The sequence below is a fragment of the Lynx rufus genome, unplaced genomic scaffold (assembly GCF_022079265.1).
Source record: "Lynx rufus isolate CCGP_SWC_20201006 ecotype Redwood Valley unplaced genomic scaffold, mLynRuf1.p SCAF_11, whole genome shotgun sequence".
Taxonomy (NCBI): domain Eukaryota; kingdom Metazoa; phylum Chordata; class Mammalia; order Carnivora; family Felidae; genus Lynx; species Lynx rufus.
The window spans coordinates 14,929,204-15,051,099 of NW_025814825.1; the positions used below are offsets into that span (position 1 = coordinate 14,929,204).

At 37.0% G+C, this 121,896-nt stretch overlaps 1 protein-coding gene and 1 pseudogene across 3 annotated transcripts; both read right to left on the bottom strand.

The window, feature by feature from the left end:
- Positions 1-27,106: 27,106 nt before the first annotated feature.
- Positions 27,107-116,796, bottom strand: P4HA1 (prolyl 4-hydroxylase subunit alpha 1). Of its 3 annotated transcripts, none has more exons than XM_047072941.1 (15): positions 116,699-116,796; positions 100,020-100,127; positions 98,451-98,547; positions 96,726-96,877; positions 93,699-93,836; positions 72,963-73,202; positions 70,370-70,566; positions 67,515-67,691; positions 64,322-64,392; positions 49,209-49,308; positions 37,165-37,218; positions 34,145-34,210; positions 30,227-30,295; positions 29,609-29,705; positions 27,107-28,196 (listed from the first exon to the last, which is right to left on the bottom strand). In XM_047072941.1, exons 2-15 carry the CDS (start codon positions 100,093-100,095, stop codon positions 28,126-28,128), a joined length of 1,605 nt encoding a protein of 534 aa, XP_046928897.1. In that variant the 5' UTR covers positions 100,096-100,127; positions 116,699-116,796; the 3' UTR covers positions 27,107-28,125. The 3 variants fall into 3 exon arrangements, with proteins under 3 accessions (XP_046928897.1, XP_046928898.1, XP_046928899.1); XM_047072942.1 differs by lacking the exon at positions 64,322-64,392 and adding an exon at positions 65,421-65,491; XM_047072943.1 differs by lacking the exon at positions 116,699-116,796 and adding an exon at positions 108,395-108,493.
- Positions 53,600-55,247, bottom strand: LOC124506901 (enolase-phosphatase E1-like; annotated as a pseudogene).
- Positions 116,797-121,896: the final 5,100 nt, after the last annotated feature.

Here is a 121,896-nt window from a genome sequence, read left to right on the forward strand (position 1 = left end):
AGGAAATAGAAGCAGAACAGCAAAGGCAGCCTAAACCCAGCAGAAGAAGAGAAATAATAAAGATCAGAGCAGAAATAAACAATATAGAATCTAAAAAAACTGTAGAGCAGATCAACGAAACCAAGAGTTGGTTTTTTGAAAAAATAAACAAAATTGACAAACCTCTAGCCAGGCTTCTCAAAAAGAAAAGGGAGATGACCCAAATAGATAAAATCATGAATGAAAATGGAATTATTACAACCAATCCCTCAGAGATACAAACAATTATCAGGGAATACTATGAAAAATTATATGCCAACAAATCGGACAACCTGGAAGAAATGGACAAATTCCTGAACACCCACACTCTTCCAAAACTCAATCAGGAGGAAATAGAAAGCTTGAACAGACCCATAACCAGCGAAGAAATTGAATCGGTTATCAAAAATCTCCCAACAAATAAGAGTCCAGGACCAGATGGCTTCCCAGGGGAGTTCTACCAGACGTTTAAAGCAGAGATAATACCTATCCTTCTCAAGCTATTCCAAGAAATAGAAAGGGAAGGAAAACTTCCAGACTCATTCTATGAAGCCAGTATTATTTTGATTCCTAAACCAGACAGAGACCCAGTAAAAAAAGAGAACTACAGGCCAATATCCCTGATGAATATGGATGCCAAAATTCTCAATAAGATACTAGCAAATCGAATTCAACAGCATATAAAAAGAATTATTCACCATGATCAAGTGGGATTCATTCCTGGGATGCAGGGCTGGTTCAACATTCGCAAATCAATCAACGTGATACATCACATTAACAAAAAAAAAAAAGAAGAACCATATGATCCTGTCAATCGATGCAGAAAAGGCCTTTGACAAAATCCAGCACCCTTTCTTAATAAAAACCCTTGAGAAAGTCGGGATAGAAGGAACATACTTAAAGATCATAAAAGCCATTTATGAAAAGCCCACAGCTAACATCATCCTCAACGGGGAAAAACTGAGAGCTTTTTCCCTGAGATCAGGAACACGACAGGGATGCCCACTCTCACCGCTGTTGTTTAACACAGTGCTGGAAGTTCTAGCATCAGCAATCAGACAACAAAAGGAAATCAAAGGCATCAAAATTGGCAAAGATGAAGTCAAGCTTTCGCTTTTTGCAGATGACATGATATTATACATGGAAAATCCAATAGACTCCACCAAAAGTCTGCTAGAACTGATACATGAATTCAGCAAAGTTGCAGGATACAAAATCAAGGTACAGAAATCAGTTGCATTCTTATACACTAACAATGAAGCCACAGAAAGACAAATAAAGAAACTGATCCCATTCACAATTGCACCAAGAAGCATAAAATACCTAGGAATAAATCTAACCAAAGATGTAAAGGATCTGTATGCTGAAAACTATAGAAAGCTTATGAAGGTAATTGAAGAAGATTTAAAGAAATGGAAAGACATTCCCTGCTCATGGATTGGAAAAATAAATATTGTCAAAATGTCAATACTACCCAAAGCTATCTACACATTCAATGCAATCCCAATCAAAATTGCACCAGCATTCTTCTCGAAACTAGAACAAGCAATCCTAAAATTCATATGGAACCACAAAAGGCCCCGAATAGCCAAAGGAATTTTGAAGAAGAAGACCAAAGCAGGAGGCATCACAATCCCAGACTTCAGCCTCTACTACAAAGCTGTCATCATCAAGACAGCATGGTATTGGCACAAAAACAGACACACAGACCAATGGAATAGAATAGAAACCCCAGAACTAGACCCACAAACGTATGGCCAACTCATCTTTGACAAAGCAGGAAAGAACATCCAATGGAAAAAAGACAGCCTCTTTAACAAATGGTGCTGGGAGAACTGGACAGCAACATGCAGAAGGTTGAAACTAGACCACTTTCTCACACCATTTACAAAAATAAACTCAAAATGGATAAAGGACCTAAATGTGAGACAGGAAACCATCAGAACCTTAGAGGAGAAAGCAGGAAAAGACCTCTCTGACCTCAGCCGTAGCAATCTCTTACTCGACACATCCCCAAAGGCAAGGGAATTAAAAGCAAAAGTGAATTACTGGGACCTTATGAAGATAAAAAGCTTCTGCACAGCAAAGGAAACAACCAACAAAACTAAAAGGCAACCAACGGAATGGGAAAAGATATTTGCAAATGACATATCGGACAAAGGGCTAGTATCTAAAATCTATAAAGAGCTCACCAAACTCCACACCCGAAAAACAAATAACCCAGTGAAGAAATGGGCAGAAAACATGAATAGACACTTCTCTAAAGAAGACATCCAGATGGCCAACAGGCACATGAAAAGATGTTCAGCGTCGCTCCTTATCAGGGAAATACAAATCAAAACCACACTCAGGTATCACCTCACGCCAGTCAGAGTGGCCAAAATGAACAAATCAGGAGACTATAGATGCTGGAGAGGATGTGGAGAAACGGGAACCCTCTTGCACTGTTGGTGGGAATGCAAATTGGTGCAGCCGCTCTGGAAAGCAGTGTGGAGGTTCCTCAGAAAATTAAAAATAGACCTACCCTATGACCCAGCAATAGCACTGCTAGGAATTTATCCAAGGGATACAGGAGTACTGATGCATAGGGGCACTTGTACCCCAATGTTCATAGCAGCACTCTCAACAATAGCCAAATTATGGAAAGAGCCTAAATGTCCATCAACTGATGAATGGATTAAGAAATTGTAGTTTATATACACAATGGAATACTATGTGGCAATGAGAAAAAATGAAATATGGCCTTTTGTAGCAACGTGGATGGAACCGGAGAGTGTAATGCTAAGTGAAATAAGCCATACAGAGAAAGACAGATACCATATGGTTTCACTCTTATGTGGATCCTGAGAAACTTAACAGGAACCCATGGGGGAGGGGAAGGAAAAAAAAAAAGAGGTTAGAGTGGGAGAGAGCTAAAGCATAAGAGACTGTTAAAAACTGAGAACAAACTGAGGGTTGATGGGGGGTGGGAGGGAGGGGAGGGTGGGTGATGGGTATTGAGGAGGGCACCTTTTGGGATGAGCACTGGGTGTTGTATGGAAACCAATTTGTCAATAAATTTCATATATATATAAAAAAAAAAGAAAAAAAAAGGAAAAGGAAAGGACCCAAATAAATAAAATCAAGAATGAAAGAGAAGAGATCACAACCAACACAGCAGAAATAAAAACAGTTAAAAGAGAATTTTTGAGCAATTATATGCCAAAAAAAAAAAATGGGTAATCTGGAAGAAATAGACAAATTCCTAGAAACATATATACTACCAAAACTGAAATAGGAAAAAATATAAAACTTGAACAGACCCATAACCAGTAAGGAAATCAAATTAGTAATCAAAAATCTGCCAAAAAACAAGAGTCCAGGACCAGATGGCTTTCCAGGGGAATTCTACCAAACATTTAAGGAAGAGTTAACACCTATTCTCTTGAAACTTTTCCAAAAAATAGAAATAGAAGGAAAACTTCCAAACTCTTTCTATGAAGCAAGCATTACCTTGATTCCAAAACCAGACAGAGACCACACGAAAAAGGAGAACTACAGACCAATTTCCCTCATGAACATGGATGCAAAAATCCTCAACAAGATATTAGCCAACCAGATCCAACAATACATTAAAAAAAATTATTCACCACGACCAAGCGGGATTTATACCTGGGATGCAGGGCTGGTTCAATATCTGCAAAACGATTAATGTGATTCATCACATCAATAAAAAAAAGGACAAGAACCATAGGATCCTCTCAATAGATGCAGAGAAAGCATTTGACAAAATACAGCATCCTTTCTTGATAAAAACCCTCAAGAAAGTAGGGATAGAAGGAGCATACCTTGAAATCATAAAAGCCATATATGAATGACCCAACGCTAATATCATCCTCAATGGGGAAAAACTGAGAGCTTTCCCCCTAAGGTCAGGAACAAGACAGGGATGTCCACTCTCGCCACTGTTATCCAACATAGTATTGGAAGTCTTAGCTTCTGCAGTCAGACAACACAAAGAAATAAAAGGCATCCAAATCATCCAGGAGGAGGTCAAACTTTTACTCTTCGCAGATGACATGATACTCTATATGAAAAGCCCAAAAGATTCCACCAAAAAATGCTAGAATTGATTCATGAATTCAGCAAAGTTGCAGGATATAAAATCAACGCACAGAAATCAGTTGCAATTCTATACACCAACAATGAAGCAACAGAGAAATCAAGGAATCGATCCCATTTACAGTTGCACAAAAAACCATAAAATACCTACAAATAAATCGAACCAAAGAAGTGAAAAATCTATACACTGAAAACTATAGAAAGCTTATGAAAGAAATTGAAGAAGACACAAAAAAATGGAAAAAGATTCCATGCTCCTGGATAGGAAGAACAAATATTGTTAAGATGTCTATACTATCCAAAACAATCTACATATTCAATGCAATCCCTATCAAAGTAACACCAGCATTCTTCACAGAGCTAGAACAAATAGTCTTAAAATTTGTATGGAACCAGAAAAAACCCCGAATAGCCAAAGCAATCTTGGAAAAGAAAACCAAAGCAGGAGGCAGCACAATCCTGGACTTTAAGCTGTATTACAAAGCTGTAATCACCAAGACAGTATGGTACTGGCACAAGAACAGACACTCAGATCAATGGAACAGAATAGAGAACTCAGAAATGGACCCAAAAACATGGCCGACTAATCTTTGACAAAGCAGGAAAGAATATTCAGTGGAATAAAGACAGTCTCTCCAGCAAGTGGTGCTGGGAAAACTGGACAGCGACATGCAGAAGAATGAACCTGGACCACTTTCTTACACCATACACAAAAATAAACTCAAAATGGATGAAAGACCTAAACGTAAGACAGGAAGCCATCAAAATCCCCGAGGAGAAAGCAGGCAAAAACCTCTTTGATCTTGGCTGCAGCAACTTCTTACTCAACATGTCTCTGGAGGCAAGGGAAACAAAAGCAAAAATTAACTACTGGGACCTCATCAACATAAAAAGCTTATGCACAGCAAAGGAAACAGTCAGCAAAACTAAAAGGCAACCAACAGAATGGGAGAGATATTTATAAATGACGTATCAGATTAAGTGTTGGTATCCAAAATCTATAAAGAACTTATCAAACTCAACACCCAAAAACAAATAATCCAGTGAAGAAATGGGCAAAAGACATGAATAGATACTTCTCCAAAGAAGACATCCAGATGGCCAACCGACACATGAAAAAATGTTCAACATCACTCATCATCAGGGAAATACAAATCAAAACCACAATGAGATACCACCTTACACCTGTCAGAACGGCTAACATTAACAACTCAGGCAGCAACAGAGGTTGGTGAGGATGCGGAGAAAGAGGATCTCTTTTGCATGTTGGTGGGAATGCAAACTGGTGCAGCCACTCTGGAAAACAGTATGGAGGCTCCTCAAAAAATTAAAAATAGAACTACCCTATGACCTAGAAATTGCACTACTAGGCATTTATCCACGGGATACAGGTGTGCCGATTCAAAGGGACACATGCACGTTATAGCAGTTTATAGCAGTACTATCAACAATAGCCAAAGTATGGAAAGAGCCCAAATATCCATTGATGGATGAATGGATAAAGATGATGTGGTATCTATCTACAATGGAGTATTACTCAGCAATCAAAAAGAATGAAATCTTGCCATTTGCAACTATGTGGATGGAACTGGAGGGTATCATGCTAAGTGAAATTAGAGAAAGACAAAAATCATATGACTTCACTCATATGAGGACTTTAAGAGAAAAAACAGATGAACATAAGGGAAGGTAAACAAAAATAATATAAAAACAGGGAGGGGGACAAAACAGAAGACACTCATAAATATGGAGAACAAACTGAGGGTTACTGGAGGGGTTATGGGAGGGGGTTGGGATAAATGGGCAAGGGGCACTAAGGAATCTACTCCTGAAATCATGTTGCACTGTATGCTAACTAATTTGGATGTAAATTTAAAAAAATAAAAAATAAAATTTAAAATAAATAAACATTAAAACAGGTTTTTTTTTAAATTTTTTTTAACGTTTATTTATTTTTGAGACAGAGAGAGACAGAGCATGAATGGGGAAGGGGCAGAGAGAGAGGGAGACACAGAATCGGAAGCAGGCTCCAGGCTCTGAGCCATCAGCCCAGAGCCCGACGCGGGGCTCGAACTCACGGACTGCAAGATCGTGACCTGAGCTGAAGTCGGACGCTTAACCGACTGAGCCACCCAGGCGCCCCTAAAACAAGTTTTTAAAAAAGATGTTAATGTTTATTTTTGAGAGAGAGACAGACAGAGTGTGAGCGGGGGAGGGGCAGAGAGAGAGGGAGACACAGAATCCGAAGCAGGCTCTAGGCTCTGAACCATCAGCACAGAGCCAAATGCAGGGTTTGATCTCATGAACCATGAGACCTTGACCTGAGCTGAAGTCAGATGCTTAACTGACTAAGCCACCCAGGCACCCTTCAAACAGGTTAGAATGTTAAAAACTAGGTTCAAGAGAGGAAACTGAAAATTGGGCAACTACTTCTTACCACCTACCTAGTACCAGTTTTGGGGTAGGGGAAGAGTAAGTAAACACACCACAAAATTTTTTGCCATTTTGAATATGGCTTTTTCTTGACTGAGCATTCACTTGGTTACTGTAAACCTTTGACTGTTTTTCAAACTTCTATAAAGTTATTTTATCCAGATTCTAGTTGTTTATTTAATGTTTCTCAGGGAGAACAAGGGCTTAGAGCATCCTAGTCAGCTATCTTCCTCTATAAGATACATTGATCTTGATGCTCTTGATTCCTTGATACATTATTTGCAAAGCCAAATAATTATTCCAAAGTATTTTCCCATTATGCTAAGACATGCGGAATTTGCTTCCCCTATTGCAGCCAAGATGCAAGCCACACATATTAAACTCTTAGTACTCTTAAAAATGCAGAATCAAACAATTTCCACTGCTTTAGAGCAATGTTGTGTTTTTTTTTTTTAATTTTTTTTTAAGGTTGATTTATTTTTGAGACAGAGAGAGACAGAGCATGAACAGGGGAGGGGCAGAGAGAGAGGGAGACACAGAATCCGAAACAGGCTCCAGGCTCTGAGCTGTCAGCCCAGAGCCCGACGTGGGGCTTGAACTCACAGACCATGAGATCATGACCTGAGCCGAAGTCAGACGCTTAACCGACTGAGCCACCCAGGCGCCCCTAGAGCAATGTTGTTTAAAGCTAGTTCTCACTGCGGTAACAAGCCTGTAACATAATGTAAATAACACTGCTTTCTTCATCTTGAAAATCTTGCTATGAAAAAAGTCAACTGTCAACTAATCTTTGACAAAACAGGAAACACTATCCAATGGAAAAAAGATAGTCTCTTCAAAAAATGGTGTTGGGAAAACTGGATCACTTTCTTACATCATACATGGAAATAAATTCAAAATGAATGAAAGGCCTAAATGTGAGACAGGAAACCATCAAAATCCTAGAGAAGAACACAGGCAGTAATCTCTTTGTCCTTGGCCATAGCAACTTCTTACTAAACACATCTCCTGAGGCAAGGGAAACAAAAGTGAAAATGAGCTATTGGGATTTGATCAAGATAAAAAGCTTCTGCACAACAAAGGAAACAACGAAACTAAAATCAGCTTTCAGAGTGGGGGAAGATATTTGCAAAAGATATATTGGATAAAGAGTTATTATCCAAAATGTATAAAGAACTTATCAAACTCAACACCCCAAGAACAATCCAATTAAGAAATGAACAGAAGACATGAATAGACATTTTTCCAAAGAAGACATCCAGATTACTAAGAGACACATGAAAAGATGCTCAACATCACTCATCATTAGAGAAATACAAATAAAAATCATGATGAGATACCATCTCACACCTGCCAGAACGGCTAAAATTAACACAGGAAACAACAGCTGTTGGGGAGGATATAGAGAAAGCGGAACCTTCTTATACTGTTGGTGGGGATGCAAACTGGTACAGCCACTCTGGAGAAAAAAAAAAAGGAGGTCCAACAAAAAATTAAAAATAGAACTACCCTATGACCCAGCAATTGCACTATTAGGTATTTACCCGAAGGATACAAAAATATTGATTGAAAGTGGTACATGCACCCCAATTTTTATAGTAACATTATCAACAATAGCAAAAGTATGGAAAGAGCCCAAGTGTCTGTTAATTGATGAATGGGTAAAGACGATGTGATAAATATACACAATGGAATATTACTCAGCCATCAAAAAGAATGAAATCTAGCCATTTGCAAAGATAGAGATGGAACAAGAGTGTATTATGCCAATAAAATGTCAAAGAAAGACAAATACCATATGATTTTACTCACACATAGAATTTAAGAAGCAAAACAGATAAACATGAGAAGGCAAAAAAAAAAAAAAATGAGGGAAGCAAACCATAAGAGACTCTTAATGAATCACTGGGTTCTACTCCTGAAGCCAAGACTACACTGTTATGTTAACTAACTTGAGAATAAAAAATAAATTAAAATAAAACTGTCATCTTTATCACCAATTTATGTAATGGGACTAAGCATTGTTAATATATAACTCTAGTTATTAAATTTGCATCTCTAAGATTTTAATTGAACAATGCTGATATAATAAACCTACTATTTACTAATGGTTCTGTTAAAAATCTTTTCAACTCATAATAAAGGTCTGATGTGATATATTTTAAAATTCTACTAGTATTTATAGGTTATATTTAGCAGATAAATATTTATAGTTATAGGTTATATTTAGCGGATAAAGCTCCAAAAAAGTAAAAAAGGTGGGGGGAGCAAACCATAAGAGACTCTTAACTATAGAGAACAAACTGAGGGTTGCCCAAGGGAGGTGGGCAGGGATGGGCTAAATGGATGATGGGTACTAAGAAGGGCAGTTGTTATGAGCTCTGAGTGTTATATGTAAGTGATGAATCACTAAATTCTACTACTGAAGCCAATATTATACTATATATTAACTAACTAGAATTGAAATAAAAATTTGAAAGAAAAAAGTCAGCTGAACAAAACCATATACTTATTGATGTAGTTTATTTACATTTTGATGTAATTTCCTTATCTTGTTGTGGACCAGTAACAAATACCATGCCAACTCTTCTGCAAACCACACTCTAAGTAGCACTGTTTCAGAGCATTTTTAATTATTACCTTAGTTTATCTTTCTATAGACTATTTTCCCATGGTTGTAGAAGTAAAAAGGGAATGTGGGACAGTTAACACTGATTATTTTTAATAAGGGCCACTTTTTCCTATCTCACAATAAAAGTCTGAAAAAATATTTCATGTCACAGAATCTTAACTTTGTTCCTTTTTAAATGTAAAGTAAAAACTAGAACATACAAAATTGAGCTATTATGCAAGTTATTTTATCTTCTAAGAGTTAACAACTATAATAAGTTTTATTATACAGGTGTCAAAGGATAAGATTAATATGTTATTAGAAGTTAACCATTATGTATGTATTTTACATAATATAATTTAGATCCTGATATATCAAACCCATATAAAACCTACATTGCAGTGGAGTTTACATTTATGCCTTTAAAATAGATATTATAATAATAATTCTGGTTCTTTGTTGTACTTAAAATTAGTGAATGCATTTTCTAGAAACGATTGACTCAAGATACAATTCATCTCTATAAAATGCCCTGAAATATAAAAGTGCACATCACTCTGTGTTCCATTTGAAATGTTCTTTTCTGAATTCTTTAAAGTGGTTAGCCTAAAACAGAGTTGTGTTGGAAATAAGCCTACTGGGATATTGGAACACCCAAATAACAAAAATCTAAGGATTTTATTTTTTTGGATTTTAAAGCCTATTTTATCTGTCATTATCTTTGTACAACTAATTTGAACAGAACAGTGCTGTAATGGAATTTCAACAATACTTCAAAAAGTGGAATAAGGACTTCCACTCCTTTTGGCTGTTACTTTTATTAAAAATCTGCTTTTACATTTGATAAGACTGCCTTATTCCTAATGTTCTTTTTGTAGCTCATCAGTCTTACTGCATCAAAACATATATTTAATTGAATGCTACATTCACACAGAAAGTAAACTCAAAATCGTCAGATAAAAGTTAATAAAGCAGGCAGCTAAGAACATTACAGGTCTACTGTTAATTTTGCATAACTCATCAGTATTGTGGGGTAATATCCAAAGACATTAGGAGAATAGGAATGTGAAATCTGTTTTATTCTGATAAATCTGATAGTTTGATTAAGGGTACTCTCTAGTGTTGATAATTCATTCCTTTTTCTCAAAATTCCCAACATTGTGCCTTCTAAAACACCATCTTATACGTAGTGAGATAAGTGCTGTCAAAAGAAATGATTGCTTTTTGTGTTGCTGACTATTCAGATGAAGATGTCATTTCTCATACTGTTTTCTCCTAGCAATTTCTATTTTGTAATTCTGTTTATTACTTCTCAAGTGATTTATAGCTATTTCACAATTAGATAATTGTTGTGTTTTGGTATTACTCTGTAAATTTCTTAATGTTAGCAATCCGGTCTTCAGTTGGTTAAGTGCATGGGTCCCTGCGCATATATTGTTCATTTCTCAGCTCTCTGGACTTAGTGGCTATCTGATATGGAATTTACATATAACCAGTCAACGCTTGGTTATGTAAAGATATTTAGATTCTTCTCAGCAACATCATACTTGTGTGTATGCATATGTGTTGGTTTACATATTTATGTGTGTGTATGTGTTTACCACTTACAACAACTCTTGTCAATCCTCTCATACTGTAATAACCATTTTATCATATTTTCACCAAAGTAGATGGTTGATTGCTTTTTTAGTGTGTTTGTTTAGTTTTTATTTAAATTCCACTTAACAACAGTGTGATATTGGTTTCAGGTGTAAAATTTAGTGATTCAACACTTACATACAACACCCAGTACTTATCACAAGCACACCCCTTAATCCCCACCACCTGTTTAACCCATCTCCTCTCTGGTAACCATTGATTCTCCATAGTTAAGAGTCTGTCTCTTCGTTTTCCTCTCTTTTTCTCCCCCTATGATCATTTGTTTTGTTTCTTAAATTCTACATGAGTGGAATTATATGGAATTTGTCTTTCTGTGACTAACTTATTTTCCTTAGCTTAATACACTCTAGCTCCATCCATGTCATTGAAAATGGCAAGATTTCATTCTTTTCAATGGCTAATGTTCCACTGTATATTTTTTAATATAATTTATTGTCAAATTGGCTTACATACAACACCCAGTGCTCATTCCAACAAGTGCCCTCCTCGGTGCCCATCACCCACTTTCCCCTCTCCCCCCTCCCCCACCCCCATCAACCTTCAGTTTGCTCTCTGTATTTAAATCAAGAGTCTCTTATGGTTTGCTTCCCTTCCTCACTGTTTGTAACTATTTTTTCCCTTTCCCTTCCCCCATGGTCTTCTGTTAAGTTTCTCAAGATCCACATATGAGTGAAAACATATGAAATCTGTCTTTCTCTAACTTACTTCACTTACCATAATACCCTCTGATTCCATCCATGTTGCTGCAAATGGCATCATTTTATTCTTTCTCATTGCCAAGTAGTATTCCATTGTATATATAAACCACATCTTCTTTATCCATTCATCAGATGATGGACATTTAGGCTCTTTCCATAATTTGGCTATTGTTGAAAGTGCTGCTATAAACATAGGAGTACATGTATGCATGTACCTATGCATCAGCACTCCTGTATCCCTTGGGTAAATTCCTAGCAGTGCTATTGCTGGCTCACAGGGTAGTTCTATTTTTAATTTTTTGAGGAACTTCCACATTGTTTTCCAGAGCAGCTGGACCAGTTTGTATTCCCACCAACAGTGCAAGAGGGTTCCCGTTTCTCCACATCCTCGCCAGCATCTATAGTTTCCTGATTTGTTCTTTTTAGCCACTCTGACCGGTGTGAGGTGGTATCTCAGTGTGGCTTTGATTGATTTGTATTTCCCTGATGATGAGTGACATTGAGCATCGTTTCATGTGTCTGTTGGCCATCTGGATGTCTTCCTTGGAAAAGTGTCTATTCATGTCTTCTGCCCATTTCTTCCCTGGGTTATTTGTTTTTTGGGTGTGGAGTTTGGTGAGTTCTTTATAGATTTTGGATACTAGCCCTTTATCTGATATGTCATTTGCAAATATCTTTTCCCATTCCAACGGTTGCCTTTTAGTTTCATTGATTGTTTCCTTTGCAGTGCAGAAGCTTTTTATCTTGATGAGGTCCCAATAGTTCATTTTTGCTTTTTAATTCTCATGTCTTTGGAAATGTGTCGAGTAATAAATTGCTGCACCTGAGGTCAAAGATGTTGTTAACTGCTTTCTCCTCGAGGATTTTGATGATTTCCTGTCTCACATTTAGGTCTTTCATACATTTTGAGTTTATTTTTGTGTATTGTCTAAGAAAGTGATCTAGTCATTCTTCTACATGTTGCTGTCCAGTTCTCCCAGCACTATTTGCTAATGAAACCGTCTTTTATCCATTGGATACTTTTTCCTGCTTTATCAAAGATTAGTTGGCCATACATTTGTGGGTCCAATTCTGGGTTGTCTATTCTATTCCATGGGTCTATGTGTCTGTTTTTGTGCCAATGCCATACTGTTTTGATGAGTAGGGCTTTGTAGTAGAGGCTAAAGTCTGGGATTGTGATGCCTCCCAGTTTGGTTTTCTTCTTCAGTATTACTTTGGTTATTTGGGGTCTTTTCTGGTTCTATACAAATTTTAGGATTGTTTGTTCTAGCTTTGAGAAGAATGCCAGTGCAATTTTGATTGGGATTGCATTGAATGTGTAGATTGCTTTGGGTAGTATTAACATTTTAACAATATTTATTCTTCCAATCCATGAGCATAGAATGTTTTTCCATTTCTCTGTGTCGTCTTCAATTACCTTCATAAGCTTTCTATAGTTTTCAGCATACAGATCTATTGCATCTTTGGTTAGGCTTATTCCTAGGTATTTTATGGTTCTTGGTGCAATTGTAATGGAATCAGTTTCTTTATTTCTCTTTTTGTTGCTTCATTATTGGTGTATAAAAATGCAACCTATTTCTGTACATTGATTTTATATCCTGCAATTTGGCTGAATTCACCTATCAGTTCTAGCAGTCTTTTGGTGGAGTCTTTCAGGTTTTCCATTAGAGTATCATGTCATATGCGAAAAGTGAAATTTTGACTTCTTTGCCAATTTGGATGGCTTGTGTTTCATTTTGTTGTCTGATTACTGATGCTAGGACTTCCAACACTATGTTAAACAACAGTGGTGAGAGTGGACATCCCTGTCGAATTCCTGATCTCGGGGGGAAAGCTCTCAGTTTTTCCCCATTGAGGATATTAGCTGTGGGCTTTTCATATATGGCTTTTATGATGTTTAACTATGTTCCTTCTATCCTGACTTTCTTGAGGGTTTTTATTAAGAAAGGATGCTGATTTTTGTCAAATGCTTTTTCTGCATCTATTGACAGGATCATATGGTTCTTATCCTTTCTTTTATTAATGCAATGTATCACATCGATTGATTTGTGAATATTGAACCAGATCTGCAGACCAGGAATGAATCCCCCTTGATCATGGTGAATAATTCTTTTTATAAGTCATTGAATTCAATTTGCTAGTATCTTGTTGAGAATTTTTGCATTCATGTTCATCAGAGATATTGGCCTGTAGTTCTCCTTTTTTGAGGGGTCTCTGTCTGGTTTGGAAATCAAAGTAATGCTGGCTTCATGGAATGAGTCCGGAAGTTTTCTGTCCATTTCTATTTTTTTGGAACAGCTTGAGAAGGCTAGGTATTAACTCTGCTTTAAATGTCTGGTAGAATTCCCCAGGGAAGCCATCTGGTCCAGGACTATTATTTGTTGGGAGATTTTTGATAACTGATTCAATTTCTTTACTAGTTATGGGTCTGTTCAAATTTTCTATTTCTTCCTATTTGAGTTTTGGTAGTGTGTGGGTGTTTAGGAATTTGTCCATTTCTTCCAGGTTGTCCAGTTTGTTGGCCTATAATCTTTCATAGTATTCCCTGATAATTGCTTGTATTTCTGAGGGATTGGCTGTAATAAATCCATTTTCATTCATGATTTTATCTACTTGGGTCATCTCTCTTTTCTTTTTGAGAAGCCTGGCTAGAGATTTATCAATTTTGTTTATTTTTTCAAAAAACCAACTCTTAGTTTCATTGATCTGTTCTACTGGTTTTTTTGGATTCTATATTGTTTATTTCTGCTCTGATCTTTATTATTTCTCTTCTTCTGCTGGGTTTGGGGTGTCTTTGCTGCTCTGCTTCTGTTTCCTTTAGGTGTGCTGTTAGATTTTGTATTTGGGATTTTTCTTGTTTCTTGAGATAGGCCTGGATTGCAATGTATTTTCCTCTCAGGACTGCCTTCACTGCATCCCAAAGCGTTTGGATTGTTGTATTTTCATTTTCATTTGTTTCCATATATTTTTAAATTTCTTCTCTAATTGCCTGGCTGACCAATTTGTTCGTTAGTGGGATGTTCTTTAAGCTCCATGTATTTGGAGGTTTTCCAAACTTTTTCCTGTGGTTGATTTCAAGTTTCTTAGCATTGTTATCTGAAAGTGTGCATGGTATGTTCTCAATTCTTTTATATTTATTGAGGGTTGTTTTGTGACCCAGTGCATGATCTATCTTGGAGAATGTTCCATGTGCACTCAAGAAGAATGTATATTCTGCTGCTTTAGGATGAGAAGTTCTAAATATATCTGTCAAGTCCAGCTGGTCCAGTGTATCATTCAGGGCCATTGTTTCTTTACTGATTTTCTGTCCAATAAGTTGAGTATTGTGTAAGTGGAGTATTAAAGTCTCCTGCAGGGGCACCTGGGTGGCTCAGTCGGTTGAGCATCCGACTTCAGCTCAGGTCATGATCTCACGGTCTGTGAGTTTGAGCCCTGTGTTGGGCTCTGTGCTGACAGCTCAGAGCCTGGAGCCTGCTTCAGATTCTTTGTCTCCCAATCTCTCTCTCTGTCCCTCCCCCACTCACGCTCTGTCTCTCTCTCTCTGTCAAAAATAAATAAACATTAAAAAAAAGTCTCCTGCAATTACTACATTCTTATCAATAAGGTTGCATATGTTTGTGATTAATTGTTTTATATATTTGGGTGCTCCTGAATTCAGTGCATAGACATTTGTAATTGTTAGCTCTTCTTGATGGATAGAGCCTGTAATTATTATATAATTCCCTTCTTCATCTCTTATTACAGCCCTTAGTTTAAAATCTAGTTTGTCTGATATAAATATAGCTACTCCAGCTTTCTTTTGACTTCCAGTAGCATGATAGATGGTTCTCCGTCCCCTCACTTTCAATCTGAAGGTGTCCTCAAGTCTAAAATTGGTCTCTTGTAGAGAGTAAATACATGGATCTTGTTTTTTATCCATGCTGATACCCTATGTCTTCTGATTGGAGCATTTAGTCCATTTACATTCAGTGTTATTGTTGAAAGATAGGAGTTTAGAGTCATTGTGTTATCTGTAGGTTTCATGCTTATAGTGATGTCTCTTGTCTTTTGTGATCCTTGCAACATTTCATTCACAGAGTCCCCCTTAGGATCTCTTGTAGGGTAGGGCTGATTTATTGGTGATGAATTCCTTCAGTTTTTATTTGTTTGGGAAAACCTTTATCTCTCCTTCTATTGTGAATAACAGGCTTGCTGGATAAAGGATTCTTGACTGCATATTTTTCCTGTTCATCACATTGAAAATTTCCTGCCACTCCTTTCTGGCCTGCCAAGTTTCAGTAGATAGGTCTGCTACTACCCTTATGTGTCTACCCTTGTATGTTAAGGCCTGTTTATCCCTAGCTGCTTTCATAATTCTCTCTTTATCTTTGTATTTTCATTATGTTTCACTATGATATGTTGTGCAGATCAATTCCAGTTACATCGGAAGGCAATTCTCTGTGCCTACTGGATTTCAATGTCTGTTTCTTTTCCCAGATTGGGAAAGTTCCCAGATATAATTTGTTCAAGTACATCTTCAGCCTCTCTCTCTTCTTGTTCTGGAACTCCTATGATACAGGTATTGTTCTGTTTAACTGAATCACTTAGTTAGCTAATTCTCCCCTCATGATCCAGAATTTTTTTCTCTTTTTCTCAGCTTCCTCTTTTTCCATAATTTTATCTTCTGGTTCACCTATTTATCCCTCTGCCTCTTCAATCCTCGCTGTGACCACCTCTATTTTATTTTGTACCTCATTTTTTAATTCATCATTACTATTTTTTAGTTCCTTGATCTCTGCAGCAATAGATTCTCTGCTGTCTTCTATGCTTTTTTCAAGCCCAGCGATTAATTTTATGACTATTATACTAAATTCTTGCTCAGTTATATTGTTTATATCTGTTTTGATCAATTCTTTAGCTGTAATTTCTTCCTGTAATTTCTTTTGAGGAGAATTCTTCCATTTCATCATTTTGGCTAGTTTTCTGTCCCTTATGTGTTTTAAAAACTTGTTATGTGCCCTGTACCCGCAAGCACTATTATATTAAAGAGGGGTCATACAGGTCCTGGCCCTTCAGATGTTTTTTGGAGAGTGTTACTTGCTCTCTGTTGTTGTAACTTTGGTTATTTTCTCTCCCTATTCATAGTGATGTTTTGGTGTGCTTTGATTTGTTCACTGGGTGTGCTTTGATTTGTTCATTGAAGTAGCCCTGGAAAGGAAAACAGACAGACAAACAAAAAACCAGAAAACAGGGGCGCCTGGGTGGCGCAGTCGGTTAAGCGTCCGACTTCAGCCAGGTCACGATCTCGCGGTCCGTGAGTTCGAGCCCCGCGTCGGGCTCTGGGCTGATGGCTCAGAGCCTGGAGCCTGGTTTCCGATTCTGTGTCTCCCTCTCTCTCTGCCCCTCCCCCGTTCATGCTCTGTCTCTCTCTGTCCCAAAAATAAATAAACGTTGAAAAAAAAAAATTTAAAAAAAATATAAAAAAAAAAAAAAAAAAAAAAAACCAGAAAACAAAAACACACAAACACACAAACAAACAAAAAACAAAACACCAGAAATACCAGCTACAAGTAAACAACAGGGTGGAGATGGTACTGATGAAAGAGGCCTTATTCCATACAAAGAGAGAAATGACAGGGGCAGTGAAAAAGAAAGAATAAAAATTGACCAGAGAAACTATACAGCTTAATAGAGAGAGAGAGAAAGGAAAATAAAGAAGGAGGCAGGGAAAAAGAAAAAGAAAATAAAGTTATCCAGACAGAGAAACTATACAGCTTAATCCAGAGAGAGAGAATGGAGAATAAAGAAGGTGTGGAACATGTATCAAGAGAATGGATTAAATGTGTCTGCTTAAACAAACTAACAACCAGAGTAACCAGACTAGAGGAGGGAAGAGAGAAGGAGAAAAGGAAGGAAGAATGTATCTATAGGAGAGTTAAACCAGCCAATGCAGCAGCACAGGTCTGGAGGAGGGGCCATCTGCTCCCTCAGCTTCTATCTTGCTCCAGTAGATATGCAGTTACCCAGCTAGGAGGGACGTGGTTTGGTGTAGGCGGTCCAGCTGTTGGTCCCTGAGGTCCCACCTTGGTGGTTGTGAGGAGAAAAATGGTAACACCCCACCCACCACCCTTCCCCCCTCGCGCCCCCCCCCCCCCCAGTCTCCTCCACAGACCGGGTGTTCCAAACTACTGTGCTCAAGCCATCCTCACTTTGCCGTAGGTGCAAACAAGGCAGTTTGTCTCGCTTCCCAGACTCTTGTGTCTGGCACTTGGCTGGGATTCAAACTCTCACTCCACACACCCGGGAACTGGGGAATCACCTCTCCGTGCCACCCGATGTGTGGTCCCTGGCTGGCGGGCACAGGCAGGCTTTGTCCTGTCCCACAGCCCTCCAGGGAGGGGATCGTTTTCTCCTACTGTGGACTGTGCCCCTGACCTAGCCACCAAGCCTGGGGCTGGCTCCTCTCCTCCCCAGGTGCGTGATCCCAGCAGTTGGCCCCAGTCCAGAGCAAGCCCCACAGTTACAGATTGGATCGTTCTCTGTCCGGGTCCGAGGTTTTTCTCTTGTCTGGATATAGTCCTGTGCTTCCCCAGCTGCTCTTTCTCTTCCCTTTGCCACTCTGCAGAAGCAGATGCCTCCCTCCATTCGTTTTATCTCTCACAGTTTGCAATCACGCACCTATGGCCTATCAGGTTGTCTCAGTAGATCCCTGGAAGCACGACTGTCTCTTTTCCTCCCAGACTCTTGGGATTCAAAGTCCTTTGGCTTCAACACTTTTTTGTTTGGGAGAAGAGGGAAGTTCGGAAGATATCCCTACTTCGCCATGTTGGCTCCCCCTCCCCACAATCTACCACATTTTCTTTATCCGTTCATCAGGAGATAGACATTTGGGCTCTTTCCATAGTTTGGCTATTGTTTGGCTATATAGAACATCCATCTATCTGACTACCTACCTGTCTACCTATCTACCTATCTAACATCTTTATCCATCTATTGATGGATACTTGGATTGCTTCCATATCTTGGTTATTATAAATAATTCTGCAATACATATAGAGGTGCAATTATTTTTTTTGAATTGGATCATATGGTATTTCTATTTTTTCTTTTTTTTTCATTTATTTATTTTTGAGAGACAGAGCACAAGTGGGGAGGGGCAGAGAGAAGGAGACAGAATCCAAAGCAGGCTCCAGACTCTGAGCTGTCAGCACAGAGCCCAACGCGGGGCTCAAACCCACAAACCGTGAGATCATGACCTGAGCAGATGTCAGACGCTTAACCGACTGAGCCACCCAGGCGTCCGGGGTATTTCTATTTTTAACTTTTTGAGGAATCTCCATACTGTTTCCCACAGTGGCTGTACCAGTTTGCATTCCCACCAGTGGTTCATGACGGTTCTTTTTTCTCTACAACCTCAACAACACTTGTTATTTCTTGTGTTTTTGATTCTAGCCATTCTGACAAGTGTGAGGTGATATATCATTGTGGGGTTTTTTAAATATTTAAAAAAAATTTTTTAAGGTTTGTGATATATCATTGTGGGTTTAAAATATCTTAAAAAAATTTTTTAAGGTTTATTCATTTTTCAGAGACAGCGAGACAGAGCATGAGCTGGGAAGGGGCAATGAGAGAGGAAGACACAGAATCCAAAACAGGCTCCAGGCTCTGAGCTGTCAGCACAGAGCCCGACACAGGGCCTGAACTCGTGGACGGTGAGATCATGACCTGAGCTGAAGTCAGATGTTCAACCAACTGAGCCCCCAGGCACCCGTAAATTTTTTTTAATGTTTTCTTGCTGAGAGACACAGGGCGTGAGTGGGGGTGGGGCAGAGAGAGGGACACAGAATTCGAAGCAGGCTCCAGGCTCTAAGCTGGCAGTGCAGAGCCCAACATGGGGCTTAAACTCACAAACCATGAGATCCTGACCTGAGCTGAAGTCGGATGCTTAACTGACTGAGCCACCCAGGAGCCCCTATCATTGTGGTTTTAATTCATATTTCTCTGATGATGAGTGATGTTGAGCATCTCTTCATGTGTCTGTTGGCCATCTGTCTTCTTTGGAAACTTTTTTTTTTTTTTTTTTTGGAAAACTGTCCCATTTTTAAATCACATCGTATTTTTGTTGTTGAGTTGTGTAAGTTCTTTATGTATTTTGAATGTTAACCCCTTAGCAGATACATCATTTACAAATATATTCTCCCATTCAGTAGGTTGCTTTTTCATTTTGATTATTTCCCTCACTGTACATGAGCCTTTTTATTTTGGTATAGTTCCAGTAGTTTATATTTGCTTTTGTTTCCCTGGCCTGAAGAGACATAGCTAGAAAAACATTGCTAAGGTCGATGTTCCTTATTAACTAAGTAATTACTGCCTATGTTTCTTTTAGGAGTTTTATACTTTTGTATTTCACATCTAAGTCTTTAATCCATTTTGAGTTCGTTTCACATGTGTGTGTGATGTAAGAAAGTGGTCCAGTTTCATTCTTTTGCATAAAGCTGTCCAGTTTTCCCAGCACCATTTATTGAAAGACTGTCTTTTCCACATTATATATTCTTGCCATCTTTGCTGTCGATAAACCATATAAATACAGGTATATTTCTGGCCTCTCTATGCTGTTCCATTGATTTATGTTTCTGTTTTGTGCCAATACCATACTGTTTTGATGGCTGTAGCTTTGTAGTATATCTTGAAATCTGAAATTGTGATGCCTCTAGTTTTATTCTTTCTTAAGATGGCTTCGACTATTGGGGGTATTTTGTGGTTCCATATAAGTTTTAGATTTATTCTCGTTCTGTTTAAAAATGCTATTGGTATTTTGATAGGGAGTGTATTCAATGTGTAGATTTCTTTGGGTAATATGGGCATTTTAACATTATTAATTCTTCCAATTCATGAACATGGAATGTCTTTCTATTTGTTTCATTAATTTCTTTCATCAATGTTTTATAGCTTTCAGAGTAGAGGTCTTTGACCTCATTGGTTAGGTTTATTTTGTTTTTTGTTTTTTTTTTTCAATATATGAAATTTATTGTCAAATTGGTTTCCATACAGGTTAGGTTTATTTTGAGGTATTTTATTCTTTTGGTGCAATTGTAAATAGAATTGTTTTCTTAATTTATCTCTGTAACTTCACTATTAGTGTATAGAAACACAACCAATTTCTATGTATAAATTCTGTATCCATAAGTTTACTGAATTTATTTATTCTAATAGTTTTTGGGTGGAGTCTTTAGGGTTTTCTATGTATAGTATCATGTTATCTACAAAGAGTGAGTTTATCTTCTTCCTTACCAACTAGAATGCCTGTTATTTTTCCTGTCTGATTGTTGTGGCTAGGACTCCCAATACTATGTTGAACAAAACCGGTAAGAATGGACATCTATGCCTTGTGTCTAATCTTACAGGAAAAGCTTTGATTTGCACCATTGAGTATGCTATTACCTGTGGATTTTTCATGTATGGCCTTTATAATGCTGGGGTACATTCACTCTAAACCCACTTTGTTGAGATTTTTGATCATGAATGGATGTTAGATTTTGTCAATGTTTTTCTGCATCTATTCAGATGACCATGATTTTTATTCTTTGCTTTGTTACTGTGGTGTGTCACATTGATTTGCAAATAGTGAACTATCCTTATATACCTGGAATAAATCCCATTTGATCATGGTGAATGATCCTCTTAATGTATTGTTTACTATTGTGGTTTGCTAATATTTTGTTGAGGATGTTTGCATCTATGTTCATCAGGGATATTGGCCTCTAGTTCTCTTTTTTCTTTCTTTTTTATTTTGTAGTGTCTTTGGTTTTGCTATCAGGGTAATGCTGGCCTTGTAGGATGTTTTTGGAAGCTTTCTTTCCTCTATTTTTTTGGACCAGTTTGAGAATAGAGGTCAACTCTTCATTAATTTTTGGTAGAATTCACTTGCCAACCCATGTGGTCCTGGACTTTTGGTTGTTGAGAGCTTTTTTTTTATTACTAATTCAATTTTCTTACTTGTAATTGGTCTGTTCAGAGTTCCTTTTTCTTCCTACTTCATTTTAGGAAAGTTATGTTTGTAGAAATTTATCCACTTAAAAAAAATTTTTTTAATGTTTATTTTTGAGAGACAGACAGAGCACGAGCAGGGGCAGGCCAGAGAGAGAGGGAGACACAGAATCGGAAGCAGGCTCCAGGCTCTGAGCTGTCAGCATAGAGCCCAATGTGGGACTCGAATCATGAACCGTGAGAATATGACCTGAGCCAAAGTCAGATGCTTAACTGACTGAGCCACCCAGGCACCTCTAAATTTATCCATTTCTTTGACGTCCAAATTGTTGGCATATTTTTTGTAGTAGTCTCAAAATCATTTTTCCCCCCAGTGGCATTGGTTGTTACTTCTCCTCTTTCATTTCTGATTTTATTTGTGTCATCTCTCTTTTTTTTCTTGAGTCTGGCTAAAGTTTAATCGATTTTGTTTGTTTCAAAGAACCAGCTCTTGATTTCTTTGATCTTTTCCATTTTTTTTAGTCTCTATCTCATTTTTCCTCTCTGATCTTTATTATTTCCTTCCTTCTACTAACTTTGGGCTTTGTTCTTTTTCTAACCCCTTTAGGTGTAAGGTTAGATTGCATAGTTGAGATTTTTGTTTCTTGAGGTAAGCCTGCATTACTATACATTTCCTTCGTAGAAATGTTTTCACTGTGTCTCAAAGAATTTGGACCACTGTACTTTCATTTTCATTTGTCTCCATGTATTTTTTTTATTTCCTCTTTGATTTCTTGGTTGATCATTCATTGTTGAGCAGCATGTTATTTAACCTTCATGTACCTGTGTTTTCTAGATTTTTCTTATAATTGATTTCTAGTTTAATACCATTGTGGTCTGAAAAGATGCATATTTCATTCTTCTTAAATTTATTGAGATTTGTGACCCAACATGTGGTCTATCCTGGAAAATACTACATGTGCACTTGAAAAGAATGTGGATTCTGTTGTTTTTGGATGGAATGTTCTGTATATATGGGTAAACTCCATTTGGCCTAATGTGTCATTTGATGACACTTGTTTCCTTATTGTTTTTCTGCCTGGATGATCTATCCATTGATATAAATGGGGTGTTAAAGTCCCCTACTATTATCTTATTACTGTCAATTTTTCCCTTTATGTCTATTAATATTTGCTGTATGTACTTGGGTGCTCCAATATTGGGTGCATAGATATTTACAATTGTTATATTCTCTTGTTAGATTCTCTTTATCATTATTAATGGTCTTGTCTTTTGTTATAGTCTTTGTTTTAAAGTCTATTTTGTCTGATAAAAGTATTGCTACCCTGGCTTTTTCCCCCTTCTATTTGCATGCAGTACCTTTTTCTATCCTTTCACTTTTAGTCTGTGTCTTTAGTCTTAAGCGTGGCTCTTGCAGGCAGCATACAGATCTTGGGGTTTTTTTTGTTTTGTTTTTTTTGTTTTTGTTTTTTTTTATCCATTCCACCACTCTATATGTTTTGATTAGACCATTTACATTTAAAGTGATTTTTGATAAGTATGTTCTTATTGCCATTTTGTGAACTGTTTCCTGGTTGGTTTTATAGTTCTTGTTGTTCCTTTCTTCTCTTGCTTTGTGATTGATGCCTTTCTTCAGTGTTATTTTTGGCTTGCTTTCTCTGTATTTTTTGTGTATCTGTCACAGATTTGGGGTTTGTGGTTACCATGAGGTTCATATATAACATCGTAAGCATATGTGTGTATGTATTGTTGATGGCTAAGTTTGAATACATTCTAAAAGAACTCTTTTTAATTATTTATTGCTTGTTTATTTACTTGTGAGGGGAGGGGCAGAGAGAGAGAGAGGGAGAGAGCAAATCCCAAGCAAGCCTCACTCTGTCAGCATGGAGCCCAATGTGGAGATCTCTGAACTGTGAGATCGTGATCTGAGCCGAAACTAGAAGTTGGACACTTAACTGGGCCACCCATGTGCCCCCTAAAAGAACTTTTTTATTCTTCCCATGTTTTCTGTGTGTGTTGTCATAGTTTACATCTTTTTATTCAGAAGCTTCTTCTAATTATGACCTTTTCTTTCACATGTAAAGAAGTTCCTTCAACATTTCTTCTAAGGCCAGTTTAGCAGTGATAAACTTTTTTAAAAAATTTGTGACATTTTTTAATGTTTATTTTTGAGAGAGACACAGCATGAGTGGGGGAAGGCAGACAGGGAGATGGAATCCGAAGCAGGCTCCAGACTCTGAGCTGTCAGCATAGAGCCCAATGTGGGGCTCGAACTCACAAGTGGTGAGATCATGACCTGAGCCCAAGTCAGATGCTTAATCAACTGAGCCACTCAGACGCCCCCCAAATTTATTTATTTTTGGGAAAGCGTGAGTGCAAGTTGGAGAGGGGCAGAGAGAGAGGGAGAGAATCCCAAGCAGACTCTGTGTTTAATCCCATGAACCATGAGATCATGACCTGATCCAAAACCAAGAGTTACCCAGGGCACCCCACTAGTGATAAACCCTAAATTTTGTCTAGGAAACGTTTCTCCAATTCTGAATAATCGTCTAGTCTTGGTTGCAGGTTTTTTTCCTTTCAGCACTCCCTTCTAGCCTACAAAGTTTCTGCTGAACTCTGCTTCCTGAACCTAGATGTGTTTCCTTCCTCAGGTTAGGGAAGTTTTCTGCACCTTATTCTTTTCTCCTGTTGGGATCCCTATAATGTATTTGCTTGATGTTGTCCAAGAGATCCCTTAACCTATCCTCATTTTTAAAAATTGTTTTCTCTTGGGGTGCCTGGATGGCTCAGTTAAGTGTCCAAATCTTGATTTCAGCTCAGGTCATGATCTCACAATTTGAGAGTTCAAGCCCCACATCAGGCTCTGTGCTGACAGCGTGGAGCCTGCTTGGAATTTCTCTCTCTCTCTCTCTCTGTTCCTCCCCCGCTTTGCTCTCTCAAATAAACCTCAACATTTTTTTCTTTCTTTTGCTCTCCAGCCTGATTGCTTTCCATTACCCTTTAAGATCACTGATCCAGGGGCACCTGGGTGGCTCAGTCGGTTGGGCGTCTGACTTTGGCTCAGGTCATAATCTCACAGTTTGTGAGTTTGAGCCCCATGTTGGGCTCTTTGCTGATACCTCGGAGCCTGGTGCCTGCCTCAGATTTCTGTCTCCATCTCTCTGCCCCTTCCCTGATCACGCTCTGCTGTCTCTCTCAAAAATAAGACATAAAAAATAAAAAAGAGATCACTGATCCATTTTTCTGCATCTGCTAATCTGTTGATTCTTTTGTGTATTTTTTTCAGTTATTGTATTCAACTGATTGGTTCTTTTTATATTTTTCTTTGTTCAAGTTCACACAGAGCTCTTCTGTTCTCTCCAGTGTAGTGAGCATCTTTATGATCATTAAACTGTTTATCAGGCATATTGCTTATCTCCATTTCATTTAGTTCTCTGAAGTTTTGTCTTGTTCTTTTATTTGAAACACATTTCTCAGTCTCCCTATTTTGCTCAACTTACTGTGTATATTTCTATGAATTAGGTGGAATAGCTACTTCTCCTAAACTCAAAGGAATGGTCTTGTGTATGGTCATCCCATGTAGACTATGTGTACCTGGTGACTTTGGTTTTCTGGCTGAAGCAATGGCTGGCATAAGCTGGGGATGCTAGGTCTGTCCTTATTGGATGGCCAGAGCTAAAATGGGCGTAGTCTGGGGTGGTGCCTGAGGTCTCTGGGCAAAGGGTACATTGATGGGGCACAAGTTGGGGAATCTGTTGTGCTCTGTGCAGAGAGCACCCTGGTGGGGTAGCTAGAGCCAAGGTTGGGTGTGGGCTGGGGGTCCTGGGGGCACTCCACAGAGGGTGTGCCCTGGCAGGTGAGCTGTAGCTGAAGTGGGTATGGGCTGGCATGGTCCTGGGGCTCTTGGTGCAGAGGACACCCTGGCAGGACAGCTGAAACTGAGGTGGGTTCAGGCTGGGGTGCCCTGAGGTGCTCAGTGCAGGGGGTACCCTAGAGAGGCAGTTGTTGCTGAGGCAGGGTGTGGGCCTGGGGGTTCCAGGGCATTCCACATAAGGGTACCTTGAAGTGTTGGGACCAAGGTGGGCATGGGCCAGGGGGTCCTGGAGTGCTGTGCCATGGGTGCCCTAGCAAGTCATCTGGAGCCAAACTGGGCAGATTTGGAGTATTCTGGGGTTCTCTGGGCCTGTGTCACCTTGCTAAGATGGCTGGAGCTATAGTGAGCACTCACTAGGGGTTTCTTTGTGTGTGCCCAATCTTGGCTCCACCTGGGGCTGCCTTGGTGGGATATCTGGGGCTGGTGTGGGCTAGAGGCCTAGGTCTCACTAAGGTAGTAGGCCTGCTACTCCCATCCATGCTATCAAAGTAGAGGGAGAACATAAACCATGGCACTTGCCAGTCCCTCTAATCCAGAGACTGTTCCAGCAGCTCTCCTACCCTTTGGCAGGGTCCTTTATATTCTAGTTGCTCTTTTAAATAATTACTTAGAGGAAGAGTATGTGTGGAAGCAGGGGAAGGGCAGAGAGAGAGAATCCCAAGCAGGCTCTGTGCTGTTAGTGCAGAGTCCGACATGGGGTTCAATCTCATGAACTGTGAGATTGGGACCTAAGCCACTCAAGTGCCCCTTTAGTTGCTTTTGTAAACCATGCCGTTTTTTTTTCCTGTGTCCCAGGGCATCCAGGGTTGGTATGTAGCCCTCATTTATTTTAATGTTCACCACAAGAAAAAAAATTGCAATGACCACCGGACTCAAAGCTTTTTACTGGATTTTTTTCCTCCTTTCCATTTGGAAAGAAAAATGGTAACATTGGAAATGTGGGAGGGTTCTGTAAGATCTAATACTGAAAAGAGTTTACTGGTCCCCATAGAGAGTCTAGGTTGAATATAATGAGGAAATTTGTAAGAGTATGTCATTGCTTCCGAAATATATATTACTTTTATTCTATTTGCTAAAACACATAAGGTAAGAAAGGTTAGTTTCCATTCATTGAACTCCCATTTTATTTCTATCCTTTTGCATTTACATTGCTTCTAACAGGATTTTTTAAAATCATGTATAAAAAAATCTAAGTAAATTAAAGTACTAAAGGTCATTTCCAATATTTCTTACTAAAATAGCTGTGGTGAAACAAAGTATTTGGGAGAAAGGAATTTCACAGTTGATTTAATACCTTCTTACCCAAACAACCAAGCTCTTCTTTAAATATTTAAATAGTGCATAAAGGATAAAGAGCCCTTGTATGAATTAAGATTCACCATAAGAAATGTAAAAGGTTAGTTTTAAGGGTCAACTGATACACTTCTTTGGGTTCATGGCTTTATATTATACCACACTTTTGGATAAGAGAAAGTCTTAAGTACCATTATTATAGTAACCTTATAACCACAAGTTGTAGAGCTTCTTTTGAAGGAAACATATTCTGATTGATTGAATGGCTGAAAGTTCAGAGTTCTACCATAATAGTGTGACATGAAAGTGAATGAAAACCAAAGGGATAGATCTAAGTCCTCTGTATTAAAAAAAAAAACAAAAAACACACACACACATCCATAGAAATCACCTGTTGTCACTAGAGTATGCATTCACATTCAAATAAGAAAAATACCACACAGAACACAGAAACATTTTTAAAAAAAGATTTAAGATCATAAATAGGTCATTGTTGTCACAACACATTTCAGAAGTGGAAAAAAACAGACATTTTGGCTTTTTTTAGAAAAAAGATTCTTCTTTTTTTTATCAATTCCCTCATCATTAAAAGGACTTGTACATTTTAAAATTTCCAGTCTCCTAAGGCACGATATTTATTTTATCAGAACGCCAATATCATCACCCTGCTATAGCAGGAATAAGAGGCAAGGTATTAGCATTACAAAAAACAGCAAATTTTATGGACAAAATCATTAGTCATTTAAGGGAGAAATAAATAAAATGATCATTTTAGTTAAGAAGGCCCACTGTTGTTATATAGGGCTTTGCAATAAAAAACCTTTTTAATCAAATTATTTTAACTCAAGCAGATTTGATTCACCACAGAGGAGCTGTGAGAGAAGAATGGGATTGGTAAAATACAGTATACTTTCTTTAAAAAGATTTGAGAGGAAAAAAATCAACTTAGAATAGCGTATGGAGGGGTAAACATCAAATGGAACCCAGATTAGAGGTCTAGTTTACTCCTAGTCTTTAGGCAGATCCAGAAAATAAGACTAGGTAAATGTAATACCTAGGTCCAAACTATAAGGCTTATAATCACATGGCCCATTCTAGCCTACCCCCTACCAACTGAGATGTAGTGAAATACTATAATCAGATGCATAAAGTGTTTTTTTTATCCAACCAAGAAGTTCTTTAAGATAGAAATGTAAAAATTCCTTATTTTTTAACTCTACCTTGCTTTATCCTCTGTGATACCAACTGAACTTTAAAGGTTTATATGTACAATATGGTGATTTAGTGTTACTTTTAAAAGGAAAAAAACCCCACAAAGTTAGTGATTGTCCACAGATGAAACATGGGATGAGGTTCATGACTGAAACCAATCATGGAGTGTTAGTCAATTGTAAACTCTTGAAAGTTAAGACTGGGAAATGTGCATATCAGACACATTAGAGTATAGCAGGAGAGGAAGGGAAGCCTATTTGTCATTCCAATTCTGATAAGGTGCATGGTCTTCGAAATTCTTGTCCACGTTCATGGAGCCATTTATTAGATACTGTGAGAGAAAAAAATACATTAATATTCTCCACTATCTAAAGTTTAATTCACTTGTAAGAACTAGGCCTATAACAAAGTTTCTACACGAGCTAAAAGTTCAAGACCAAAATAAGATGAAGGCAGATGGTACCTAGGCACTCTATTTAAAAAAAAAAAAACCCACAAAACTTCGCTAAATGTTGGAAGCACATGAGAGTCTATGTATGTGCATTTCCTAAAGTTTCTGATGTTTAATGTAAATCTTGAAATGAAATGCAATTGGAATGAAGATGTAGGTAGAGACAGAACATTGTTTTAACTGTTTGCAAAAATACTATCACTAATACAGGGACATTTTAGAGATGAACACAAAGCCTCCAACGGACAGGAACAATTCTACAATCAATCACTATTATGTGCTCATTAAATTTCCTTGATTCCAAGATACTGCTTTTTAATGTAACTCAAACAGAATTTTCTACTCCTTCTTTATCATAGAACCCAATCGATGGCTTCAACGTGTACAAAGTAAACTAGGACCCATAATTACTCTTATCTTTCTCAACTCCTATATCCCATCTATCATTCATCAAAGCCTGCCACTTTTCCTTATATATCTCTTCTGTCTCTTTACTCTCCAATCCTTTTGCTACTACCATAGTCCAGGTTTTCATCATCACCCACTTAGGCAATGTAAGAGAGCCTTCTAAACTGATCTCTCCTCCACTAGCCTCATTCTAGTCCAGTGATTCTCAAACATAATCATCAAAGAAGATTTTTAAAATCCTAACAATCAGGTGTCACTCCTTAGTCCTGCTATGTCTGAGACAGTAGCCACTAGACACATGTGGCTACTAAGTACCTGAAAGGTGGCTAGTGACACATATTGAAAAGGATTTATGGGGTTAAATAATATGTATAAAAATAAATTCACCTGCTTCTATTTCTTTATGACTGGCCACATTAAAAACTAGCATGACCCTGACCCTGAGTGCCTCTCTAGCCTCACACTAGTCCTGGCCCTGGTCCCTAACATGCCTGGAAAACATACGGCTCTCTCTTCAAGACCAAATTTTAAAATTAAGCTTTGAAGAAGCCTCCCAACTATAAGGAGTCCTCATCTTCTGTATACATCTCTGTATTAGTGTGTACTACACTATATTCTGATTTATCCATTAGTGTGTCTCAGACAACCGTACACTCCTTGAGGGAAAGATACTGTCTTCTTCAACTTTGAGTCAAGAAGCGGGACTACTGTTAAAATCTGTCATCGGAATTCTGATCTATTGAAAGTAAATTTATATTAAAATCAGAAACTTGGTTGGTTGAATCCCTTTCAATGTTAGGAGTTTTGTTTTCTTTTTAAGATATAGACTACCCTAATTTCAAAATATGAGACAAAAGTCAAAAGAGAATATAGGAAATATTTACCCCATTTGTTTCCAACTAGCACTGGACAGGCCGCATGCCGTGTACTGTAATCTCCTTCTCCACTGGCAAACAGATTATACCAGAAAACAGCAGTTCCCTGTGGAGAATAATACAAAATTATCTCCAAATAAGATATAGGTTATCACTTTTTGTAGTAATTAAATTTTCCTCTGTTCCTGTGGAAGTACTCCTCCATGGCAGCATTATATCTTCCCTAATAAAATTCTGAAAATATGACTAAATCATTTACAAAATTTTGGTGATCACATGAAAATGTCAATACCACAAAGCTGCCTGACAAAGGGGATTTGCCAAAACAAAGCTAACAAATCTTACAGTAGTAAGATGGAGGTTCCATCATATGGAACCCATTTTAGAAATGCAAACTTTTGAGTACTAATCCTTGGTTGTTCATTATTTCTAGGTAATCATTGTAAAGTGTACCATAAAGATATTTAAAATTTTACCTAGTATACTTAAGGACCTTAAGGACTACATTATCTCTATCTTTAAAAATGTTATTAATTAGACCGTGAAACAAAGGTGCATCTCTTCCTTAGGGAAAAAAAAAAAAAAAACAGACCCACAAAATTATAATAACAAATGAACCTAGTTTACCTTTTTGGGCCAAACACTAGCTCCTACTTCAGGAAAAACAGTGGCTCCTCCTGCTGACACATCACTCATCTATAAGAATTGCAGACAGTATTATCAGAAGCACTGGTATAATAAAGTTAAATATGCCATTGTGAGGAAGGCATGATACTGCAGAGAATATGAGAACATCTGGACTTCTATTTACATAGATAGTTTGTGCAGGCTATTCAGGTTTTATTTATTTATTTATTTATTTATTTTATTTATTTCTTACTTACTTACTTACTTATTTGAGACAATGCGAGTGAGGGAGCAGCAGAGAGAGAGAATCCCAAGCAGGCTCCATCCACACTGTCAGTGCTCAGCCCAATACAGGGTTCAAACCCACGAAACTGTGAGGTCATAGCCTGAGTCGGACGCTCAACCAACTGAGCCACCCAGGTGCCCCCATGCTACTCAGTTTTTAAACAAAAAAAGATGCTGTTCTATTCTAGGTTTATATACTTATATTTTAAAAAAATGATAAAGTCAGGAAGGGAGATAGGGACGTCTTTTATAGCTACTTCTTTATAGCCAGAGGTAAAAAAAAAAAAAAAGAGGATTTAAAATCAAATCAAGTAATACAAGGGTATAATTATGTATTTATTGCACTAGAATATAATCTCCATGGGGGCAGGAATTTTCATCTATTTTGTTCATTGCTCAGCTTTAATGTGTACAGTATTTATAGCAGGTGCTCCTACTGGGTATTTACCCAAAGAAAATGAAAACACTAATTCAAAAGGGTGTAGGCACCCTTATGTTTATCGCAGCATTATTTACAACAGCCAAATTATGGAAACAGCTCAAGTGTCCACTGATGAAAGGATAAGGAAGATGTGGTCTATAGATACAACGGAATATTATTCAGCCATACAAAATGAAAGCTTGCCATTTGCAACAACATGGATGGATCTAGAGAGTATTATGTTAAGCAAAATAAGTCTGCCAGAGAAAGACAAATACTGTATGATTTCACTCATATGTGGAATTTAAGAAACGAAACAAAGGAACAAAAGAGACAAACCATGAAACAGACTTCTAACTGTAGAGAACAAACTGATGATTTACCCATCCATCCCCCTTCCACTCTGGTAAACAGGTAATGGGGATTTGGGAGTGCACTTGTGATAAGCACCAGCTGTTGTATGTAAGTGTTGAATCACTAAATTGTAGAGCTGAAATTAATATCACACTGTATGTTAATTATACCAGAATTAAAATTTGGAATTTTTAAATGTAAAACACAAATCTTCCAAATTAAGGGATCACATGGACAAAATGAGACAGGAAACCTATCATGCAGTGAAGATTTTTTCACAAGCAACGTAAGTAGAACATATATACAAAGATTGTATCACAAAGCAAAGCCCAACTGTGCTATATCCAAGAGTCACATCTAAAACAAGAAGCCTTGAAACAAAAAGATTGCCAGGCAAATGCTATACCAAAGAAAATACAGTTTGATCTTAATATCGAACACAGTTTAAATAAAAATAAAAGCACTGAGATAAAGAAGGATATTGTACTATGATGAATACATCCACTGGAGCAAAGAGCTAACTTTGAAGAAATGAAAAAGTTGTGCTAAATGGACCATGTAGGACAATACTTAAACAATGGCAGGGGGTGGGGGGCAAAATTACTGATCTAATCAAAATGCTATATAGTTAAGATAGAATATAATAATCAAACATATAATCTAATGTTCAAATAATCTAATATTTATGGATATTGGACCAAATAATGTATAGCATCAATATTCATAAAAGCAAAAAAAATGTTTAATGTCTCAAACATCAGAAGAGATGACCAACTTCTCTAATAATACAAACTAAAACCACAATAACTGCCAATATAATAAGTGAAAGATGTGCAGACCAAAAGGTTAACAAACATATCACACTTAAAGGTAGGATATAAATTGGTACAATTATGGAGAATTCACTTCTAAAAACTATACAAGATTTCACAGCATGAATTTTGTATAATGTATCATCGTCTCTCCTGGTTTTCCCTTTGTAATAATTCTCTCTCATCTTTAACATTATTATGTCTCAAATTCTTTTTTAATCCTAAATCCTTTTTATTACAGTGCTTAATTCCTTTTTTTATGGTATCTTAAATCTTTTTAGAAACAGATAAGGTTGTAAGAGGGAAGGAGGGTGATGAGGTAGGAAGGTGAAAAGGTGGATTGCAAAGAGGGAAGGAGAGAGAGAAGAATGGAAGAAATAAAGTAAAAGACAAATAGGGAAGGTAGCAGGAAGCAATGAAGCAGGAAAATGAGACTGAGCAGAGATACACAAATTTTGGTAGGGAGTGAGATAAACAGCAAAAAGAGATGCCATTTTCCTATCATTCAAATGGGTTAGGGGGTGGACAAAACAATGAAATAAGCAAAATTTATGTCTAGACTTAAAATTCATCTTTTGAAGTTAACAAAGGTTACAACATTGTAGAAGGTTATATTTTCCAAATATACTATTTCCCAGTATTCCCTGTCCTACATGTTCTGTTTACGTGACACTGACATTCTTATTGAGTGGTAGGGTCCATGTCTCCTCCCCTTGAAACTTGGCAGATCTTTGTAATTGCCTTGATTAATAAAAGCCAGGAGAAGTGACATTATTTGACTTCTCAAGGTAGGTAATAAAAATGCCATGCATTTCAGCCTTGCTTTTTTGCAGAGATACTTGCTCTTGCAATCTAGTCACCATGCTGGGAAGAAGCCCAGACCACATGCAGGTACTCTGGCCAAAGCCAGCCTCAACCTTCAAGATGACCCCAGTGCCAGTCATCAACTGACTACAGATGCATGAATGATCCACAGCAAGAACCAGGAGTGAAGCCCACCTTACAACCATGAGACATAAAAAGTTATTTTAATCTATTCAGTTTTGGGGTGATTTGTTATGCAACAAAAGATAAACTTTGGTCATAATATTTGCCCCAGTTAATTTTTTTATATGTTTAAGTATATAAAGAATTTTAAAGTTTATTTCTTTTGGGAAAGAGAGAGCGTGCAGGTGCACGAGCAGGGGGGCAGGCAGAGATTCCCAAGCAGGGAACTCACAATGAGGGACTTGAACTCACCAACTGTGAGCTCATGACCTGAGCAGAAATCAAGAGTCAGACTCTTAACCAACTGAGCCACCAGGTGCCCCGGTATATAAACAATTTTAAAAATAATGATCATACTGTTTTGAAATTTTACTAAACAATGTGAAAATGGTTACCCTTAATGGGGCTTCCAGGATGCTATAATGTGCTCTCTAGATTTAGCTGCTTACACCAGATGTATTCACTTTGTGAAAACTTATCAGGTTATAGTACTTAGGATTTGTATACTTTTCTTATATGTATCAATAAAAAATTCAAAAGGAAAGTTTATTAAATGTGTGTGAATATATACAGAGATGCCTATATACACATCTGAACAGTCCATACACCAAAATATCCACAATGATTGTCTCCATATAGACTGTTAGTAATATTAATTTTTTTATATTTTTAAGTTTATTTAATTAAAGAGAGAGGGAGAGAGAATCCCAAGCAGGCTCTGCACTGTCAGCGGAGAGCCCAATATGGGGCTCAAACTCACAAAGCGTGAAATCATGACCTGAGCCAAAATCAAGAGTCAGATGCTCAACAGACTGAGCCACCCAGGTGCCCTGAGACTGTTAGTAACTTTAACTTTTTTATTCAGGTTTTAATATTACTATCTGAAAAAGTTACAAATGCAAAAACCCTCCACTTACTCAGTTGTAAAAACTTTAAATTAGGATGTTAAATAAGAGCTAAGGAAAACAGACATCTGAACATCAAAATAAACATCATGTGATAAAATCCCAACTTACAAATTTTAGCAAAAAAAATTTTTTTTTTTTAGCTATAACTTACATAAAACAGCCATGTAGCAATTCTATTTCCTGTCCCCAGCTCTTTGAAAGCATCTGGTTCATCTTTCTGTGAATAAAACACAACAAATTCAATGGTATAAAATTCAGGAATGCAAATTATCCAGTGGCACTAAATACCACTAATATGCTTAAGGGTATGCCAAAAAAACCCAAAAGGTTCATTTATAATGTCTAGTGCATGATATACAGCAAGCACTCAAATACTTGTTGGTTGTTGATTCAGATTGTACAGTGAATACTTTTGATAAGACCACTGGGGGTAGGGGGGACCTATATTTATTAGCCTAAATAACAAAAATCAGTATCTACTATCCACAGATTATTAATTAATGCCTATAGTTTTAGCTTCCAAAGGGGCAGGGGGGAAAGAGCCTCTTAGCTACATTCATGAACTCTATTCTCTGCAGGTAAAGAATTTACCTTGAGATTTAAATTGAACTCATGGTCCATTCAAATGTTTACTGCTACTATGCTTGTCATTCTTTTGGACAGTCAGCACTTTAATCTGGCTGGACAATTCACATCTAGCTATTTAAATCTAAATTAAAATACAATACAGTGTCTTGGCAGTTATCCCAGAAAAATGAAAATGTATTTTTCACACAGAAATTTATACACATCTTTATTGGTAATAGCCCCAAACTGGAAACTACCTTACTGTCCTTCAAAGAATGAACAATTAACCAACTGTGGTGTGTCTATACTGTGAACTCCTACTGAGCAATAAAAAAGAACACACTACCGACACATTCTTTAAGAACTCCACTAACCTCAGAGGAATTATGCTGCTGAGTGAAAAGAGATACATACTGCATATAACATCTATATAACATTTCTGAAATGATAATTACAGAGAAGAACAGATTAGCAGCTACCAGCAGTTAAGAGATGGGAAGCAGAAGGGCATGTGCAGCTATAAGAGCAGGACTGTAAGGGAGTCTTGCAGTCATGGTGCAGTTATGCATCCTGATTGTGTGGTACTTTCACAAAGTTACACATGTAATAAAACTGCATAGGTACACACACAATTAGTGCAAATAGAACTGGTGAAATATGAAATAGCTCTATGTCTTGTGCCAATGCTTATTTCTTGGTTTTGATAGTCAACTACAGTAATGCAAGATGTTAACATTGGGGGAAGCTGAGGGAAGGGTTCATAGGACCTCCCTGTACATTTCCTTGCAACTTCCTAGGAATCTGTAATTATTTCAAAATAAAAAACTAAGAAGAAAATTTAGTTGCACTAGTGTCAGAGTTTGAACTGTACTCTTTCACATCATTCAAGACTCTCAGACATTTTTCAATAATTGAAAAAAGAAGGGAAAGACTAAAAATATATTCCTTGCTGGCCTACATAGAAAAAGAGTACAATTCTGGGATTTAAGCTAGTCAAGCGCCATGACACAATATAGGCTGTTTTCCTTCAAAAAAATGTACTCTTATTTTAAAATGACAGTAGATCAAGAAGTTTATTAAAATGCCCGAGACAGTTCTTAGAATTCATGTATTTATGATAAAGCTTAATGAGGACTTGTATACTTGTATAATGTATAATTTATAGCTTAATGTGAAAAAAGTAAGGTTAATATTTATTAATCTTAAGCAAGAGTAGTACTTGGTAAAGGACAGCTTTTTAGCAAACTGCTTTCATATTATATATTCTCCAGTGTCTCTCTACATCTGTTTTGTATTTTTTATCTTGTCTCTTAATGTATTCTTATAATTTCTTCAGATTTACCAATTCATTCACTAATGCACTTCAACTGTCTGTTTTTTAAGTTTATTTATTTGAGAGAGAAAGCATGAGTGGGGGAGGGGCACAGAGAGAGAGAGAAGGAGAGAGAGAGAGAGGAGAGACAGGATCCCAAGCAGGCTCTGCACTATCAGCACAGAGCCCAATGTGGGGCTTGAATCCAGGACCCATGAATTCATGACCTGAGCCGAAGTCGGATGCTCAACCAACTGAGCCACCCAGGCGCCCCTCTCTAATCTGTTTTAATTTATCCAAACTTTAAATTTTCAACAATTACTTTTTTCTACCTAGAGCTTCTATTTGTTTTTCAAATATGTTAAATCATTTTGAGAGTTTATTAATTTTTATCCTTTTATTTTTAAAACTACTATACAGTTATTTTATATTCTCTGATTATTCAAGTACCTAACATCCTGGGGCTTCTAAATCTGTTGGTCACTTTAGTCTCACCAATGGTGTCTTATTACCTGTTGTTTTTTTTTTAATGAGTTTGTATTTGGCTGACCTTAATCTTTAAAACTCTTGAGGTACTAGAATAAAGATGCCTGTCTTCAGGGAGGACATGAGTTTGTCTCTGCCAGGTACCAAGAAGCACTACCTAAATGAACAACTTTAATTTCTCCTCTTTCAGGGTAGTGAAATTCAAAATAAGGTTCACGTGAGAGGAGGCCTAGGCTTTCAAACTCCCAGAAGAGGCTCTCATACACATTCCATGCCCACCTGGATGATGAGAGGCAACTCTCCTTAAGGCTCCTGACTCCAAGCAGATTCTTTTCAAGGCTATTCTTTCTTTCTCTGAGGGTATAATCCTTTTGGAGATTCAGGTTTTATGCATCGGTCTCAAGTTCAGTAGCCTGCACAGTGGCAGGTCCTCTCACACAGCCATCAATCCTCAAAGCTCTAGATTCCTGGAGACAAATGCTTTCAGCTTCAGCTTTTTTGGCCCAGCCCCCCTTTAACTCTAATTTTAGTTTCTAGGTTTTCTTTGTTCATTTTGGGAATTGGAAATTTCCTTTACTTTCTTCCAGTCTCAGCAATGCATTTAAAAGTATCCTAAATTTTTTTTTTAACATTTAGGGGTTTTGTTTTGTTACTGCTAAAAAGGTTTTATAGAATGTCTATTCCACCATGCTTCCACAAATTGCAAACAGGCTATGAATTTTTACTACTAAAAGAACAGACTTAACATGTCATGCCTAAGCTTCAGTTAGAACTCCTACATTCTCCGTTTGTTTTTTTAAACTTACCCGTGCAAAATCAAAATGGGGTTCATATTGTCCTCCAACTCCATAATTTGCTACCTGAAGAAGAAGAAGAAAGCATGCATTAAAAAAAATCAAGATTACTATTCAAAAAATCTGTAAGTCCTATTTTGGCCTCTTACATGATATGGTTAGGTACTTCTAGAGTAATTAGAAGCAAAGCAGTTGAAATCAACGACAGTTCCTAAGGAACCAAGGATAAAAAACTAAGGATAGCTACTATATATTTAAGAACCTTAGTTAATATACCTTCTTTTAGCAAATTTTGAGGTACATGTTTTCCTCTAATATATAACTTAAACTAAAATTTGAATCAGAATTTTTAAATGTTTAGAATTAAAATATTATAGAATTAGAGTTTTGAGATTTCTATTATTAATTTTTACTAAACACTTTTCTTTGGAATTTAAATCAAGACTCATGTTTTCCAAAGCCCCAAAATCTGGGAAACTCCCAATCAATTTTAATAAAATATCTTCCTACAATTTTAATCGGCAATGACAATGTCCCAGTGGGAAGCAGCAAAAGAGAGTAAAAAAGTGGTCTGAGTTTAAATTCTAGCTTTCTTAGTTACAATATATGTAATTCTGAATACAATCTCAGTTTTCTTATTTATAAATTAAGGAGAATGATGCCTTCCCTTAGCTCCCTCCTTGTATCCCAATATGACACAATAAAAGGAGAATGTAATTTAAAGAGCACTACCAATGAAATGAAAGAAAAACATAATTAAAAGAGTGTTGCCCACAGCAAAGTCCAAGTCCTATGTGAATTATTATTACTCTGGATATTTTACTCCTTATATTGTAGACACATTGGGTTGAATCAACCTATTAAGTAAAACTGTATCACATAGCCTGAAAGATCCTGTGAGGGTTAGGCAGATGAGAATAAACACAGATCAGGAAAGAAAAAGCTACATACAAGACCTTTTAGTAATATAATGAATACCAAGGAAATTGTAGATTACCATGGAATAAATGGCAACTTAACTAAGCAATTTAAATATAGGCAATCCTGATTTTGCACAGTTCCAAAAGGCACACATCTAATGGTTTAGCTACTCATTAACACCAGAGTTCCAACAACATAGTTTAAATTTCAGTCACCAAAACATATTGACTACGAGTAATTGCATAAAGTACAAATGTTGCTGCTAGCACTTTAGTCCACAAATTACAATGTAAATAACAGCTGCACATCATGATGAATGACCAATCATATCACTTCTTTCAAAGTCTATCAGTGATTGGTCACTGCACATCTGTTAATTCATGCACAGACACCAAAGTATGTAGTTGTGTTGCCTCCTTATCTCCCAGTGAAAACTCATGTGATAGTTTACAAAAATGAATAGCTGGAAGAGGCAAAATGGCTAACAAAGACAATGTACAGCAGAAAAAGGGAAAGTAATAATGCTTTAAGTAAAATTCAAATCAAACTTAAATGGTGATATAGAAAAAAAATGACAAGGGGAATGCTTCCACTTGTGCAGGTCAAGAAACTCTAGCTATGCAGCCAGAGGAATGTGGTGAAGGCAAACTTACCAATATAAGGAAAGTGATTGTGATGAAAAGGATAAAGATGTCTTGGAGGAAGGAAGAAATGATGTTGGAAAAAAAATCTTTCAACCCACTGCACTACCCAGGTGCCCCAAATTTCACAATAAGAAGGAATGTTTAAACTATCCTTGATAAGTGTTTACCAAGATATAAAGCACTGTAATTCTCAATATTCACAATAAAGATTACCCAGACAATTCAATAGGGAAGAGTAGTTTTTAAATACATGGTGCTGGTGGGGCGCCTGGGTGGCTCAGTCGGTTAAGCATCTGACTTCAGCTCAGATCATGATCTCGCTGTCCGTGAGTTCGACCCCCGCATCAGGCTCTGTGCTGACAGCTCAGAGCCTGGAGCCTGTTTCAGATTCTGTGTCTCCCTCTCTCTCTGACCCTCCCCCATTCATGCTCTGTCTCTCTCTGTCGCAAAAATAAATAAACGTTTAAAAAATTTTTTTCAAAAATAAATAAATGTTAAAAAAAATTAAATACATGATGCTGGGACAATTGAATATCCACATGAAAAGAATGAAGTTGGACCTCTACCTCATATACAAAATTGACTCAAAATAGATCAAAGACCTGAACATAACAGATAAAACTATAAAACTGTTAGGAAAAAACACATGTATAAATCTTTGTGACCTTGCATTAGGCAATAGTTTCTTAGATATCTAAAGCACAAGCAACCAGGGACTTCTGAGGAAGATGGCAGAATATGAGGATCCTAGGCTCACCTTGTCCCACGGGCACACCTAGATAATATCAAAATCAGTGTAAATAACTCAGAAAATGACCCAAGGACTGGCAGAACAGACTCTCCACCGTTAAATGTAGAGAAGGGGACACATGGAAGAGGGTAGGAAGGGCTGAGATGTGGTAGGGAGCCAAAAAGACTGTGAGACTGCCTGTGGGAGGGAGGGAAGCAGTGGAGTGGAGAGGGGAGAGGAGCAGACCTCCACACCAGGCACCCCATGCATACGGGGCCTGTATGGGTGAGATGAATCCCTATAAACATCTGTCTTTGAAAACCAAAGGGGCATGGATTCTCATGTTCTTATAATCAGTGGGCTTACCACCTGGAACTTTAAAAATCAGCAAGCTCAGCTCTGGGAGAGTCTGAGGGCAGAAGGAAACTGAATCTCCGCCCTTAAAGAGACAGTGCACTGAAGAGCCCAGCTGACACACAGCATAGAAGAGGCAGTTTGAAAAATGCCACCTGAAAAAAAAAAAAAAAAAGAATGCCACCTGGGGTGGGTGGCGCCTGGGTGGCTCAGTCAGTTACTTCGGCTCAGTTACTTCAGCTCAGGATCTGACAGTTTGTGGGTTCAAGCCCCGTGTCAGGCTCTGTGCTGACAGCTCAGAGCCTAGAGCCTACTTTGGATTCTGTGTCTCCCCCTCTCTCTGCCCATTCCCTGCTCATGCTCTTTCTCTCAAAAATAAATAAAAGTGTTTTAAAATTTTTTAAAAATGCCTAGGTATACAGGAAGGAGATTTTTTTTTTACTAATCTCAGTACATGAGCTGGAGGGGCAGGGATTTGAGGGGGACTTCTCTCAGAGCCATTTCCTTCCCTGCCCCCTTCCCCAGCCTGGATTCACAGACACCTATGGGAACCAGGGCAGCAGAACACTCTCCTGCTAACAGTGAGAGCTCCGCCAGACATTCTTCTGCAGACATACCCCCTCCATCCCAAGCAGCCTCAGGTCCCCTCTCACAGCACACCTGCATAGACCTTATTAACAGTGCCCTCTGAACCCTCCCCCTGCTCACCAAGCTATTATATGGACCCACCCTTCCATTCCAGTCTGGGCAGTTTTCTCATGGTCTTCAAGCTCTCTCCCACAGCAAACCAGTGTAGATCTTGCAGGCACCATGAATCTCAGCCTGCTTTTTCTTGTGGACCTGCCCTTCCAATAGACCCTTGGCCAGAGTCCATCCAAAGCAGTGCCACAAGCCTGGAAGTGTGCAAGTAGCCCTGATGGGGGCCTCTACCACTACAAAGTGACTCCTGCCCCAGGGAGAGATGAAGATATATACACATACCAGTCCAACTATGGCCCAGCAGTGGGCTGGGGGCAGACATCGGTCTGACTACAGGCCCTACCCACCAACAAAAGCTTCTCAGGGCACAACAGAGAGAAAGCACCCTGCAGTTCAGTGCTACTCCATCTCTGGCAAATGTCTGGTCTGACTCAACTCAAGCCCAAGGTGGCCCTAGACTAGGCCACTAACAACACAGAGACCAAAACCTGCCCACAACAGGCAGAGAGTGCCATTGCAGACAACTGGACTAAAAGCAGTGTGGCTCATGCAACACACATAGAAAACATCCCTAAAGCACTGGGTTCTGGTGAACAGGGGACAGTGCACTGCAGGGTACTATAGGACCTCTTTTTCACAAAGCCACAGTTTTCCAGAGTGGGAGACATAGCTGACTTACCTAACACAAAGAAACAGACAGAGTTAGACAAAATAAGGAGACAGAGGAGTGTGTCCCAAATGAAAGAACAGGACAAAATCACAAGAGACCTATGCAAAACAGAGATAAATAATATCCCTGATAAAGAATTTAAAGTAATAGTCATAGGAGCACCTGGGTGGTTCGGTCGGTTAAGTGTCTGACTTTGGCTCAGGTCATGATTTCACAGTTCATGGGTTCCAGCCCTGCATCAGGCTCTCCACTGACAATGACAGCCTGCTTGGAATTCTCTCTCCCTCTCTCTCTGCCCTTCCCCACTTGCACGCTCTTTCTCAAAATAAATAAAGAAAAAAGGAATAATATTTAAAAAATAAGTAAGTAAAGTAATAGTCATAAAGATACTCACTAGACTTGAGAACAAAGTGAAGGATCTTAGTGAGACCCTCAACAAAGAGATACAAAACATAAAAAAAAAAAAAAAAAAAAAAGAACGAATCAGAGATGAACAACTCAATAAGTGAGGTTAAAAATATACTAGAGGGAAGTAAATAGTAGACTAGGGGAAGCAGAACAGATCAGCAACTTGGAGGACACAGTAATGGAAAGCAACCAAGTTGAACAGGAAAAAGAAAAAAAAAATGAAAACAGACTAAGGGAACTCAGTAACACCATCAAACGTAGTAACATTTGCATTATATGAATTCCAGAAGGAAAAGAGAGAGAGAAGGAAGCAGAATATTTATTTGAAAAAATAATAGCTGAAAATTTCCCAGTTCTCGGGAAGGAAACAGAAATCCAGATCCAGGAAGCACAGAGAGCCCCCAACAAAATCAACAAGGAGGTCCACACTAAGACACGTAGTACTTAAAATGGAAAGCAGTAATAAACAGAATTTTAAAAGCAGCAAGAAAAAACAGTTACATAAAAGGGAAATCTCTTAAGGCTATAAGCAGATTTTTCAGCAGAAACTTTGCAGGCAGGAGGGACTGGCAGGATGTATTCAAAGAGCTGGGAAAAACAAACAAACAAACAAACAAACAAACAAACAAACAAACAACCTGCAGCCAAGAATATACTATCCAGCAAGGCTATCATTCAGAATAGAAGAAGAGAAAGTTTCCAGACAACAGAAGTTAAAGGAATTCATGATCACTAAAACAGCTCTATAAGAAATGTTAAAGGAGACTCTGTGGAAATGAAAGACCATAAGGAGAAGTATGAAGAGTAGGAAGCATAAAAGCAATAAAATTAAGCTTATCTATAAATATCAGTCAAGGGGCACCTGGGTGGCTCAGTCCGTTAAGTGTCCTACTTTGGCTCAGGTCATGATCTCATGGCTCATGGGTTTGAGCCCCGCATCGGGCTCTGTGCTGACAGCTCAGAGCCTGGAGCCTGCTTCTGATTCTGTGTCTCCTTCTCTCTCTCTGCCCCTCCCCCACTCACCCTCTGTCTCTCTCTCAAAAATAAACATTAGAAGAAAAAATTTTTAAAAAATTAGTCAAGAGTTTCACAAAAAGATGTACAGTATCACACCATATACCTAAAATGTGGCAGGGGAGAGGAGTAAAAATTTAAAGCTTTTAGAATGTATTCAAACTTGGGGCACCCAGGTGGCTCAGTCCATTGAACGTCCAACTCTTGATTTCAGCTCAAGTCATGGTCTTGTGGTTCGTGGGTTCGAGCCCCACATCAGGCTCTGCACTGACAGCATGAAGCCTGCTTCAGATTCTCTCTCCCTCTTTCTTTGCCCCTCCCCCACTCGCCCCCCCTTTTAAAAATAAGTAAAAATTTAAAAATTTTTTAAAAATTTGTTTTAAAAAGAATGGATTCAAACTTCATAAACTTAAGTGACCATCTACATAATACAGACTGCTGTATGCATATGATGTTATATACAAACCTCATCGTAGCACAAATCAAAAACTGGTAATAGATATATGCAAAAAATAAAGAGAAAGGAATCCAATTATATCACTGATGAAAGCCAGCTAACCGTGAGAGAAGAGAACAAGAAAGAAAGAACTACAATGGCAACCATAAAACAGGAAACAAAGTGCAATAAATACATACCTATCAATTATTTTGAATGTAAGTGGCCTTAACACTCCAATTAAAAAAAACCACAAAAAACAGAGGATGACAGAATGGCTAAAAAAATCAAGACACATCTATATGCTGCCTATAAGAGACTCATTTCACACCTAAGAGACATGCAGATTGAAAGTGAAGGGGTAGAAAAGCATTTATAGTGCAAATGGAAGTGAAAAAAAGCTTAAGTAGCAATACTTATATTGGATAAAACAGATTTTAAAACAAAGACTGTAAGAAGAGACAAAGAAGGATACTATATGACCATAAAGGGGACAATCCAACAAGATATAGAAATTGTAAACATTTATGCACCCAACATAGAAGGACCCAAATACATAAAGCAGCTAACAAACATAAAGGAAATAATTGCTAATAATACAATACTAGGAGACTTTGACACTCACTTATATCAATGGATAGACCATTTAAACAGAAAATCAACATAACAGTTGGTTTGGATGATACACTGGACCACACAGCTCTAACAGATCTATTCAGAACATTCCACCCTAAAATAGTAGAATAAACATTCAAGGGCACATGGAACATTCTCCAGAATAGATCACTTATTAGGCCACAAAACAAGTCTCAACAAATTAAAAAGTCGTACCAAACATCTTTTTTGACCACAACACTATGAAACTAGAAACTAATTACAAGGAAAACTCAGGAAAGAACAAATACACACAGGTTAAATACATGCTACTAAACAATGAATGGGTTAACCAAGAAATCAGTTAAAAAAAAAAAAGAAAAAAAAGTGGAAACAAATGAAAACAAAAACTGAGATGCAGCAAAAGCTGTCCTAAGAGGGAAGTTTATATCAATAGAAACCTACTTCAAAAGCAAGAAAAATCTCAGATACACAACCTAACCTTACATCTAAAGGGGACTAGAAAAAGAAAAACAAACAAAACCCCAAACCAGCAGAAAGAAGAAAATAATAAAGATTAGAGCAGAAAGAAATGAAACAGAAATTACAAAAACAATGTAACAGATCAATGAAACCAGGAACTGATTCTTTGAAAAGTTCAACAAAATTGATAAACCTCTAGCCAGACTCATAAAAAAAAGAACTCAAATAAACAAAAACAGAAATGAAAGAGGAGAAATAACAATCAACACCACAGAAATACAAAGAACTGCAAAAGAATATTATGAAAAATTACATGCCAACAAATTGGACAACCTAGAAGAAATGGATAAATTTCTAGAAACATATTAACCTCCTAAAACTGAATCAGGAAGAAACAGAAAATTTAAACAGACTGAATCAGTAATCAAAAAACTCACAACAGGGGGACCTCGGTGGCTTGGTCAGTTAAGTGTCCACCTCTTGATTTTGGCTCAGGTTGTGATCTCATGGTTCATGAATTTGAGTCCTGCATTGAGCTTTGCACTGAGAGCATGGAGCCTGCTTTGGATTCTCTCTCTCCCTCTCTCTCTGCCCCTCCCCAGCTCACTCACTCACTCACTCACTCCCGAAAGAAAGAAAGAAAGAAAGAAAGAAAGAAAGAAAGAGGTGCCTGGGTGGCTTAGTCGGTTAGGCGTCTGACTTCAGCTCAGATCATGATATCACAGTCCATGAGTTCTAGCCCCACATCTGAGCTGACAGCTCAGAGCCTGCTTCAGATTCTGTGTCTCCCTCTCTCTGCCCCTCCCCTGCTCATGCTCTGTCTCAAAAATAAATAAAAACATTAAAAATAATAATAATAAATAAACAAATAAATATAAATAAACGTATTAAAAAAACCCTCCCAACAAACAAAAGTCCAGGACCAGATAGCTTCACAAGTGAATTCTATCAAATATTTCAAGAAGAGTTAATAACTATTCTTCTCAAAGTATTCTAAAAGTAGAAGAGGGAAAAAAGCTTCTATGAGGCCAACATTACCCTGACACCAAAACCAGATAAAGACACTATACAAAAAGAAAACTACAGGCCAACATCTCTGATGAACATCCAGAAAATATTAGCAAGCCAAATTCAACAGTACATTAAAAAACTCACTGACCAGGATCAAGCGGGATTTATTCCTGGTATGCAACGGTGGTTCAATATTTGCAAAACTATCACTGTGATACATCACATCAGCAAGAGAAAGCATAAAAACCACTTAATAATTTCAACAGATGCAGAAGAAACATTTCACAAAGTACAACATCCATTCATGATAAACCCTCAACAAAGTAGGTTTAGAGGGAACATACCTCAACATAATGAAGGCTATATATGATAATCCCACAGCTATGATCACACTCAATGGTGAAAAACTGAAAGCTTTCTCCCTAACATCAGGAACAAGACAAAGATGTCCACTCTTACTACTTTTATTCAACATAGTACTGGGAGTCCTAGCCACAGCAATCAGACAAGAAAAAGAAATAGAAGGCATTCATATTGGTAAGGAAAAATGAAAACTTTCATTATTTACAGATGACATGATACTATACATAAAAAACCCTAAAGACTCCACCAAAAAACTACTTGACGTGATAAATGAATTCAGTAAGGTCACAGGATACAAAATCAATATACACAAATCCACTGCATTTCTATACACTCATAATGAAGTAGCAGAAAGAAATGAAGAAAACAGTCCCATTTACTATTTAACCAAAAATAATAAAATACCTAGGAATAAACCTAACTAAGGAAGTGAAAGACCTGTACACAGAAAACTATAGAACACTGATGAAAGAAACTGAAGAGGACTATAAAACACTGATGAAAAAAACTGAAATGGAAAAATATTCCATGCTCATGAATTGGAAGAACAAATATTGTTGAAATATCCATACTACCAAAGCAATCTACAGATTTAATGCAATCCCTATCAAAATGCCAGCAGCATTATTTTACAGAACTAGAATAATACTAAAATTTGTATGGAACCACAAAAGACCTCCAATAGCCAAAGCAATCTTGAAAAAGAACAAAACTGGAGGTATCACAATCTCAGCTATCAAGATGTACTACAAAGCTATAGTAATCAAAACAGTCTGGTATTGGTCAAAAAACATACACATAAATTAATAGAACAGAATAGAAAACCCAGAAATAAACCCACAATTATGTGGTCAATTAATCTTCAACAAAGGAGGCAAGAATATGCAATAGGAAAGAGACGGTCTCTCCAATAAATGGTGTTGGGAAAACTAGACAGCTACATGCAAAAGAATCAAACTGAACCACTTTCTTGCAACATTCACAGACATAAACTGGAAATGGATTAAAGACCTAATGTGAAACCATGAAAATCCTAGCAGAGAGCACAGGCAATAATTTCTCTGACATCAGCTGCAGCAAAATTTTTCTAAACATGTCACCCGTGCAAGGGAAACAAAAGCAAAAATAAACTGTTGGGACTACATCAAAATAAAAAGCTTCTGCACAGCAAAGGGAACAATCAACAAAAATAAACAATAAGCTACTGAATGGGAGAAAATATTTGCAAATGCCATATCTGACAAAGGGTTGTTAATATCCAAAATATAAAAGAATTTATATAACTCAACACTCAAAACACAAATAATCCAATTAAAAAATGGGCATAAGACATGGACAGACATTTCTCCAAAGAAGACATACAGATGGCCAACAGACACATGAAAAGATGCTCAACATCACTCATCATCAGGGAAATGTAAATCAAAACCACAATGAGATATCACTTCACACCTGTCAGAATGGCTAAAATTAACAATTCAGGCAACAACAGATGTTGGTGAGGATGGGGAAAAAGAGAATCTCTTTTGCACTGCTGGTGGGAATGCAAACTGGTGTAGCCACTCTGGAAAACAGTATGGAGGTTACTCAAAAAATTAAAAATACAACTCCCATATGACCCAGCAATTGCACTACTAGGTATTTACCCAAGAGATACAGGTATGCTGTTTCAAAGAGGCACATGCACCCCAATGTTTATAGCAGCACTATTAACAATAGCCAAAGCATGAAAAGAGCCCAAATGTCTGTCATCTGATGAATGGATAAAGAAGATGTGGTATATATATACAATGGAGTATTACTCGGCAATCAAAAAGAATGAAATCTTGCCATTTGCAACAATGTGGATGGAACTACAGTGTATAATGCTAAGCGAAATAAGTCAGTCAGACAAAGACAAGTATCATATGACTTCACTGATATGTGGGATTTAAGATACAAAACAGATGAACATAAGGGAAGGGAAGCAAAAATAATATAAAAACAGGGAGGGGGGACAAAACATAAGAGACTCTTAAATACAGAGAACAATCTGAGGGTTGCTGGAGTGGCTGTGGGGGGATGGGCTAAATGGGTAAGGGACATTAAGGAAGACACTTGTGGGGATGAGCACTTGGTGTTATACAAAGGGGATGAATCACTGGAATCTACTCCTGAAATCATTATTGCACTTTATGCTAACTAACTTGGATATAATTTAAAAACAAACAAAAAAATGGACAAGAACAAATTATTTACAAGGATGTGAGGAAATTATAACTCTCATACATTGCAAATGGAATTGTAAAATGTATGGTCACTTTGGAAAACAGTTTGGCAATTCCTCAAATGTTAAACTAAAGTTATCACATGACTTAGTAATTCCATATGTAGAATATACCCAAGAGAAATTTAAATGTTGGTATAAAAACTTGTATACAAATGCTCATAGCAGCATTAGTCATTATAGCCAAAAAATACAAACAACCAAATATCCTTCAGCTGATAAATATATGAAGTGTGGTTATATCCAAACAATGGAATATTATTCGGGCATGAAAAAGAATAAAGTGCTGATACACTGAAAACATTAAGTCAAACAAGCCAGATACAAAAGGCCACATATTGTATTATCCAATTTATATAAAATATCTAGATATGAAATATCTAGGCAAATTCACACACAGAAAGTAGGCTAGTGGTTGCCAGGGGCATTAGGGAAAGGGAACGAGGAGTGAATACTAAAACTTTTTGAAGTGATGAAAATGTTCTTGCAATTAGATAGTGGTGATGGTTGCATAACCACGTGCATATAATAAAACTAGGGTAAATTTTATGGTATGTGAATTATATCTCAATAGAAAAGAGAAAAAATACATTAAAAAAAAAAAGAGGGGTGCCTGGGTGGCTCAGTCAGTTGAGTGTCTGACTTCAGCTCAGGTCCTGATCTCACCACTCGTGGGTTTGAGCCCCCATCAGGCTCTGTGCTGACAGCGCAGAGCCTGGAGCCTGCTTTGGATTCTGTGTCTCCCTCTCTCTGCCCCTCCCCTGCTCGTGCTCTCTCAGAAATAAATAAATGTTAAAAAAAAAAAAATTAAAGGGGCGCCTGGGTGGCGCAGTCGGTTAAGCATCCGACTTCAGCCAGGTCACGATCTCGCGGTCCGTGAGTTCGAGCCCCGCGTCGGGCTCTGTGCTGACTGCTCAGAGCCTGGAGCCTGTTTCCGATTCTGTGTCTCCCTCTCTCTCTGCCCCTCCCCCGTTCATGCTCTGTCTCTCTCTGTCCCAAAAATAAATAAACGTTGAAAAAAAAAAATTAAAAAAAATAAAAGAAAGAAAAAAAAAATAACTACCACTGGTCACCTGACAGGCTTAGGAATGAAAAAAAACTTGTAGTGTGCTTAATAAATATTGTTACATATTGTTCATTCCCCTATAAAAGTATACTTAACAATAAGTTTTTAATTTATTAAGCTATACTTAATTTTATTGTTAAGTTATACTTAACAATAAGAGTTTTTAATTTAATTTTGTAAACAATTTTGGAAATCACAGATATTCATAATTTTTGCCATTGATTAAGACCACTTTGCATGATCTCAGCTTGCATAGTCACTTTTTTGGTCCCAAATTATCCTGCAATACCTGTAGAGTGCCTGCACAGTGTTAGGAAATCTCATCTAAAGCATCGTTTGAAAAAGTGTAAAGAAATAATGTGATAGCATATAGTTTAAGGATAATGTGATTACCTACCTGTAACTCCTCTGCTGTGGAAACATCTAGTCCTGTTAGATCTTGTATTCTCATATTAATCCGAGATACCACAGGGTTTTCATAGCCAGAGAGCCATGCACTAACAAGAAGAAAATATTAGTTTTACTTATAATGTTTCAATAAGTAAAGACTAAGAGCCATCATTTTAAAAGCCATAATATATGGGATAATAAGCCTTTACCTATAGGCATTTAGTTGGCTTGTTTGATGTGATTTTTACTAAAGAATGTTGTAATTTTTTTTTTTTAATGCTACATGTTAGGGGTGCCTGGGTGGCTCAGTCAGTGAAGCATCCGACTCTTGGTTTTGGCTCAGGTCATGGTCTCATGTTTGTGGGATCAAGCCCCATGTTGGGCTCTGCACTGACAGCACGGAGCCTGCTTGGGATTCTCTCTCTCCCACTCTCTTCCCCTCCCCCCGCCTCAAAATAAATAAATAAACCTTTAAAAATGCTATATTTCAGGGGCGCCTGGGTGGCGCAGTCGGTTAAGCGTCCGACTTCAGCCAGGTCACGATCTCGCGGTCCCGCGGTCCGTGGGTTCGAGCCCCGCGTCGGGCTCTGGGCTGATGGCTCAGAGCCTGGAGCCTGTTTCCGATTCTGTGTCTCCCTCTCTCTCTGCCCCTCCCCCGTTCATGCTCTGTCTCTCTCTGTCCCAAAAATAAATAAAAAAAAAAGTTGAAAAAAAAAAATGAAAAAAAAATGCTATATTTCACAGTTAAAGGTTGGAAAAGAAAAAACTAATCTCATTTATTATAGAGTTTTCTTTGAAAACAGTTGGATTAATGTAAGAAGGCTATACAGAGCTGTCTACATTCAGAATTTTTAAAAATTCTGAAAAAATACATACCAAACTGAAAACATTTTTTCTTCCCAGATAAGGTATAGGAACTGACTGAGGTGGAGGTCATAGGGTTTTTAGCCTGATATATATAATGTAAATATTTTACGAGAAAAAAATTCATTTTTTTTAAAGTTTATTTTTGAGAGAGACACACAGAGTTAGCAGGGGTGAGGCAGAGAGAGAGAGAGAGAGAAAGAGAGAGAGAGAGAGAGAGAGAAAGAGAGAGAGAGAGAGAAAGAGAAAGAGAGAGAGAGAGAGAAACAGAGAGAGAGAGAGAGGGGATCGCAAGCAGGCTCCACATTGTCATTGCAGAGCCCTACATAGGGCTCAAACTCACGAACCAGGAGATCATGACCTGAGCTGAAATCAAGAGTCGGCCACTTAACTGATTGAGCCACCCAGGCGCCCCCTCATTTTTTAAATTCATTATATTACTTCTTTATATTACTTGCATAAATAACAGTAAGTTTTGGGGTGCCTGGGTGGCTCAGTCAGTTAAGCCTCTGACTTCAGCTCAGGTCACAATCTCACAGTTCATGGTTCAAGCCCCGCATTGGGCTCTGTGCTGACACCTCAGAGCCTGGAGCCTGCTCTGGATTCTGTGCCTCCCTCTCTTTCTGCCCCTCCCTTGCTCACACTCTCTGAAAAATAAACATTAAAAAAATTAAAAATAAATAATAAGTTTTTTAAAGGTATCCAAACACACCCAGTAAGATGACTATAATAAAAACAGATAGATGGACAATAACAGGTGATGGTGAGAATGTAAAGAAATCAGAACCCTCATACATTGCTGGTAGGAATGTAAAATGGTACAACCACTTTAGAAAACAGTTTGGCAGTTCCTCAAATTGTTAAACATACAGTTACCACATGACCCAGCAATTCCACTCCCAGGTACATATCCAAGAGAAATTAAAACATATGTTCATACAAAAACTTGTACATAAAGATTCATAGCATTATTAATAATGACCAAAATGGAAATAATCCAAATATTCATCAACTGATGAGTGGATACATAAATGTGATCTATCCATATGCTCAATTATTGTGCCATGAAAAGGAATGAAGGACTGGTAACATGCCACAACATGGCTGAACCTTGAAAACAGTATGTTAAGCAAGATACACAAGGCCACATATTATGATTCCATTTATGTGAAATATCCGAATGAGCAAATCAACAGATACAGAAAGTAGATTAGTGGTTTTCCAGGGGAGGGAGGATGTTCCCATTCAGAGTGCCTGCTAGTAAGTACAGGCTTTCTTTCTGAGGTGATGGAAATGTTTGGAAATTAGATAATGGTGATGGTTGCACAACTAAAAAGACTAAAAACCACTGAATTATACACTTATTTAAAGGAGTGAATTTTATGGTATGGGAACTATAGCTAAATAAAAAAAGGTACTCCCAAATTAAACTATCTCCTTTATATATGCTTTTTCCTGGTCTATCAGCCTTTTTCCTTTACTTCTCTCATCAATCTCTCACTCCACATTTCATCAACATTGTTGCTAAATCTCTAAATTAAATTGGCAAAAATACTATCCTTAATGAAATTTTTTCTCTAAGCTTATGCCTGTGTCACCAAACCCTACTGAATAAAGTCATAAAATAGGGCAAATATGTATTCCCTGAAAATTCATGAACACCAACTTCAAATGGGCCCTTACTCTTCCTCCTTTTTTCTACTCTGAATCCCAACCCACCCAATTTCCCCCTTCTCTCAGTACATATCTCCTACCTAAGAGAAAAAAGAAACCATACAATCTATATACATTTGCATCTATCTGTTCCTTTTAGTTCATCTAGTTCCTCCCTTCCAGTTCCAAAGAGATTTCTCCCCATTATAAGGTTAATTCCCTGTCTTAAATTCTATTATTTTCTGACATTTTAGGAAGCATAATTCATTGATTAGACCTTTTCTCTCTTAAATGATCAACTTTTTCTTCTCAATTCCTCCCACAGCTTTTAACTGGGCTTATGTCTTTTCCATAAAAAAATAAAGTTCCTTCAACTCTCTGTCTTGCTCCAGCTACCAATCTCTTTCTCCTCCCTCTTTAAGTCACCTTTTTCCACAGACTTTTTTTTTTTAAGATTCTACTTCGAAGTAATCTCTACACCCAATATGGGGGCTCAAGCTCACAACCCTTAGATAAAGAGTTGCATGCTCTACCACTGAGCCAGCCAAGCACCCAACTCTTCATTTCTTAATCCATTCCAACCTTGCCTCAGTCCCTATCACTCCACCAAAACTGCTCTCGCTAATATCACCCATAACTACTGTGCTACTAAATCTAACAAAATGTTTCCAATTTTCATCGTATTTGCCCTTCTAGTAACAGCTGTATGTTCATCCTTGAAACTCCTCCTCACTCACTCATTCTTCAGGATTCCTTCAGTCTCTCTGGTTGCTCGGTCTTAGTCTCCCTTAGAACTTCTACTACTATATTCGGTCTCTCTTCAGGTACCCCAGCATCACTTCTTCAAGAACATGTTCCAGCAAGCCCCAAGGCTAGTGCACATGCTCTTCTCTCTGCCACAAATATTTTTCTTTTTCATTTTGTAAAGATAAGGCTTTGGATTATCAATTTAGTCATCTCTTCTTCAGAGAAGCTTTCCTTCACTCCTTCCTGTCAAACTGCTTATTTTTTATTTTAGTAAGAGGAATAGGACAAAAAAGGACAAAGAAGTTTTTTTTTGTTTTGTTTTGTTTTTTTACTAATCACAATATTAAATTGACATGACATGCTATAAGAAATGAACCAGGATAAATAATACTGTTATAAAATTTACATTTCTCATACCCATTTCAAAAGAAAATATATAGAATTCTTCTTGATCTAACAGATTGATTTCAGTAAGTTCATTTTAAAAATAGTAAATAATAATAATATACTTTCTCAAACTGTGCTAAGATACTGTCAGAAAGGCAGCTATAAAATCTAGAATGATCACAATTGACAGGATTAGGACTGTTTTTTGAAACATTAAGAACCACGTCTCTTTTTTAGCTATTACATTAATGTACCTTTTTCATTGATAATCATGAAATGAAATCCCACAATGGGATCCCACAATGATTAGCTGTGGATCACTGTGGATCCCACAATGATTAGCAAGTTTCTTCCTAAGTAACATACACTCTCGTGTTTAAGACTAAAGTGAGTTTTCTAATTTTGCTCTCTAGTGGAGCACAGGCAACTATCTTTGTCTTTTGTATATAGGTAAGCACATATTGAGAAATGTAGCTGTTGTAATCTTCTAAATTTTATTCTCTCACAATTAAACACGGGCAATTTTTTATTTTTAAAAATAAGACTTTGAGGGTCCCCTGGGTGGCTCAGTTGGCTGAGCGTCCAACTTTGGCTCAGGTCATGATCTAGTGGTCCATGAGTTTGAGCCCCATGCCTGGCTCTGTGCTGACGGTTCAGAGCCTGGAGCCTGCTTTGGATTCTGTGTCTCCCTCTCTCTGCCCCTCTCTCGCTCACACTGTCTCTCTCTTTCTCTCTCTCTCTCTCAAAACTACAGAAACATTAAAAAAAATTTTTTTTAATATATGACTTTAAAACACTTTCAGATTTTAAAATAGCAAAGCTTCTAAAACATTGCTCAAAACTGGCTCTCCATTTTGGTATATGACCTGATACATGACACATTTGATCTGTTAGTTTTTTCTATTGACTATACTTTATCCTCAGTAGTGGTTAGTGTTATAGTTTCAAGCAATTTTACATATAATAGATTTTAAAATGTTTCATTTCACTGAATGGAGAGTTTTATCACTCATGTATCTGTAGAAGGTAATTTGAGCACATACATATTTGTACATGTGTATATATGTATTTTTAAAGTAAGCTACTTTTACCATTAAAATAAAATGAGACTACAGGGACAAACTATGAGAAACAGTTTGTCTTCCTTAGAAATCTTTTCCTAGATTGAAGAAGACAAACAATTTGCTGAATGATTTGATGAGGCTATAGGTTTTTCATCATTTCTTAACCCCACTTAGCCATGTCTCACCCCCACAGCTACATGCAAGTCTACTTCCTCAGCAGCACTAGCCTCCACAGTAACATGTCAAAAACAGGTTGTTGTTGACTGAGCATTCAATGCTACTTGCAGTCTTTCAATAACTCTCACTCTCCACTTTCTGCCCAACCTTGGCATCAAAGTAACTATCAACAGGTTCAAGAATATCTTCCTCTGTAAAATGTACTAGTCATAATTTCTATGTCTCTATGCTCTCTGAAGAATATACACCTTCATTCCAGCTTCTCTCCATTTCCTAACTGCTGGAACTACATCTTCAAAGAATGCTGCTTTCATTCTCCCAGCTGTTAAATGCTGCCTTCTACATGAAGACGTACACTTGTCAGTACCATGGTCTTTCCATGCAGAGACATCTGCGAGCACACATTATCTACCACAGCCTGGGTCATCTACTGCAGATCATCCACCCCATTCCCAGATGTTGCAGAGGTCAAAAACACCTCATCCTGATAGGAATCCTCTTCAGCCTGTTACCTCAAAAGACTGAGGTACTCTGGCACTCTTCTTCTTTCCAAGAATGAATAAGTATTTTTGTCTGCAGGTAACTTAACATTTTCTTTGATGTAAGGAAATAAAATGCTCTTCACAAAAGCAATCAAGGTTGTGGTACTTTTGATATATAACAGCACCACACTGATTTTGGTGGGCACCTGCCAGATGCTACTATGGGAATCACCCTTGGTTGAGAGGGTGGAGGGTGGTGGCAGCTGTACCCCCCAAAATCATTAATCTCGGAGCTAGCAACTGCCTGCAGCTAAAGTACATCAGGGGGAGGCTACTTCCATGCACCTGGAAGTGGAGAAGGCAGCTGCCCCTAATGTTTTTATAGTACCATATATTCTTACTTTGTATAATTTATCACAGTAATTATATATTAATTTGTTGTTTAAGATGTCTTCTTTCAACTACTAGTCCTAAATACATATAAAGTCTGCCTGGTTTTGCTCCCTACTATATCTGCAGAACCTATTACAGTGTCTGGCACATAGCAGATCTCAATTTATTTCTGCTGAATGAATAAATGAATCCTGGAGATTTCTTAGAACTAATCCAAGACTGGCACCTGGGTGGCTCAGTCGGTTGAGTGTCCCACTTCAGCTCAGGTCATGATCTCACAGTCCATGAGTTCAAGCCCTGCATCAGGCTCTGTGCTAACAACTCAGAGCCTGGAGCCTGCTTCAGATTCTGTGTCTCCCTCTCTCTCTGCCCCTCCCCTGCTCATGCTCTGTCTCTCTCTGTCTCAAAAATAAATAAAAACATTAAAAAAAAAAGAACTAATCCAAGATTTATTCAATGTTACCATAATTATTTGTCTCGTGATCTCTTACAAATTTATAGGGACTGGCTGAGTAGAATTCCTCAGCAGAGCAGGAAAGGGAAGGATCCAAGAATTTTATTATAAAGGGTATAGCTGATACATATATTAAGAACTTATTTCTCCCAATTCTGATTGAGTTGCTAGGAGAACCAGGAACTAATCTGGTGTGTTGGTGTAGCTATCGTTTTGGCTGGCAACAATTTGACAGATTTTTGAACTTTATAAGCAACAAACTACTGACTTGATTTTTATAGCTAACTGCAACACAAGATTGGTAAATATTCTCTTAAAATTTTAAACTAGATGCATCCTGATAATTGTTCCTGTCCCATCCTATCACCCACAGAGAACCTGTCTCCTACTTCTATTACCTTCAACTTCCGTCCCTGCAACCACAAGCATCTATTCTTACCTTTTCTCTTATATTCTGGTAGAAGTATTGTCCTTCAGCCTTACAAAGGCTGGATCTTTTATCTATGTTTTTGAACCTACCCTTTCTAACTCCACAGGCCTCATTCTATCAATCACTGCCTCTTTATCTTTAATCTTTTCTTTGACAATGCTTACTCTTCAGCCTGAAGTCTCCTGCTACCAAGAACGCCTTCACTCTTGCTATTCTAGCAAATTACCATTCCAAACTTTCACTTTACACTTTTAAAACTATAAAAGCAAGAAATGGTTGTTATATTCAACAAATAGTCCAAGGACACTGGATAACCACATGTGAAAGAAAGAAATTGGACTCCCTACTTCCCTACGGGGTGTGTGTGTGTGTGTGTGTGTGTGTGTGTGTGTGTATGACTCCTCAAAAGGGATTAAAGACCTAAATGTAGAAGTAAAATTATAAAACTCTTAGAAAAAAAAATACAAGTGTAAATCTTTGTGACCTTGTATTAGACACTGGTTTAGCTATGACATCAGAAGAACAAGTAATAACAGGGGAGCCTGGGTGGCTCAATCAGTTAAGCAACCAACTCTTGATTTCAGCTCAGGTCATGATCTCACAGTCGTGGGATCAAGCCCCACACGCTCTGTGCTGAATGTGGGGCCTCCCTGGGATTTTCTCTCTCCCTCTCTCTCTCCCCTCTCTCTCAAAAAAGAACTATAAGCAACAACAAAACAATAGGTAAACTGGATAGCATCAAAATAAAAAAAATTTTGTGCTTCATTGGACACCATCAATAAGGTTAAAAGACAACTCACAGAATGGAAGAAAATTTCTGCAAATCAAAAGTCTGATAAGGACTTGAGTCTATAATCTATAAAGAACTATTACCACTAAATAAAAGACAAATAACTCAATACCAAAATGTGCAATGGATCTGAATGGACAGTCTCCAAAGAAAATGTACAAATGGCCAATAAGCAGCCAATAAAGAGATGCTCAACATCATCAGCCACTGGGAAATCCAAATCAAAACCACAATGAGATAGCACATCACACCCACTAGGAGGGCCATAACCATCAAAAAGATAATAACAAGCGTTGGTGAGGATGTGAAGAAACTGGAATGCCCCATACATTGCTGGTTGGATTGTAAAATGGTGCTGCCACTTTGGAAAAGTTTGGCAGTTCCTCAAATGGTTAAATATAGAGATACCATATGACCTAGCAATTTTACTCCTAAGTCTATACCCAAGAGAAATTTAAACTTACATTCACATAAAAATTTGTACGTGAATTTTCAGAGCAGCAATATCCATATTAGCCAAAAAGTAGAAACAACGCCACTATCAATGGATGAATAAAATAGATAAAATGTGGTATATCCATACAATGGGATATTGCTCAGCCATGAAAAGGAATGAAATGCAGATACATACATCAACATGAATGAACCTTACAAACATGGTAAGTGAAAGAAGCCAGATACAAAAGGCCCCATATTATATGATTTTATTCCAGAACAGGCAAATCCATAAAAACAGAAAGTAGATTAGTGGTCACCTAGGACTGGGCTTAGAGGGGGGTGAATTGATGATTGAGTAGTTACTGCTAAGGAGTACAGAATTTCTCTTTCAGGTAATGAAAATGTTCTAAAATTGATTATGGCGATGGAGGCACAACTCTCTGAATATACTAAAAGCCACTGAATTGTACACTTTCAATGGATGAACTGTATGGTATGTATATATCTCAATAAAGCTACTTAAAAAAAGAAATACTTGGGGCGCCTGGGTGGCTCAGTCAGTTGAATGTCTGACTTTGGTTCAGGACATGATCTCACGGCTTGTGAGTTCAAGCCCTGCGTCGGGCTCTATGCTGATAGCTCAGAACCTGGAGCCTGCCTTCAGATTCTGTCTCCATCTCTCTCTCTCTGCCCCTCTCCTGTTCACGCACTGTCTGTCTCTCTCAAATATAAACAAACATAAAAAAAAAAGAAATACTTATAAAAATTTCAAACAATACAAAAGTATATGAAGTTCCTTTCCTAGTCCCATTCCTCACAGGTAAACACTACTAATAAATAGCTATATATCCTCAACATTTCCCCCTGTATATAAACAAATGTACAGAGAGAATTTTTTAAAAACTAGGAATCTACCAACCCTCCCATCTCCCGTATCAATATACACATATACTTCCCCCTGCCACCGAAAATACTTCTGACATCTTTCCAAGTCAGTACATATAGCACAACCTCAGTTAAAAAAAAAAAAAAAAAAGAGGGGCGCCTGGGTGGCGCAGTCGGTTAAGCGTCCGACTTCAGCCAGGTCACGATCTCGCGGTCCGTGAGTTCGAGCCCCGCGTCAGGCTCTGGGCTGACGGCTCGGAGCCTGGAGCCTGTTTCCGATTCTGTGTCTCCCTCTCTCTCTGCCCCTCCCCCGTTCATGCTCTGTCTCTCTCTGTCCCAAAAATAAATAAAAACCGTTGAAAAAAAATTAAAAATATATATATATATATATACACACACACACACATATACATACATACATGGTGGTTTAAAAAATACATAAGATTTACCATTTTACCCATTTTTAAGTGTGTAATTCAGTGGTGTTAAATACATTCACAAAGTTGTGCAACCATCATCACTATTTCCAGAACTTTCTCATCATCCCAACTGAAACTCTGTACCCATTAAACAATAATTTGCCATTTCCCTCTCCTCCCAGGCCCTGGTAACCTCTAATCCACTTTCTGTCTGTATGAATTTTTCTATTCTAGGTACTTACTGTAAGTAAAATCACATAATATTTGTCCTTTTGTGTGTTATTTCACTTACTTGTTTTCATTTATTCATTCTCAAGATTCATCCATGTTGTTGCATGTATTGGAATTTCATTCTTTTTGAATAATATTCTATCATATGAATATATAACATTTATCTATTCATCCATGAATGAACACCTGGGTTGCTTACAACTTTTGGCTATTGTGAATAATGCTGTTATGAACATGGGTATACAAGTAAATGTTTGAGTCCCTCCTTTCAATTCTTTTGGGTATATACCTAGCAGTGGAATTTCTGGTTCATATAGTAATCCTATGTTTAACTTTTTGAGGAAATACCAGACTCTTCCATAGTAACTATATCATTTTACATTCCCATTCCACAGTGCTTTTAACTACTGCCTTTCTTTTTAAAATAAACCATCTTTACTTCCAAAATGACCATGAAGGTCTGTCAATAAAGCACTGGTTAAATAAGATTATTTCTACTTTTTCTCTATTACAAACAATACTATAATGAAAATTTTTGTATATCCTTGCATACTTGTGCGAATATCTCCGTAGGTTAAACTCCTACATGTGGAACTGCTAGACGACTTTCACATTTTGATAAATGATGTCATATTGTTCTCCAAAAAAGTGATTTATACTCCTAACGTATGCTATGAGTGCCCATTTCAGAAAATCCTTGCCAGAATCAATCTTTTTAATTTTTGCTAATCCTAGAAGGAAAATATTTTAATTGTTAGATTTTTAAAAAAATTTAAATTGCACTTGTTATACTATAAATGATATGAACAGGTCTGAGGCTTAGCAGTTAAAGTCATTAATGACTGATTACAGGTTAAAAAAAATAAACTGTTGGGGCACTTGGGTGGCTTGGTTGGTTATGTGTCCAACCTTTGCTTTCAGCTCAGGTCATGATCTCACAGTTCTTGAGTTTGAGCCCAGCGTCAGGCTCTGTGCTGGCAGTGTGGAGCCTGCTTGGGATTCTCGCTCTCTCCCTCTCTCTCTGTCCCTCCTGCATGCTCTCTCAGATAAACATAAAAAAAATAAACTGTTATCTTAATTGTGGTTCTCTTATAGTCACTAGAGTGGAAAATAAATTCTACTTATGCATGTTATTTCACTTAATTTGACTTTCATATGAAAACCTCTCCAAAACATAATAGGATTTTCTTTAGCTGGAGAACTCTATACATTTAAAACATCTTATTCATCTGGACCCCAACTGCTAATCTGTCTTCAGCAACATTATTATAGACCTATCATCTACTCTAAGAAATTAGCCCTGAATTTAGATTGTTGTAACACCGCCAAAAAATTCAGTGAATACGATGATACTATATTATATATTAACTGTCTATTCCTTAGAATCTGGAAGTCATTCCTGGACTAAATGAAATCAAAAGAAATCAAGGTTCTCTCTTCTAAGTACTCAGTGTTTTTCAACAGAGTTAGAACATGAAGTTACAGTATTTGCTGTAACAGGATAAATCATTTGAAGAACATTTCTTTATTGTTTGTACAACTGTAATTGAAATTGTTGGGAGGCTCAGTCTGTTAAGTGTCCAACTCCAGCTCAGGTCATGATCTCCCCGTTCATGGGTTCAAGCCTCACACTGAGCTCTCAGATCCACTGTCTCCCTCTCTCTCTGCCCTTCCCCTGCTTACATGCTCTCTCTCTCTCTCAAAAATAAACAAACATTAAAAAAAGAAGAAAAGAAAATTTCAACTAAGTTATACACTGTTTTTTCCGTACAACACAATTTAGTGCCATGAGAAAACCCTATCTCTTTCTCCAGATAATTTTATATGTGTTTCTTTTTTCTGTTACTAATTAGATAACACAAACTATATTCCTTTTGGTCTTAATCACAGGAACCCAAGAGCTAGGTTGTATATTCAGAGTAATGTTTCAACATTTTTTCCTTTCTAATGAATTTTTTTTTATTAAGAAGTGTTTGTTATTCTTCTAATATATGCTATTTTACAATATCACTGGAATGCTCTATTTGATTAAGGAACAACATTCTCATACTGCATTACTATATTTCTAATACATTAATAAGGACCTCATGTTCAGTAAATAGAAAAATTCATTTTGGAGGTTTTGGAGAATGTTACAAAGTTCCAAAGGAAAATGTGAGTGGTATAATTTGAATAGTATCATTACCTTCTTCTAACTCAACACATGTGAAAATTTACATTTTACAAATAGCTAATATAAAACCACTATGTGATTTTTTGCAAAAACAAGAATTATTAAAAGTTTTGCTCTTGGGGCACCTGGGTGGCTTTGTCAGTTAAGCAGCTGACTTTGGCTCAGGTCATGATCCCCCAGGTCGTGAGTTCCACCCCTGGTTCAGATCCTCTCTCCCCCTCTTGTTGGCCCCTCCCCCAAGGGTCTCTCAAAAATAAACACTAAAAAAAAAATATACTTGTCTTTAAAAAAAAAAAAGTTTTGCTCTCTGTAAGCGCTTGATGGTTAACAAAGAAATGCTGATCACCTAGACTGGAAATTTATCCCAGCCCTTTGGTTTTTAGTGGGACAATTATGAAATAACACTATAGATCTGTCCATTTCAGTTATTTTAATCTGAGCTGAGAACCACTGTTCAACCCAAAAGAGAGTAATGTCATTGTTAAAAGGGACTCCAATTTTAAAAATATCTGAAATTATTCAAATATATTTGTATTTGCTTCTATAGTATATTAATATGCTTTTATATTGTATTTGTTCCTTATTTACATTAAATCTCAAGCATAAGAAAATGTCATTATTGTAGGAAATCTGTACTTGAGAGTAAGAAAATGAAAACTACTTCCAAAAATAACCCACCAGTATCAAAGAAGCTTTTTCTACTACACTAAGTGGATTGTTTATTTGCAAATCTCTTTATATTATTTTAACTGGACTTAATGAACTCACATAACTAAACTGCCTTTTCAGTAACTCAATGTTTACCTTTTCAAAACTAAAATTCCATTTCTCTGATTCAGCCAAAATTATTAGCATTTCCATTAATAAGCTGTAGTAAATTTTTAGTTTGGGATTTTTTTTTTTTTTTAAATATCGGAAAGGATAATATAGGAAAGGACAGAGATGCCTTACCAAAAGTTCAGAAAGTCAATAAAATAAATAAACAGTAATGGATTTCCACAGATACTTTACCCAAATAAAATTCTATTTGCTAGGATGCTGGAACAGATTTTCCTTCTTCAGAAGATGATGTAATCACTGAGAAATTTCTCAAAATACAGATATTTGAGATTCCTTTCTGACCCATTCAAAATACAGATGTTCCCACAGCAAAAGGAACCACATTAACTGACATCAGTACACATAAATACTTCTACTTTGCATTTGAGATGGCTTTTTCAGAGGTGTATGAAGGAAACATAAAACATTTATTTCACTTGTAGGGATCTTCAAAATTCAGATTTTTACATTGATGGGTAGAAAACGTCTCAGCATAGCTAATGAATTCCTAAAATAACAAAAACTTTTTATTTGTTAAATATGAAATGTATAGGATATTTTATGGAGCCAATTCTTTAACAGTTACGGCCTCTCTCAACATATATATTTTATTTTTAAAAGATTTGCTGAACAATTTTCCTTGGGTAAATATAAATATCACTATGCTGTGGAATTCTATTGTTACTAGGTAATTTTGAACACAAACACACTCTCTGCACACTTTGCTGCGATTAGGTGAATTTATTCTGGTATTAGTCTTCTAAAACTTCTAATGCTGCTGGCTAAATGACTTCTATTGCCTTATATAATATAAAGTATGGTTGTGTCTTTCTAAAAAAAATCCAATAAAATTCTTCTCAGAGCTATAAAATTAAATACTAAAAAAATAAGCTCAAAATGTTTAGAAATATTTAGTTCTTAAGGAAAAAAAAGTTTCCAAGAATAATTTATTTTGCCTTATTGGTAAGGGTCCAATGACTCTGTGGGCTGGCTATTTCTTCAAAAGGTCCATTGTATATATAAAAAATTTCCAAAAAGGACTTCCAAAGAACTAAGTTCACGAAAATTTTATGTGCTTCCTAAAAGCATCCAAATCTGGAGAAGTTAGATACAAGCCTTATGACAGTAAAAATGCCTAAAACCATATAATAAAAATAATCTTTGATAAAATATTATTTTTAATGGGTTAATTTTTTTCTTTTACCCCCACAAATAAAGGGTTTATTTTTCAACACATGCATAATATTCTGTAATAGAATGGAAAAATAGCTGAAGTTTAACTTGAAATTTAGAGTTAATTACAATGCACAGAAGCATTATAAATCATGTATCAAAACATTATCCAAATTAGTTTCTGCAAATCCTTACCATTTATTCATCTCCCTGACATATCACAGAGATTAAATTTTCTCCATGACTTCTACCTGGGGCAGGGGGGGCAGGTAGTATAGGGCAGACAGTTAGGAAACCAGGAAATGTGTGTGAGGATGTTGAAGGTTATTACCATATAAAGGACATAGAGCTTTGCCCAAAAAAGAGTAGGGAAACAATGCATTCTGACAGCCTTCATAGTACTTTTGCTATGACTTACAGCAATAATATTCAATTTTTTTTTTCCTCTTGAACTGCATTTTCATTCCATTTTTATACTAGAATAGTGGCTTTCAACATGTGTGGAGAGGTGAAGTCTTTGGGGTGGGAGATGGATTTTGCCTACCAAAGGATATTTGGCAATGTCTGGAGACATTTTTGACTGTCACAACTGGGAGGAAGGGTGTTACTGGCATCTAGTGGATGCCAGAGATGCAGCTAAGCTTGTACAAAGCTTAGGGCAACCACCACCAACAAAGAATTATCTGATCTGAAACATCAATAATGCTGAGGTTGAGAAGCCTTGTCCTAGAGATATACATTTCTATTCATAGAAGTCTTTTATTACATTATACTTCTCTACAACAAAAATACTTTTATAAATTGATATAATGAGATGGAAGGAGCTTATTTCGTTATTTTCAATTAGGTATTGTAACCGTGGATAAATATTACTTATTTCTAGAATGAGACCAAACTTAATATATTTCTATTTTCATTTTCATGAGAGCTGAGAAAACTCCTTTGTAAATAAGTAGATGGAAAAGGAGTTCTGTTGGAATAATGTCACTTATTCTGCGGATTCCTTCTAAGTTATATACATTAGTTACACAGTAATCTATTGTTAAAATTATTTCAGTGGTCTATCAGCTAATAACTTAAGTAAATTCTCTTTAAACATTGGTAAAAGCAAAGAATTTGAAACCAACTGACTTAAAAAGATTTGTTATGGAATCCTTCAAGGCATGCCCTTTCTCAATACCTATAGCTATTCTGGTGACTTAGAGATTTTTAAACCTTTGCTTTTACTGCAGAAGCCAAATTAGGCCTTGTTTCTATGATGGTTCTTTGGGAACTTCTCTTACTTCAATATAGGAACTCAATTTCAGGGGGAGTTTGGGGAGTCTCAGCAGGCATTTTGAAATCTAGTAAGTTAGTTCTAGAAAATCTCTGTTAACTGTCCCATAACCATGTCTGTTTATTAGTCTATCATGAAAATTCAGGCATAGTTGTCATGCTTAAAGCCTAGGTCTTAGAAACCATATCATGGGTTTTATTAAAATAGATTCTCAAGAAAGAAAATAGTCCAAATAAGACTAAAATTCTCTCCATTACTCCCTTACCTCTTAGATACTCTGTACTGTGCTGTGGTCAATTTTCCAGTCTCAGGGTCATGTACTGTAGCTCGGCTCAGCTACAAAAAAAGAGAAAGGACAAGGACTTACTAACGTAGCAGGCAATTTTGGGCTTTTGTTTGTTTTGTTTTGCCAAGCCACAGGTGATTGGAAGAGTTCAGATTGGTCTGGATGGTAGGTAATGGTTTCAAATCAGCAAAAACATTTAGAAAGGTGGCAATAAATGAAAAGCCACTTCCAAATCAAGAGAAAATGGGTTGACATATTTTTGTTGTAGATTTATTGTCCTTTCACTTTTTTTTTTTTTAAATCATTTGAAGCTGTATGTAAATGATTTATAGCACTGGGTTTCACAGGAGCTTTCTCAGATCTAGAAGTTTAATGTCCTTTAAGTATTGTGACAAAAGAATAGTTAATAGTCTCTTTAAATTTATTTTTTAAAACTCTCACTGAGATAAAACTGTAGTTAAGTCTCTCTGGCGAAGTAAAATGCAACTAAGTTCATGAATAATAGTAGTTGGAAGACTGAGATCAGAAGCATAACTCTGTTCTTTCCATTGCCAGCTTTCAAGTCAGCAAGTTTTTTAAAATAACTCCAACAGGAGGAATACAGATTACTTCAAAATGACAATGGTATTTCACAAGATGAATGAACAAATGCCAGTACAATCACCATGAAGGATGATGTGAATTCACTGTAGCATTTATGAATGTGAGAGAACTATATAAACAAAGGCTACTCCCAGATTAATCCAGGCTGCTTCTTTTTCTTTTTTTTCCCCTTTGGCAAGAAAAAGGAAACAGAAAACAAGTATCAAGCCATTTCCTGGAGATTGGATTCCTGACCTGAAGAGAAATGCAAAGCATATTAATTCCCTAAAAATAACAGACCAATTAAAGATTAAAGAGAACTTCTAGTTAAAGGGAAAGACCCGTGAAACACAAAGCATTTTACCCATGCGTATATAAATAGGCAGTGACTTGAGCTGGAGACTGAAAATGACCTACTTCTCTTAAATGAATAATTCCTGTAGGATGTACAAAACACTCGTTAGAGGGCAAAATATGCAACATACACATCTCTTACCTTTTGCTAATTCTGTAATGTACCGTCTCCAAGTCTCCTGTTATTGGGTTTGAAATGGTGGCTCGCCTCAGCTGTGAAGCCAACCATCAAAATAGTCGCATTACAAAAAAAAAAAGAAAAGGAATCACATTTATCCAACCGGTCAGAATTCTGGGATTTTTACAAAGGAAAATGAAAAGAGAAAATAACTCCATAGACTTCCAGTCATCTTGTGTTAAGCCTTGAGACTTGGAAGTTTTTTAGTTTTTGGATTTTTTTTGTTATTTTAAAAATTTTGTTTTTGCTTTGCATGAATGGAGGATACACAAAAGAGATTAGAAATTAAATTTCTTTCAATGGTTGGATGATGGGACTGTGAGGAAAGAAAAATTTCTAAAATGTGAAGTCTAATTTATAGTTACAAGAATGGCTATTTGCAGTTAATGATCCATTTCAAACCTCTTATTTTAATTTTTTTAGTGATGCAACTGTCTGCAAAGGTTAATGTTGTTCAAAATTTGTTTCAAAATCTATCTTTCCTTCCTTCAATATATATGTTCATATATTTCACATATACAGTGAAATAATCTTGGGACCTAACAGAAAGGTAGATGAAAAGAACTCATAAATGTACAAAAACAGTAAGAAATTGATGACAGCCAAGATAATGATTTTAAACTTAAAAAAAAAAAATGGAGGGTGATTTGGAGGTTAACAAAAGAGAATAAAATTTTTATTGCCTTTGAATTTTTTTATTAAAATAATCCAACTGAGGCATCCCCTTTGAAGACTGAGGTCTCCAAACCCAGAGATATATGACTTGATCCCCAAGCTGAAATGCATTCTTAATCAATATTCTACCAAGATGTTTTGGTTTACTTGGTTTATAGACCACAAAGAATGGACGAAAATAGGAATTCAGACAATACCGGCACAATATGATGAAAGAGTGATAAGAATTCCCTTGGAGATATATATATATACACACACACACATATATATATGTATGTATGTATGTGTGTGTGTGTGTATATATATATATATATATATATATATATATATATATATCCAGTCTTTCCCATTTAAAATGTAATCTTTGATAAAAAAACAAAAAGTACCAATTTGGAATCATAAAATTTGACAACAACAAAAATTCTGACTTTAGGTTTATTTTGCAGTACAGAAATCCAGATAATTAAATCTTTTAATATAACAAGGATCTGCAAACTATGGACTGCCACCTGCTTTTGGAAACAAAGTTTTATTGAAATACAGCCACACTCATTTATATATTTTCTATGGCTGCTTTCGCACTACAGTGGCAAACTTGAGTAGTTGTGACAGATGGTATGGCCAGCAAAGCCTAAAATATATTATCTGCACCTTTATAGAAAAAATTTGCCAACTCCTGTGTAACAGTCTCTTTATAAAAGTGAGGGCAGTTTGTATTTTACTATCAATGATATAAAATGGAGATCTTGTTCAATGAGAACAAGCTGGTGGGGAAAAAGGCAAGACCATAAAGGGTAGTGTTTCTCCCATTCTCATAAAAGAAGAATTTCTATGCTAAACAATAAGTTTATGGGACTGTATTTACATTAAATTGTTTTTCTTAAGATAAATTATGTGAGTTAAATTCAGAAAACTATGATGTCCTTATTTCAAATTAGCATGATGACTGTGCCCAATTATATCTTTCTAGTAATAATGTGCCAGAAGGGAAATAAAAATACTTTAAGTATTCTTTCAGATAAAAATATAGAAGATAGGAGAAAGTTGGTCTTTGATTAGTCTATGAGACTAAAGTTCCGAAAATACATACAAAACTTTTTCAGGAAGATACTGAAACACAAATTTAAGTGTCAATAAAAATCTCATTTATGATTTTCATAATTAAGTGCTTAAAACCTAGATGCAGGGTTTGCTACTTGTGTTAATAACTAAGGAAAAATGGGCATAGAGCTTAGTTAACAACTCCATTATGTTATGACAACAATATCTAAAACTATCTGTGGGATTATTGCCATATCAATTATCATATTTGTAACTTGCAGAGGCAAAACTGATACATGGGTAAAGTAAACTGAGAAGGAGAAAAGATAAAAAATTACTTACCCTTGGTTTTGCTAGATCTTTGACAATTTCAATTTCTGCATCAGAGATAATATCATGGAAGCGAATAATACGAGGCTTGTCCCACTCATCCTCCTGTTTAGCTGGGGCCAGAATGAATTTAGGATTCCGGTTTCCATCATGATAACGGCAAAAGAGTTTTTTCTGTCTCCGAGGAGTCTAAACATAAAGTTACAAAAATGATAAATATATTAGAGTAATAATACTTTTAATGCTTGCTCCTATGCAGAAAAGAAACAATAATCATGTTTGTGTATAAATAGAGCATTGATGGTAGACTATACAAAAGAAACAGTACTCTGCAAGTATTTTGCATCAAATGGGACATTCAGGACTTTACAAGGTTTATTAATGATTATTTTCTGGGAGAAGTGTTAGGCCTTATATAAGAAAAAAGGTAGGGTTTCTCTTCCAACCCTTGTCTCATTAAAATAAAGTTGAGATATTTAAATATGAAAGAAATAATGACATATTTATGAAAATATGAAATGAATGACCAGCATTGCTCCAAACTTCACAAACTAACTGGGAAGCACCCAGAAAAAAAATTTCTAAAAGGAGAAATAAAACAAAACAAAACAAAACCTCATCAGGTTTATCTAAATACCTCCCAGTTAAATGCTTGTAGCATAAATAAATAGATTTAGTTAGGTAGTTTTAAAGAGCAAAGATGAAAATGAGTAACTCTGAAAAAGAAAAAATAAGTTATTAAAGAAGGCAGGTGCTTTTATTGATAGATACTAAAAATTGAGTGATCGACAAATGTTCCTTTCAATCTATATTAACTAAATAAATGATTCCATTGCTGAATCTTCTCTTGATTGAATAAGTGCATCATATATGAAGTAGGAATAATATTAGTTTTTGTTTTAAATATTAGGTTAACCTACTAAGACAAGTAAATAATGATTCATGTTTATTCTCCATGTACTTTATTTACCTAGAGTCAAATCTAAAGATTTATTGGGTGGGTGGGAGGGAGGGGAGGGTGGGTGATGGGTATTGAGGAGGGCACCTTTTGGGATGAGCACTGGGTATTGTATGGAAACCAATTTGTCAATAAATTTCATATATATATATATAAAAAAAATAAAGATTTATTGGGCAACTGAGTGGCTCAGTCAGTTAAGCATCCCACTCTTGGTTTTGGCTCAGGTCATGATCTCACAGTTTATGAGTTTGAGCCCCACATCAGGCCCTGCACTGACAGCTCGGAGCCTGCTTGGGATTCTCTCTCTTTCTCTCTCTCTCTCTGCCCCTCCCCCACTCGTGCATGCAGTTTCTCTCTCAAAACAAATAAACTTAAAAAAAATCTAAATATGTATTTATATAAGTCTTTGATATAGCCATGAGGTGAATTTAACTATTCTGAGGATAAAGACGATCCTTTGATTTTGGGCAGAGTTACTGTGTGTGTGTCATATCAACAAACTGGCAAATTAAGCAGACTTCTATTTTATACCTATGGCTTTATTTTGATTTGTTCTTTAAGAGTTATTAAGGGCAATAAAAAATATCTGCTTACTATTGGAAATTTGAACACTCACTAGATGTTTCATGATATTATGGAAATATTATGAATTTTTTTAGGTATGATAATGGTTTTTTGATTATTATCTTTATCTTCAACAGATACATAATAAAATATTTAGATGTGAAATTAAAAAAATATTTCATGAGTCTACCAGAGTGTTATTACCCTTATATTTACTCCTTAGCACCAAAGCAAAAGTAAGCATATTCTTCCAGGTCTCCATGAACTTAGCTATCAAAAGTGTCAACATAGATATTATCTACACATTTGCTGTTAGAGATTAGGCTGTCAACGATAAGTCCTCAAATGTCAAAAAGTCATCAATATCAAAATGTAAAGTCCAGCTTGAGTTTATCAGTAGCAGAGAAAACCTTACAATGCTATTCAAATGTTTACAACTTAAAAGTACTTACTTCAAAAATTCACTAACTCCTTCTACATATGCCCACATTCAGCTGAACACTAGTACCCCATGATATTCCTAAAAAAAGGGTTCCATGATCTATTAATGTTGGGAAACAATGTATAGCATATCCGTGATGTACATTATCATAAAAGGACTCTGAAAAGTCCTGAGGCTGAACAAAAACCTATGTTCTCCAGACTTAAACTTGTTTGTGGTCTTTTATCTATTAACACCCTGAAGCACTGGTACTCTGAGTTATAAATACATAAATATAGATATACAATAAAGGGAGGGATATTTATAGGCACATTTGAGTATTTAAAAAAAATAAATGTTAAAGCAAAAATCTTTTGAAATCCTTTCTGCGTTTTAAATATTTCTTAAATAGACTAACATGTTTCACTAAGCAATCTTGTCAAGGTCAGCTAGGAGCAAAACCACAAAAGATTATTGTATAGATGAATTCTTTGTTTTATACAATGGGTTAGGATGATATATTATTTCTGTTAAGATTGCAGAAATCTCTTTTGCATTAAGATATAAGATAAAGCTTAAATGATCTTATCCCTTAAATTATCTCATCCCTCATCTTATAAAAATAAGCCTCTTTTGGCCTATGCAAAGAGTTATATTACCAAAAATAAACAAAATGCAATAATGATTCTTTATTCTAAAGCTTTATTCTAAAACTATTTTACTAACAGCTGGAGCATATTAAGTGTGACACCCACAATAAGGTGATGTGGTATACTGTAATACTTTAAGCAGTTAATTCTAATTTTTATCACATAGGCTTAAATATAAAAGAACTCTGATTCTCTCTAGAACTATGTACAAACACACACACACACACACACACACATTCATACACACACACAATTGGCTTTTCCACTTTACCATTTTGATACCCTCCCCACGGCACAGCATTTCGTACTTCTGTCTCTCTGGCAGGTAATCCACAGCAACCCCTTTTTTCTTCAGTGTGGTTTTCCGATCAGATTGGTCATCTGAAGCAGATTTATTAGCATCTTTTTCTTTAGCCATTATATATTCAAAATATTTTAAGTTACCATTAGCTCTCTGGTGTTCAGGATCTATTGGAGAGAAAGGAAACATGTCCATGACTAAGTTTATAGTTGTTCAAGCATCAGAATATAGGAATATAAAAATGCAGGATCATTTAATTTACCTTCAAACCGGGACACTTATGAGAGTAAAAGGAGGCACTAATAAAAATCATTACACCAAAACAACAGGTATAAACCAGTACTGGCTGAAGTAAATCACCTACTGTCACCTCCGGAGAAGGAATCAGCCATTTATGTCAAAGTAGTAAATATTCTACTTTGAGAACTTACTGAAAAGTTCTCAAAGAAAAGTCTCAGTGAAATAATTATGATCAGTTTGATGTCAAATGAATTCTAAAATATCACTCATTCTACTTATTTTAAGCAATAGAAAAGATTTTTCTGAGACTGAATGTAATCATCATGGGAAAGACAGTGTATACACAGTTCAAAAGCAACATTCACCACAGATACATTATAAATGCAGAACACAGCCTACTTCTGAGTGAATTTCAGTCCCCAAATTCTAAGTGAGATGGAAAAAGAGAAACTAAAGATATAATTTTCAAATAAAGCAGAATCCACTAACTGCCTCTGAATTGCTAGTCATCATTTTTAGCTATCTTTTAGTAGGGGAAATGAGGACTAGACTACTCCACCCATCCTAGAGGAAAAAAAAATCCAAACCACCACACATACACACAAAAATAAAAAAGAACAATACACAGAAACCTCATTTGTGATATTAAATGAAGTGTTTAGGAAATCTAGCCTTACATTTGTAAGATTTTGTCTTTGAGAAACTGCTCACAATATATATTGTGATATACAATATAATCTTAATTTTGTAAAAGAATGGGATAAGTATGTATGCGCAGGCAAGAGGGTATATACTATAATGAAACAAAAAAATTTGTGATTGTGAAAATCTTTCAGTGATAGACTTATGGATGACTCTTCCATATCTTTTCTTATTTTTAAAAATTTTCTATAAGGAGTAAAATATTCTTTAAGTGAGGAGAAAAAAATCATGAAAAAATACTGAAAAAAAGGTACTTGAACTAATATCTCAATTTATTAACTCACTCAACCAAGAAATAACCTAATTATCAGAAGTTCTTTTTCAGATGGCCAATTCTTTTAAACTGTTTGACTTTTCTAAAATACACATATTAACCTATTCATAAAAATAATTAATTTTTGAAAAGTTTTAAAGCTTCATTATATACCAGAGGTCACCTGAATTTATTAGCATACAATTCAATGTCCACAGATTCTGATTTAGTAGCTCTGGGGTGGAAATCAAGAAATTTTTCATTTCTAATATGTACCCAAGTAATTCCAATGTACATGGTCCCTGGATCATACTTAGAGAAACAAGTTCAAAACACTAGTGATAAAATCCTCAAAGGATATCACATTATCTAATATTTGAATATGACAAATTACATTTTCAGTCTATTTATTTTAAATCACAAGATCATTTTTAAACATGAAATGTAAGAACACAAAACATTTCAAAGGAAACTGGTTAATATTTAATATAGCAACATGGTAAATAAACATTTTTTACTGAGTTAGCTAGGTTAGGTCCACTTTTGAAATTCCTGAAGAGTATACAGCAGAGTAGCACAGCCACTGTTGTAGTACCATTAACTGAGGAAAATCAGTTGCCACTTATTTAGTGTAAAAACAGGGAGAGGGTAAAATCTGTCTAACAGATAGATTCTTGACTTATAACAAATAAAAAGTACCAAATGGAATAAATATTACTCAGCCATAGAAAAGAATGAAATTTTGCCATTTGCAATGACATGTATGGAACTAGAGAGTACAATCTTCAGCAAAATATGTCAGAGAAAGGCAAATACATATTTTGCTCATATGTGGAATTTAAGAAGCAAAACAAATGAACATGGAGGGGGGAAGGGGGGGGTTGGAAAGGCAAACCAAGAAACAGACTCTTAACTATAGAGAACAAACTGAGTACTGATGAAGGGGAGGTAGGTGGGGGGATAGGTTAGATAGGTGATGGGAATTAAGGAGGGCATTTGTTGTACTGAACACAGGTGTTGTATATAGGTGATGAATCACTAATTCCACCCCTGAGACTAATACTGCACTGTATGCTGACTAACTAGAATTTAAATAAAAACCTGAAAAAAGAAAAAAAAATGTACCAAAGTTATATAACAAATTACACTTATCAGAATAACACATATATCAGAATTATATATATTTATCATTATATACATATATATGTAAGACAAGATATGTAGTCATATATCAGAATTATACATATACATTTATGTTGTCATATAGGTTGGCACTTTTTATATACAATAATTATATATAATTTATATATACATATATATGTATGTGTGTGTGTGTATATAATCTTGAATTAGGCCAATTTAACATACCTAGTTCAAGAAGCTTCTTTGTGAGCAAAAGTGCCTTATCCAGGTCTCCCTGCTGGTATACCGCATAGCTCAAATAATCTAGAACAGAGACTTTATCAATGGTAGAAACCTCGCCTTCATCCAGCTGCCTTAGTGCTTGTTCCATCCACAGTTCTGTATGGTAATAATCTGCTTCTGTGTAGGCCACTTTGCCCAACTCAAAACAGTCCTCAACTGTTAGAAAAGATTTGTGTTTTACTCCTATGGAAAGAAAATACAGAGAACTTTAGAAATCTTAATACTACTCTCTATTTATTTAGGACTATACAGCTTTCAAAGTGCTATCTCGCTTTCATTTGAACTTAACAACCTTCTGAGGTAGGAACAACAAGAATTATCCTAAGTTTATGAACAAAGGAACAACCTACAAGGTCATGAAACATGCTGAGAATCACACTAATAGGGGTCATGGACCTAGAAAACCCAAGACTTCAATTATCAGCCATCATACTAAAATAAAACATCAATTAAGTTGAAGCATGCAATTTTCTAGCACAACAGGAATTACCATATGACATACATCTTACTCCTAACCAACAATCTGTGCAAGAAATGAATGGACAGGAAGAGAGGCAAACCTGTAAATTGGTTCCTTTCCTTTTTCCTTCCCCTTTATTCCAACAGCATTAATGACATGTAATTTACATTCCATAAAGTTCATCCATTTAAAGAATACAATAGGTTTTAGTATATTCAGAGTTGTGCAACCAACACCAAATCTAATTTTAGAACATTTTCATCACCCCAAAAAGAAACCCTGTAACCATTAGCAGTCACTACCCATTATCTCCCTTTCCCTGCCCCAGCCCTATTTAACCACTCATCTACTTTCTGAATCTACAGATTTATCTATTCTGGTTATTTCATATAAGTGAAATTACACAACACAGGGTCTTTTGTAACTGGTTTCTTTCAACTCAGCATAAAGTTTTCAAGGTTCATTCATGTTGTGGCATCCTTTTTATTGCCAAGCAATAGTCCATTGTATGAAAAGACTATATTTTGTTTATCAATTGATGGACATTTGAGTTTCCAGTTTTTTGGCTTTTATGAACAATGCTACTACATACATGCATGCACAAGTTTCTGTGTGGACATTTATTATCATTACCCTTATATGCAGCAGTGGAACTGCTGGGTCCCACAGCAACTCTATGCTTAACATTTTCAGGAACTGCCAAACTGTTCTCCAAAGTGCCTACACCATTTTACAATCCCACCAGCAATGTATGAAGGTTCCAATTTCTCCACATTCTCACTAATACTTGTTGTTGTCCATTTGTTTTTATTATAGCCATTTAGCTGGGTATAAAGTAGTATTTCATTATGTTGATTTGTATTTCCCTTAATGATGATACGAAGTATCTTTTCATATGCTTATTGTCCATTTGTATATCATCTTTGGGAAAATATCTATTCAAATCCTTTGTCTGTTTAAAAATTTGAATCTTTTCACTATTTTTAGAGTTCTTTATATATTCTGGATACAAGTCCCTGATCATAAATATGATTTTCACATATTCTTTCCCATTGTATGGGTAGTCTTTTCACTTTCTTGATGGTGTACTTTGAAGTACAGAAGTTTTAATTTTGGTGAAGTCTAACATTAATCTTTAATCAGTTGTGCTTTAATCAGTGTGTTGGTATGTCAACTGGTTTGTGAAGTAAAACTTCTATCTTAAGAAAAGAAGATGGGGCACCTGACTGGCTCAGTCAGTAGATCATAAAACTCTTGATCTCGGGGTTGTGAGTTCAAGCCCCACATTCGGTGTGGAGCCTACTTAAAAAACAAAACAAAACAACAACAACAAAAAACCTAGTTTGAAAAAAGGATATTTGAGGCGCCTGGGTGGCTCAGTCAGTTAAGTGTCTGACTTTGGCTCAGGTCATGATTTCACAGTTCGTGGGTTCAAGCCCCATGTCGGGCTCTATGCTAACAGCTCAGAGCCTGGAGCCTGCTTTGGATTCTGTGTCTCCCTCTCTCTCTGCCCCTCACCCACTTGCGCGCTCTATCTCACTCTGTCTCTCAAAAATAAATACATGTAAAAAAAATTTTTTTTAAAAAGGATATTTGACAGTTCACATGAAATAAAATGTAAATAGGAAACCACAACGCTTGAAGAAAAAAATCTCACTAATCATTAAAGAAATATGAAATTAAATTTTTTTAATTTTCTTATGTTTATTTCTGAGACAGAGAGAGACAGACCATGAGTGGGGGAGGGGCAAAGAGAGAGGGAGACACGAATCAGAAGCAGGCTCCAGGCTCTGAGCTGTCAGCACAGAGCCCAACGCGGGGCTCGAACTCACAAACCGTGAGATCATGACCTGAGCCGAAGTCAGTCACTCAACCGACTGAGCCACGCAGGTGCCCCAAGAAATATGAAATTAAAACAATGCTGAAGAAGAAAAAAATTTTAACTTTATTATTATTATTTTTATTTTACAGAGAGAGGGAGAGAGAGTACAAGCAGGGGAGGGGGCAGAGGGGCAGAGGGGCAGAGAGAGAGAGAGAGAGAGAGAGAGAGAGAGAGAGAGAGAATTCCGAGCAAGTTCCACGCTGAGCATAGAGCCCGACGTGGGACTTGATCCCATGACCCTGGAATCATATGACCTGAGCCAAAATCAAGAGTTGGCCACTCAACTGACTGAGCTACTACCCAGGTGCCCCAGAAAAATATTTTTGAACAACAGCCTACATACATTTACTGAGATCTTACTATGTGCCAGGCATTTGTCACTTATTTAATTCTCAAAGCAATCCAGATAAGGAACTACAGTAGAAAGAGTTTAACTATTATGCTCAAGGTCACACAGCAAAGAGCCAGAATTGGAATCTGTATACTATGACTCCAGAAGTTTGTGTGAAATTACACCATAAAATGGCAAAATTTACTAGGGGAGGGAGTAGTAAAGTGGTAACTTTACTGTTACGACATTTGGCAATATGAAACAAGAGTAGTAATTTTATGCCTATGAATTGATACTAGTTTTCAATTATTTTCTTGAGTTTAATACTAAGGGTTGAGGAAAAAACACCTTCTTATATAAATTTTTTTATAGCTGAACCAAATATTATAGCCAAAAACTGTAATAAACTAAGAGCAAGACAGATATGTCAATATAATGGAACAGTATTTTTCATTCAGAAAGATAATTTCAAATGCTATATAGGAAAGCCAGAAAAATCTAGACAGAAATATGTCAAAATGCTAAACTGATACCCTGGGGGATGGATTACAAGTTGTTTCCTAAATCTTTATACCTCTCTACTTTTTCAAATACTGTACAATTACCATTACTTTCCTAAGAACCAAAAAAAAAAACCAAAGAAGCTATAGAAAGAAATAAATGGGGGTGCCTAGGAGGCTCAGTCGGTTAAGCATCCAACTTCAGCTCAGGTCATGATCTCACAGTTAGTGGGTTCGGGCCCCACGATGAGCTCTGCATTGACAGCTCAGAGCCTAGAGCCTGCACTGGATTGTGTCTCTCTTTGTCTCTCTGGCCCTCCCCTACTTGTGCACTCTTTCTCTCTCTCGCTCTCTCTTAAAAATAAATTAATAGGGGTGCCTGGGTGGCACAGTTGGTTAAATGTTGGACTCTTGATCTCGGGTGAGGTCATGATCTCACAGTTCATGAGTTCGAGCCCCACATTGGGCTGTGCACTGATGGAGCAGCGCCTGCTTGAGATTCCGTCTCTCTTTCTCTCTGCCCCTCCCCCACTTGTGCTCTCACATGTACACGTACATGCACTCTCTCAAAATAAACAAACTTTCAAATATTTAAAAATAAAAAATTATAAAGAAATAAAAAGTATAACTCTGAATGATATGAATAGAATCTTCATATAACATTCCATCTTTAAACAGTGAATCAGATGAGATACTTGGAGATTTTAATTGGAATTAACAACATGAACTCACATATTTCCTATATCTGTCCATTGAAAAGATCTAGAATGAATGACAAACTCAATAGCAACTGACATCCCTAAAACCTAGCTATATTCCACTTCCTAAATGTCATTCCCCATTAAAAAAAAAAAAAATCAAGGCCTGGGGTGACTAGGTGGCTCTGTCAGTTAAGTGCCTGACTCTTGATTTCAGCTCAGGTCATGATCTTGATCTCATGAACCAATGACTGGGATACTCTCTTTCCCTCTCTCTCTGCCCCTCTCCCACTCATGTGATCATATTCTCTCTCAAAAGAAACACTTAAAAAAAAAAAGAATCAAGGCCTGATTCTTCCTGCTTTGGGGTAGAAATGTGTAAGTTTGGAAAAAACTGTGCAAAAAATTAAATTTCCTTGCTAGCAAAGAAAAATAGGGTCATTTCAAAAAGACAAATTACCCAATCTAAAGATGATCCCACTGGTCTCAAATAGGATATCTGGACATCAAATGAATAATTAATATAATGGATTGAAATATAAAAATTTATAAAAATCCATGAGTTTATAATGATACTTCAGATAAAAAATCAATGATCACTACTAGAAGTTATTATGACATCAACTCATTACTCTGAATGTTGTTGATACAAGAAAAACAATCAAGGATTTATCTTGCCCTTCATATATAAACTCTAGTTCAGGGTAACCAAATGGTTCCAGAAAGTTCTTACTGATAGAATTCTGGCTAATAAAAGTAGAAAGAATGATGGGATAAAAAATTCAAAATTTGGGGCGCCTGGGTGGCTCAGTTGGTTGGATGTCCGACTTCGGCTCAGGTCATGATCTCGCAGTCCATGGGTTGGAGCCCCGCGTCTGTGCTGACAGCTCAGAGCCTGGAGCCTGTTTCGGATTCTGTGTCTCCCTCTCTCTCTGACCCTCTGCTGTTCATGCTCTGTCTCTCTCTGTCTCAAAAATAAATAAACGTTTAAAAAAAATTTTTTTTAATCAAAATTTTAGAACCCCCTAATGAAATAGTTCTAGGCAATTATCATCCAAGGCTGCCAAAACAATTAGATGAAACTCATAGAAAACTTCATTTGGACGTATCAGTCTTCCACCAGTGAAGCTACTCATCAATCACTAGCACAAAAGGTATGATGAGATGTTAAGCATCTGGTCATAAAATTCAATGGGAAGTTCAGAGCACCACCTATGGAGTTAATTTTAAAACTTAACTGGAATCTAATGGAGTCTCAAGCTCTAACCAGTTTGTAGGAAACACAGGAGTTAGAGGAACAAGTTCACACAAAGGAAGAAATCGGGCAACTCCAAAATGTACATTCCACAAGACCTATAACCAGGTTTTTCCAAATATTCAGTGGAATGGGAGGGAAAGAAGGAGGGGAAAAGAGAAGAACAAAATAGCTTTAAGAGGTAAAACCAAAATGTGCAACTGTAAAAAGATACCTTTGAGATCAACAGAGAAACTAAGTATTGACTGGGTATTAAGTTATACAAAGGAAATACTGCCACTTTGTTAGGTTGGATAACAGTGATTATGTCATTTAAAAAGGAAAAGACCTGACTGATCAGTTAGATATGCATATTTAATTATTTATCAATAAAATGACATTATGTCTAGGATTTGCATATTTTAAATGCAAATAGTCCAGTAAGGGGTGCCTGGATTTCAGCTCTGGTCATGATCCCAGAGTCGTGGGATCAAGCCCCACACTGGGCTCCATGCTGAGCATGGAGCCTGCTTAAGGTTCTCTCTCTCTCTCTCTCTCTCTCTCTCAACAAAAGCAGATCCACACCAAGACATATTGTAATTAAAGTGGCAAAATATAGGAGTGCCTGAGTGGCTCAGGGGGTTAAGTGTCCAACTTTAGCTCAGGTCACGATCTCACTCATGGTTTGTGAGTTCAAGCCCCACATCAGGCTTGCTGTTGTCAGCTCAAAGCCCACATCAGATCCTCTGGCCCCTCTCTCTCTTCCCCTCTCCCCAACTCAAATGTTTTCTCTCTCTCTCAAATAAATAAATAAATAAATAAATAAATAAAAATTTAATGGCAAAATACAGTGATAAAGAAAAAATATTAAAAGCAGCAAGACAAAAGAAAACAGTTACATACAAAGGAAACCCCACAAGGCTATGAGCAGATTTTTCAGCAGGAATTTTCCACGCCAGAAAGGAGTGGCACGGTATATTCAAAGTGCTGAATGGGAAAAACCTGCAGCCAAGAATACTCAATTCAGTAAGGCTGTCATTCAGGATAGAAGGGGAGATAAAAAACAAAAAATAAAGGAGTTCATGACCACTAAACCAGCCCTGAAGAAATATTAAAGGGGACTCTTTGATTGGAAAGGAGACACTAAAAGCAACTGTATAAAGGCAGGAAACACATAAGCAGTAACAATGAATTTTTCTGTAAAAAGTCAGCCAAGGAATTCACAAAATAAAAGATGTAAAATATGACACCATATTCTAAAACGTAGGGAAGAAAGGAGTAAAGAGGTTCAAACTTAAATGACCATCAACGTAATATAGACTGCTATATGCATAAGAGGTTATATGCAAACCTAAAACTACTAATAAACATGCAAAGAATAAAGAGAAAGAAATCCAGATATATCACTAAAGGAAACCAACAAACCATGAAAGAGAGAAAGACAAGAAAGGATCAGGGAAAATCTTCAGAAACAATCATAAAACAAGTAATAAAATGGCCATAAATACATATCTATTAATAATTACTTTGAATGTAAATGGACTAAATATTCCAATCGAAAAACACAAGGTGACAGAATAGATTTAGAAGACAGGACCCATCTATATGCTGTCTACAAGAAACTCATGTTATTTATTTATTTTTTTTTTTTAACGTTTTATTTATTTTTGGGACAGAGACAGAGCATGAACGGGGGAGGGGCAGAGAGAGAGAGGGAGACACAGAATCGGAAACAGGCTCCAGGCTCTGAGCCATCAGCCCAGAGCCCGACGCGGGGCTCGAACTCACGGACCGCGAGATCGTGACCTGGCTGAAGTCGGACGCTTAACCGACTGCGCCACCCAGGCGCCCCTCATGTTATTTATTTTTATTTTATTAAGAGTCAATTTAGATCTGATACCTCCAGATTGAAATTAAGGTGATGGAGAAATATTTATCGTGCAAACGGATGTCAAAATAAAGCCAAGGTAGCAATACTGATATCAAACAAACTAGACTTTAAAACAAGGACTTTAAATAAAGGGGACAATCCAACAAGATCTAAAATTATAAATATTTATGTGTCCAACATGGAAGCACTCAAATATATAAAACAGTTAACAATAAACATAAAGGAACTATTCAATAATAATACAATAACAGGGGACTTTAACACTCCATTTACATTGATGGACAGATCATCTAAACAGAAAAATCAACAAAGAAACAATGGCTTTGAATGACACACTGGACTAGCTGGATTTAACAGATGTAATCAGAACGTTCCACCGTAAAACAGCAGAATACACATTCTTTTCAAGTACACATGGAATGTTGTCCAGATCACATATTAGGCTACAAAACAAGCCTCAACAAATTCAAAAAGATAAAAGTCACAGCATACATAATTTCTTACTACAACACCATGAAACTAGAAGTTAACCACACAAAAAAAAAAAAAAGAAAGAAAAAGAAAGAAAGAAAGAAAAGAAAGAAAAGAAAGAAAAGAAAGAAAGAAAGAAAGAAAGAAAGAAAAAGGGAAAGAAATCTGGAAAGACCACAAATACATAAAGGTTAAATAACATGCTACTAATGGAATAAAGACAGTCTCTTCAGCAAATGGTGTTGGGAAAACTGAACAGCAACATGCAGAAAAATAAACCTGGACTAATTTCTTACACCATACACAAAAATAAACTCAAAATGGATGAAAGACCTAAACACGAGACAGGAAGCCATCAAAATCCTCAAGGAGAAAGCAGGCAAAAACCTCTTTGACCTCAGCCACAGCAACTTCTCAACACGTCTCTGGAGGCAAGGGAAACAAAAGCAAAAATGAACTACTGGGACCTCATCAAGATAAAATGCTTCTGCACAGTAAAGGAAACAATGAACAAAACTAAAAGGCAACTGATGGAATGGGATAAGATATTTGCAAATGACCTATCAGATAAAGGGTTAGTATCATAAATCTATAAAGAACTTATCAAACTCAACACCCAAAAAACAAATAATCCAGTGAAGAAATGGGCAAGAGACATGAATAGACACTTTTCCAAAGACATCCAAATGACTAACAGACACATGAAAAAATGCTCAACATCACTCATCATCAGGGAAATACAAATCAAAACCACACTGAGATACCACCTCACACCTGTCAGAATGGCTAAAATTAACAATTCAGGCAACAACACATGTTGGCGAGGACGCAGAGAAAGAGGATCTCTTTTGCACTGCTGGTGGGAATGCAAACTGGTGCAGCCACTCTGGAAAACGGTATGGAGATTCCTCAGAAAATTAAAAATAGTAACTACCCTACGGCCCAGCAATTGCCCTACTGGGTATATATCCAAGGGACACGGGTGTGCTGTTTCAAAGGGGCACATGCACCCCAACATTTATAGCACTGCTACTGACAACAGCCAAAGTATGGAAAGAAAACAAATGTCCATCATCTAATGAATGGATAAAGAAGATGTGGTATATATAAACAATGGAGTATTACTCAGCAATAAAAAAGAATGAAATTTGCAACAATGTGGATAGAATTAAAGTGTATTATGCTAAGCGAAATAAGTCAGTCAGACAAAGACAAATATCATATGACTTCACCCATATGTGGAATTTAAGATACAAAAGAGATGAACATAGAGGAAGGGAAGCAAAAATATATAAAAATAGGAAGTGGGACAAAACATAAAAGACTCTTCAATATAGAGAACAAACTGAGGGTTGCTGGAGGGGCTGTGGGTGGGGGGATGGGCTAAATGGGTAAGGGGCATTAAGGAAGACACTTGTTGATGAGCACTGGGTGTTACACATAGGGGATGAATCACTGGAATCTATTCCTGAAAATATTATTGCACTATATGCTAACTAACTTGTATATAAATTTTAAAAAACAAATAAATAAATAAATAACATGCTACTAAACTATGAATGGGTCAACAAGGAAATAAAAAAAAGAAATAAAAAAGTAAAAGGAAACAAATGAAAATGAAAACACAATGGTTCAAACCTCTGGAACACCACAAAAGTGGTTCTAGGAGGGAAGTTTATAGTAATACAGGTCTACCTCAAAAAGCAAAAATATCTCAAATAGGGGCACCTGGCTAGGGTCAGTCAGTTAAGTGTCTGACTCTGGCTCAGGTCATGATCTCACGGTTGTGGACTCAAGCCCCACATCAGGCTCTGTGCTAAAAATCATTAAAAAAAAAAAAAAAAAGGAAAAAAAAATCTCAAAGAAACAACCTGGCCTTAGGTCCTAAAGGACCTAGAAAAAGAACAAACAAAACATATTATCAGGAGAAGGAAGGAAATAAAGATTAGAGCAGAAATAAATGATATAGAAACTAAATACACAATAGAAGAGATCAATGAAAGTGGAGCTGGTTCTTTGAAAAAAAAATCAATAAAACTGATACCTCTAGCCAGACTTCTGAACATATAGGTCTGATAATAAATAAATATTGTATAAAAGCCATACTTCCAGAATAGTGAAGTTTTAAAATAAACTATTGGTCAAAAGCAGACTAACCTAGTATTTCTTCAATAAAACAGATATAATCTTACACATTTAAGTGTCTGATAATAGTGCAAAAGAAACTGGTAGAAAAAGGAACACAGTGGTGTTTTCCCTAGTAAATGACTAAATGAATACACTTCAAGGAGTCCCTCAATTGGCTAGAATCAGACTTAGTTATACCTATCCAATGATGTAACATGTTTATTTTTTTTTAATGTTTATTTATTTTTGACAGAGAGAGAAAGACAGAGCATGAGCGGGGGAGGGGCAGAGAGAGAGAGAGAGAGAGGGAGACACAGAATCCGAAGCAGGCTCCAGGCTCCGAGCTGTCAGCACAGAGCCCGACGCGGGGCTCGAACTCACAGACCGCGAGAGAGATCATGACCTGAGCTGATGTCGGACGCTCAACCGACTGAGTCACCCAGGCGCCCGTTTGTTTTTAAATGCTAGCTAGCAGAAAAGGAGTTTGTGAGAAATAAACTAAGAGAAAGTAAAGGCATGGGCATGTTTTACTAGTGCAGGGGAAAGACATGAGATTCCACTACCAAGCAGAAGGCTAGCATGGAGTGTATGTACTACTGGAGGATTACACAGACCAATACAACCTAATATTCGATACATACAACTACCTCCATTCATTTTTTTTCCTATTAGTCACTTACAGATAGTGACTGATTATCAGTGTACTCCTAAAATGAAGATGAAGATACATGTTTGACACTTGTCCCTATTATTCCTATTATTCCACCCTAGGAATACTACCTATTATTCCACCCTAGGAAAGGATACCAAGAAACTAACTTATTAATAGCTTAACATGATGCAATTCCTGAAATCAAAAAAACATTTAAATTTTGATTTTCAGGGCACACAGGCAGCTCAGTCGGTTAAGTGTCCAACTTTGGCTCAGGTCATGATCTTGAGGTCCGTGAGTTTGAGCTCCACATTGGGCTCTGTGCTGACAGCTCGGAACCTGAAGTCTGCTTCAGATTCTGTGTCTCCCTCTCTCTCTGCCCCTCCCCATTCATGCTCTGTCTCTGTCTCTCAAAAATAAATAAAACATTAAAAATTTTTAAAAAGAATTTTTTTTATTCCCCTACTATTTTTCAGTTATGAAAACTGGTGTACAGATTTAAGATAAGCTTATAATGAAGCAATTAAGAGTAGTTTTCTCGGGGCGCCTGGGTGGCGCAGTCGGTTAAGCGTCCGACTTCAGCCAGGTCACGATCTCGCGGTCCGGGAGTTCGAGCCCCGCGTCAGGCTCTGGGCTGATGGCTCAGAGCCTGGAGCCTGTTTCCAATTCTGTGTCTCCCTCTCTCTCTGCCCCTCCCCCGTTCATGCTCTGTCTCTCTCTGTCCCAAAAATAAATAAACGTTGAAAAAAAAAAATTTAAAAAAAAAAAAAAAAAAAAAGAGTAGTTTTCTCATGACATGCAAAAGACAAAATGACAGTCCGCCATTACTTCATGTAGGTAGCCCCAGTGATATTTTTTATGTGACCTGATATTCTGGCAATGCTATTTGAAAGTCTGATAAGACAGTAGATCTTTAGCTCTTCTGTTTTGGTAGTTAAAGAGGTTCTGCTTATTTTACCTATTGACCCATTCACAATTATTAGAGGCAGAATACCTGGGAATCACATTCTTAAAAGAAGAAAATGAAAAAGAAATGATGCAGCAATTGAAAGGGAAGGCTGTTTCCAAAATAGAGAACCTGAGAAAAAGTAAATGGGCAAAAAATTGGCAAAGAAAATGAAATTTAAAAAGTGATGTTGTCAGAAAAAGATGGCAGAAAGCTTTCATATAAAGGGCAAATGGTTAAAATTTGATGAGGAGAAGAGAATGTTGTGAATTAGTTAAGAGTCCTTTTATTTCTTATCACAATATAAACTAGAATACTATATGACAGTAGAGGAAAACTTTGCTTAAAAACACAATTTTGTGGCTCATCCATAACCTGGGTCATTTATTTTAAACAGCATGAACATTCAACTTCTATCTGTATAAAATTTTATACATTAGACATTCTCCATACCAGAAAAAAAAAAAAATCACAGCTTAAAAAAAAAGCATGTATCTTTGGAAGATATGGTTCTATTCAACAAATCAGGGTTAGGAACAACCGGAAGCCAAAGGAATAGTCTATGAACTATAAAGACACCAGCTGCCAAAATGCATAGAACTTATTCGATTTTATATTAAAAATATCAACAAAGTGGGTTATCTGGGTGGCTCAGTTGGCCAAGCATCTGAGTCGTGATTTCAGCTTAGGTCATGATCTCATGGTTCATGGGACTGAGTCCCACATTGGGCTGTGCACTAACAAAACACAGCCTGTTTGGGATTCTCCGTCTCCCCCATCTCTCTCTGCCCCTCCCCCACTCACACTCTGTCTCTCTCTCTCAAAATAAATAAACATTTAAAAACTGTATTGGGGCGCCTGGGTGGCTGAGTTGGTTAAGCATCTAATACAGCTCAGGTCATGATCTTGCAGTTTGTGAGTTTGAGTCCCACATCAGGCTCTGTACGGGACAGCTCAGAGCCTGGCCTGCCTCTGGTTATGTGTCTCCTCTCTCTGTCCCTCCCCCGCTCGTGCTCTGTCTCTCTCTCTCAAAAATGAATAAACATTAAAAAAAAATTAAAAATAGATCAACAAAGCATTTCAAAAGACAGACCCAAAAAAGGGGAAGCAGACAAAAAAAAAAAAAATCATGGAGTAACTTGGCATCAGTAATCATCCACTGAAATAAGCATTTCTCTGATTTTTTTGTTTTGAGACAATTGAAAACACAAATATCCCTCCCTCTACTCTCACCCTGATTATTTCACAACTAAACTGCTACAATTTTAAGTCTGACAAAACCAAGGATTGGCAAGTATATGAAGAAACAGGAACTCTTACACGCTGCTAGTGATAGTACAAACTGGTGCATCTGCTCTGGAGAACAATCTGGCCATATTTGGTAAAGCTGAAAAAGCATATACCCTGACTTCTTTAAAATTTTTTTTTTTCAACGTTTATTTATTTTTGGGACAGAGAGAGACAGAGCATGAACGGGGGAGGGGCAGAGAGAGAGGGAGACACAGAATCGGAAACAGGCTCCAGGCTCCGAGCCATCAGCCCAGAGCCCGACGCGGGGCTCGAACTCACGGACCGCGAGATCGTGACCTGGCTGAAGTCGGACGCTTAACCGACTGCGCCACCCAGGCGCCCCTACCCTGACTTCTTTAAAGAAACATTTGCAGGTGTGCAAAAGGATACATACACACGAATGTTTATTGAAACGTTGTTTGACATAGCAAAACATTGGAAATAACCAAAATGTCCATCCATGCACAGGAGAATGAATAAATAAATTCTGTCATATACTACCATATAGCAGTTAGAGGAGTTTATTTATTTTTTCAATATATGAAATGTATTGTCAAATTGGTTTCCATACAACACCCAGTGCTCATCCCAAAAGGTGCCCTCCTCAATACCCATCACCCACCCTCCCCTCCCTCCCACCCCCCATCAACCCTCAGTTTGTTCTCAGTTTTTAACAGTCTCTTATGCTTTGGCTCTCTCCCACTCTAACCTCTTTTTTTTTTCCTTCCCCTCCCCCATGGGTTTCTGTTAAGTTTCTCAAGATCCACATAAGAGTGAAACCATATGGTATCTGTCTTTCTCTGTATGGCTTATTTCACTTAGCATCACACTCTCCAGTTCCATCCACGTTGCTACAAAGGGCCATATTTCATTCTTTCTCATTGCCACGTAGTACTCCATTGTGTATATAAACCACAATTTCTTTATCCATTCATCAGTTGATGGACATTTAGGCTCTTTCCATCATTTGGCTATTGTTGAGAGTGCTGCTATAAACACTGGGGTACAAGTGCCCCTATGCATCAGTACTCCTGTATCCCTTGGGTAAATTCCTAGCAGTGCTATTGCTGGGTCATAGGGTAGGTCTATTTTTAATTTTTTGAGGAACCTCCACACTGTTTTTAGAGGAGTTTAATCAATGTGGATGAATTTACTAAAAAAAAATTGAGTGAAAAAGGTTACAGAAAGATAAACAGAATATATTATTTACATTTTTAAAACACAACAATATACGTAGTAAAGTATAAGAAAACGGACAAATACCACCAAGTCAGAATAGACAGTACCTTGAGAAAAGAAGGAAAAGTGCAGAAGGGGTCTTCAAACACATTTGTGATCTTTTAATGTGATCTTTGAGAACAAGAAAAGCCTAAAAACTGTTTCTTATTTCACTCTAGTGTTATTTTTACCACTTATAGGACATATTATGCTTAGAAAATTTCAGGGACTCTACTTATAAGGAATTTGCATGAGAGAAAAATTCAATAAAAACTGAACCCAAAATAGTGAGTTGAAGAAGAAGAAATGTCAATAAAGAGATACAAAATACACAAGAAAGGATAAATATTGTTCCAATGAAAAATAACTGCGCATATTTTCAGGGTGTCTTATTTTCAGCCATTCTCTATCAAAGTCTTACCAATTGATTTCTAGATAAAAGATGAAGTATTCAGGGAACCCAGTGAATTCCCTAAAACTAAACATGGCAAAATCAGGGTTAAATAATATTCAATAACATTTTGATGGGAAAATAAAGATTTAAACAAAAAGGAATACAGTTAAATTAAATGAAATGTATTATCCCACATACACCAAACCTGCTTCTTTTGTGTTCTTTATTTTGCTGAATGGAACCCATATAGTTGTTTAAGCCAAAAACCCATATCAAGTCCACCATCAAATTTCACCATTACACTTCCTAAACAGCTTGATACCTTGTCCTCTTCTCTCCATACCTACTAGCTACCACTATCATCTTTTAAATTTTTACAACAGCCTCCTCCCTGAATTCTTTGTCCCTACCCCCATGTCCCAATCCAATCTCCATTCTGCAGTCACAATGATATTCCTAAAATGAAAATGACATTAACTTCTCTAAAACTTTTCATTAGTTCCTCATTGCACTCAGAGAATTTCAAACATCTCCACGTGGCTTACAAAGCCCTTCAAGAGACAGCTTCTGCTTAACTTATCTAGCCTCTCTCTCACTACTCTCATAAAACCAAACTCCCATCCCTACACTCCATACACTCACCTCTTGAACAAACTACTTGTTAATATAACTGATATAATACACTCTCTCCTCTCTGGCCTTTATACACATTCTCCCTGTTTGGAATACTTTTCTCATGCCTACACTTTTCCTCAATTTCCTGGTTAATCCCTTGTCTATTATATCCTAATTTTTAATGTGTCTTCCAGGAAACCTTCCTTTATGCCTCTTCTCAAGTGCAGAATTAGGTTTCCTTCTATGTGCTCCCATGGTATCCTAAATTATCCTCACTCAGGCATTCATCATACTATATCATAAGAATGTAAATATCCTAAGGGCAAGGAGCTGTATTGGTCTTATTCATTATTGTATCCCTAGAACCGAACAGAATGGTTGGTACATACTATATGGTTAATATCTATTAAACAAATTGATGTCTTATACCAAAAGCCAATGTTTGTTTGTTTGTTTTTTAATATTTATTTTTGGTAGACAGAGAGACAGAGTGCAAGCAGGGGAGGGGCAGAGAGAGAGGGAGGGAGACACAGAATCCGAAGCAGGCCTTCAGGCTCCAAGCTGTCAGCACAGAGCCCGAAACAGGGCTTGAACCCACAAAGCACGAGATCATGACGTGGGCCAAAGTTGGACACCTAACAGACTGAGCCACCCACGTGCCCCAGGCCAATTTTAAAAAAATAGTTATGATCTTATCAGAAGTGTTAACAATGTATAATATTGGTAGGAATAGGAAATAATGGAACTATGTTCCAGCTTAATGGAGATTTTATCTAATATTGTTGTACTATATTCCCACTTGATATTCACCCCAAATAAAGAGAGATGAGCAAGAAAACATCTTAACAAGTAACTCTTCCCACTGTATATTCTCACCATGAAAATGAATTTCAATATGATGACAGAAGTAATTTATTTCTCCAGCTGATGACAAGGAGATAGTAATGGTAGTAAGCCATATACTCATAGAAAAAGTGAGAGATAGCATACATAAAATAGTATGTGAAGTTAGGTTTCAGTAACACAAGTAAAACTAGCAAATTTTTTAATTTGTGGAAATGAAACAACACATTCTTAAACAATCAGTGGAACAAAAAAGAAATCACAGAGAAAATTAGAAAATACTTAAAAACAAATGAAAACAAACACACAACATACCAAAACTTACATGACACAGTGAAAGCAGTGTAAAAGGATGTAATGTAAATGCTTACATTAAAAAGCTAGAAAGATCCCAAATCAATAACCTAACTTTACAACTTAAGATCTCAAATCAATAACCTAACTTGTACAACTTTACAACTAAGAAACGAGAAAAACAAGAAAAAACTAAACCCAAAGCTAGCAGAAGGAAGTATTAGAGATAAATTAAATAGACTATAAAAAAAAATAGAGAAAATTAATGAAACCAGGGTGCCTGGGTGGCTCAGTCAATTAAGCATCTGACTTCGTCTCAGGTCATAATATTACAGTTCATGGGTTCAAGCCCTGCATGAGGCTCTCTACTGTCAGTGCAGAGCCCTCTTCAGATCCTGTCTCCCTCTCTCCGCCCCTCTCCTGCTCACATGTAGACATGTGCACGTTCTCTCTCGAAAATAAACATTAAAGAGAAAGAATGAAATCTGGCCATTTGTAGCAACGTGGATGGAACTGGAGAGTGTGATGCTAAGTGAAATAAGTCATACAGAGAAAGACAGATACCATATGTTTTCACTCTTATGTGGATCCTGAGAAACTTAACAGAAGATCATGGGGGAGGGGAAGAAAAAAAAAAGAGAGGGAGGGAGCAAAACCATAAGAGACTCTTAAAAAACTGAGAATAAACTGAGGGTTGATGAGGGGTGGGAGGGAGGGGAGGGTGGGTGGTGAGCACTGAGGAGGGCACCTGTTGGGATGAGCACTGGATGTTGTATGGAAAACAATTTGACATAAATTTCATATAAATAAATAAATAAACATTACAAAAAAAAAATTAATGAAACCAAAAGTTGGTCCTTAGAAAAGATCAACAAAACTGATAATCCTTTACCTACACGAACTAAGAAAAAAAGTGAATATTCAAATTACTAAAATAAAAAATGAGGGATGCCTTGGGGCACCTGGGAGGCTCAGTTGGTTAAGCGTCTGACTTCAGCTCAGGTCGTGATCTCACAGTCCGTGAGTTTGATCCCCGCGTCGGGCTCCGTGCTGACAGCTCAGAGCCTGGAGCCTGCTTCAGATTCTGTGCCTCCCTTTGTCTCTGCCCCTCCCCTGCTCATGCTCTGTCTCTCTCTCTCTCTCTGTGTCTCAAAAATAAATTAAAAAAAAAAAAAAAAAAAAAAAAGGAGGGATGCCTGGATGGCTCAGTCAGTTGAGCATCCAAACCTTGATCTCATCTCAGGTCATGATCCCAAGGTCATGGGATTGAGCCCCAAGTCAGGCTTCATGCTGAGTGTGGAGCCTGCTTAATATTCTCTCCCTCCTTCCCCCCTGAAAAAATGAAAGAAGGAACACTACTACTGATTCTACAGAAACACAAAAATTATAAGAGAGTAGTATGAAAAATGTACATCAACAAACTGGATAACCTAGAAGAAATGGATAAATTCCTAGAAACAAAAAGCCTACCAAGACTAAGAAAGAAATAGAAAATCTGAATGGACCGGTAACTAGTAAGGAGACTAATTCAGTAATCAAAAGTCTCCTGACATAGGAAAGTCCTGGACCTGATGGCTTCAATGGAGAATTCTCCCAAACATTTAAAGAACTAACACTAATCCTTCTCAAACTTTTCCAGAAAATTGAAGGGGAGAGAATGCTTCCCATTTCATTCTATGAGGCCAGCATCACCCTTACACCAAAACCAAAGACTGTACGAGAAACCTACAGACCAATATCCATTACAAACATTGATGAAAAATCCTCAATGAAGTACTGGCAAACAGAATATTAAAAGGATAACACACCATAACCAGGGGAATTTATTCCTGGAAAGCAAGGATGTCTCAATATATGAAAACAGATCAATGTAAAACACATTACAGAATAAAGGGAAGAAAAACACATGAGCATCTCAACTGATGCAGAAAAAACACTCAACAAACTAGAACTAAAAAGAAACTACCTAAACATAAAAAAGACATACTTGAAAAATCTACAGCAAACATATACAATGGTGAAGGACTGAGAGCTTTTCCTTTAAAATGAAGAACAAAAACAAGGATGCCCATTTTCACTCCTATTCAATTTAGTATGGAAGCTCTAGCCAGAGAAATTAGGCAAGAAAAAGTGATATAAAGCAGCCAAATTGGAAAAGAAGAAGTAAAATAGTCTCTCTTTGCAGGTGATATTATCTTCTATGCAGAAAACCCTAAAGACTACACACACACACACACACACACACACACACACACACACACACATACACACACACACACAGTTAGAGCTAATAAATAAATTCAGCAAAGTAGCAGAATATAAAGCCAACACACAAAACTCAGTTGCATTTTTACATACTAACAATGAATAATCTGAAAAGAAAACCACTAAAATCATTCTAAGAATAAAATAGTTAGGAATTAACCAAAGAGGTGAAAGACATGTACAATGAAAACCACAAAATGTTGCTGAAATAAATTAAACATAAATAAATGGAGATACATCCTATGTTCATGGATTGGAAAACTTAATACTATTAAAATGGCAATAGTACCCAAACTGATATACAGATTCAATACAATCTCTACCAACATCCCAATGATATTTTTTGCAGAAATAGAAAAACCCATCCTAAAATTCGTATGTAATCTCATGGGATACTCAAAACAATCTTGAAAAAGAATAGTCAAAACAATCTTGAAAAAGAACAAACTGGAGAACTCAAACTTCCAGATTTTAAAACTCACAACAAAATTACAGTCATTGAAACAGTGTGGTATTAATATGGCGTAAAGACAGGCATACAGACCAATGGAATAGAACAGGAAGCCCAGAAATAAACTCTCACATATATGGTCATAAACTTTTTAACAAAGGTGCCAAGACCAATCAGTGGGGAAAGGACAGTCTTTTTAACAAATGGTGCTGGAAAAACTGGATATTCGCAGGCAAAAAAAATGAAGTTGGATGCTTACCCTAACACCATTTGTAAAAAATTATCTCAAAATGGATAATGGACCTAAATGTAAGACTAAAACAATAAAACTTAGAAGAAAACATAGGAGAAAATCTTCATGACATTGGATGAGGCAATGATTTCTTATATATAACCAACCCCAAAGGCATAGGCAACAAAAGAAAAAATAAATTGGACTTCACAAAAATTTAAAAATGTTATGCATCAAAAGACAGTATCAACCAACTAAAAAGGCAACCCACAGAATGGGTGAAAATATTTGTAAATCATAAATCTCATAAGGGATTAACATCTAGAATATATAGACAACTCCTAAAATAACAAAAAAAACAATTAAAAATGGCAAAAGGCTTCAATAGACATTTCTCCAATAAAGACATACAGATGGCTACTAAGCACATGAAAACATATTCAACATCACTGATAATGAGGGAATGCAAAACTACAATGAGATATCACCTCACACCCATTAGGATAGCCACTATCAAAAAAGGAGATAATAACAAGTGTTGGAGAGTAGGTAGAGGAATTGGAACCCTTATACATGTTGGTGGAAATATATAATGGTCTATCTACTATGGAAAATAGTATGGCAGTTCCCCAAAACACTAAAAACAGAATTTGACCCATAGAATCCAGCAATTATGCTTCTGGGTATATATACCTAAAGAATGAGAGGCAGGGTCTCAAAGAGATAGTTGCACACCCATGTTCACAGTAGCATTATTCACAATAGCTAACACATGGAAGCAACCAAAGTGTCCTACTGATGCATAAGGATAAGCAAAATGTGATTGGGTGTGTGCGTGTGTGTTTACATGACATACATGTTGCATTATTATTCAGCCTTAAAAAGTAAGGAAATTCTGACATTTGCTACGACATGGATGACCCTTGAGGGCATTATGCTAAGTGAAATAAGCCACTCACAAAAAGACAAATACTGTATGATTCCAATTACATGAGGTACTTAGAATAGTCAAAATCATAGAAACATAAAGTAGAATGATAAGGGGCACCTGGGTGGCTCAGTCAGTTGAGCGTCCGATTCTTGATTTCAGCTCAGGGCACAATCTCACAGTTCCTGGGTTGGGCCCCACAATGGGCTCTGTGCTGACAGCTCGGAGCCTGCTTGGGATTCTCTCTCTGCCCGCTCTTCTATGCCCCTCCCCTGTTTGCTCGCATACTCTCTCTCAACAATAAATAAACTTAAAAAATAGAATGATAGGGCTGGGGAAAATAGGAGATAGGGAGTTATTATTTAATGAGTACAGAGTTTTAGTTTTACCAGATGAAAGAACTATGGAGATGGATGCTGGTGATGGTTGCATAACAGTGTGAATGTACTTAACGCCACTAAACCACACATTTAAAAGTGACTAAGATGATAAATTTGTCATTTAACTTCTGCACAACAAAAATTTTAAAGCAAATTTGAATGAAATCAGCTGTAACCTAAAAAAAAAAAAAAAGGTTGTGCCAAAAATAGGAAAAAGCAGGATGTTCCATATTACAGAACCCTTTAAAAATCTGTATACATCAAATATGTCTTGGTTTTTAAATTAATGAACATATAAACTTTGACTATCAATTGCCTTATAACCACATACAAACATTGGATGTTCTAAAGAAAAACATGACTACATAAGTTTAGTTCCTGTAACATTAAGCTTTCACAAGCTAGAAACTTACAACTCTTAAGTCCTAGAGAAACAGAGGGTTATTTGGCATAAAAGACTGTGAAATAAACTAAAGCTAAAAATCTTAAAATACAAAAGATTTTTTAGATTAATGTCCTAATGGACTGAATGGAACAGCCAGGTGATAAGTGTTTTATAGACGAAAAGAATTCTTACCTGGAAGATTACCCTTTGAGATGGTGTCTGTATCCAAATTGTAGGTGTCCTGGAGACGCAACAGAGCTTTGGCTGCCCCAACCTGATCTTCATCATTAGGGAAGTACTGTCTCTGAATGGTTAGGTTAGAGATAAAGCCTTGAAATTAAAAAAAAAAAAAGGAAAACAAAACAAATACAAAAAGAAAAAAACAATGACTAGAACCTCACAGACTTCCAATCTGCAATATACAGTGTTTATAAGGATTTTTCAAAATTCATTTTATTATAGTTTTGTACCATAACAAGTTCCACATGCTCAACAGGGAAAAAAAACAAAACAAAAACAAATACACTAAGATTTGAAATACCTCTAACTTACTCAATCTTCCCAAACCCTAATGTTGCTTAAGTAATCTGAAGTCATTGCATAAATCCTATCTGTATTAGGTAAAGATCAACATGATAACTGAGTTTTTAGTTACACAACATAGCCTCCACTAAGCTTGAAAAATGGGATTCACAGATTTGAAAATGACATCCACTGGCAACCAATTATACTTTAAAAAAAAATTTTTTTTAATGTTTATTTATTTTAGTGAGAGAGAGAAAGAGCACAAGTGGGTGAGGCACAGAGAGAGGAAGACAAAAAATCAGAAGCAAGCTCCAGGCCCGGAGCTGTCAGCACAGAGCTCAACGCAGGGCTCGAACTCACAAATCGTGAGATCATGACCTGAGCTGAAGTCAGATGCTCAACCAACTGAGCCACCCAGGTACCCCAACCAATTATACTTTCAAATAACAGATTGTAAGTAAAATATACGCGCTTAAAGAAAGTTCTATTTTGGGGGCACCTGGGTGGTTCAGTTGGTTAAGTGTCTGACTTCGGCACAGGTCATGATCTCACGGTTTATTAGTTCGAGCCCCATGCCGGGCTCTGTGCTGACAGCTCAGAGCCTGGAACCTGCTTCCGATTTTGTGTCTCCCTCTCTCTACCCCTCCCCTGCTGATGCTCTCTCTCTAAGAATAAACATCAAAAAAAAATTTTTTTTAAATAGACTTAAAAAAAAAAAACTAAAGTTGTATTTTCTTCTTCCATGTGCCACACACTATATAAATATGTAAATATGTAAAGTTTGGTGGAATTCCCTGAGGAAGAAAGAGATTTTAATAATATATTTAAGATCAAGTGAACTAGTTTATTAAAATATATTCAGATCTGTTAAATTATTGAGTAAAGTGATCAACCAAGATTTGCTCTATATAGAATCTGATCTTAATATTAAAAGGTTTTATATAAAATATAACAAAATCAAACTAACAAACTAATTACTGATAACTATATAATGCCTAAGGAGAATAGGTGCTATACTCCTTAAGGTTAAACCAAAACCAAAACCAAAACAAAATTGATTTAAAATTTTAATATGTGTCAGCATTTGCAAATAAAAGTTGGGTATGGGGGCACGTGGGTGGCTCAGTTGGTTAAGTGTCCGACTTCAGCTCAGGTCATGATCTCACAGTTCGTGAGTTCAAGCCCCACATCAGGCTCTGTGCTGACAACACAGAGCCTGGAGCCTACTTCGAGTTCTGTGTCTTGCCCTCTCTCTCTGCCCCTCCCCTGCCCCTGTTCATACTCTGTCTCCCTCTGTCTCTGTCTCTCAAAAATAAACATTAAAAAAATAAATAAATAAAAGCTAGGTATGAAACTTCCCTTCCCTCTCATTTACTTGTAATCAACTATGTGTACTTTGATCAGCAAAAGGCCAAGAATTTGTGCAAATGAACAACTGGCTAGGAGAGGGCTAAAGTTCTCATCAAGCATATTTTTTATTTTTAAAACCAACTCAGTCACAATGTCCACACGGGATTTTACAAATTTTACAATTTTCTATGACCCAAAACAAAATCCAAGAAGTTGCTTAAATCCTTTCCAATAAAAAAGAGAAAAAATATACACATTATAGAATTAAGGGATGACTACTACAGATTAAAATGTCAGTCTCAAGGTTTACCTTATAAAATAACTTAAGTCATAAAGGTCACTACTTGAGAATTTTTTTTAATTAAGCGTGTGTGTGTGTGTGTGTATACACATACGTACATGACTTTAAAATATTCTCATGGTGCTATGTAAGAGAGCAACTAACCACCAGTATTTCCCTCTTACCATGAAGAAATTTTCACAAGTGCTTGCCTTAATTTTTCTTTCCAAGGTTTTCTGTCCTACGCATAATGGTTTATTGCTCACAAACACTTGTAAGCACCCTTAGAGTATTTTCATTTGCATAGCTAGCTCAGTTTTCATCCTCTTTCTCCCTTTTTTTTCATTCCACCTTTAGTCACTGAACAAATATTTGAGCCCCTACTCTAAGCATATTCCCTCTAGTTCTTAAACTCCAGACTTAGTTTTCTGTGTCTGTTACTAAAATATCTAAAATACCTCAATACTCCAACTACAATTTTATTGTTCAATTAGAAAGACCTTCATTGTTACTGTTCGCAGCCTTCGTTTTTAAATTTACTGTTCAGGTAAAACAATTCTAAACTTCAAAATACTATGTGGAAAATAACTAACACTTTTCCTTATAGTACCACTCCCAATATATTAAAAATTGATTAGAAGATAGAGATTTACCCATAAATTTTTAAAGTCTGAAGCTAAACCTTTTCATTTTAGGAATTATTTCATTTAATTAATTATTAATTATTAATTTAATAATTATTTCATTACCTTCAGTAATGAAGCTATATGCCAAATAATTCATTTTTATAAACTTCAAAGCAAAAAGCACCAATAACACAAATTACTTTTTTTTAGCCTAAAGTTTTGTTTTTATTTGTTTTTATTCCCTTTTTTTTTTTAAACCAAGGAATTCAGGATCTAGACTAACTTTAATTAAATCAAACACACCCTGCAACACTTCAGTTACAACACTGAACACTTGATGTTCTGGGAACTGAATTCATCACTATTGGCATTTCCACAGGTGGCACCAATATTATCTTACTTTTTTTTTTGGCTCATTATTCTTACCATCAGACTTACCATCTGATGTATCCTTAAGGACCAGATTCTCCAACTCACTCCATTCAGTGTTCAGACGTTTCATTAATTTGAATGCATTTACAGGATGCCCAACAAATCCTTCTGGATCTTTTGTTGCTGTGCTAGTTAGTCGATCTAATTTCTCTGCCCATCTGGAAATGTAAGACATATAAATGGAGCATACATACACTTAATAAGGAAGAACACAATTTAGTAAATCACTCAGAAAAAGAAAAAAGATGAGATTAGAGGCTTTTGAGTTAAAACTATATTTAAAAATTCTTTTTAGGGGCACCTGGGTAGCTCAGTTGGTTGAGCATCAGACTCCTGATTTTGGCTCAGGTCATGATCCCAGACTCTTGGGATCGAGCCCCATGTTGGACTCCATGAAGAGCATGGAGCATGCTTAAGATTCCCTCTCTCTCCCACTCTCTGCCCTTCCTGAACAGTGCACACATGCACTCACGTGCACTCTCTCTTAAAAAAAGAATTATTTTTAAAACAAAATTATAGGTTTTTTAAAAAGCAAGGCTGTTATGGATAAAATCTAGCATGGTAGAATCAATATAATAAGGCCTTTCTTGTAGTTTTGCTTCTCTCAAATGGTTACAGTAAATGGAACTTATCTTTAAGTGACTGGAGGGGCACCTGGGTGGCTCAGTCGGTTGGGCGTCCGACTTTGGCTCAGGTCATGATCCCACAGTTCATGAGTTCGAGCCCCGCGTCAGCCTGTTTTGGATTCTGTGTCTCCCTCCCTCTCTGTCCTTCCCCCATTCACACTGTCTGTTTCTCAAAAAAGGAATAAATGTCAAAAAAAAAAAATTTTTTTAAGTTACGACTGGATCTCTCTAGCAAGAGTCTAAAAATACGTCTCCCCACAAGTCCTTAAATCCGAATAACTGATTATTATTATTATAAATTCTGTTACATGTTCATTTAAATCAAACTTGTACAAAAATTCTACGTGCAGTATCTAAAAACTATATTTTATCTTATTTGTTTAATTTTGAGAGAGAGAGAGAGAGAGAGAGAGAGAGAGAGAGAGAGCTCACACACCATAGCACAAGTGGGTTAGAATGACAAAGGAAGATAGAGAATCCCAAGCAGGCTCCACACGCAGTGTGGAGCTACATGCAGGACTCAATCTGCATGACCCTGGGATCATGACCTGAGCCAAAATCAAGAGTCAGACACACTCAACCAACTGAGCCACCCAGGCACCCCAGTACCTAAAAACTATACTTTAAAACAAACAAAAACTGAATAGTCCGTTACTCACTAAACAAAAGGCAGGAATTCTCAGGATTAACTATAACCTGAGTCAATTAAAAATAAATTAGCATTTAAGGAAAAACCGTATCAATACTAACAATACTTATCACTATAATCTCTAGAATGGAGCCATAGCAATGAAGAATAAATAGAATTGGAAAACTGTTCCAGAAGATGACTTGATTAGGGAGATTAGAGAAAGACAGAAGAAATTAGCAACCATTTTTAGAAATTGTCAGTCAACCCCATAGCCATTTATATCCTTATCTCAATCCACGATCCCCTGCCTGAACTCTTGTCCCAGGCCTAACTCTTGTTTTTTGCACTCCTATGTTAGTCATTTCAACTGGCTTTTTAAGACAAATGGCTTCCACTTCCACTCAAAGAATGTTTTAGCTCTAGAGGGAAAACATCCAGGTAGAGTCAGAATCGTAAGTAGAACACTTTGCTTACTTTTTTATTTGTTCTAATTTGTCCTCTTCTGCCTTAATATAGTCTTTCAGGGAAGTCACCAGATCTTTCTCTGTATGGATCAAATCAGTCATCTGACCTAAAAGGAGGAGAAGGAAAGGTCATCAAATACCTGCATTGATCAGCACAAGTATTTTAGAATAATTTAAAAATGATCAAGAATGCTTCATTCTTTGAGAAGATTCAACTAGCATTAAACACAGATATATTGGAGAAAATATGTTTTTTCCTCTTTTTTTTAAACCAGATAAAGACAAAAACTTTCTTTTTTCTTTTTTTAATGTTTATTTTTGAGAGCGAGAAAGAGAGAGAAAGAGAGGGACAGAGCACAAATGGGGGAGGGGCAGAGAGAGAAAGGGAGACACAGACTCAAAACAGGCTCCAGGCTCTGAGCTGTCAGCACAGAGCCTGACATGGGGTTCGAACCCACGACTGTGAGATCATGACCTGAGTTGTCCCAAAGACAAAAACTTTCTAATCATATGTTCCAATTCTAGTTTTCAAGCTACTTCATTTTGCAAATTGGACCATACTGGCAAATTGTTTCTTCGTCTAAAATTTTATTTTTAAATTACAAAATAACACTACTTTTTTCTTCTTCCCTACCTCTGCTCTCACTCTTTGTTCTTGAGACTAATTAGAACTAATTTTTTATTCAACAAAAAGTATACAGGGGGCGCCTGGGTGGCTCAGTCGGTTAAGCGTCTGACTTCGGCTCAGGTCATGATCTCACAGTTTGTGAGTTTGAGCCCCGCATCAGGCTCTGTGCTGACAGCTCAGAGCCTGGAGCCTGCTTCGGATTCTGTGTCCCCTCCTCTCTCTGCCCCCTCCCCTGCTCACACTCTGTGTCTGTCTCTCAATAATAAATAAACATTAAAAAAAAATTTTTTTTAAGTATACATAAGTATACTTCACAAATGAAATTCAAATCATCTGTGTTTAGTTATTTATAATGGGATAAGAAGACTCATTATTTTATATCCCGAAATTAGGTGTCATAAATATAACGCTTTTGTTTTAGTTAGCACTACAATCACATAAGTGTAGAACTGGTCAACAGGATGAAAGAAAACATCTCACTAAGGCAGATGAAGTACGCATATAGGAAAACATAAAAGGATACATATTAAACATGAAAAATATTTCTGGGGGAAAGACACGTGGAGTTCATCATACATTCTATGTACTTTTGTCTGTTTCTCCTTTAACCAGTATGTTATTTTTGCAATACTTTTGTAATACTGTGTGTTAAAAAAAAGACTAAGTATGTATATTATTTGTTGAGTGGACTCACTAACAAAGAATTTTCTTGGTATTCTTTTCTAAATTTTCGTTAAGTTTCTAACCTGAAAATGTACCGCTTTTGTAATCAGAAAAAAATGTAAAGAAAAAGTTAAATTTTAAAAAAGAGAGACTTGGAAAAGGGAAGGGACTGAGGCATACTTCAGTCTCTAAGAATACACTGTATTTGTTTTTACTGATCTAAAAACACTAAAAAATGGAAAAATTTACATGCAAAAATAATACAAGCCAAAAAATAGTAAGACTTACCAATTGAAGTAAAAAAGCCTGGATGGGCCAAAGATTGGGGAAGTAGAATCCCTACAATTAAAATATACCAGATCATCTTGGAAGACTTAATTTTTCAGGTTCACACACCTACAAGAGAAAATATGGCCATTACAAAAAAAAAAAAAAAAATAGGGTAGGAAAAGTTCTCAATCAATTTTTCCTATGAACAAATTGTAAGTCAGACCCTAAGGTTGCCCTAGATTGTTATCAACTCTTATAAATTGATTTAACAATTTAATAAAAGCAACTATCATTTTTCTTTTTTTTTAATTTATTTTTGAGAGAGAGATAGCAAGCAGGGGAAGGATAAAGAAAGCAGGAGACAGAATCCCAAGCAGGCTCTGCACTCTCAGCACAGAGCCATATGCGGGCTTGAACTCCCAAACTGTGAGATCATGACCTGAGCCAAAGTCAAGAGTCTGATGCTTAACCAACTGAGCCACCCAGGTGCCCCTATTTTGCATATAACTAGAGTACTAACTTTATATTTCATGTTAAAGAAACATATAAATGACAATTTATGCTTAAAAATTCAACCCGAGTTTGTTTTCTCCTTAGTTACTACTATAATTAGAGTGATTAGATAATAGCACCTCTTTCAGATAGCCTGAAAAATAAGTGTTCTCTGTGATCTACATCTAAACCATGAATTTCCCATAAAATATACAACTTCATTCAAGTAACTTAATTTAAATATTACTAAAATACTTTCTAAAATGTTAGGATATGTTTTAAAGGGAAAAAAAAAGTTTCAGAGCCACTGATTAATCCTTCAAATTACTAACTTGTTTCATCTTTTTCCCACATGCCTTTAAATTTTAAAGTAAATTTAATTAAAAGTTATAGATTTTGGGGCACCTGGGTGGCTCAGTAGAATAGGTGTTAGCTCTTGACTTCGGCTCAGGTCATGATCTCATGGTTTGTGGGTTCGAGCCCCGCATTGGGTTCTGAGCTGGCAGTGCAGAGACTGCTTGGGATTCTTTTTCTCTCGGCCCCTCCCCCATTTGCATGCTCTGTCTCTCTCTCTCTCTCTCTCTCTCTCTCAAAATAAACTTAAAAAAAAAATAAGTCAAAAAAAAGTTGTAGATTTTAGGGTGATGAAAACGTTCTAAAATTAACTGGTGATTGATAGTTGAAGAACACTGTAAAAGTACTAAAAACCACTGAATCATGACCATTAAATGGGTGAATTGTATGGTATATGAATTATATCTCAATAAAGCTGTTATTTTTAAAAAGTTGTACAGAATCCAAAAAGAATAAACAGACCTGTAGATTTAAGCTAGTAATTTCTCTCAAAGGACCTTGTGTTGAGGTTTTTCTATCTACTGTGTTCTATGTAAAAATTCTTACCCTAGTACATAGCTGTGGATTTTTTTTTTTTTTAACTTGGCAGCAAACCCTTTCTTTCTTTTTCCTTTGCCACTGGTAGCACTGACTACTAGAATGGATTCTTCATGGCAGGTGCAAGTACCAACTATTCAGCAGAAAGATTTACCCTTCTTTCCCAAATGTCCTGATAGCACTCTTTTCTTGCTCCCCCACCATCACATACATGGACTTTTAAGTCCTCCTTATTACCTTAGAAAAGAATCAGTTACTATAACAGTACCTTTTGCCTCAGTAACAGGCTCGCATTTGTTACTCTTCTTGTCACCCTATTGTTCTGAGCAGGCACCTCTGACTCTTTCCAAGTGACTTCACCTAAACCAACAGGTTGAAGTTCACATTGGAAAGCTCCCTATTCGGCAAAAAAAAAAAAAAAAAGAAAAAGAAAAAAAGGAAAAAGAAAAAAAAAACCTACTTTTTCCTTCTTGAAACTCAATAAAAAATAGATCACCACAAAAACTGACATTCTGGAAGTACTCCTAAGGCTCCTCCCTTAAGTTTGCCACAAACTTCCAGAACCACACAGTAGTGAAATACACTGCTCTCTTGGCTACTTTATAGTAACTCTTTGGGAAGGCTTCTAGAATGCAGCAGATGCAGACACTTCCTCCCCTGGGCTCCTGCCAAAGCACAAGGCTTTTTCAAACTACTGGGCTGTCTGAAGAGTCTAGAATCTTCTCACTGTTTACACAGATTTCAGCCATAATTTTCTTCATGAATAAATGTTATTTAGAAAATACAAATGCTTTTGCTGTACTAATAGAAGGCTACTCAGAAATGTTGTCTAAACGTTTAACCCTGATAGGGAAGTTTAGATTTGTCGGGTAAGAGGTTATGATTTTTTCATAGCTAAAATATATTTTGTCACTAAAATTTTTTGTCATCTTTCACTGTCCTTAAACCTCTCAATGAATCAAGAACTATTAGTCTACAGATATCACCAAAGTTTGAAAACTACATTTTAAGAATGATAGAGCTTACATAAAAATTCAAATCATTAATCAAATGAAGAATAAATATACCTTTACCTTACAACATGCTGCAAATAAATTCTAGATGGATTAAAGAGCTATAATCACAAAAAAAAAACAACAAAAAGAAAAGTTACTGGGTCTCTAAAAAGAGAATTTCTGAACTTTAAAAATGAGACAAACAACCTATCAAAAGACAGATGGAAGTTAAATATGCAAAATAATCTAGGTTCAAATACATTTTAAAAACCCTATAAACTACAAACTAGGAAAATAAAGAAAATAGAGCTCATTAAAGGAGCTCATACAAATCAATAAGACCACTAAGGTATTAATAGAAAAGTGGATTAAGAACACAGAAAGTCACAAAAGAAAAACTAAAAATAGTTAAACAAAAAGTTCACTGAGTAATCAAGGACTTTTTTTTTTGTCCTTCAAATGAATAATTAAACAAATTTAACAAATTCACAATTAAAAATATTGATGGTGCTATATATATGTCAAGGAACTTAAAATGAGTATGTCCTTTAACTTTTGAATTTAAATAAAAACACAAATTTTAAAAATTAACAAACTCACAGTCATTGCTGGTGAGAATGCAAAATGGTACAGCCATCTTGGAAGACAGTTTAGCAGTTTCTTAAAAAATCAGACATACTTGGGGCGCCTGGGTGGCTCAGTCGGTTAAGCGTCCGACTTCAGCCAGGTCACGATCTCGCGGTCCAGGAGTTCGAGCCCCGCGTCAGGCTCTGGGCTGATGGCTCAGAGCCTGGAGCCTGTTTCCGATTCTGTGTCTCCCTCTCTCTCTGCCCCTCCCCTGTTCATGCTCTGTCTCTCTCTGTCCCAAAAATAAATAAACGTTGAAAAAAAAATAAAAATTAAAAAAAAAAAATCAGACATACTCTTAGCATACAATTTGGCAATTGTTTCCCTTTGTATATACCTCAAAAAGTTGAAAACTTATGTCCACACAAAACCTGCACATGGATATTTACAGATTTCTTCATAACGGCCAAAACTTGGAAGCAACCAAAATGTCCTTTAGTAGGTAAATAGATAAACGTGGTATACCCAGACAATGGAATATTATTCAGCGTTAAAAGGAAATGAGCTATCAAGCCATGAAGAGACATGAAGCAATCTTAAATGCATATTACTAAGTAAAAAAAAGCCAATCTGAAAAAGTTATGTACTGTATTATTCCAATTATATGACATTCTGGAAAAGGCAAAACTATGAAAACCATAAAAAGATCATTGATTGGGAGATGGGAGGATGAACAGATATAGCACAGAGGATTTATAGGCAGTGAAAATACTCTGTATGATATCATAATGACAAATACATCATTTATTTTTGGACATACATTGTCCAAACTCACAGAATATATAATACCAAGAGTGAATGGGTAATATAAACTATGTATGGACATTAGGCTATTATGATATGTCAATGTAGATTCATTAACTATAACAAATGTACCATTCTGGTGGGGGATGTTGAGGCTACACATGTGTGGGGGTAGGGAGTATATGGGAAATTTCTGTACAGGTTCTTTGCTATGAACCTAAATTGCTTTTAAAAAAATAAAGACTTGGGGCACCTGGGTGGCTCAGTCGGTTAAGCGGCCGACTTCGGCTCAGGTCATGATCTTGCGGTCCGTGAGTTCGAGCCCCGCGTCGGGCTCTGTGTTGACAGCTCAGAGCCTGGAGCCTGTTTCAGATTGTGTCTCCCTCTCTCTGACCCTCCCCGTTCATGCTCTGTCTCTCTCTGTCTCAAAAATAAATAAACATTAAAAAAAATAATAAAAAAATAAAAAAATAATAAAGACTTAAAATAAATTAACATCATACAACTCTAACCCTGGTGGAATCTGTATTGAATGAGATTAAGTTTCCACTACTCTGACAGAAAATCATAAATAAATACTGATCAAAACAAAGAAAAAACTTATCATAATATGATCATAACTATGCATGAAAATATGCAGAGGAAATTCACCAAAATGTAGTTGTCTCTGGAAAGAACATTAGGTCATTTTTTTTCTATTTCTCTGTATTTTCCAGATGTCCCAGAGTATATTTACTTTCATAGTGACAATATATACAAAATAATAAACCTAAAACATCAACACCCATACTATGTAGGTCACCCTAAGCTTTTAATGAAGTGGTTAACTACTCTCTAATACAAAAAAGTAGCTAACAAATACTATCCACATTACAGCATGTTCCATATTCTAACTCTATATGCCTCCAGATTTCTCTCTCTGCTACAAAGATAGTAAGCTTATATAAAAGCAACCCAGGGGGCGCCTGGGTGGCGCAGTCGGTTAAGCGTCCGACTTCAGCCAGGTCACGATCTCGCGGTCCGGGAGTTCGAGACCCGCGTCGGGCTCTGGGCTGATGGCTCGGAGCCTGGAGCCTGTTTCCGATTCTGTGTCTCCCTCTCTCTCTGCCCCTCCCCCGTTCATGCTCTGTCTCTCTCTGTCCCAAAAATAAATAAACATTGAAAAAAAAATTTTTTTAAAAGCAACCCAGATATCTAGCCATGAACTACAATGTCAGAGTAGTATACTTTTCTATTATCCTTCCTCCTAACAGACATATGATGCAGGCTAAGTCAGTCATTGACACTTATTCCCACGAACATAACGTCTCAGAGGTGGACTTGTGAAATGGTAAAAAGCAGCTCCTTCTGGAGTTGCTAAGCTCATAGGATGCAAATTGGGAGCAACACATGATCTTTCCCACTTGTCAAAGACACCTAGGAACCCAATCTATAAACAGAACAAAGTCGTGCAGAGATAATTGCAAGCTCCATAGACCTGATTCTTCCAATTATTGCTTTGAATCTGTGAGCTACCCCAATAACATTCCAATCCAGCAAGGGAGCCTCTAAATTCCCTTTTTAAGGAATTTTAAGTTAGTTCAAGTTGAATTTCTGTCACTTACAATGGAAAGTTCAGACCCACACAGCATTACCAAACTACCATGCCAACTTAAACTAGTTAATAAAAAGGAAGATAGCCCTATAGAACAGTAGTTCTCAAACTTTAGCTATATCAAAATCACCTAAAGGTCTGAGGTACTTAAATAATTTATACAAGTTCAGGTGATGGTGATATTGATGGTCTGGGGATCATACTTTGAAAACCACCAGATACAAACAAATCACACAAAAGGTGCTCTCCACCTTTAAGACAGTAAAATTTTACTTCAACTTATTTTTTGAAAAATATAATTGAATTTCTAATTACTCTAGTGAATAGTCCTCTAATCTCTTTTAATACTATGTCTCATCCCCATTTTTTCAGAAACCTTAAGGGGTGCCTGGATGGCTCAGTTGGTTAAGCATCAGACTTCAGCTCGTCATGATCTCACAGCTCGGGAGTTCAAGCCCCGTGTCAGGCTCTGTGTTGACAGCTGAGAGCCTGGACCCTGCTTCAGATTCTGTGTCTATGTCTCTCTGTCCCTCCCCCGCTCATGCCCATGCACCAGCACTCGCGCTCTCTCTCTCAAAAATAAATAAACAATAAAATTAAAAAAAAAAAGGAACCTTAAGTGACATGTTAATAAGCAAGCATATCTTTATCAATCACAGGTTTTTAAAACAATGGTTTCCTTACTTCTGATGTCTCATTTCCATTTACTTCCATCTCCATTCAGTTAACAGCTTGCAATGCAAATCATTACAAGCATCTAAGAGTCAAGCATCCTAAAAGACCTTAGGGTTTTATCAAAAATAGCAAGCTCAGTGGGTAAAACATGTGACTCTTGATCTTGGGGTTGTGAGTTTGAGCCCTATGATGGGTGTAGAGATTACTTAAAAAAAAAAAAAACTTAAAAAAAAAAATAGAAAGATACAAAAGTCTCCTGTTCTAAGTCCTAAAACAAGTTTGAAGTAGAATTTAAATGGGTTAAAGAGGATGCAAGGAAGGTAAATCTCAGCTGTCTAAAAAGACTAGACTCAAAAAAAAAAAAAAAAAAAAAAGAGCAGGACCTGGGTGGCTCATTCAGTTAGGTTTCCAACTCTTGATTTTGGCTCAGGTCATCTCACAAGGCTCCGTGCTGACAGCACAGACCTGCTTGGGATTCTCAGTCTCCCTCTCTCTGACCCTCCCTGCTCATGCTCACTTTCTCTCTCTCTCTCTCTCTCAAAATAAATAAATAAACTGAGAGAGAGAGAGAGAGAGAGAGAGAGAGAAAGAGAGAAAGAGAGAAAGAAAGACAAAAAGAAAGAAAGAAAGAAAGAAAGAAAAAGAAAGAAAGAAAAAGAAAGGAAAGGGGGGAAGAAAGCCAAAGAGGAGTCAAAGATACAAAGATAAGTTTATACGGCCATAAAATTTAGTGCTGAAACACTACAGAAAAATTACAGATAATATTTTGGACTTGGTTAGATGGTAGGTTCATCAGTGTTTATTATCTAATTTGTATAACATACATGTACATTACACATAATGTTTAATATGTATGAATATTATGTTTTAGAAACTATGAGGACAGATTTCTCCCATACTGTTTTCTAAACAGTTTTCTAAACTGTATGGAAGAAATCTTTCTGGAAAACATATTCTCAGGTAAGCCAGGATAAAAACAAATAGCAAAGTGTAATATTTATCCAAAACTTTCCTACAGTCCTTCTCCCAGGAAAGTCCAATCCCATATAGTCACAGGTCAATCAAACCTGGGAACAGATTTTAAAGCAGTTCTACTACATTGTAAATATTTACAACTTTGAGTTATCAGGATTCACTGAATTGTAGGTACAAGTTATTCAATGAGTTACTAGGAACAGGGTACCTGGCAAATAATTCTATTAGCCTTTCATTCTAACATTTTTCTTCCAAGAAAAAAAATTGCAACATTTTAAAAAGTTGGTCTTTCACAGACAAATCATCAAAAATTAATAAGGCTGACTAAAGAATGCTTGATATTCTAATCTAAACTTTCTCTGACACTAAAAATTTTCCACAGGTCTCCTTGCAACAGTCTCTCCATACCTTCCGTAACTACTCCAAATCTTCTTTTAGAGGGCTCCAACTTAAGTTTACTTAACCTCATACAAATCCCACATTCAACTGTTGGTCTTCCTGACATCTGTGTTAGACTTTAATTTTTTTGACAGTTTTTATAGTCAAAAATTAGGTCTTCTTTTTTTTTATAATTTTTTTAATGTTTATTTTTGAGAGAAAGACAGAGACAGAGCATGAGGGGTAGGGAGGACAGGTGGGCATGCAGAGACTGGGAGACACAGAATCCAAACCAGGCTTCAGGCTCTGAATTGTCAGCACAGAGCCCGATGTGGGGCTAGAACTCATGAACTGTGGGATCTTGACTGGAGCCGAAGTCAGACCCTCAACCAACTGAGCCACCCAGGTGCCCCCAAATTCAGCCTTCTAATTTAGGCTATTACAATGTGGTATATGTCAAGACTTGGCATGTCTCTTCCATATAAGCAGCATGGATTTTCTAAAACAACTGAGTACTTAACTAACAGAACTAAGTTACATTTCTGTTCTTCCCTATAATCCCTCTGGCAAATTGCCATTTGTTTTAACTTAACACCATGAATTCCAGTCATACTTCTGCTCCCAAAGAGAGTGAGCTACAGCTCTAGTAAATACAAGCTGACAGACAAGTGCTTTTATGGTTATGACCAACTTTTCTATCAAAAACTCAGAAATCACGTTAGCCTCTTTCCCACAGCTTTCTGTACTTGAGCAGTGAACCCAGCCATTGGCTTAATTCCAAATGAACAGCATTTTGAAATTTGATTGGAAAGAAGCTCTAAGTCAAGATCACCCTTAACTGAAAGTACTACACAGTCTGTCTTTTGGAGGTTCCTGCAAAATTCAAAGTCTTTCCTGTCAGAAAGAACCTGAGTATACCATTTCAAAAACACACACCTATTTTTGTCTGTGTGGTACTTCTACCGCGACTCCTTTCTTCTGGAAACTGTCCCTTCTACCTTTTTTTTTACTGCCCAATCTACCTTTAATTCATCTCCATAGTTTTATCAATCATGTTAAACAGCATGGTACTTCTCCCTCACCAAGTGGCCATTCAAAGTTCTTTCCTGGAAATTTTGAAAATAAAATTGAGAAAAGAAAGGGCAGGCACTCTTTGAATGCCTGAATTATATAAAGCTCAAAAGTAACAGACCAAGTTTAGACATGTGGGCCAAAAAGTAAATGAAATTTATCTAGAAAGAATAAAAAATGAAGCAGATATACAGAGAGAAAGATGGACAAGAGACAGAAGAAAACATTCTGATGTTCCAGATACTCTTGAAGTCTAATCACATTCCTAACCTCAATTGTTAAGACAACTCCCTTTCCCCACAATACTTACATGAATTCTACTGTGTGCTAGTATAAGTTGGGTTTCTGTTTAACCCAGAGTCATAATTAATAGTTTCTCTCATTAACCCTACAGTTAATATTCTTATAGGCAAAATAAATAATACGGTAATTTTTTTTGGCCTGTTAGAAATCCAATAAGTGCCACTTCTGTATCAGAGATACAGAGTTTAGAATATTACTTTAATCCATTTTTAAAAAAATATTTAAATTGGAATTTGGATTCAAAATTGAATTTAAACTTGCTTTGTTTTCCTTTACCAGTATTCTGCCTCACATTTGTTTCTGTGATGGTTATATTATTACCTAGCAAGCACACCTGTGGTTGTGAAAATAGTACACCAAAAAAGAAAATCCTCAGTTACTAATGTACTAGATTTTCATAGGTCTTTTAAACAGTTCTAGTTTCCACCTTACACAAAATAACTAGGAAACATGTAAAAATTCAAAAGTGAAATATGTATTTCACTTACACACAATGGAATATTACTTGGCGATCAAAAAGAATGAAACCTTGCCATTTCCAATAACGTGGATGGAACTAGAGTGTACTATGCTAAGTGAAGTCAGTCAGAGAAAGACAAATACCATATGATCTCACTCCTATGTGGAATTTAAGAAAGACACAGATGAACATAGGGGAAAGGAAGGAAAAACAAGATAAAAATGGAGAGAGAGGCAACTGTGAGAGACTCTTAAAAACAGAACAAACTGAGGGTTGCTGGAGGGGTGGTGGGTGGGAGGATGGGCTAAATGGGAGGGATGGGCATTAAGGAGGGCACTTGTTGGATGAGCACTGGGTATTATATGTAAGTGTTGAATCACTGGGTTCTACTCCTAAAACCAATACTACACTGTATGTTAACTAACCTAAATTTAAATAAATAAATTTAAAATAAAAGTGAATAAAATATATTATCAGTTTAAAAAAACTGAACTTAAATTCAATGTTTAAAGTTTCTGTTGCAACTACAAAAGTCAAGTTCTCCTAAACCAGAAACATTTTACAAATAAATATAGGCTGGAGAAAGTTTGAGAAAGAAATCAATCTTATTATTTATTATTAAAATGGTGCTATTCTTCAATGACTTTTAAACTGTATAATATACCCCTCAACTATTTCAAATGCTTCAGTTAAAAATGCATAAATTTCCCAATGTACGAAAAAAGGTCAGGATTCTTGTGTCCAGAATACAGAATATAAAAAATTTACCATATGTGATATTAAAAGCCCCCGAATTAGTAAGATTCATCAATAATGTCCACCTTTATTTGGTGGTCCCCTTAACAGGAAGCCGAATAAGCAGAAAAGGTATCAAAATATGAGGTCAAATTTGACCATCAGCCAGTAATTTAAAAAAACACCAGTAATTTAGATGGAAGGGTCTAAGAGGATACTTGACACATAGAAGACACTTAAGAAATGATACTTTTGGATGTGAGGCAAGAATTTAAGAATAGATGGACTTGTTGCCAAAGATGTCTCAAGGGATGTATAAAAAGAAAAGACTTGGTGAATGGTGGGAAGCCCAGGAAACCTCAATCCTGGGCTAAGACAGTGAGAAGGAACAAGTAGCCTAGTCTACTAGCAGACAGCTGCAGACTTTCATAATTTAAGAATTTGAGTAGGAAAAGTGAACAGAGGCAGTGGAAGGGAAAAAGGAAAAGAAGCAACCATTAAATTACACATGTTTTATTTGTGGCTTATAAATGCTGGTATTTCCAAATATTAACATAGTCTATATATTCTGACTTTAAGAAAGACCTTGCAGCATCTTCTCTTGGCTATATTAACTGGTTTATATTAATGAAACTGAGTATTTAATAACATAAACGTCAATAAATATTGGTTAAATTAAAAAACCAGCAGTAATATAAAAAGCAACAATCTGTTAGCGATTCAAACTCTTAAAACTAGGTTTGTTTTCTACTTTGGAGAGTGGGGAAATATATATGTGGGGAAGTTTTAAAGTCTAATCTCTATGCTTAAAGATTTTGTATACACACACACACACATACATTAAAACTTCACACAGTAATGGGGCGCCTGGGTGGCTCAGTCTGTTGAGCATCCGACTGAGGCTCACTCAGGTCATGATCTCACGGCTTGTGGGTTCGAGCCCCGCGTCAGGCTCCATGCTGACAGCTCAGAGCCTGGAGCCTACTTCCGATTCTGGGCCTGCCACCCCCCCCCCCCCCGTGCCTTCTCCCGCTCATGCTATCTCTCTCTCTCAAAAATAAACATTAAAAAAAAAAAAAAAAAAACTTCACACAATAATTAACTACAAAAATGTTACCTGAGAAGTGGAATCACAATTATCTTCACTCAACCTCTGCATTTTAATAACCATTTGATAGAACATTTCTATTTCTGTAAGTAAATAAGTGAGCTAAAAAACAAAGTCAAAGTAGCACAAATTCAAATCATGAACAGAGTTAGCAAAATCCAAATATTCAACTCCCCAGCTCTACTAGTTGACACAATACCACTATCAATCCCTTTTGCTCCAAAACAAATTTCATTTATTTTTTATTTACCTAGGAAGTCCTGACAAGACAATGTTAGTGTCTTCACCACTCTAAGGATATAAGTGAAAAAGTAAAATTTAGATATTTACATTTTAGAATTTTTAAGCTTAAATAAGGAACATGAGGTGATGACAAAATATTCCAAAAGCAGAATTTTCAATGAAATATGTAGATCAGTAGAACAAAATAGAGAATCCAGACACAGAAAATGGATCTGTTTGGGGGCGCCTGGGTGGCTCAGTCGGTTAAGCAGCCGACTTCGGCTCAGGTCATGATTTCGTGGTCCGTGGGTTCGAGCCCCGCGTCAGGCTCTGTGCTAACAGCTCAGAGCCTGGAGCCTGTTTCAGATTCTGTGTCCCCTCTCTCTGATCCTCCCCCATTCATGCTCTGTCTCTCTCTGTCTCAAAAATACATAAATGTTAAAAAAAATTAAAAAAAAAAGAAAATGAATCTCTTAGACAAAGGTATAAAGGCAACTCAATAAAGCAAAAATAGTCTAGTAGTTAGATATTCATATGCAAAAAAACTTTTTTATTTGGGCACCTCATATTTCCTAATGGACAATGGGTAGCTCCCTGCCCAGGAATTTATATACATTTTAGGACAAATTCCACTTTTCTTTCCCTCTACTCATTCTAGCCTTCAATTCCCTCCTTTTTTTCTAATGCCAGATCCAAAGCTGTCAAGTTCAGAAAAATATATATGAAATAAAATCACATACACTGGAATAGGGAGAGATAAATTCATGGTTGCAGAAATGTGAATCTAGATACGGGTTTCCATTCAACACATACTCAGATTTAATATCAAGTAAAATGTTGGTACTGTGCTTGTATAGCATGTAACTTTCCTGTCTTATTTCTCCTACAAAACATTTCTCATCACTCTTTGGATTTTCCCATAGGCTACCAGGCACATTATAAATGCTTTTAAAATTAAATTGAGTGGGGGCACCTGAGTGGCTCAGTTGGTTAAGCTTCTGACTTCAGCTCAGGTCCTGATCTTGTGGTCCGTGAGTTCAAGCCCCGAGTCGGGCTCTGTGCTGACAGCTCAGAGCCTGGAGCCTGCTTCAGATTCCCTGTCTCCCTCTCTCTCTGCCCCTCCCCTGCTCATGCTATCTGTCTGTCTGTCTCTCTCTCTCAAAAATAAATAAACATAAAAACAAATTTAAAAAAAATTTTTTTAAATGCTCCCATGTTTAAAAAACTAAATAAATTAAACAAGTTAAATTCAATTAAGTGGAATGATTAAGTTAGTCACTACTAACCAGGAACCCTACCTTATTTCAACATTTATGATACATTGGTAATACAGTAAATTGATTTTTTACCCATTCTATTTCCTCAAACTCAATCTGATCAATTATTGGGAATTAAATAATGTGAATCAGAAAACAGACAACCTGGGTCCAAGTTCTAGTGCTGACAGTTACTGTATTCTTGGGCAAATTACTTGACTTCTCTGAGCCTCAGTTTCCTCATCTGTAAAATGGGGGTGATATAAAACTACCTCACAGAATTATTTTAAGGATCAAATTATATATGAAACAACACTCTAAAAAATATAAAGTACTTTCATTACTATCAAGTAGATTTAAAAAATCTCTTTTTAGAGCCTAGTCCAATGCCCCTAGAAAATTCTTTCAGGGGTAAGAAAAATTACTGATACTTCAAGGTTTATTGTCAAATGTTTTTTTTCCTAAGGAAAAAAAATGCAGATAGAAAACTGGTTAAAGTTTATTGTAGCTATACAGGTGTATAAAATAAACCACTAATTTATAGCCTTCTCTTTGCACTATTTATAATGGAGAAACAGTTCAAATGCCCAACAAGAAAAAAAGGATGAGTACATTAATTTAACATAACATTACTATTTAAATGAAAAATAGGTAAACCACCAAAACATGGACATATTTATATGAAACACTAAGCAAGAAGAGGAAGAAGTCTAAGATAGTATGCATTCACAGATGACACTATGTAAGAAGCATGAATCCTGTACTGTATTTTTGCCAATGTCCAACCAAATATACTAATAGTCAAACTTATCATCCAAATCAACATCAGGAAAAGGAATGTTTTTCATTATACCAAGTTCAAAAATTACTGGAGTAATCTTTTTTTTTAAGTTTAGCTATATATTTTGAGAGAGAGATAGCATGAGTTGGGAAGGGACAGAGAGGGAGAGAGAGAGGGAGAGAGAGGGAGAGAGAGAGAAAAAGAGAGAGTGAGAATCCCAAGCAGGCTCCACACTGTCAGCACAGAGCCAAATGCAGGGCTTGAACTTATGAACCGTGAGATCATGACCTGAGCTGAAATCAAGGGCTTGACTGTTAACCAACTCAGCCACCGGGGCACCCCATTGCTAGAGTAATTTTAATGAAGAATTTTGAATTTCTAGTTTTTATTAAGGCACAATATTTGGCCAGAAAAAAACTAATGAGAAGATAGCTTAAATTTATACAAATAAATTTCATTGAGTAGAAACATGAATGAAGTTTTAACTAGTTTCACAAATACACATGCACACTTTATTTGGCTTGTCTCTTACATATTCATATATTGTACACACACCATTATGATTTAATTATAAGATTTAAGTTCTCACTGTAAGAAGAGGACTGGTTTAATGCCAAAGGCCTATGCAATTTATTTTTGTTTACATTCAAGCATTTTCCACTTTCAGAATAGAACCAAAGAGATATTACAACAGAGATATTACAACACAGAAGGGGAAGCCAGAAGGGGGAGCAATGTAATATACGATTGCCTAGGCAATTTAGCAACTTAATAATTCTTTAACTTCTGTTAAAACTCTTTCAGCAAAAGTTTATTATTGTCATCTATATACTCAAGTCCAATCAGACTTAGAAGCTCAGTTCCATTTTCATAAATATTCAAGAAATACTGCATCAAGATACCTAGATGTACTTAAAGATTAACTTTTTTTATCCTTATGATAATTTACAGATGTGTGGGGTTGGGGGAGGGGAGTATCTATAAATGGTATATAATATTCCATGCAGATGTTTGCACTTGCATTTTCTGACCCAGGATCCATACCTCTGTCAGATTCTCAATGGATTTCATGACCTTAAAATAAGTTGAGAACTGTTACTATGTATCTCACAGGGCACATTTTCAAACCTAAGAGCAGTAATTATATCCCAGTTGATAATTAATTGCTAAATAAATTAAGGCATTCCTTCCACAGAAAAGAAGGCTTGCAGCTTTACCACTGGGTCCCCAGAATAACTCTTGCTGCATCCCTGGAATAAAAGCAGGAGTTTGAACTTAACCACCTTATGAAAGACACTGCTTGTCAGTATACAACCCGCTCTGCAGTATTAGAAAAGGTTAACTAACATCTCTTTATCAAAAAGCCAAGATTCACCTGCAACAACCTGGACCACCTAGGTGACAGAAAAGCTTTCTTTTTTCAATAGTCTTTTGCACTGTCTAAATTGTTCTATGGTAATTAAAAGTTACATATATTTATTTTATCTGTTTTACTACCTTAGTTACCAAGACACAAAATGTCAAATGTAATTATCTGCTTACCAAAGTCCTGGCTTTTAGTACTTCAAAATAAAACTCATTTTAGGATCTCAAAGGAAACAGCATAATCCATCTAAAAGGAAACAAAGTAGTCCTCTTCCTAGTTAGTCTATGTTAAATCTATAAAAAGCACTTGCCATCAGCTATCTAAAATACTGGCAGGACTTAAGGCATAACGTTTCAAAACCAAAACTGATATGGCTTTTAAAGGTAAGTGATAAAACCTACACTTCCCACAAAAAGGAAAAGGTAAAATTCAAGGTTCTTAAAATTCTGAAATTATACTCACAGGCCAAAAAGCCAAAGTTAAAGAAAAAAAACACATAATGTCTATTTAAACTTTAAATGGAGGCAAAACATGTTAAAGGTTGTTCACTTTCAGCTTATTGAATATTTTCTTAAGGTATGTATCCTTAAGGTATGTATCCATTTGCTCCATAGAAACTCGACCAGAAAATCCTTTCAGAAGGTTTTATAAATTAGATTCCAATGTTCCTGCTATTTCATCTGATTATTTCAGAAGACTGGCCTCATTCATAAGGCTATTCACACATCTAAACCTAAAAGTGGAAACACGTTTCTTCCCAGAAACTTTTTTTTTTAATGAGCAAAAACTATGAAAGAACACTGCTGCCACGTCTTTTCCCCTCCCCCACTCACGTAGTGGCTGTTTCATCCCTTTGGAGTGCATTCCAAGGGAAAGTCGGGGAGCCACAGCTCTCGGAGAAACCAGAAACAGTTAAATTGAAATTGGCAAGCCTCTGTGGCCTTTCAGATCAATTCCTAAAAGGAGAGCTAGCTTCTTCATCATCCCTTTCTTAAAGCAAACAGCGCAAAATTCCAAGAGTCTTCACTCCCCGGAACGCATGTTTGTGTCTAAAAACTGAACTGTATTTAATACATTCGATTATTTAGGAGAAATAGTCCCCTAGAAATAGGCGAGATGGTACCATTCATCCTCCCCCTTTAAAACATGTATCTGGAGGGCCATTCGTGCAATCCAACTCAAAATTCTCACACAACCATGGAACTCGTTTTAATGATGTGGACTTTTAGAAGCAGCAAACTCTCTGCTGAGAGAAAGAAAGTGGGGGGGGGGTGCGTAGCTCTTGTGCCTTTAAAAAAAAATCGTGGAGGAAGAGGGAAGGAAGAGCAGCTTTCCCGACGACCGGGTGATCTGACAGCCGCCTTCCTCAACCGAGCAGCCCGAAACTCGGCGCCCCGGGCTGCATCTAGCTGCTCCAGCAGCACCGCTGCGCGCAACAGATGAGTCGAGCCTGAACTTCTCCAGCTGGGTCCGCTTCCCAGACCCGACGACTTTTCGACAGGGTAGAAACGCCTCGAGTGCTTCAGCTCCTGCTCTAAGCTTTAAAACCCGCTCTTTACCCGGCCACATGCTAACCATCTGCGGCGGTGGAGGCCAGAAACCCACGCCCCGCCCTCGCGTTCCCCCCAGCTTTTGTAGGGAGGATCAGGTACGAGGAGAGCTCGGAAAAATCAACAGGGTGAGCCCTCCCCGGGAAGGAAGGAATATTCAAGAAAGTCCTGGTCCCCAGGGCGGAGACAGAGACTGCCGCAGCCCCAACGGTCGGGGGCGCCGACCAGGCAGGAGACGGGAAGGGGAGCACGGAGAAGGGCAGTAGGGCCTCTGGGGCAGCCAAGGGGCGCGGGGCACGAGGCCGAGTCTCCAGAAATGAAGGTATTAAGGCCACTGTGGTAAACTGGAGAACCCTCCGCTCCCAAGCCATCCCACCAGAGAAGGGAGGGACCGGACCGCCACAGCCGTCCGAGAAGGGCCACAGCGGTCCTAGGGCCGAAGCTACAGCCCCCAGGGTCGGGGAAGCGTCTCACCTGGGAAGTGGGGCGGGAGGGGCGGCGCGTTCTTCAGTCCCCTGTAGCCTGCTCTTGGGCCCGATACCTGCTCCTTCCCCTCAGCCCGCTGGCGACGCGACTGGGCAGCAGAGGGAGCCAGTTAGCCCTTTTATAACCTCTAGGCTGCGACGGCAGCGCTAGGGAGGAGGCGACTGCAGCCCTCGCTACGTGAGCTCGATCACACCAGCGCCCCGGAGACTGCGCAGGCGCCCAGCCCGCACCTCCCTCCGGTCCGCGCCCGCGGCCCACACCCGTACTCCCACCAGCCCCAGAGTCCTAGGCAGGCGGGGGACAGCGGGCGGGCCTGGGGTTGTGATGCGCCTGCGCAGGCTTCTCGCCACGCCACCGTCACCTTCGTTACCTCGGATTTGCCTCGCTGCTGTTCATCAGGTTGTTTAACGCCTTAATTTCAAGATCAGCCTAGGCCTGGGCGTCGAAACCACCAGCAATGAGATAACTTAAATATGAGAAGAGGAACATGGGAGCGTAGAAAATGAAGCTAAAAAGAAGCCTCGGGTGGAAAATAATACAATGCATTCCCTGTTAGTTTGTCTGCTGTCTTGGCCCTGAGGCTTTTTGCTTTATCCCCCTTTTCACCTCTTATGTCATTTTATACGAATCTCACTCTATCTGACACCTTTATGCTTTATCAGTAGATAATGGACTGTGGGCTCCTGAGACAGATTGTTGGGGTTCAGTTCCCAGCTGAGCTGGGCATGAACCTGTCTTTATCTCAGTTTCCCTGTCTGTAAAACGGGAAAGATGGTAGGTATCCCATAGGATTGCTGTGAGAATTAAATGAGATAATGTATGTAAAGCACTTCGTGCATTCCTAGCACGCAGAAAGGACTGAGCAAATACTGAGTAAATACTAGATGGTGTCGTTATACCCTATAAGGCATCCAGTCTTGTGTTTGGTCTTATTCTAACATTTGCCTTGGCCATTATATTCCTAAAAGAAGAAAGCCTTGCTATCAGGGAGCAGATAATGAAGGAGATACTTTGACCCTTGTCAGTAAAAGAGAAGAATGACTTCTCTAAGATTTGTGATTCATTAAAAATTGTTTCTAAAGTTTTCCATGTATGCCAAAAAGCATAGCAAAAATTAACATTTGACTCTTATCTAGGAGGCAGAGTTGATTAAATAGATACAGAGAGCGGGTACTTTGGAAGCTCTAGGCATCCAGAAAGTACATATGATGATGTCTAACTCAGAGGTTCTCAAAGTGTATTTGGGGGTCCACAAGGTCAAAATTACTTCATACTAAGACTGGGCTTTTCCAGAGTCTACATGTTAGGTGATATTGCAACAGATTCAATGCAGAAGCAGATATGAGAATTCTATTAAGCTAGATATGGAGATTTGCAGAAATGTAAAATAATGCGACTCTTCTCACTAAATGCTTTTTGCTTTGAAAGAATAGTTATATTTCATTAAAATTTATTATTTATGCTAACATGTAACAGCTTTATTGTTTTTTATTTTTAAATGAATTAATAAATATTTTATATGTTTATTTTAACTCCTAATACCATTAATGTTGATAGATATCCTCAAAAAGCTTTTTGGAGTCCTCAGTACTTTTTAGGAGTGAGATGGTCAGGAGATCAAAGAGTTTGAAAACTTCTAGTCTAAACAATAAACAGAGCCCTTTGACACAAGAGGCAAATTTTACCTCAAATGGAGGTGTAATCAACATATCCACTGACCCTGTCTGAGCTGACTGAAAATTGACAATCCACCCTATAAATAAAATGGCCCCAGCCCCTGAGGGAGATTTACTGTGAAGCTAAGAAAACTTCAACTTGGGGGGGGGGGGGGGGGACAGGGACTTCATTGGCATTCACCTTTTACAAGGCTCTGGAAGGGGCCCTAGCAGTATATGCACACAGTTCACAAAAATTTTAACTGCAATCTTTAGACTGCAAACTCTTTCTTCACTGATTTCTCCTCTGTCACACTTCCCCTTGTCCAGTGGTGTAGGAGTGGCTAGCAGGCATTTTTTAAATTTAGCTCCAGGAAGTTGAGTTAGAATACATTTGGTTTGAGTTTAGCGGGATATATTTTTGTAACGCACAGTTACTTCTATGCATAGTTAAAATATTGCCAGCTGTCCCAGTGTAGGAATGGCATCCAAGAATACTACCACCCATTATGCCAACCCACCCATCATTGTAAAACAAAGGTGCAGGGCCAGACATTTTATAGCTATTTGAATGTATCCTATGTTTTACCATCAAAAAATACGTATAGTGGAGCAGAAACAAAGCTGAAACTTAGGGAGCCTGAAGATAATCTGCGGGAGATTCTTCTAATTACTTGGGTCCATAAAAATGTTTTAAAAGTAGCCTCTACCCCCAATGTGGGGCTCAAAGTCACAACCCCAAGATCAAGAGTCACATGCTCTACCAACTAACCCAGCCGGGTGCTCCTGGATTTGTAAAATATTTCTTTTTTACATTTTTATTCATTTTTTGAGAGACAGAGAGAAACAGCATGAATGGGAGAGAGGCAGAGAGAGAGGGAGACACAGAATCTGGAGCAGGCTCTAAACTGTCAGCACAGAGCCCCAAAACAGGGCTCAAACACACAAACCATGAGATCATGACCTGAGCCGAAGTCAGATGCTTAACCGACTGAGCCACCCAGGTGCCCCTTGTTTTTGTTTTTGTTTTAGAGAGAAAGAGCATATGAGCGGGGGAGAGGGGCAGACAGAGAGGAAGAGAGCCTGACACAGGGCCAATTCCACGACCCTGAGATCATAACCCAAGCCAAAATCAAGAATCACTCAACGAACCTAGGTGCTTTGTCAAAGGCAGTTTTAATCAAACTGCATTCACATATAAGAAACAATTAGAAATCACTTGGGAGAGTAGATAAGTATTGAGTTGTGAGAATTATAAAATACTACATACTTTACTTGACAGGAGAAATAATAAAGTTGAATTTGATAAAATAGGTAAGTGTGGATAGGTTTTCCAGCAGGGGATTAAGATGATGGAAGCAATATTTTAGAATATTATGCTATGTGAATTAGAAAAGAAAGAACATGGAGTCTAGATTAGTAGTCCAAGATTCATTGAATAAATATTTATGGAACGCCTACCAACTGTGTCTAAGACATTGCCTACTGAGCTGTGGAAGATCAAACTTTAATTAGACAGTTTCTTAAAGAGTTTATAAATTTATTGGACAGAGTGATATATGATTCCTGCTGTCATATAACTTGGAGTCCTTTGAAGAAAACTGACAATACAGTAAATAAGTACATATATAGATACATATTAATTATAATAAAAGAAACTAAGGTGCTATGGAAAAAGAATAACAGTAGGGACATAATTTAGATAACTAACACAGGGAAAGTGTCGCTGAAGAAGTGACACATAAACTGAGACCTGAGTTGGCCAGATGAAGTGTGTGAACAAGAGCATTCTAAAGAGAGAATAGTAAGTGTGAGGAGCGTGTGACAGGAAAAAACTTGATGCATTTGAGAAGCTGAAAGAAATTCAGTGTGCTTGTGGTTCCATAAGCAAGGGAGAAACGAGAGTCACTGGTATGCAAAGGCTAGATTATGAAGGGCCTGTTTAGTACTGAAACAAGTACAATGGAAAGGCACTGAAATATTTTATTTTTCAAATTTTATTTATTTTTTTATTTTGAGAGAGAGAGAGGGCATGAGCAGGGAAGGGGCAGAGAGAGAAAGAGGGAGAGAAAGAATCCCAAGCAGGCTTCACACTCAGCACCTACCATGATGTGGAGCTCAATCTCACAACCATGAGATCATGACCTGAGCCAAAATCCAGAGTCAGATGCTTAACCAACTAAGCCACCCAGACGTCCCTGAGGTATTTTAAATAGTGTGGTAATATTATGTTATTTACTTTCACAAAGGAAAAACGCAATGTAAGAATATGAGTTTTCCATGTCACTGGACATGGGGATGGGCCTTGGGACAAGGAGCAACAGGGACTTTCTGTTTAATCATGAGTAGGAACATGAAAGTCAAGGGATGAATGCAGCTGAAACTGGAAACCATTCCAGTCACTAACATCCTGTCAGTGTGGCATTGAGGAAAGTGGCTGCAACGGGGTAGCTAGACCAACTGTATCCTGTGGCCTAGATAGGTATGCTCACTGTGGCAGGCAGAATAATGGCCCCTCAAAGATGTTCACATCCTACTCCCTTACACCTGTGACTCTGTTACTTTACGCGGCAAAAGAACTTTGCAGATGTAATTAAATTAAGAACCTTTATGTGGTGAGAGTAGTCTGTATTATCCATGTGGGCCATATTCAATTAAATGATTCATTAAAGCCGAGAAACTTTCCCAGCTGTGATCAGAGAAACAGCTGTGAGGATGGAAGCAAAGTGAGATATTTGTTACACTGCTGATTGGAAGATGGAGAGAGGGGGCAATGAATCAAGGACTTTGGGAAGCCTCTAGAAACCAGCAAAGGCAAGAAAACAGATTCTTCCCTATAGCCTCCAGAAGGAACATAGCCCTGCCAATACTTTTGATTTTAACCCAGTGAGACCTATGGAAAACTTCTGACCTACAGAACTGTAAGATAGTAAATTTGTATTATTTAAGCTGTTAAGTTGGTGGTAATTTATCACAGAAGCATTAAGAAACTAATACATTCACTTATATGACTATGACTGAAACAATAGCTGAAGACAATGACATTTCTCAAGGGTCTGAGTAAATTTCCTAATGTTCTGGCCTAGAAATGAATGTAGTAAATTAGGACTGACCCCTTACACAGGATAAGCATTCCTGAAATCATGGGAATTATCTGAGGAAGAGGAAGCTAGAGAGAAAGTCCTCTCAGTAAGCAAGACAGAAGCATTAAGACCTTCAATCATATTGGTAAAAGGCATATGACTTCATATTGTACCCTCAAGCTGGCACAGCAGGGCATATTAGTTACACAGAGAATGTGCCATGGTCTCTACTTTGGAAAACTGGCAGAATAATGGTATCAACAACCAAAATAAGGAAGTTGGGAAAGTGAGCTGAATTTGCAGAGCAGTTGAAGAGTTTGATTTTGAATCTTGATTGGATTTGAAATGACAGAAAGGGACTCAGAGATGAACCAGAGGTTGGAACTATCAGATAAAGACTTCAAACTAGTGAAAAAAAGTGGACAACATGCATGAACAAATGGGGAAT

Bases quoted from the DNA above. Each gene is read 5' to 3' on its own strand.
- P4HA1 (XM_047072941.1), bottom strand. From the start codon at position 100,095: ATGATCTGGTATATTTTAATTGTAGGGATTCTACTTCCCCAATCTTTG. The intron at 49,309-64,321 runs GTAAGGGAGTAA...TCTTCTTGTTAG, and splicing joins CAGTACAGAGTATCTAAGAG to TGCATGGCTCTCTGGCTATG. The intron at 30,296-34,144 runs GTAAGTTATAGC...CAATTCTTATAG, and splicing joins TTGCTACATGGCTGTTTTAT to ATGAGTGATGTGTCAGCAGG.